Consider the following 144,179-nt stretch of genomic DNA (forward strand, 5'->3'; position numbering starts at 1 on the left):
GTTGGAATCAAGATGCCAACCATGACAGAATTGTTTAGTTTGATATTATGGCAAAATGCCACTTCTTTCACAAAGTTGGCTAATAATAAGTATTGCTTACAATGTGATGAGGCCTGTCAAGCAAGTTTATGGTATGCAAAATTCATAAGCTTTCAAGTATTCCTTTGAGATTGGCACCGTGGGCAGCCTATAGTGTGTTCCCTGTCTGTATAAGAAACAAGCCCTGACCGGTTTGGCTCAGTGGATAGAGCGTCGGCCTGTGGATTGAAAGGTCCCAGGTTCGATTCCGGCCAAGGGCATGTACCTTGTTTGCGGGCACATCCCCAGTAGGAGGTGTGCAAGAGGCAGCTGATCGATGTTTCTCTCTCATCGATGTTTCTAACTCTCTATCCCTCTCTCTTCCTCTCTGTGAAAAATCAATAAAATATATTTAAAAAAAAAAAAGAAACAAACAAAATTGAATGGAGGGTGGGCTGGCTAGTAAGCAGTCCACATTATAATTGATTAATTATGAATATCTAATGTTCTATATCTATATTTTCTCTAGAATGTTCTTTTTTTTTTTTTGGAGAGTTCTATATTTCAGATTCAATTTATATGTTTACTTGCAAGAGTCTCTGGCCACACATTTCAAAGAGAGTCTGTTGAAGGGGAAATTAGAGGCTGTGATTCAGAATTCAGTGAGTCTAGTCCCTGCAGAAACTTGGCTGAGGATAGAATCAGTTCTTGGGATGCCAAACTCAGTGGCCCTGGGCCAGAGGCTAATTTTGAATGCATGGCACGCATCACTTTGTTTCCCGATTAAGCCATGTCTGTGAATCCCATGCAAGCACAGAAACAGATTTTAGTCAACACATGTATTAGCTTTAAGCACATCATAGACTTAATTCTGGCTTTAAACATGTGACCAAAATTACTTCCTAACATTATAAATTCTCTGAAAAAATGAATAAGGAATGCTAATTGACGTTTTTATGTTAATGATTCCTTATTTGAATTTCAAGAATACCAATTGTGCTTATTTCTTATAAAAGCATAGTCAAGAAGAAAGAAGTAATCTTACATAAATATATGGTAAAAGTTTAACAAATAGTGTAAAATTATTTTCCCCTCTGCTTCTTGCTTCTCTAGTATATATTAGGTAGAAATGTATTCATGAAATTAAATTTGTTTGTTAAACTAATTCAGAAGTCTTAGAAAAGACTAAGAAAAATTAGGGAGCAAAGAAAACTAAATATCAATGCATTAGACTGGATGAAAGTTTCATTTATCAATATGTTCATCTTCCTTGAGTCATACTGCTGTTCTATCACCTGGATACCTTACCAGAATGTCTTCCACATTGGGAAGCAAATTTAAAGGTTTCAGTGTTTCAGAGTCTGCAGAAACATGATCCTTTCCATATAAATACCTGTGGCATTGTTCTAAGTTGAAGTCATTTGCAAATATACATACATATGTATGTTAAATGTAAAAAAATAAGTTATTAATATAGGTTTTTAAAAATGGGAGCTGTTGCTACTGGAAGGATTAATGTGCTTCCTTAATGTACTGACCTTGAACTGTGCCAACTTGCTTTGTTTTTAGTTCCGATTAAAAAGACCAGGATGAATCACATTCAGCTGGCTCAAAGAATTATAATAAAACACAATATTCTTGTAAATCTATTGCTAAGAACTGTATACAACAGTCTTCTATCTATACTAGTAACTTTTTAAAAAAAATCAACCAATGTATGAGAAACCCTTTTGTACAGAGAAAAAAGTCTACTAGTTAAATGATTGATTTTGTGCTCAATGTTTGTTCTCTGCAGCCTTTTATTTTCTCTCTGTGTTCCTTTTTAGTGTGTGCATGCAACTCTGAGTATTTATTCACCACTGGATACTTAAAAGAGAAAGGAGAGGAAAAGGCAAGAACCAAATTAGAATCTTTTTGAATTGTTGGCTCTTGTTCCAGCCAATCTTCTTCTGAGTCGGAAATTATATTGCTCTTTTTGGAATTAGAGAGAGAGAAAAAGAATTCAGTGTAAATTATATTGTTATTTTGCAACAGGCTTGCATTGGCCTAAGGGAAACACAAATTGGAGCAGAAGAAATTTTGAGGCACAGGATGAAAATAAATCTTGTTTTCACCCAACACGGGTTTGACTTTGAGTGAATCTGTTGTAGATTGTGGGTACCATAGTTGTATATAATGGAGATGAGACTGGGGAGGCCTGACATCTCTTAATTTATGTATTCTACCAGTGTAATGCTAGCCACCTCCTGTTTTTATTATACCAATTTAATGCCAGCCATTTCCTGTTTTCATTAGACCATTGTAATGCTAGCCTCCTACTGTTCTCATTAGTGCAGGACTGTGTAATGGCAGCCACCTCATGTTTTCATTATAGCAGAGCTGTATGGTGCCAGCTGCCACTTGTTTAACTTTACTGAGAAGCATTTGACCATGGATTACATACTCCTACAAGCTAGTGGCAAACCAAGGTAAAGGAGTCCAAGTTCTGGTGAAATAGTGGTTAAGTGACTTATCAGCTATTAAACATGCAAGCTATATAATTGCTGGTTAATATAACTGCTTTGTTATTAGTATTGTTTTGTTGTGTTGTGTTTTAGAATCATTTGTCTGACAAAGACCTTTAACAGGATATTGAAATTATCTGTGTGGTTATGTGTGGAGATATTTATATTACTGAGAAGAGTCAATTTGCAATAATGAAGAGCATTCACTGAAGAGCATTAATTGTGTCCAAAATGCATCAACGCTCTTTATGTATTATGTCATTTATTTCTTACAGTTATCTTAGGCGTTAGTTATTCTCATTCGCATTTTATAGATGGAGAAACTGATGTACATGGTGGTTACATAATGCAGGGTTGGCAAATTTCCTCTGTAAGGACTGGATGGTAACTATTTTCTGCTCTGTGGGCCATACAATTTTGTCCTAACTACTCAACTTCCCTATTGCACTGGAAAACAGCCATAAACAGCATGTAAATGAATGAGTGAGGCTGGCTTCCAACAAATCTTTACTCCCAAAAATAGGCTGGGGGCTAGGTTTGGCCTGAAGTCCATGGTTTGCCCAGTCCCAGAGCTAGAGCGCAGTCGTGAGGTGTCACTCTAAGCAAATTGCTAGTATTCAGCTGCACAGCCTATGGTTTTAACCACCATCCAGTACTTCCTCTGTGTAACTTCTTAACTGGAAACACTTCCAATTCCTTTTATTTGGAAACCTTTTATTGTGCTGTGATTAACGTTTTCAAAAGAAAAACAACTTTACTTAATTATGTGTATTTAAAACTTTTTTGTTTTATTATTTATCTTTTCATAGTTTTGTTCTGGATGCTTTTATTTATGAAGCATCTAAGACTTCTTTTGAATAATAACATAAATAGAAAATGTATTACGGAAAATAAAAGAAGCATTTTCTTTGCACAAACAATAAATTTTCAAATATATTTTAACCTACATTTTTTCTTTACGTAAAAATGTTATGAAATTATTTTTTAAATCCAGCACTTTGACACCCTCAGATTGCTGTATTATTATTAACTTACTGAATAGGGTAATCGACAGATGTGTATGGTTTGTTGAAATGGTTAAAAGCTGTTGAGAATTGTAACCTGACAGTGTTCCCTGGGAAACAAAGTCCTATCCATCTGTTAGGGGACTCTCTAAATAACTGTAATGAGTCACCTTTAAAATGGCAGCTGTCACCCTAAGATTTGAGTCTTGAAGCACAAAAAAAAGGAATGTGTTATATATAATGATGCATGTGCTTCAACAAAAAAGGGAAAATATGTCCCCCAGATTTCATGCTTTTGATTACAGAAGGGGTCTGAAAACAATGCTTTATTTTATTAGCCTGTGATCAACAGTTTGCTCTCCTGTCTGAGGCCACTAAAAGACAGGCAAGCGGGAGTGACACTGAAGCTGGGTAAGGCATTCTACCTCTGCATGTAACTTCTCACTTGCCTTTAAGATTTCTCAAAATGAACACACCCTCACAATGAACTTAGCATGGCTCAGCAGCACCTCTGAAAATTACTTCTATTGAACTGCAGCAGTGAAGATTTAGGAAGAGGCAGGAGATTGAAGCAGAAAGCCAGTACTAGTTGTGAGAGGAGGACGCACCTGAGTATTTCCTGCCCTCTCTGGGATGCTGGGTTCACTGTTTCAAAGTGGGGGTCGGTGGGTGAGAAGTTTCTTACACTCATTCTCTCCTTTCACTTCCAATTTTCTCAGTTTAATCTAAAATAGGGCAGGTGGAGTCATAACATTTGCTGTGAAATAAAATGCAAGTTTCACTATGCAAATAGACCATTAGAAAGTAAATTAGCTTGAACAGTAGTGGTATTTCAGCAATTATGCTGCTTTTTAATATAGAAAGATTCAGCATAAATAAAACCAGCAAGCCTGTGTATGTGCTGGGAGGTGGCTGAGTCTCCACTGGAAGAAGGACCGCTAAGGCTGTGGCTCTGGTCCTCTCTCTTCTCTCGAATGCTTTACAAAGTGGCCCTGGCCTGCTGGCATCACCGCCATTTGCTACAGTGCATAGCAACTATATTTTTTTAACACATTTAGTGCATATTTAACCAAGTTATAACAAATAAAATCTCCAATGTGTATTGGCTATAGTAATTATTATTTATATTAACTAGCCTGTCACCGTGAAGACTTTCCACTTTGCTACTAGGTTACTGTCACCCTTTTAACACATTACCATTATTATTTTTAAACCAGAGTCATTTCAAGTTCAAATTCATAAAATGTGCATTGGAACCGCCCACCCTGCATTACAGATGGGTAAAACAGAGTATGTGTCAAGAGAAATAAAACTTTTGAGAAACCATTTGCACTCACCTTCCCCTCACCTCATTTAGAAAGTCAATTTGACATTTTTTTGAATTCCACATATTACTTTGAAAGGATTAAAATCAGTACTTATGGCAGGAAGAAGCCTGAGAGATCAATAGAGATATTCATTCTTCTGCATCCAGGCATGTTTATGGCCACCTTGCTTCTGCTCAAATGTTGTCATTCCTTGACCTGCCACCTTCCCAACCATCATCACCTTTTCCATTCTGGCCCCCACAGACTCCTAATGTCTTGGTCGAGACAGATTCCACATACACATTAAGGGCAGGTGACTTGAGGTTGGGAGATATGTTGATCCTGTGACCTCTCAGGCAATAGTGGACTAGACCCTCGAGATAGTCCCAGAGGCAGACTCTTCCCCTCCCTTTACAGCTGGGGAATGTGTTTCACCTGCCCTCGGTAGGGATTTAGCTTTAAACTGCTTTGGTAGAAGTGAACAGCCATCCCAACCAACACTTTTCTATTCCATGGAGATTCTTCCAATGTATGTGCTATTGGAACTGAGTAGAATCTGAGATAATATTTTCAGCTGCAAGAAGACACTAGCCCTGCCAATCTACAGAGCAGAATATACCCCCAAGAAGTTGGAAATAGGTCCTTATGCTAACTAATTTAGAAGTATTTTCAGGACTCCTCCCAAAACTCTGGAAAAAGACATGTCAATCCATTTAGTATCCAATGCCCATTATCTAAACCCAAATGTTGTTCACCACTCTTTTTAAAAATCTTTTCTAAGGCAGGATTTTCAACATGGGTATTACTGACACTTTGACAGGATAAATCTAGTGGGGTGGGGGTTGTACTGTGCATTGAAGGATGTTTGGTTATTACTTGATGACAGTAGTAACACAGTACCCCCACCTCTTGACAACCGCAACTGTCTCTAGGTGCTGACAAATATCCCCAGGGGTCAAAATTGCCCCTGGTTGGAAACCACTAATCAAAAGTCATTATTCCCAATTTTATTGCCTAAATAATCGATCATTGTAAGCTCCTCTACTGATATGCATAGAACATTATGGAAGCATAAGATAGGACACATAATCATCAGTCTTGGGGTACCTGGGACAGTGAATACATTGAAAACATTTCTTAGGAATCAAATTATTCTGCCCAACAGACTTCACACAGCAGATACCAGGAGGTGCTTGGAGAATCTGGAAATATTAAAAAAAAACAAAAACTCTTTTTCAGAGATGAAAATCATCCATACTCTTGATCTGCACTTTTTTTCTTCTGTCTCTCTTTGCCTCCCAATGTTCCAAACACGATTACAGATTTCAAAGGAAAAATTATTTCTGGGAAGCTGGAAACATACACATAAATACTCTGCTGAAGGCTTGAAGCTGAGAATTGCAAGATTCAGCAAAGTTGGCATCGCCTTTAGATAGTTGGATGCAACCCAAGAACAAGGTGCTATTAGGCAGCATCTTAGAAAGAATGGCTCACCAGGCAGCAGCAAGCTGTCCTCATGTTATTTTCCTGAATTCACATTCAGCTTGGCAAGCCTCTCGCAGGGCTCCCCCAGCTAGTGAGCCTAATTCAGGTGTCCCCACGTCTCTTCTTCCTTGGAATAGGCATGTGTGTGACATCTCATCTCAGAATTTGGTACAATTTCCAACTGGACCTATCACACCATTCAATCCTTTCTAATTTCTAACCAGAAAATGTTCTGACTTATTTAAATGTTTTTGCACACACTGCCTCTCTTCTTCCTGAATGTATTTCCTGTATATCGCCACTGCCAAAATCCTGTCCCACCTCAAATGCTCAATTCAAATGTTGCCTTCTCTAAGAAGCTGTTACTGATTCCCTCAGCCACCTCTCATTTCCTCAGCTGAAAGGACTTGCGCTCTCTCTTTTTTCTCCCACTGCAAGTTGTACTTCTCTCACAGTACCAACTACAGACTGTACTTGTGTAAATATATTTACTTCCCAGAATACTTTAAATTCTGTAGAGACAGAGGCCGCATTTTGTTAATATGTATGTGCTCCATTGTATTAAAAAACACAATGTATGCTCCATAAATTACTGTTGAATTGCATTGGATGTCACATTCCCAGAGAAGCCACATTTAACCCATTCATTTATTTCCTTTCCTCCTCTGTACTATAAACAGAAAGTAAATCTTAGCAGTTATCCAAAATAAAAGTAATGATAAAATATACATAAGCTGAAATTTAGAGGTGGCTAGAGAAGAGATGCAGATTGAGCAATCATGAGCACATAATCAGAGTTAAGAGTCTTTTCTTATCTTCCATCAACACCAAATATTTCACATGATGAGATATTAAAACGAATATTTCTTAACATATAAAAATTTATAATAGAGTAAAATTATTCACTTTCAACCTTTCAATGAATTAGCTAGCACTCTTGCATAAAGATTTTAACTAAGATCCTGCATCCTTACCTATTTACCCTTTGCATGCCTCTGTTATATTTTATTATGCATTTTGTTCATTTTAATACTTGATGCAGGTTATACCTAAAATATATTAGTTTTCCCATTCTATATAATAAAAGCCTAAATGCAAATCAACCAAATGCAGAATGACCAGCAAAATGACCCGTTGCTATGACATGCACTGACCACCAGGGGGCAGGCACTCAATGCAGGAGCTGTCCCCTGATGGTCAGTGTGCTCTCACAGGGGAGCACCACTCAGCCAGAAGCTGGGCTCAAGGCTGGCAAGTGCAAGGGCAGCAGTGCTAAGGAGCAGCAAGCCGAGTGGTAAGGTGCAGCAAGCAGGCAGGCGGTAAAGAGCGAGGGGTCCCGGACTGCGAGAGGGATGTCGGACTGCTGTGGAGAGTGGGCCTAAGTGGCAGGTGGACATCCCCCGAGGTGTCCTGGACTGCAAGAGGGCACAGGCCAATTTGAGGGCCCCCCCCCAATGCATGAATTTTGTGCACTGGGCCTCTAGTAGGTTAATAAAGCAGTTTGGACATTTTTCACCTTATATAATTTTGGGGTGAGACATCATTGTCTTCATAATTGATCAATAAGCCTAAAGACATATGAAAATACATGTAAATATGAACACAAATAATAGAAAAATAGATAAGAAAAACTACATAATAGTTGATATTGAGATAAAATTATGAACTAAAGATAAAATAAGAAAATAGTTACATATAAGACAGATAAATATATAATGATTAATACATTAAGTGGATATAGATAAAAACTTGATTTTAAAAGAGAAAAGATAAAATTAAAAAATAAAAAAAAACCTTATCTCTAACTCAATTATTATATTGCAAACATAATCTTTTAGCTGCAATAGTAGAAGAAAATATCAAAATATGATTTAATTTGCTAAAAATGTAGCAATGAGATATTCAGCCAATCAATAGAACAAGTGAATATCACATCCCACCTATTTAAATTTAGATTTCCAAAATATAAAACTAGCTAATTAGTGTTAAAAGAACTTTTGTATTTCTGAATTTCCTCAGAATAAGGTTGGTTTTCTGTAAACTGAAAAAAGAGATATGAACAATGTGCTAGTAAGTTAAATTCAGGCAGAATCAGAAAATTTTCATTAACTAGCCTGAAAATGGCATAACTGACAATTGTGATCTCTCATTTTCATGTGATTGTTGAAGAATTGAATGGTGCAATATTGTATCCAATGTAGTGGGGACAGGTTATAAATTTTTTAAAAATGTGTTGTTCATTCCTTAGCTATATTACTACTGCTGAAATACCTGGTCTTAATTTTGTGATACTGGTTTTTGGAATATTTTACTCTCATGCCTATATATGTAATATTAATTCTCATGTAATGGATATAATATTTTAAAGTATCTTCAATATTACTAGAGTTTATGTAATTTTTTTCTAAAAAGCCAATTAATAATCCTATTAGTTTAGTATATGCCAAATGATGATATAAAGGAATTCCATAAAGTCTCTATGACTGCTTACAGGTGAAAATATATCGGGTTGATGGAAAAAAATAATGTTTCATAATATACTTTTAGAATATTTTTTAAATATATTTTATTGATTTTTTTTTTTTTTACAGAGAGAAAGGGAGAGGGAGAGAGATAGAGAGCCAGAAACATTGATGAGAGAAACATCAATTCAGCTGCCTCCTGCACATTCTCCACTTGGATGTGCCCGCAACCAAGGCACATGCCCCCGACCGGAATCGAACCCAGGACCCTTCAGTCCACAGGCCGATGCTCCATCCACTGAGCCAAACCGTCAGGGTTTTTTAGAATATTTTTGAGAACATAACACTAAGGTAAAAAAGTTGAGGGAATCTTAAAGGAAGCACAATTCTTACATCATTAAATTTTCTTGGAAACTGTCATTCCTATTCTCTGCTTTTTGATTTATTTACTACTGTTATGAACAATTAACATAGAGGCTATCTAAATTCTATGATGTGACTTAATTTATGGGGGGAGGAATATTACTAGCGTAATATAATTTTTCAGATGATAAATGTAAGACACTAGAGAGGCAGAAGATTAGATAGGACAAGATTGCAGATTCACAAAATCTTAAACAAACACAGCAACAGGACTTTCAGTTCAGTGTGGTTGTAAGGTTTCCTAGCTTAATGTCCTTGGATAAGTGCACTTGCCTTGTTAAGCTTCAGAATCCTTAACTCTGTACTGTCTTATAATTTTGTGAAAATGCTCTGTAAATTGGAAAGTTCTCTACAAGCAGAATGTATCAGTATTAATTTATATTTGTGTAACTCTTAGTCAGTCTTCCTGGTGCTGAAAACCCTTAGGGAAGTAAGAATGATTTTCATGCAAGCAATGATGAACGCCAATATTTTCCACGAAATATGACAATCTGTATAAAGTGAACAGAGAGAGGGTTCCAAATTTAATGTTTGTTTTTTAACAATCATAAAACAATATTATGAACAGTTTGACTGAATAACATAACTTCAGGCAACTAGATTTTTAAATATAAATCATACTCAAAATGTTATTTATTAAAATGTTACAGATAATTTAATGCGTTTAAAAAGAAGGGGAATAAATATTAAGTTCCTCTTAAAGTGAAGTGTTTCATTTGGAAGACAAAAATAAAATAGTTTTCTTGATCTAATGGGTGATGTCAAACTGGTGTGAGACAGTTTGCAAATGCTCCCTGAAGTCTTCCCGCCTTTATCCATCTTTGCATGTAAGATACTCATTACCATTTAAACTAGTTTGGAAAAAAAACCAATAATGTTTTATGACTCTAAAATACTAAAAATGGGGACCCTCTTTTAAGAATATTGAGAATTTAATTCCTAATGTACAGTGGCTTGTCCAGTATTATAGTGTCTAAAATGAGCAGAAAATGATACATTTCCTTGGTGAACCATGTGCAACCATCTCACAAACACATACTGAAGAGGTTTGAGGATGGTCCATTAACTTGCCGATTTATTTCTGTGTGCCACATTGATGAACTTTAAGAATGGGTTCTGTTCATATTTTACAAAGAGTTGTTGTCTACAATTATTAAATGATTGTAACTTGTGAGCATATCTACTTAAAAAAACATTAATTCATGGGACTTCCATCGTTCATTGCCATGAAGTAAGCCTGTAATATATGTTTCATTCATCACTTCCTCCCGACTGTAGCATGGCCAGGTAGGTTCTTCATTTCAGCACGTCAGTGCTCTCTCAACACTGATCAGATGGTTCAATCGAGTCCATGAACAGCTTGCTCTCATTTCACTCTTGAAAGCAATGAGTGGCATGATAGGTATGTAGCTTTTGTTCTTCTTAAGAATGAATTTATTTTCATTATACAAAAGTAATGTCATGGCAATATAAGGTCAATTTCTATTTTAGTGTAATGTATATCACGTAGGCACAAACTATAAGTACTCTGAGGGTAAAATGGAATGGTGTAGTTCTTCGTACCTCAGGGTCCTTGTGAAGCACCTGATACCTAAGTGATGCTCAATGAAAAAGAAACAGAGAGGTCGACAAACAAAATGAGCAAAAGACTGAGTAGATAAGCCATGGAGTCTATCCCAATAACTGTAAAACTTAGACATCTTCAGCATGAAAAAGCAATGCAGTTTTCTTGATATAAGTTATTCCCTCACAAGAAAATTAAAATTAAAAGAAAATCTAAATGGGCAGACTATTATGTTGATTTGTAATTTAGGAGATGCCCCTCACTGAGAGTCAGATGGTGGAGTAACTGAGGAAAATGCAAACAGTTAAATCCAATTTATAAACAGTCATGTGTATTAGAACTTACCTATTTGTTTCTCTCACCAGGCTGTGACCCAGGCATCAATCCCTGTTTACTGTTTACTCCTGGGGCATAACAGCCCACGGCAAACACACAACGGAAATTCAGTAGATGTTTGTTGAATGAGTAGAAAGAGAAGCTTATTATTTTAAGTTGCTAAGATGAACATGTATTTACTTTAAAATGTCATTTATAAATATGTACTCTCATCAATAATGTAAGATTATGAGAGGGCTTATTTCTAAAATCCTGGAGTAGTAGGATCTTATACCAAATTACCCTCAAACCAGTTTTAAATATTAAAAACCACACGTTTCTTTATAGTATGAATCCCTGGAAATTATTTGACTAGTCAACTTATCTAAACAATCTGGATGACTGTTAACCCATTTCTGAGAGAGCTTAGTGACATTATTGTTACATAAAAATTTTTAAAATCTTATTTTACTGGCAAACAAATAACTAGCATAAACAGTTGTGCTGCCACAGTTGCTTTCCAAATTAATTATGACCAGGGTCCCTGGGGCATGCAGTGTGTAACACATCACTTGTGTGTTAATGAATCCAAGGGAATGCAATGCCACTATTAGTAATAGCTTTTTATTCGGAGTCCTCATTTTCCAGATAGGTCACATAAACACAGCCATTAAATAATAGCATTGAGATAAATCCATAAAATGTATGCTGCTTTTGTTGTTGTCTTTGTTCACCAATCACTTGGTGCAGCTAAGAACCTTATGGTGTGATGGAGTTGATATATGGAAATAGCCAACCTGCAAAACACTGGGGCCAGGAAAGTCAGCCTTTAATCAGGTCTCATTCAATTATGTTTCAAAACACATCTTGATAGCCGAAACTCTCATTTGAATTAATGCTCTAATAAATGCTGTCTGTTGTCAAAATAATATAATATAATTAGACGATGATGAGTGGGCATATATTATCCCAGACCTCAGTTTCCCAGTTGACCTCAGCAACTTCTACTCCATTAGGCAATGAACAGTTTTTAACCTGGTTCTAATAAAGCATACTGTTCTCTTACTACATGACCATATTTTTATGGTGTCATTTTTTAAATCGAGCAGTGCCTAGATCTTTTACAGGGAAGTCATATTTTACAAGATCTCTGCTAATTTAGGAAAAAAAAAAAACAAGTCAATTTCCAAATCAGGAATTCAATTAATTAATAGAGCAGTGAGCCAATCTTTGTATATTGCCTGCAATTGGATGTCAGGTTAAGAAATAATATGAAAGCATTGTTTGAAATTGTGTGAAATGTCTCTTTAATGTTTACTTTGGTATAGTTATAACTAACACTGATTCTTACTACTTTTAACTTTGATGAAAAGATCTTTCATCATTAGCATGTTATGGAAAGATTTTGTTACTGATTTTTTTAGTTCATCAGTAAACAATTTTTAAAACTTTGACTTTCTTATGAAAATTCATATAAATTACTATTCTGTGCTTGACATCAGTTATTTAAGAACCTAAAAGAAAAAGTATCATCAAAGTATTCATTTTGAATGTGTGGAGTTTTTCTGAGGGTTAGTAAATGGAGATGTGAATTAATTTTTTATATTCTGAATGATGCTGAAACCCCTTGAAACAGCGATGTTGGATTGTGTGTCACCTCTTAGAGCAAGTTGCTCCCCAAAAGGGTGATTTTGGCATCTCAGAGACTTCCTTGGAAGTCGAGCACCAGAGTTCTGTGATAAAGGTAGTTGCCAGCATGAAGAAGAGCAAGATTCCCTCAATTCAGTTATAAAATCTTAGAGTCCTGACTGCTGAATTACCACCAACTTGCAAATAAACAACCACTACTAAATGCAGATAACGTGTTAAACAGCTAACACTAGTAAATCACTGGTGACAGAGAGCCGAAAGGGAAACCCCTCACACATTGGCACACCAATTCTTAAAGTCTTAGAGCATTGTAATGTCTTCAGACACATATACTAAATTGAACAACTGGTTACTCAAAGTTAAGAATGTTTTAAAAATAAACCCTAATCTCTTTTTTATGTCATTTACATACTGCCTTAGATTTTACTAAGTGGCTATCTGTCTAGTAAGAGAGAAGCAACACTTGGTAAGACTAAATGGAAATCCATCAAATGTCTGCTATCAAGCTAAATCAACCTGTGGTCTCCTGGCAAAAAGTAACATCATATAACAGAGACAACACATTTCAGATACATAAATTGTCCAAAATATAGACAGTCAATTCGGTTTCACATGTACAAGATCCCTTCTTTTCTAATTTAAACATTTACAAATGATAAAAACCAATAATAGAGCTTTGGAAAGGCTGCTACTAAGAACCAAATACAGTTCTCCAGAGAATAAGGCTGATGGGAGTTGTTCACTCTTCCTTTCAAAGCAATTTGCAAAGGAGGTACAGTCTAAAATCTTGACAGCATTTGAGGGAAATATTTTCAGTTGAATTCATTGAGGTTTAAAATTACAAAACTTAATTCAGTTCAGTGTTTGTTTTCACTCTTGTTTTTGTTAATCTAGGAATTTTATGACATTTATGCTGTTTCTACACTGGCTTGGTGGCCAGAAAAGAAGGCACAGAATTCTCCACCAGTTTGCAAATAATGCATTTTTCTGCTCCAGTGCACAAACAGCCTTTATTTAACTCAGCACCACATTTTCTAAGGTATGGGCTGGAAGCTGTTTGTCATGAAGCTGTAAAATGCCAAAAAATTTTAACACTGAAGGAAAATGTCAATCAAGGCATTTTCCCATCTGCTGCTACTTCTGCAAGTGCTAATTTTATTTTTCCCAATTCCTGAAATTTGAGGTTTCCTAGCCTCACATGGAAGTAAGTTTGAAACTTGCTAAATGACACAAGAAAAAAAGTGCAAGCAAATGAAGGAATAGGAGGTGTATTTTTCTCAAAGGACACCAATAAAAAGAGGCAGAAGAACATTGAGAAAAATGGAAAACATTCTGTTAAGACCCAGGCCTCTTGAAAAACACTACACAATGCAAATAACCAGGGCTGGTATCGCACATGCATTAAAGCATTTTTCATGGTTTTGAAATCAATGGGAACACACATCTTGAACCACATAAGATACTTTTAAAACCAACCAACAGTATGATATCTACAGAGGCAGAAACTGTATGTTATTGAGAAAACATGAAGAAATTTCAGGTATTGGTACAAATGCCATTCGTGTGATTTAGCATGACTTTAATAAAAGCTTCTACAAGGACTTGCACATAACCATGACTGACAGATGTATTTTTTGACCTTTCATATAGCTCCATCGGCTCACTCAAACACATTTTGAACAGATTATGTACTGTAGTACTTGGTAGACTATACATTAAACAAGAGACTTTGCTCTGAGGCACTGCTTCCCACACTCCATGGGGAAAAGGAAGCAGGAAAAAACAAAACTCATAGAGTTCGACAGCTACTGAGGCAACACTTGCCATTTACAATATAAGCCCAAATATTTTTGCAACACAACTATATATTAATTTAATAAAATACACAATATAGCTCTTATACACTCAACAATTTGGCTCATATGCACTGAATCTGCAATAAATCAATAAAAATATGTCATTTGATGTAAACACATTGAATCTTCTTACATTTGCACATATAAATGATCATGTGATTGGTGTATGTCTAAGACATTTTCCCTTTCCTGAGCTATTTTAGTGTCCACAAATAAGTAAAACACATTAATCATGTTAATTTTCTCTGAATAGTATTACTCAATGGTAACTATTTTTCAGAATCTTTCTAGGTCAAATTAAAAATATATCCGTCATTATTTATATATTTGTAGGACACTAAAATGCTAAAGAGAAATTTTAAAACGTCAGATTTTTCTCCTCTTTTAATGAAGTGAATCAGTCTGTGTGTGAGCAGGACAAAATGGACTATATCTTTTTACACTTAACTTTTATACGACATGAGGCGCCTTACAAATGACCAAGTATTTTTAATTTTTTTTTCCAACTAATGATATGGAATGTTCTTTGTGTTGATATGTGTGGCAGGTAACTTTGTACAGAAATGCTTACCACAAATATGTATTCATGTTTGGTGTAGCTCGGACTACTGCAAGGTCTTTGCAGGACTTTCAGTAGAAGCCTGTGATGACTGCTAAAAATCCACCACAGAGCACACATTATGACCCTGCTTTGTACGGGGTTTATAGGTAAACAGTGGAGTCAGCGTAAGTCACGGAGGACAGTCTTACAGTGATCAGGAGCACTTCACTTCTCCCACGCATACCTCCTAACAGATGGTCAAAAGGTATCTTGCCTCCTCTTCCTCCTTTTTCTTCTCTATTTTTCTTTCCTCTTTGAGCATCATCAATTCTGTCCTAATATAAGTTTGGTCAAAACACAACCATTGTTATCTCTGAAAAAAAAATAGCAGTGAAAAGGACATACTTGTGGGCACTTCAGATGTTCACGGAAAGCCTTAAAGCAGCATTGGTCTCTTCATCCCTCTAAAACCAGGTTGTCACCAGGAGGGATCATTTTTACATCAACAGAGGAGATCAGAAAATGCCAATGCTTTTGTTGTTGTTGTTGTTGTTTGATTTCCTCCTCTCACTTTCTCACAGCCACAGGGTCATTTCCCCGACAGTCCTGCAAAAGCTTATCAATTTCTCTCACGACTTCCTCCGCATCCACCGACTCTCTGCCCAGATCCCTGTTGGGGTGGTCAAGCTGCTCGAGAACGGCCCCCATCTCGCTGGAATCCCGGCTGGCTCTGGAGTGGACGTCGGCGAAGACCCTTGCCATCTGATCGGAAGCCAGGAAGGGAGGGTCTCTTGGTTGCTTACTGGGCGACAGGTACTGACTGTCAGTGGGCAAATACTGGCTGCTCGCTTCGGCCAGGGCTCCTGGTTTCGCTTCGCAGCCATCCTGAGAGCCTTTCGTTGAGGTGCAAGGCTCCATGCATGCCTTGGTGGGGCTGCTTGATGCTGAGGGCACCTCTTGGAGGAGAGGGCTCAGGGCACGTTTGGCTTTTAAATAAGGTTTCACATTGGCAATGAGAATAGTGTGCTCTCGCTTGTCTTTCCCAAATGTACAAAAGGTCTTTTTCCCAGTGGGATTCACAGTTTCGTAAGTCTCCGTCTCAACATTCGCTTCAACTGTGGGTACAAAGAGATTTGTGCGGTAATCTGCGTTTTCAGCCTGATTGGCTGCAGGGAACTGTGGCATCCAACACCTGTCAGAATGACCAAGCACTCGGCATTCATCTGTGCAATTAATGCACTCTTCTGGTTCTGCAAGACAAAAAACAGCAAGTCCCATCATTAGAGTTGCCTTTACATTTCTACCAAGGCTCCGCTCAGCTCTCAGGGGGCCTGCTTGACCTCTGGTCTCTTAATTAAAAAGGAAAAGAAAACAATAATTAAAACATTTCAGGATGGTTGCATAAACCTGCTGGTTGAGACAATGGTTTTATTTAAGTCTAGTCTCCAGATATTAATGAATTCCCATAGCCTGGGAAGAAGAAAAAGTGGCCATTGGAGAATCATTCTCGGTAGAATAGAACAACACTGAACACTCATGTCCTTGGGACATCAGTTAGTCTTTGTTCCGTGTAACCCATCCTAGAAACAGTGAGCTTCAAAGAGGATTACTCGGATTAATTTTTCAAACCAGATAACAGGGCAAAAACTGGATTGCAGACTTCTATAACAAGTCCTAAGCTTATTTTTAAATGTTTTATCCCTATTTTCCTTGTAATTGTTATTTTGGTGACAGCATAAAATAAAAGGTTTCCTTTAAAAGCCTATTTTTCCTGCTGAGAGTAGCAAATGGAAATTTTTATCAGAATGTGTTATGAATAAGCTTGTCAAAAAGTGCACATTTCTATTTTATTAGATACGGGTATGGATCATATAATCAGTTTTTTTTTTCACTTTAGATTTTTGTTTTTGGTGTTAGTAGGTGAAAATGGTTTTAGTCAACAGATATAGTAAAGAGTGAATGACAAATCATGATTTTCTATTCTGAATGATAGTGCTTTCTGGGAGAATTTTTGCTTCTCTCTTTTTTTCATAGAAATATAGATAATCTAAGTAAAGCCTTTTTAATGACCTTTATTTCAAAGATGCTGAAAAGGAAAACATGAAAGAAAATTTCTTCATTATGAGAACAGCTGCATACTTCCATGACCCCAATATTTTAAACTATAACTTTGAACTTCCTCTGCCTAGTTGTCCTTTTCATCTAAAATAGCTATTCCCCTTAATGTTTAATGATCCTTTAAATCAGAAACTTTTTTTAGGAGAGGATATTTACAATTTACCTCTGTGTGATGGGAATAGAATTCCCTACCCATTTAAGAACCCTTGGGGTTGTCACTAAATTGACGCGTGAGGATCTCGACAAATTTATAGTGTCATGTGCAAGGAGAAAACTGTCCACATGAAAGATATTTAAAATACGGAGAAGCAAATTTAATAGCATAGATAAATTTATACAGTTACTTTTCAAAGCCATAAATAAAATCTGAATTCATATTTAAAACATATAAATAATTCCCTCTCCAAAAAAGAAAAAAATATATACAATACAACTTGATTTATCTCAGAAGATTTTAAGATGAAATAATTTCCTATGACATAAACATTTTTTAAACTTATCTAAATACTGTCATGACAGAACAAAATACTGTGGCAGTACTTAGCATGTATCATTAACACTTGAAACATTTGAAACGTATTTAGGTATTTCATGTTTTGTCATATTTTTTTAAAAATATATTTACCTGTGAGCAAATTAAATAAGTTTAGTATGTAATGCAGGTAAGTATGTTGAAATGCAGTTTCCAACTGATCTTTCACCCAGAGACTCAAATATTATCTGACATGAAATTGTTGGACAGATGAACACAAAGAGAAGCAGAAGGATCCAGAAACATAACATTTTCTAAAATGCCTTCCTGTATAGATTTAAATTACAAAAGAAATTTTATAGAAAAAAATATCCTGAAAAGTTTAATATCTGGTATCTATTTTCTTTACCTATTCTGAATGGGAATCATAAATAATACTTCCATATATGTGCCAGTAAGTGTTAGGAAAAAAAGGTATTATTTCATTCAACCAATTTTGTCCTCCAAAAATACAGTAGAACACTTTACTACCTATTTCACTTGGTGATACCTTTGAATCTTTTAGAGTCAAATTTTTTTAAAAATTCATTTGCAATCCATACACTTTCTTTGAAACATAATAACATAGTTTTATATTCCAATTGTGACTGGCCTTCAATTTCAGCTATTTGGATAGCCTAACACTGAATAAATTCAATATGAATTTAAAAAGAGAGTGAAAGTGATAGAATAATGCAGATATATGAAAGTGAAAATCGACCTTGATTTTCAACATAAAATGATTGTTTGCACTTTACTGCTGAAAATCTGCAGCTTTTTACTTGACTCCTTCATGTCACATCCTAGGGAGCAAATTTTGAGTATTGATTGTGATACATTATAAGCTGTTCACCTTGTGATTAGGCTGCAATTTTGATGGCAGCAGTTCACAGACAGTGAAGAAAATAGAACAGACACTTTTGTACTAACAGCAGAAAGTATGAGCATAAAGTAAACAATAACTGCAGGGGTCAAATAAGAATTTATGATAGTAAAATTATTTTTGAAATAACATCAATAAAAAGATAAATAGGTTGGTACAGAAAAGAGACACATAATGCATGATTAGCTAGACCAAAAAGAAAAAACGAAAGAAAAAGGGAAGAAGAGAAGCTAAGTGAAGGGTGAGAGGCAGAGGAGGGAAGCAGAGAGGGTAGAGGAGGGGGAAACGTTTTAAAGAAAGGGAGTTGCATTAGGAGGATTTCTGCCATGTGTATCTTTTGTTATATATTTGCAAAATCCCCTCAATAACCTGTGTATAATAACGAATAATACTGTGTTGAGTGTTTTCTCAAGCCTTAAAACTATAAATGTAGGTAAACTTCTGCACCTTAGAGAAAATGGATCCCAGAATAGATATATTGAATTAGAAGCTATAGGATTTTTTTTAAAGCAAATTATAAAAGACTGCCCCTATTTGCATAAGTGAGTGTAACCAAAAACAAATATTTGTATCAGAAAACAATTTTAGAGGCACTGGGCAGAAGAAATCAAAGCAAAAATAATTGATCCAAGATTTACTTTTGTCTTCTGGAGCAATCTGAGACTATAAGGGAATTATTTACCTTTATTTTAATCCTTTACTCAATTTAACATGATTTCTCTTCAACAGAATTCACCCTCAACCAGAAAAATGGACTAATCCAAATGGTATGCATATGAGAAAAATTGAGAAATAAGCATGTTTATATTGCAAAGACAAAGCAATTCTGAAGTCCAACAGCTAAAAATCTGGACAGTTCTGCCTATAGAAAAAGTTTCCAATTTCTAATTTTTAAAATGTATGATTGTCTGAAGAATCATGTGACTATCAGATAAATTGGAATACTTATTTAGCATTAAGAATCATTTTCTGTAGTCATATAGCCCCATTTGACTATTGCACAAGCTCCCTTAGGGAGGGATCTAAATACTGTCATCCTAAATAGTTCAATTTTGCATCTTAATTTATAAGATTTTTTTCAAATGATATAAAGTCAATCAAATGACTACAGTATTGCAGTTCATTCTATACCATAAATCACACACACACACACACACACACACACATCTTTATTTGTGTGTGTGAGAAAATTGACCTTTTCACAGGATAGATATAGTCCTGATAAAATTTGAAAACTCAAATACATAACTAATGCATTTCTGAAAATTAACTATCAATAATTGCCATAAGCAATGTACAGGTGAATCATTACAACATACAAGAATGTTTTATATTTATAATATGAGTGATAACATAAATATATGGTGTCCCAAAAAACGTATATGCACTTTAACAGCTGATAGCTCAATTTTGAAAATGAAATACATGTTGATAAACACTGCCTTTATAACTATTAAAAGTGTGTGTTTACATTTTTGGATACTCTCTCTATATAAAATATAAATATTTATATATAAAGCATCACATATATAATGAATGAATGTATATGTATAACTCTTTTTATCTAAAATCTATCATTGGCCCAACAACTTGACTACTTCTGATTTTAGAATTTTATACAATGCAAATTGATTTAGACATAAAGATGTCTGAAATATGCATATTCACATTGGCTGACATATCTGAAAGCTCTCTTTTTTTAAAGTATGTTTTTTTGTGATTTTTTTTTTTACAGATAAAGAAAGGGAGAGGGCTAGAGAGATAGAAATATCAATGAGAGAGAAACATCAACTGGCTGCTTCCAGAACACCTTCTACTGGGGATCGAGACTGCAACCCTGGCATGTGCCCAGACTAGGATCCGAACCAGTGACCTCTTGGCCCATGGGTCAATGCTCAGCCACTGAGCCACACCAGGAGGGCTGCAAGCACTCTCTTTTTAATGTAGATTAAGCAGTTTAATAACTTAATCTTAGAGATGATAGGTAAGGAATCATGTTGTACCAAATATATCTTCAAAATAACTGTCATTGAAGAAGTTATGTGTATGTAAGGAAAAATATTTAGGCAATACATCAAATGATCTGCTCTTGAATTATTGGATTTTAGCAATCTTCCATAAAGGACACCATGTTTAATGCTTACAGTGTGATTTTAACGTTGTAAAATCACCATATCTTTAGGAATGCATGGCCATTTCAACAACGGGTAATACTCCTTGCATGTTATGACTCAGTGGTGTTCATTGCAAAGGAGAAATTTCCAGAAACCAGTCCATGAAATTTCTTACTTCAGAGTAAATCTACATCTTTATTCTAATCTGTCTCATTCTCAGGCGATAATTCACCACAAATCAGAAGTTAAGTTTATTTTCCCAGTCTTGGGAACACTAAACCACACCACCCAAAGAGAGATACTTGGCAACTAATTTGTTACCACTTAGGGAAATATTAGAAAACATAAAAAGGATTTCCTCTGCTTAATTTCAAACTTGCTTTCTGCCTCAGGAGCCCACACATTTGTACATCTGAAAACACACATATAGTTTCTATAATTAGAACTTCAGATATGCATCTGATTTAATTTTTATAATGAGGAAATAATTGTGTCTTAGAAATGTGAAAACCAGAACCTATAAGTCAGGGCATGAATGAGCAAGCTCTAAAGTGCTGTGGCCAGGGCCGAAGGACATCTGAGAGTTTTCTCTGCTTAATTGCTGTTAACAAAATGGCTTTATTTCTGCTTTACATAGGAATTATGCTCCTCTATTAGTGTTGTTGTGGTTGTTAATGTTTCTAGCAGCATCTTAAAATTGCCATTGTTTCCAAGTAGACAACTCTATAAATGGAAGTCCGTTTTTTATTTGCTCTCGTTTTTCTTTTTTATTTCAAGTTTTCTTTTTTCACCAACATAAGCTTTCATAACACCTAAGTAGCTGTCTAGAAAAGCAGGCAGCAGAAAACATCTCCACTTATGGCTGAAACAAGTGTTCTGGAGGTTAACTCTACAGAAAGTAAACGAGGCACCCATCGCAGATTATCTACCCTCAGACAGACGAGCCCAGAACGCAGACTGGCAGTTCATTTATACTACTTTTCCTACTAAAAGGTTCTAATGGTGTAACAGCAGTTTGTTTTTATTGCCTTTTTCTTCTTCAGCACACACACACACACACACACACACACACCACACAACGTCACACATGCACACACATACTTCCCTATAAACACAACAAATTGTGATTTACCCAAATATATCCTAACATATCAGAGAGAAAACATCAATACTAAAATAGAGATCTCATCAGAATACAGTCCAACAAAGCTCTAGTGAATGTCTCAGTAAGTTGATATAATTTGCAACATCCTGTGAACTGACACTTTTGCAACCAACAGTTCTCCCCTTTTTTGGTGATGCTGTTTAATTTACTTACTACCCTTTGCCATCCTATGAGCCCCTCACCCTTGTTATAATAGGGCGAGTCATTCCATTAAAATAGCACCTTTCCAATCTAGACTCATTCAAATCGTTTCCATTTGTGACTTCTATGTCCCATTTACTAGCATATTAGTTAAAAATAAACCTGACTTCACTCCATCTGACTCTAAGAGGGGTAAGAATTTCACTTTCAATATTTCCAGAGACAGTCAGAACGTTTCTCAAAACTTTTCCCCACTGTATCAGAATAAAAAGAAGTGAGTACCCTAACATTACAATTTTATCACACACCTTTTTTCCTGCTAGTGTTCACATGCCTGCCAGCCTTAATATTAGCACAATTTTAATAACTTTGGTGTAGTACCTTATGAAGGGAAGGAATCATAAGGAAAAAAGTCACATCTGAGGACCAATCACATTTTTTTAGCTAAGTAGTATTTCATCTACTGCATTGTATTTCCTGTGTTTCTTACTTGTGCTCAGGGATCTATGTTGTTTTACTAATCAAGAAACTGGTTCACAAATACACAGATGGGGGACGTCTTTTTGCTTCCTTTATTTCCTAATGTGAGGGGAATCATGCATTTATTGCAATATGCTCATTTGTCATTGTATGAGGATGCCTGCTCCCACCACCAGTGATATAATGATGAAACACTAAGTCTGCAGAAATATAATTTTCCCAATAATTGTCCATAAAAAGTCAGAATTTAGAAACAGAGTACACAACAAAAATGCTGTGAGACAAACATGTATTTTCAGGTGGGTGCACTACAAATCTGGCTTCCCGATTTTACCTCGGTCGTGAAATGCCATTCTATCTGCTTTTGATAGGTAGAGAGCCCATGTTGAAGAGGAAGTTATTATAACACTATCAATAGGCAAACAGCGCAGCGCTGAAGTGCTAATCCTCTAGCATGCACCTGCATCACACAATGCTTCTGGATGTATCGCCAGGGCTGCATTCAGACACCCGAAACCACTGGCCTGTGTCATGTTCACCCAAATCCCGCTGCAGCTGCGTATTTGGGGGATCGGCACGTTTGCACTCACTATGGAGCCCAGCTGTACCCCTTCAGGCGTGGTTCTCAGTGTTTGGAACGCTTTGGACGTAACAACATGTCTACCCGAGTGAACTTTTTGGCATTTGTATTGATATCATGAAGATAATACTCTGAGATAAAGAAAACTTAAGTTCAATGGAAACTTATGTTAAGGAATAAAAGCAAAATGATAAAAAGAAATTTGATGTGACAGCAGCAGAAACATATATATATATACACACACACACACACACACACACACACACAAACTATATATATCTATATATAGATATATAGATATGGATATAGATATAGATATAGATAGGCATTTATGAACAGAGAGAGGAGAGAGAGAGAGAGAGAGAGAGAGAGAGAGAGAGAGAGAGAGAGAGAGAGAGAATGTAAACCATGCATAGGGAATCTATGGCCCAAACATAGTAAGTATGTCCCATAGCACACAGCTCTGAGATTAGCGTTCAAAATTCAGCTGCCTGCCTCCCCCATCTCATACTGTAGTTGCCGCCACCACCTGGGGCAGCAGCAGATGCTTGGAAGTGCAGGCCCAGTAAATGAGGCCATCTCTTTCTTAACAGGTACCCCGAGGAGAACTGGCTCTGAAGCTCAATACTATTCTCATGGAGCAAGTTTTTGTTTTGTTTTGTTTTGTTTTGTTTTGTTTTTGAGAAAAAAAACTCTGAAAGAGCCTCTCCGGGGGAAAAAATACAGCTCAAATGCCTGCACAGAGTAAAGACAGCTCAAATTCAGTGGGGACGTTAGATGTGTGTAGTTCAGCAGTTAGTTTAAAGAAGTTATACTCAATCATCCATAATGCAGTTTTCAAGGAAAGGTATCGTGAACAGAATATAGTAGAATAGGTGTTATGTCAAATAAAGGTTTGCGGTAAATGAACCTAAGTCTATTCACCTCTAAAATCCTCCAGTCTCGCCTGGCCGGTATAGCTCAGTGGTTGAGTGTTAACCTATGCAACAGGAGGTCTCAGTTTGATTTCGGTTGGGGTACCAGGTTGCAGGCTTGATCCCAGTGGGGGTCGTGCAAGAGGCAGCCAATCAATGATTCCCTCTCATCATTGCTGTGTCTCTCTCTCTCTCTCTCTCTCTCTCTCTCTCTCTCTCTCTCTCTCCCTTTCTCTCTCTGAAATCAATATATATATATATATATATATATATATATATATATATATATATATATATAATTAAATCCTGCAGTCTCTGATTATACCTCTTCACCAAGGAGTTTACACTTTGATTGGAAACTAGAATAAAAAGCTTTGAAACCATCATAGGGGAAATAACTCATGATAAATTATATTTGATCACAGCAAAAACACAGATAAAAGTTGCCTGTAATATTATGAAAGGCTTTGTACAAGAAGTGGTGTTTGATTGTAATTCAAAGAATGATCAGAGTTTCAACAGACAGTGGAGAGCAGGCAGAGGGTGATCCAGGTGAAAGGATTAGAAGGTGAAACACTTGCCACACAGAAGTATGCATCTCTCAGGGTAATAAGAAACCAGCTTTATAAGCCAAAGGACATACGTTGCAATGCCAAAAAAATAAAATAGTAGCATAGGGGAAACTGGCTAGCATTTACAAGAGAATATAAAAACTCTAACTAAATGAACAAATTTAATGTAGCAGACAATGGAACACTAATACAGGTATTTGAGCAATTTATTACCTGCCTCAGAAAATTCTTGAAACATCTTGGTACTTGATTGCAAAGGTACTGGACAACATTTACGAACATACAAACCTGGGATGAGCCAAGGGCGAGTAGTATTCAAATCTGCATTATTTGTAAATAGAGATATCTAGAGTTTTGGTGCCAAACAAGGATATCCCCAACAGAGCACAGTAGGCCCTGGCATGATTCACTGGCTTAGTCATTCTGACCCCAATGCCACCCCATACTGCTCTCATTTCATCAACTTTTCCTAAACTACAGAAAGCTTTAATGTATGTTCATTCAACTGGCATTTTATATTAACAGTATAAATCTTGCATTTTATAATTCTGTATTGGAAAAAGATATCTCCTTCCTACGTCTAATGTAGCCTTCCTGCCTCTTCCTCTAGTTTATTATTGTTAAACAAGCATAAGAATGATTATGATCACATGTCTTAAATATTAAAGAATTTCTTCAGAAACCTTGAAGAGGGAAAATCTGAGAAAGAAAATCCTTTTAGGTTCCTAGGAGAGAGAGATAATAAATACTCTTAAAAGGGCCAGAGAATGACCACAGATAATGTAAATGTTGAATCTGTGAAACTCTTCAAAGTTGATTCTGGATAATTTTCCCATTGAGTTATATATTTTTGCATTCCTCCCTAACTCTTAGTATTTTTTAGTCTCTTTGCCTCTCACTGAGATCTTTATAACTCTTGAGGTTTAGACACTGACACCATGTATGTTATTTCATGTTCAATCCCTTGATTACACAGAATGAAAAATTCACTTTTCTGAATTTGAAGAAAGTATTGCAATTGATATACTAAAACACATTAATTTAAAAAGGTATAAAATATTATTGGCAATCTATAATAGAAGTGACTACCCCATGCAAGTGACTCATTTCAAATCCATTCATATGAGGTTGTAATGTCAGTTACAATTGACACATACAGTTACAATTGACACAACAATTGACACATCAGATCTGTCTGTTAAATACCTGTTTATATAAAAATCCAAAGTTCTTTATTTATTATTGAGGGTACCATTTTAAAAACAATCAATCCTGCCTGTCATATATCGCCCTAAAACATGGAGGTCAGAGTATTTTCCCCTTAGGAAATTTCTTAAATCAATAACACTATTATTAAAATTAAAGCTTTTATTTTAAAAATCACCTCTTTATAATGTTAAATTATGGAAACCAGTGAGTACTTTGAAAAACTACCTCAGCAGCTATAAGTGTGTTTCTTCTCTCCTAGATTTTTCTTTTTATCTTGTTTTGATTCTACTGCATTGTCATGTCAAATGTGTCATTTTACCTCTTGTTTTTGTTAGCTGCCTTTGTATCTTATATTTATCTGGCAGCTATCATCAACATATGAATTAATTTAAAAATCTTGTAATTTTAAAGTCTTGAAAGGGTTAATGCAGCTTCCAAAAGAACCTGATTTAGATGCAGTGAGAAACCTATGCTCTGGCATGAAATAGTTAGTAAAAGCTGTTTGGTTTACAAGGACAAATTTAAAATTCTAGCAACTTCACACTGTGAATTTCAGATCCAAGACTATTTAAATATGCCACTATTCTTCATCTTCAGAGAGGACATTTTCCTTATGCTTTTATTGCCTGTGAAAGCTCACCCTATCTCTGATAATGACACCATTTTTGATGACATGGATGAATATATCTAAAATTCAAGTTATCGTCCTAGCGAAGTGGCAATCCTGTAAGGAAGGTCAGTGAAAACATGCCTATGAAGCCAAAGTCTGTGTAAGAAGCAAGGAAGGTAGGCTTAGTGACTTTCTCTCAAACCTGCTATCTGATTTCTACTAGAATGTACCTCTATTTACCAGGTTAAATCCCCTCGTTCATCTTGTTTCTAGCACTTGTTTGTTTTCAATTGCTAGAGACAAGTAAACAGAATCAGGTATCATTTTTTGTATTCTCAGAAAAAAGTTCATTCAGATGCAACTAATCCTTCCCTGCTTATTATTTAGTAACCAATAGGATTTGGGAATCCCAGAAGATAGGTTTTTTAAAAAGATTCTAACATTTTTATAGTTTAATGACATTCTAATCTCCAAAAGTTATTCATTAAATTTATAGAACTCCACTCTAGAAACAGACCTAAAGTTTTAATGAAGTTATCTTATGGACATGGTTCCAAATTAACAGATGGGTGTGTTTTTTCAGATCAATTATATACACATATATAACATATTTAAAGAGAGAAATAATACAGAATACATTTTATTTTAAGAGTTAAAGAAGTGGGAAACATATATGAAACTATGCCTCTCCATAAATGATTCCTACAAAAATTACTTATATTACAATTAAAAATAAACTGAAGTTAAATGTCTTCAATGTGTATGCACACACACACACTGATGGGTAATATATATTTTCACCAAAAAATGCCTCTTGTGAAGTGAAGTTTTTTCCTATAGAACTATTAAAATTGATAGTGTCCCAAAAATAACTTTAGAATAAAATACAGGCAATTTGGCCCTGATTTTACTAAAACAACTCCTACCACTAAGCTGCTAATACTGCCACTATTATTGCTATTATTATTATTATTATTATTATTATTATAGATAGTTTTAAAATATATAAAGAGTAGGAAAGATAACTGACATTTTAAATAAGCCTGTTCTGGAAATTACTTCTCTAAAACCATTATGCCATTACCTTTAGTGTGCTGTAAGTTTATTGAAAGCTATTTTTTATCCTGTATGATTGGGTCATCCCAATAATGAAAATTTGAACAAAATCAATACACTCAATATCCATGTTCTAGAGTAAATACACAGAAGTGTTTCTTGTAATGGGTTTTACTGGCAATGGCAAACCATTTTTCTAGTAACAGCTTTAATAATTTGTAATCATTAAAACACACAGAAGCAATGAAGAAATGGGGAAAAGAGGTCAGGAAACACATATAGAAAAATAGGAAATTGGCCCTCTGGATCACCCTGGTCTGTAATCAAACCAAGGGTTGCAAAGCAATTGGACAAGGCCATCCTTAAATCAGAGCAAATATAAAAATGTGTTTTTAAAAGATATGAAAGCCCACCCATACATAATGCCGCATGAAGATCAAAAGGTGTCTACAGTGGTGCTTTGAATACTTTCTAACTTTAGAGTGTACTTTCATGACAGAATTGATCATTGACCACTCCCAGAAAATGAGCAGACAATAAAAGTGAAATGTATTGCTCATGAGTAATAATAACAGGGGGGGGGGGAATATAAGCATAGAAGAACTAATTTTATTTTCTCACTTATAATCTAAATCTAATCTGGAGGAAATTCATATTGACATCCGAGGGAAAATTCATTGAGACAGTCTTTTTAAACTCTGGCATGGTATAGTTGAGTACTTCCATTTAAAAACTTGCATGCTCAGTCTCAGAAAGAAGTGATGCTTTGTACTGCCAAACTTATTTTTGAGTAGCTGCTTAACAATTTCCTTTGCCATTGCTGCAAAGGGTTATAATCTGAACTGCTCAGTTGGGTGTACGAAGCCCTCCATAATCTGGTCCAAATAAATTCTTCAGGCAATTCTACCATATAAGAAAAATAAATAAATTTAAATTCTAACAAGTCAAATTTGTACACTTTCCTTTACAGCAAATCTCTCTGTAATCTTTAGGAAAATGGCAGTGCTTTTCTGACTGAACTCTCTCTTGCCTTTAGAACGTTGAAGGATTTAAGTCAATTGGAGAATGTATAACCTTTTACATAGCTGGCATCACAGTGTCTGCGCAAAGGGGAAAACAATTTAAATTTGAGCAAGAGCAAGTCGCACTCTAACCTTCAATTATAAGTGATTTATTTTAATTTTTCAGGTTCAGTTGAGTGTATGCCTTGATCTAAAATTATCTACTATTAAATCCAGGGTCTACCTAGAAATAGAATAAAAATTTACTATGTGATTTGACAAATTAAAATATATACACATATTTTGCCCTAGCCGGTTTTACTCAGTGGATAGAGCATCAGCCCGCGAACTGAAAGATACCAAGTTTGAGTATAGTCAAGGGCACATACCTTGCTTGCAGGCTCTATCCCCTGCCCTAGTCATGCAGGAGGCAACCAATCAATGTGTCTCTCTTAGTCTCTCCCCTTCCCTTCCACTCTCTCTAAAAATTAATGGAAAAAATATCCTCAGGTGAGGATTAACAAATGCATATACTTGTTAATGTTTATTTGCTTAATGTTTTTTCACTGAATAAATAAAAATGTACATAATCACAACAGAAAATTATCTAGCTAATTATTATTGTAAACATGGTCATTTTGGTAAGCATTATTACAAAATGGAAGAATCATTAATATAGAACTACTTAGAAAATAGAAACTTCCAATCTATTGGGTATAGTTGTTTTATTATTAAAAATACATATATCTGCGCATCATTTTGTATAAAAATTACAAATATAAATTATGTGTTATAAGATTGGTTTTTTATTTTAAAAGTATACTATTTAACATATTTAACTCATTGACCTACATATTATCCATAAGCATAGTATTATATCCATATAAACCATATATTTGGGAGATAGTAGTGATTTAAACAAAAAGATATAGTTATTTTGATTAGTTTATAACATACATATAAAATTATTATATTATATATAATAATTCTAGTAAAATAGTCAAATACATATATATACAAAAATTACATTGAGAAAGCTCTGATAATTGAGTTCTAAATTTAAGAGTTTCATCATAACATATATGTTAATGAAAAATATTCACAAGATTCACTATCTTGATACTTTGAAAATAAATATGATAACTTCCAATATGTTAGTTAACTATCAACAAAGAAATGAAACTAAAAACCAAGCATGCATATCCTTATGTCCATAACCGCATGACAAAATACATCCCTATACTAGATGGAAATGAGTGGAAGGAGCTTTGCCTAAAAACAAAATTATTCTAGAACCATTTTGTAGATATAAAAATAAAGGCCTAAACCTCTAACGACAGCTTCTAGTTCCTGAGGTTCAGTTACAACTCTCCGATAGCTTTGTGTTTTAGGTTGGTAGATGGTCATGGTGTGCACATGCACAGACATATACATGCACCAGGGAGCATACACATGTACATTATAAGAAAATGGGTATCAGAGAGAAAGATTTTCAGAAGCACATAAAATATTGAAAAGAAATGTTGCTCTAAAATGCTTTGTTGTTATCCTTGAATTAAATTTCTACAAAATTAGAAAATAACCCCTTTTCCCAAGTGATTATAATTTCCTGAAAGTGAACTCACAACTATTTAAGTTAGGTAGCAGGAATATTTTATGTCGTTGCATGTGTGTGTGTGTATGTGCGTGTGTGCATACATGTTAAACTTTCTATATCACCCAAAAAAATATTAACAAGTATAACTTTTCCAACTCTAATGTTATGAAATAATTTTGCTTATATTTTCTCCTCAATTTCCATTCATTTCCAGACAGAAAATAAGGCAAGCTTTTCCCTTTATTCTGGCATGAATAAAGCCACACAGATATTTATAACTGTGATTGTTAGATTGCTATAACATACATGCATATATTTCAAGAACAGCACCAACCAGATATACCGGTTTTCTCAACAGGCTTGCTTCTCTTAGGTAGGGATTAAACTACTGAGGAACCAAACAAATCTCTCTAAAGCATTCCAATGACTCAAAGACTTGGACTATAGAGTCTCCAGATACAGGAAATCATGTGGTGAGCTAAAATTTCACCTGAGAAAGATACTCCATCCTCCCTTTCACTTAATCCATCCAGTTATTTCAAATTTCAATGTGTTTTCTCAGAGTATCTGTCACATCCAGAGCATACTTAGAGATTAAAATATATTGGCGACATGTATTGGGCTCGGGAATTTTTAATATTGAGCTTCATTAACTATTACAACTCATATGACTTTCATTCTGCCCTGCCTTTAGGAATCTATATTAAGGTGGTGTGGAAGGATTTTACAAAGTAATGTGCAAAAAAGCCTTTAATATATTTCCACAAAACAACACTTGTCTAATATGGAGTGTAATTGCCTATTAAAAATAAAAGAAGAATTTGGGGACCCAGTTTGTCAGGTGAAACACAGTTATTCTGGTTGTAACAGTGAAGCAGGCTGCTCTTTACCCACAACTAACAGCCGCCCCCTCCAAAAAAAAAATCAAAACCCTTTCCTGTACCAGCCAACTTTTCATTCCATCCATTTTTTCTTTAGCATTTCCTGCACTGTTTCCAAAGTGAAATTGTTATGAGTGAAAGATTTTTCATATTGAATAATTGAAAATTGAGACACTTAAAACTACTTTAAGAATAATAAACTTGAAAAGCCTCTATGTAAATGTTTAGATTCTCTTTTCAACTCCTAACACTACACAGCTTTTCCTGAAATATTAATAGTACCAAAGCAGGTATAGTAGACTAAATTTCTTAATTATATTTTCTTTTAAAAAATAAAGTCTACAAGTTCTGCATGGCTATATATAGAGAAAGCCATTTTTTGTGTGCACATACACTTATGAGTGCCATCATCTAACAAGTAAAATTCAGATCACAGAGAAAAAAGCTGACAGATGAAGAAATTGCTCACCTGTAGGAAGCAGATCAACAGACTGAAGTCTACTTGTGATGGTGTGTAGGGTGAGGATAGCAAAGGAAAGCAAAGTCGGGAATGCTTGAAAAATAAAATATTTTTAGTTAACAAATAGAAAAACCAAGTGGGAAAAAAGGGCCAATTGAATCATGAATATTTTATTGATTTCCAATTATCTTTTAAAATTCTTTAGACTGACTAATTCCTAAAAAAAATAAGGTCATTTGGCATTTCCCCAAATAGATGACTTATTCTTATTGGAAGAAAATTACTGTTTTGGATAATTTCAGTTTAGATGAGATAGAAACAGTACAAAGTAACATTAATGCATAGGTTGATGGGAAAAATACTTTAGTGATGATGATTGATTCATTTATCCTAAATAAAATAAAAACTTTTCAGCAATAGTGGGTAGATGTAAACAAGGAGGCCAGCAATATTAAAGTTGTAAACTGCCTATTTTTTAATTTCCCTAGAAAGCAAGACTTTAATAAAAACATTTATTACATCTTAATTTACTTACAAAACGTATATTGTCTGGAACTTGAAACAACAGACTATTTATAATTTAATTATTTAGTCAATCACATAGAAACCTTCAATTTTTAAAAATGTATTGACTTTAGTAATGAGAAAATATGTATTTTGTAACAATTTCTACTGTATTTTTACCAAAAGAAAAACATTGATACAATATAAAAGTAAGGAAATATTATATTTTTTGTTTTGCTTTTTATGACCACGTAACTTAGGTGCATTGTTGATATGTATAATTGATCAATTCCTTAGACTTAGAAGAAGAGAACATTTTGTTTGCATTAATCTTATTTATATGTGTAGTGAATATATGAAATTGATTACTGTCTAAATGCTTTCAAGAAATGTCTGTCAGTGAGCAAAAGTAGCTCTTTATTTTAAATATTCTCACTTTCTTATTTTCAACCTTATTCAACATCTGCTGTTTGCTCCTCCCCTGAAATGTAATTATGCAGGATTCCAATGTAAAACAGGTTGAGTAGTTAATAACAGGAGCTCAAACATTTTTTCCACATTGTTGGCCTACAGATGTTCCTTTCATTATTTTTCTGTTATCCCCTGGCTTCTTGTTTAATTTGTGTACGTTTCTCGCCTGTTCTTAAAGTATATTCCCACAACAGATGGAAACACCTGAAAATAAGTCTGCCTCATGCACATGTTTAAATGATGCCTGTTGTGATATTTAACATTGTAAAGAGAGTAGAGGATATCCAGAATATTTGTTTAGGGGAAAGAAAATAACTAATATGTAAATTACCTTGTTACTATGCTTAATTCAAAATTCAGAGGAGATAATTTAGTTCTTGCCAAAGACATATGAGGAATACTTTATAGTCTACAACCTGCTTTTTTTTTTTTTAACAAACTTACTTGTCTTTTTTTGCAGTTGACACGATACTCTTAAATTTTCAGTCCTACCAGAAATTGAATATTTTCTATCCACTGATATTTTACAATGCAAAGGCACTCTACATTCTCTTGATAATAATCCAAATTTAGAAATGAATATCTAAAATATTTTAGATGTATTCAAAATATGCCATATATATGTATACACACACACACACACACACACATACACACACATATTAGATAATATAACCAGAGTCAGATAAGGCATAGGACCACTTTATTCAGATAAAGTATATCCCATCCAAGTTATAGAATAAATAGAAAAACAGTGTAGGCTGAGCACTGGGTTGTATATTATCTCCCCCAGTAGTCACATCCCCTTTAATAAAAGAATATGATCTTATTTGAAAAGAGGGTCCTTGCAGATGTAATTACTTAAGATGATGTCATATTGGATTAGAATGGGTCCCGATCCAAAAGCTGGTGTCATTACAAAAAGAGTAAACTGGGAGAAAGAGTTCCACCGGGAGCACGCCACATGGTGATAAAAGTAGAGATTGGAGCCTTTGTCTAGACTTGCTGGCTGGGGACAAGGGAGAATTCTCCCCTGGAGCCATCAGAGACCATGGCCCTGCTGATACCTCGATCTTGTATTTCTGGTCTTCAGAACTGGGAGAGAATAAATTTCTATTCCTTTAAGCCACCATCCCAGTTTATGGTTTGTTTTTGTTGTTGTTTTTTTACTCTGGCAGTCCTAAGAAACCAATACTGATTTTGGTACCCGGAAGGGAAGTGAGGTGCTATGACAACATACACCTAACTAAGACTATGGCAGTGACTTTTGAATTGGCTAATGGGAATAAGCTGGAAGAGTTTTGAAATGCATGATTTTTAAAAGCCTTGATTGCCTTGAGTAGACTATTAAAAATATGGACATTAAAGGTGATTTAGCTGGTATTTCAGAAAGAATAATAGCTGTAGAGAAAAGTGTCTATCGTCTTAGAGAATAAATTTATGGCTGTATTATCATGAACAGAAAGTAGATAGAAATGTGAATGTTAAAGGTGATTCTCCTGAGGTCACAGACGGAAACGCTAATGGACACTGAAAGGCAATCCTTGTTATAAAGTGGCAGGAAACCTGGCCAAATGAATTGTTGGACAGGAAGTAGAACTTATCAGTAATGAACCTGACTATTTAGCTGAAGAAATTTCCAAGAAAATAGTGATATGTGCTGCCGGGTTTCTCTTTGTTGGTTACAGTAAAATGTGAGATAAAAGAGATTAATTGAGGAATGAACCGTTAAGCAAAAAGAAACCAGCACTTAGTTGGGAAATTTTTCTGTCTATCCAGTAATCATGCTCTGGAAACAAGGACAACGGTGTGGCTGGACAGTCATTTGCTCTAATGATTAGACATTCGACTTAGAACCCAACCACCAGCTCAGGAAAAGTCAGGATTCCAAATGGGGTTATTGAGGAAGAATCTGGGGAGGATACTCTTGACTAATGGTGTGGATTCCCTGAATGTCCACAGAAGACAAAATTATTAAGAATTTTATACTAACAGAAACACTGCTAACATGGATTGAGAGGGACAGAGATGGGACAAAATGAAAGAAAATGACTCCAAGAATATTGATATAGAAACCAGGAAAGGCAGGTTACTGCCCCCGAATGTCAAGTAAGTGTAAAGTAATAGAGAAAGGTAAAACATAAAGAATTACTCTCAGGTCCTGGTCAGTATGGCGCAGTGGGTTGGGCATGGTCCTGCGTACAGAGGGGTTGCCAGTTTGATTCCCAGTCAGGGAACATGCCTTGATTGTGGGCTCAGCCTCAGGTGGGGGCGATCAGTGTGTCACTCACATCAATGCCTCTCTCTCTCTCTCTCTCTCTCTCTCTCTCTCTCTCTCCAAAAATCAATAAAAATATATATTTTAAATATTAGCATTACTCTCAGGCCTTGAAGTCTCATGAAATTTGCCCAACTGCATTGCCAGCTCCCTTTGAACTAATAATCCCTGGATTCTTTCCATTTTCTCCCTTTCACAATGAGAATTATCTATCCTATACCTGTTGCACTATTGTAAGAAACAGGTAACTTGCTTTGTAGTTTGATAGGTCTATGGAAGGAGCAGAATGTTGTCCCAGGAGGGACCCATACCATACCTGATTTAGGTGGTGAAATTTGGGACTTTTTAAGTTAATATTTAGATGAAATTTTGAACTTAAGATTTCATGCTGGAAAGGGTTAAGATATTTGGATGATGTTGGGAGGGGGTGAGCGGATTTTGTAAGTGGGATGAACATGAGTTTGGGGGTCCAGAGGGTAGACTGGGTTGAATAGTACTCCCTCACAATTTATGTCCACCTAAAAGATAAGACTGTGATCTTATTTGAAAATAGGGTATTCGCACATATAAGTACTTAAGATAAAGTTACTTAAATTAATAGTTGGGTGTGTCCTAATCCAATGACTGCTGTCCTTATAAGAGGATAAACAAGAAACACAGAGACAGTCACGCAAGAACACAGAGTTTGATGAGGAGCAGGCAGCAGAAGCTAGGAAGGCCATGAAGGATTCATTCCTGGAGCCGTGAGAGGTCATGGCCCGCTGATACCTTGAATTTGGATTTTAGTTTCCATAACTGTGAGAGAATAAATTTCTGTTATTTTAAGCCACACACTTAGTAGTATTTTGTGACAGCAGCCCTAGGAATCTAATAGAGACTGTCAAAAAAGAAACTTCAAAACAGAAAATATCCAGAGAGCAAAGCATTACTGTCATGAGTGAAAATGGGACAAATTAAAAAGTAAGTTCTAGGAAAGTAAAGTGAGATTAATGTGACTAAATTAAAATGTTGTCTTCTATACTGTGACTCATAAATAAACTAAATTTGGCACAAGAGATAAGTACACATGCCAGTAAAATTGATGCTGCTGCCACTGAGTGTAAAACTCAACTGATCTGTGTGTGTGTGTGTGTGTGTGCGCGTGTGTGTGTGTGGTGCCTTCAAGGCTGTAGGCCAAGCATGTCAAACTCATGGCCGACAGGTCACATGCCTTGAGTTTGACATGCTGGCTGTAGACTGCTTCAGGATGAAGCTGAACATCTCTTTCCCAACCACTGGCTGCCAGAAGCTCATTGAAATGGACGATGAATGCAACCTTTGTAACTTTGTTTGAGAAGTGCATGGCCATAGAAGTGGCTGCTGACACCTTGGGAGAAGAGAAAAGTTATGTGGTTCCAATCAGTGGTGAGAAGAACAAACACGGTTTCCCCATGAAGCAGGATGCCTTGACCCATGCCATGTCTGTCTGCTGTTGAGTAAGGGGCAGTTCTGTTATGGATCACGGAGGACTGGAGAGAGAAAGTGCAAATCTGTTCAGGCTTGCATTGTGGATGTCAATCTCACTGTTCTCACCTTGGTCATTGTAAAAAATGAGGAAGAAAGATATTCCTGGTCTCACTGATACTACTGTGCTTCATCGCCTGGGGCTCAAAAATGCTAGCAGAATCTATAAACTTTTTAATCATTCTAAAGAAGATGATGTCTGCCTCTAAACAAAGAAGGTAAGAGACCAAGAACCAAAGCATCCAAGATACAGCGTCTCATTACTTGCTTCACACGTCCTGCAACACAAATGTTGGTATATTGCTCTGAAGAAACAATGTACTGATAAAATTAAGGCCCTAACTTGTTTGGCTTAGTGGATAGAGCATCTAACTTCGGACTGAGGGGTCCCGGGTTCAATTCTGGTCAAGGGCATATTCCTAGGTTGCAGGCTCAATCCCATGCTAGGTAACCAATCAATGTGTCTCTCTCATCTCTCTCTCTCTCTCTCTCTCTTCTCTCTTCTCTCTCTCTCTCTCTCTCTCTCTCTCTCTCTCTCTCTCTCTCCCTCTCTTCTCTCTAAAAATCAATGGAAAAATACCCCCAGGTGAGGATTAACCAAAAAAAGAAATAAAGAAAAGAAAAATAAGGAAGAGGCAACAGAATAGTCTAAACTTGTGGCCAAGAGTATGAAGGAGACCAAAGAAAAATGCCAGAAACAGATTGCCCAGAGATGTAGGCTGAAGTCTCTAAGAGCTTCTACTTCTATAGTATGTCTGAGTCTAGTAAAAAAATGAAATTTTCTAAAAGTAACAAATAGAACAAACAAACAAAAAACTAAAATCACCTACAAAAATTGTGTTTATAAGATTGTTCCAAATCTTACCAAATACTTAGAAAGAGACTATTTTCTTAAAATACCTACAAATTAGTTGCTCTTTGTTCTTATTTTATGATAGTTGACTTCACTTTTCAGTTTGTATTACATTTTATTTTATGTATATTGACCACATTTTTAGTGCTATCTGCATAGCAACCTTACTTAAAATTTCCATGTACAGCCTGACTGGGTGGCTCAGTTGGTTGGAGCTTCATCCCATACAGAAAAAGGTTACGGGTTTGATTCCCAGGCAGGACACATATCTAGGCTGTGGGTTCAATCCCAGATTGGGGCAACTGATCAATGTTTCTCTCTCTCCCTCTCTCTTTCTCTTACTCTCCCTATTGCTCTTTCTCTCAAACCAGTAAAAATATATTCTCAGGTAAGGATTAAGAGAAAAAGTCCATATATACTAGGGGGCTATTAAAGAAAATGTGTGTCTGTAGATATGTGTACATATGTGCATGAGTAATTGGATTAACAATAAAATAGTCTCTTATAAAGAGAAAACAATAAAATAGTCTCTTATAAAGAGAAAACATATCTCCACTTTTGTAAATACGAAGCCAAATTACATGCATGTTTTTCGCCAGGAACTTACTATGGATAAAATGGAGAGATGATTCAAATGCACAGAAATTCAATGTTATTGCAAGGCATATATTAATGCATTTTTCCACTGTTGAGGGGAATAAATGCACAAACATTAAAATACTCATTTTTATACATTTAGCAGGACACATTTGGCTACATTTTTAATTTAAATAAAAAAGTAAGGCAAAAATATATTTCCTTAAGAAGTATGATAATAAATTTCACTAAAATATATTGTACATCAGCAATAGTTATATGCACAATTACCAAAGGCATTTCTTCTTACATTAATTTAGTACATACACAAATACATTGTGTTTGCTTTGGCCTTTATATTAATATTAAATCATCTTTTTGTGTGAGACACTTGTCTTGCTCCATTGGGCTGCTGTAACAAACTACTATAGATTGGGTGCTTATAAACAACGGAACTTGTTTCTCACCGTTCTGAAGGCTGAGAACATGTCCAAGGTCAAGGCCCTACAGGTTCTGTGTCTGGAGAGGACCCATGTCCTGGTTCACAAAGGCTTCCTTTCCCTGCATCTGCGCATGGTGAAAGGGAGCCGCTTTTATAAGGCCGCTAATCCTGCTCATGAGGCTCCACTTCCATGATATACAATAATCACCTCCCACAGGCCCCACCTCTGAAACCATCACACTGGGGGTTACCTTTCAACATATGAATTTCAGAGAGGCACAAACATTCAGTTAATAAAAATACTCTACTTAATAAAAGAAAATAAATGCCATGGGAAGGGAGAAGATTAAATGTCAAGTAGTTCTAAGAAGAAACTGAGTCAAATTCACAACTGGCCTGTTGTGGAACTACCTAAGAATAAAATAAATATATAAATATCCCCCCAAATTGAATACATATTATATATGCATGCATCTGTGTCCATGTGGGTATACATGTACATATATACATGTTATTTATTGAGTATTCATGTGTCCTTTGCAAGTGCAAAGTCTAAGAATCAATCCCTCCAATTTACACACTAAATTTGTTCTGTAAAATCTGACAGGATCTTATACACAAACGCAAGAAAATATTTCTTATTGTTTTGTTACACTGTTCACAGTAGACTCTGTCAAGTAATTTCAGTTTCTTTAAATGAAAAAAAAAAAGCAATTCACACTTTATTGTAGCATAGCAAATTACCCCCTGTCACTTTGTTTCAAATAATATCTTCAAAGTGCCATGCCTACATCTTGGGTTTCAGTGGGTTTTTGGTGGGGATTTGAGTCACTGTTCCAGGCTTTACAATAGGAAACAGCCATTAAATTATTTTTCCTTGATATTTAGCTCTCAGTCATTATGCTGACCCAGAAAAATAATGCAAAGTTAGATCCTAAAAACTGACTTATATTATCAGAACTATAATCAAAGTGGAAATCGCTCAATACACTTTGGGTTTTATACAAAAATTTCTGCCGACTACTAGACTGCTTTAGTGAGCAGATTTTGTAATCTGTAATGCTTACCAAAGAGGCAGAGAGACATAATAAGCCATATCATCATCATTATCCTTGACAATGGCTACACAGAAGAGGGAAATCGTTTAATCCACATTACTTTGATGTCAAAACAAAATGGCAAACTGACAGGTACAGGCTGGGTTTTTATTAAATTTCTAGAGATTACAAACCTATATAGCTGAATTCTCCTTCATTTTAGTCTTGAAGTCAGAGGATAGGTACCTAAGAATATTAAAACAAACTAATTCACAAATAATTTTTTTCTGAAAAGTTTTCTGTGAATGCCCTAACTCAGCACAGTAGCAGTAACAGTGAAAGAGAAAGCTAAGTCCCTCTTCTCTTGACAGTCAGCAAACATCACTAGTGGTCTATGAAATCAAAAGCACCAAACTTATATATTTCACAATAAACAATGAGTTATGTCCTGTAAGTTTATTCATTATTCTGGCTGAAAATTCAAAATGTATCTTATTACTTTTAAAGTCATAGTGCCCTGGCTACTGTGGCTCAGTTAGTTGGAGCATTGTACCATCCACTGGAAGGTCATGGGTTAAATTCCCGGTTGAGGCACATACCTAGATTTCTGGTTCAATCCCCAGTCAAGGTGCTTGCAGGAGGCAATTGATTGATGTAGCTCTCTCACAGCTCTCTCTCTCTCTCTCTCTCCTCTCCCTCCCTCCCTAAAAAAAATCAATTAAAATAGCATAGTAAAATAGATTCTTAGTTTAATTTTGATAGACCTGCTAAACTCATAGGGTGTCTGAATATAGTACTACTAATACTACCTCTGGATTTATTTTGAAGTCCTACTAACAGGGAACAATAAAACAGTGGAAGTGCTCCCTCCTTCCCGGACACAGAGGGATTCTATGGATATATGAAATAAGAGTTTGTTTCACTACACCTCCTTTGCTCTCCCTTCCTTATATTTCCTGCACTTAACACTCTCTTTTCCCTGCATAGTTCACCATGCTCCCATATCACCTAAGGACTTTTCCTACCCCAAGAAAACAAGCAAGCAGATGTTATCAGGTATATGTTATGCATATCGCATGGATGCAAAATGATTAAATCATATCCACATTCATGTAACTTAATAAACCCCAAATTTTCTCAAAATTCAGAGAAAAATAAGGCATCTTTTATGAAATCTTTAATGAATTTCTTGGCCAAAGAGTTCACATCTTTATAAAATGGAGACATTTACAAAATGAGTTAACTGCTTCATTTGTGAAACTTTAATAAAAGTAACCTGTTAATGGGAAAACACAATTAAGGCAGAACACACACATACACATATGCACCTGCACACACACACACACACACACACACTTCTGCGAAGAAAATGAAAGGCCAGTGTCACGTGGGAGCTTGCCAGCACCCACCGCTGTGCCTGCTTCTACTAGCTCCTTCCTTTTCCCACGTTTTGAGGGCACAGTGAGCAGCGGGGGATCAGAATGTGTCAGACAATGAGGAAGGGACAGTGTTCTTCTGTGTATGTGGGTCATTTATAAGTCAGACGCTGCCTGTTTTGCTACATGCACCTGCGTATTGTACTGCCAGGGAGCACATTGGAGGCAATGAGGGGGCAGTCATAACATTTTGTTTTTACTTTAATTATCTGTTCTGTTTGGGGAGCTTAAAATTTCAATATATAAAGCTGGATTCCTACAAATATCAATAATGTTGGGCAGTTAGAATATTGCGGTAGCACAGAGACTGAATTTAGCAAACTCCATAGTTGGATTCAAAATATATATCACTACATGTGTTCTGGGTCAAATTGCTTAACTTCTATTACCTTTCACTTCTTTATCTTAAAAATGGGGATATCCTCATAGGGCTGTTGTGAGAACTAAATGAGCACAGACATGTAAATTAGCACTTAGAACAGTTTGTGAAAACTACTGAATGAATATTATCGTTAAGTTATGCTAGGACAGAAATGGCAAGTCAAGGAAGTACAATACAGTTTGAACACGAACTCAGTTTGAATACAGAGCCTCTTGCAAGTGAAAGCCATTCATTTTGGAACTCTATGTTTTAGTGTCAGAGAGCAAAACACAGTTTTGCCATTGCCCTTTTTAATATGCTCAATATAATATTTCTCACCCCACATGTAAGCATATAATGAGTATCATACATAATTTTGAGGGGTTGTATTAATTTACATTTTAGGTTAAAATGTCATAAATATAAATATACTATTCTTTCCATGTGGGGCATTTTTTGTAGCAAATTGAATCAAAATTCCAGAGCTATTGGTGATGTATCTCTATGTCTCTCTTTCAGGAAATTGTTAAAGATACACAAAACAAAGAGTAGACAAGACACATTTTCCTGAAGAAGAACATTTCTAAATGGAAAATAATTGAAATCATTAATTCTCTGTTAAATCAAATACTAGAATAAGACAGAAAGCAACAGAATAGGTATTTTTAGCAGTTGTTAGAAGACTCATAAGTACCCATTTACTATTCTCTGTGTTTAGAGATCCCATCGTTGAAAATCTGAGCAATACCAGAAAGGCAAGGGAATCTGACTTGGCCCACACACAAATCAGACATAGATAAGGCCCTGGCCAGTGTGGCTCCGTTGGTAGGAGCATCCTCCCAGACATTGAAAGGTCGTGGGTTCCATTCCCGATCAGGGCACATACACAGGTTAGGGTTTAATCCCTGGTTAGGGTGCATATGGGAGGCAATTGATGATTGTTTCTCCCTCACATTCGATGATTCTCTCTATCTCTCTGTCTCTAAAATCACTTTTTAAAAATAAAAAGGAATGAAGTAGGATTAGAACACATTCCCATGTCTAACATACAAGTTCTTTTGCCACCCTCCAGTTCCACAAATTATGTAACGAAAATCTCAGAGGCAAAGAATAAAGCAATACGGTGACAAGGTAATTTGATAAACTGAAAAGTGAAGCAAGGTTTTGTCTTTATTTGAGTTTTTAATAAACTAAATTCAATTTTTAAAATTTTTCCATCAGATCTTAATACTGGAAGAGAAGAATTATAAAGTTTATTTTTAGATTGGCCTTCTATGTGTAATTTTCATATGATTTACTCATATTCAAAGAAATGGTGGCACAAAAAAGTGCACCTGATTTAACTCTTAATTGAACACTGTGGAGAAAACCCTATTTTCAGAATTGCTTAGCCTGAAGTTTTTTTAAAGGTTCAGGTTTTCATATGTATGACTCACTGTTCACATAGAGAATAATAGTTTCATTAATTATCTTGTATTTTCTAAGAGTATTTTGACAATAGCAACATAACTCCAAACAGAAGAAAGCAAATATTCATTCAGATATCCAGGTCATCTCTTAAATCAAGTATATCCATCTAATCATCTTTACTTACAAGTCTTGTTTATATGCATGCACAATCTTTCTGTAGTTTGAAACTCAAAAGAGATGCAACTATGTGTGATACTTTATATTTTGGAGATGAGAGAAAGTTTAAAGATCATGTAATACAAAGTCTATTTTTTAGGTAAGAAAATTGAGGTTCAGAATAGTGGCAAAAACAAAAATGATTCTCTTTATCCCAGGTATATCTATTTTCCCACACTACATGTGTCTATATATTTCTCTTTTTATGTTGTTTTGTTGTATTCATCCATATCAAGATGACCATATAATGTATTGTCCAAACAAGGGTATTTGTTTAAATGATAGGGGCTACCTTTAATAATCATGCCTGGACAACAGGTAAGCAGAGAGTAGAAAACGACACATAAATATAAAAGAAGAATAAAAGACATTATATTCAGAATGAATATACAAGTGTGCAAAGAGACAGTGTGAATTAATCATACAAAACAGAAAGGGGAACTACAATGAGTAAATTTAATAAAGGGAATTTGGTGGTGCTCACTTGAGTAATCAAAGAATGACAGATCAATAATTAAAATTAGATAGATAGCTGAGAGAATAGTTTGTTTAAAATTAGGAAATAGAAACGAACTTTCACCCTCTTTTTAATTTGGGGAAGAAAAAACAGAGATATGAAATATTTCCCCCTCTCACACACACATACTTTAAAAACACAAATCAATGAAATGTAACTAAATATAGACCTCCAAATACCTACTTTGACACAACATCAATGCCTACGAGGGAATGCACACTAGCAGAAACCACCCAGATTTACCATGGCTAGTAATTACCTAGGACACTGAAAGATACTGGCAAAAGTCTATCTAATAAATCTGCCATTATCTCTAATACTTCAAATCTGTGCCTTGAGCTAAGCAGTTGTCAAAATGGAGCTCTGTTTACATAGAACTGAATCTGAGTTGCAGGGGTCGGGGGGGGTGGTAATATGTCAAAGCTTTCTTATTTTTTTTCTTTCAGTTGTTCACATAAAATGATTAGCTGGTATTTTCTGATTTTCCACAAGGTGCCAAAGATTATTTCTTTTTTCTCATAAATATTCACTACCTAACGTGAATGTAAAGGTGACTGTTCATTTGAGTTCTTTGGCTCTGACAGCGGGCTCTGACAGTGGGCAAGGACATCCTGGAAGGCAATGCTTCTGAATATGATGTCTCTATTTCCTGAATAAAAGCTGAATAAGCTTCAGAATAAGAGACAATATTTTGGAATGTCTTCAGAGGGTTCACCTAATTCAATGATTTTTGTAAAATAAGTAAATTCATTTTGCTAGATAATAATCAAATTAGTAATTGAAATGGTGAAACACGGTATGCTGCTATTGGGCACTTTCAGTCACATGAGCAGAAAACATTGGCCGGACTCTATTATTGCCTGTGTTTCTCAGGAAGATTAGAAGAAAAGCAATGAGATCTTTATAATCTACTGAAGACCAGTATTTGAGCCCTGATTTTCCTCCAGAACTGCGACACTATACAAGTATGCCTCAATTTCTCTATCAGGTCAACAAGTGGAGTTTCTTCCAATGAGTATCTCCCAGTACCAGTAATTAAAATGAACATACAAATAAAGAATCTTATTTTATTAAAATAAAAACCAAAGAAAATAAAAAACCTTCTCTTTTTATATACTTCTCTCTAATCATTTTCCATATTCATATATACAATGCAATCAATTCAATGAATGCAAAATATTTTATAGGCCTATGAAACTGCAAAATACACCACCTTGAGGTAAAATCTTAATTGATGAAATCTCTCTGTACACTCTTACACCAAAATATAATTTTACTACTCTATCAAGATTATGGGTTGTGACTCTTATTGAATCCAGACTCTCCATGGCTATGCCTTAGCTACACATGGGAGACACTGAGGAGTACCTGGGGTGCTGAAGTATATTTTAATATATTAGGAAGAACAGTGGAAATCCTACATAGAATTATGATCTATTTGATTTCATATAATAAAGGTAATGTAAATTTATTTAATATAAAGCATATCACACTTGGAGTTTTGGTTTTGTTTTGTTTCTGATCTCCTTTCAAACTCTCTTTGTGGCCTTAAAAAGTAATTACACTTTTTTGAGCTGTAGGATGAGGATGCTAAACGTATAGACTTGGTGTTTTTTGTCATTGTTATTATTCTATAATCTTAAAAAAAAAAGTTCTAGAATGTTTGACTTTGGATGCTGTATATGAAGCACGTAGAGACAAGCATTCTTATCCAAGCAGAACGATTTGGTAGCAAGAGGTCGTTCATAGTTCACTTTTGGAAGAAATGTGGCATCATAAAACCTAAACGGCAGAGCTATTCATGTTGGATATGAGAAACGGTTGGCTTCTTAACATCATTTTCCCTATTTTGCTTATTTGGCAAGATCTCTGCATTCTTTTTTTCAATGAGTTCTATATAGTTAAACATATTAAATAAATTTAAAAAGATAGTTTAGAAAACTAGTACCTCTTCAAGAATAAAGATAGTCATAGACTTCTAGCACAAAACACTCAAGCAGAAATTTGCTAAGTCACTGTTATGCAACATGGCTAATAATCATTTTATTTTATGAATAAATAAGAACTATTCTGCATAGCCATGAAGGGCTAAAAAGAGTAAAAAGCCAGCCTGAATTCATGGGGTTTTCACTCAATGAAAACAAGAGCAAGCAGCTCAATGAAGAGAATGGCATCTGAAAATTTAAGCAGATTCCAAAATGAATGAAAGATTGTTTCCTTAAAAGCAGTACTCCTTACCATAAAAAAGCAAGTGGTGCCTCTGAAAAGGTAAAGTTTCAATAATAAATAAATAAATAAATAAATAAATAAATAAATAAATAAATAGTGAAAGACAAAAAAAGAAAAACCCAACAGATGATTCCACTTGATGCAAGTATTTACTAATAATTTCCTCAAATCTACTTTAAAAATCCCCAAAGTTAACAATTATTTAAAGCAAATCAAGTGGGTAATTATCAGTTTGCTGATAGTGTCAATCAACAGTAGATGTGGGAGGAATTTAAATAGAGGGAAGCACTTCCAACCTTTATATTTGACTTCTGACACTGATAAAACTTCAGCAGTTTCACTGCCATTTAGAAGCAAAAATGATTTATTCCTCATTGTGAGTTTTATTTTATAATTATTTTTAAATTTCTATTATTATTACTCAAAAGGTGTGAAATTTCATACGTTGCTTGAAAAAAACCACTAACTTCCTCTATTCAGTGTAAATAATAAAAATAAATTTTCTCACTATTAATTCTTTGAAATATGTAATATTTTGCTGGATATAGGTTAAGATAGAGTACAAAGAATTAATTCTAAGGCATTTAAAACCAATTCATTATTTTCCTCGTTTTTTGTTTGCAAAAATTGTATGTTTGTAGTTTTCTTCATTAAATTAATTTATTTGATGTAACTGATATTTTCTACTGGTAAAATATTTTAATATATTTCTCTATTAATTTAATGTGTGTCTTTTCTTAACATGTTTGGGCTAAATACTGTTAGTTTATATGAAATTGTAAACCCACTTTTTGAAGATTTATAAAATAAGAAAAATTTGGCTGTCTAAAACTGATTTAAATAATTTTATATCATCTACAATTTCTTTTTGTATTTTAGCCTCATAATATTGTCATAAAATATTGTCTGTTGAAAGTTAAAAGTAACTGGCTTTAAAAATCAAAGTAATAGTTTAAAATAAATATAAAAATCAACCATCTATTTCTATTTCTTGTTCAGCACAACTGCTATAATAATATCATATACATATAGACTTATGAAGTTTAGACATTTTGCTCACATATATCAATACAGTTGAACTTTATTTCTAAAGAAGATGGGATTTACATGTAAATTGTTATCAGTTTTGGATTGTAAGAGTATACTAAAATACAGAGTTAAAGGGACAAGTGGCAAAAATAAACCAGAATCCCGGTTTTCTGCCTCATTGTCTACTTCTACATGAAACAAAATATACTGACTGGCTTAAAATACAAGAATAAATGCTGAGCAATAATCTAGCTTTTAGTAATGATTTTCTTTTAAGACACTGATGACAGCTGTAAAGAGTTGACACAAAGTAGGGACATGGTAAATGGCAGGTTGGTATTCCACCATACCAGTCCATGATCAAATGTGGCCCAATTTTCCTATCCACAATTAACTTACTTCAGAAAAGCTTAGATTTGGGAGGGAAATATGTCAATCATAAAACTCTAATTTAAAAATGAGTTTGTTTCCATTGAAATAAATGAATAAATACAATTTCTCCTGATGACATAATTTACCTTTAGAAACCATGTTCCCCTTCCTTCCCCTGCCTCCCTCCTTCCCACTTCCAGCTTTCCTAATTTGTAATGGCAATTTTATATTGTATGTTTTTATATGAAAGCCTTATTTCTGGCAGCACCACAAAACCAAGGCTATTGCTAAATAAGCAGCAGTCATTTACAAGCAAACTAAATGTGATAATGTCCCTCCTTTTTGAAAAATACTTGATTTTGTTTTTTTTTTATTTATTTTTATTTTTTTATTTATTGCTTAAAGTAGTACAAAGGGTATTACATATGTGTCCATTTTATCCCCCCACCCTAGACAGTCCCCTAGCCTCCCCTATGTAAATTATCAATATACTTGGAGCCATTATTTTATGCCAGATACTCTACAACAGAGAAAATGCGACTCAACTTTCTCTTCTTCTCCATAGACCTCATTTTAATTTATTTGAAAAGGAAAAACATAGTTGATTTCATTTCTTGAGGCTGTGGGAAACTTTTCTCAAAATTATATTAAATTGGACAATGAGACTTTCACTTTCTGGAACAAAAGTGTGTCCTACTTATCAGATACACTGAGCAGCAATCAAGTAGTTAATAAAATACAAAACACTAAAATCTATATAGCACAAAAGGCCAGTATCTTTCTATTCTTCATAAGGGAATTGTAGAAACATCCTGACCCAGCTCCTTGGACACACAGGAGTTGCCATCCTGATTCGGATCCTTGATTAATATACTCTAGAATGATACATCTGGCAATGGCCTACATAGGATCTCTCTGAGGACTGGGGAAAAAAATAGACTCTGTGAAAATGGAACAATTATACACTTTATACTGCAACTGTATTTTTGGTTTTCAGCCAAACAAAACAAAGGTTACAAATTTTAAAATAATCAAATGCTGATCTCAAGGGAAGGGAAGAGACTTCACTTTAGGATAGTGTTAAATAAGGACATTTTATCTTTTCATAGTTTATTTTAGAGAGTGAAACTAGTATCAAATGTGTTTATCAATAATAAATGAACTCACACAGGTTTCATTTTGAAGGTTAAAATGAAACTTCTGAATTAGCTAATGATTAATAACATTTTTCCTAATACTGTATGCACGCTTTTCACAGGCAAATCCCTGCATGTAAGACGAAGACTCAATATAGGACAGTCTTTCATTCTCACCAAAATCTTTTCATATTTATTACTTATTGGATTTTAATAATTGCTCTCCATGATAAGAGTGCAAGGTATTGCTGACAAAATTTTACAGAAAAGATGGTAGCTATTATAATGTATCAACTTCATTGTGCCCCCAAAACTACTGCAGAGATACCCCTCTTCACCAGGCATTTTTAACAGCAAACACCTCTGGCTGAGAAACAGCATAAAATCTCATACAGGGGCTGGTTTAGTTCCTTCTAGCTTTCACATCTTAATAACTAAGTCAAGATCCAAACTTTTCCTATATCAAGGTAGGATTGATTTAATTTTGCCTCTAACTTTATCCAGAAAGAAAATATAAAATGTGGCAATAAAATATCTGAGCTGTGCTGCTATCAATTATCTGGACCTCCCTGCTATTCCATTTTTATGTAGATTGCCTTAAAAAATACTTCACTGAATGCTGCAATATGTCCTCTAAAATTTATATATGTACAGTCTATAAATTGGAAGTGGTCTTATAAATTACTTTAACTTTAATTGGTCTCTGAAGACATGGCTTGAATTGTTATAAATGTATATAGGATATACAACTGTAAAAACATAACCATTTGTTAGATATTCCTCTTAAATTGGCAATTTATAAAACTGTATTAGATTTTTTTCTGACAATATGTACACCCTCCAAAGACAATAAGAGATCATAAAATGTGAAAAAAAACAGAAAAAGTTTTATATAATTTTTATAAAGTATAAAACTATTATTCATAACAAGAAAATGCTAAATATCAATGTCTGGATTTCAGAAAATAGAGAATAAAACAAAAAGTAGTAGGAAAAATTTTTATCAGTCTGCACCATAAAACATTATCAAATTTAAATTATCTCCCTAAATTTTATAAGTGTTTTATCTTTCTGTTCTCACTGGCATTTATTAAACCACTAGAGGCCCGGTGCATGGATTCGTGCACTGGTAGAGTCCCTCAGCATGTCCTGCGGGGATCGGACAAAAACCACCGGCTCTCTCACATCCCCTAAGGGGTCCCAGATTGAAAGAGGGCAGTTCTCGGGTGATGCGCCTCTGAATCGGGCTCCCTCCTTTCTGGTTCCAGGTGTGTCAGCCAAGAACTACCGCTGCCAAGTGACTGCAGCTCAGCAGCTCCTGCATTGAGCATCTGCCTCCTGGTGGTCAGTGCATGTCATAGCTACTGGCTGGTCGGCCAGTCACTTAGGCTTTTATATATATAGATAAATCACCTTTATTGGTTTACTTGTATTAAATTTGTATAAGCTCTAGCATACATTCAAAACAGAAACACAGTCTGGTATGTATTCAAAAATAGATTTTCTATTAATTCAAAAATAAATCCCCTTTATTAATTGACATAATATTGTTGGGTTTATTGATTTAGACAAAGGCAAATATATAAAGACAATATAGTTTCACTTTGACAGCAATCAAAATTATTCTAGATTGGCCATTTTATCTGTGAATTAAATTAAATTTTAAAAAAATTTCTTTCTAATGAATTCCATTTCAAGCAACCCATTTCAACTTCTAAATACACAAGGGAGATGTGTAAAGCTATCTGTAAAGCCATTAAACTTTGGTTGTACACATACTATATCTGTAACAAAGATAGCTTGCATTTTTTTAATTAAAATGTTTTAGACATTGTAATAATAAAGGATAATGGCAGAGGCATGCAAACAAAAAAACAAAATTAATTTTATTTTTCACTTTTTATCCCTCTATTGTACTTATATTTTGATTTTCTTGAAAAGTCATTGATTATTCCATTATTTTTAAAAACCCTATATTAGGCTGACCATAAGTTTAGATTTACCCTGAAAAAATCTGACTCAGGGAAAGTATTACAAGTGTTTCACCCTAAACAACAAGCAACTTTGGATAATAAATAATATATTCAACCCACTAAATTATGTCATTAAGTGCTGTTAAAATGTCACTTCAAATGACATAAAGTTTGTTGCGTATTCTTTCTATAGATATATTTTCATTTAATAAAACATTGGCTGAAATCATTAAATGTTTGTCCATCATTTCTTTATGTTCAACTTTGGAACACACTTTTGACTAATTAATTGGTAGTCTCCAAATAATTATTAATTTATTATACTTCCAATAGGAAGAGCAGATGAAAAAAGGATATTAGAGATATTTTTCAGAAAATGTAATTTTTAACTCAAATGCTTGTAGTAACTTAGATGCCTGCCAAATGATTCCACCAAAATGTTGATGCTGCATTTAAAAAATCACAAAGGGCACTATTTTCAAAGGTTATATACTAGTAGTTATACTGTTCAATGAAGAGCATACAATATAGTTAATGTGATTAGCAAATACGCTGTGGTTAGATTATTTTGAAAATTGTACCTGGCACAGATTCAGACTACACAGTTTACAATTATGCAACATCACACAAATGATACTATCAAGGATTTGTATTATGGCTCATGCACTGAATCTTTTATTTCCTACCTATGAGAATTTTCAGTTTTATTCAGAAAGTATATGCTCTGATTATAGCTATATACTAAATAAACTATTTCACCTACTAAAAATTCATGATTTTGCTCATTTTCACTTTTTTCATTCAGTTTCAGTTGCATAATTTGATAAAACAAGGTATATTTCCTCATTAATATTATGGTCATAATTTTAGATTTTCTAACCTGCTGAATCTAAAACTTAACTCCCCTACATCTTGAAATGATCTCTTTACATTCTGATTTGATAAAGAATTTTAAACACAATTTCCTAAGCTCTATTACCTTAAGTATATATTATAGCATTCCCTAAAACTAATTTGTGAAAACAATTTTGCCTAAATAATGCCAACAATGTAATAAAAACCCAGCATGAATATGGTTAGGGTGCTGCTATAAAAATTAAAATAATTATTTTTTATACATGATTTTGGAAACCTAATTAAGTATAAAATATAAAAAATCTAATTTAATTTGCTTAAGAATATTTTCTTTATACATACTTGGCTGGTTTTGCATGTCAAAATTTTGAGAAATCTATACCTTGTTAATTTTATTTTAAATTACTAAGAGGTTTTAGAGTCTCTCAAGAACCTCAAAAAACATTTGTACTCTTTGAAACTATCATTTTACTCCTACAATCACTTCCTAAAGAAATAATAAGACATTATTATAAATGCCATCTTTAACAGTTCATTATCTGTGAGAGTAATTAGAATAGCCAATTGTTTAGAAAAATAATTATAAAACATGTGTATATGTGTATTATATGTAATTTTTCTAAAATAGAAGCATGCTTCAATAAAGAATTTCTCAATACTGAGTTTGAATATTGAGTTAAATAAAACTAATGCTTATGAAGATATTTAGAGAATAGGAACATGCTCAGCATTAAGGGAAATGTACAAATTATATATTTGGATTGAATCCAATTGTGGAATATATCCATTCACATACAAATACATTCAAGACAACTATTGATTAATCATGCAAACGTGTTGATAAAAGTTATTTCTAAGCAAGTTTGATTACAATCTATAATTCCCACAAAGTTTAGTGTTTTACTCTAAGAGAATAGATGATTATTTCAGTAAATAAATCAGAAAAACCTTCAGTAAGATATTTAAGCAGGAATGGTGTCCTTTCCATTTTCTCTGACTATATGGTCCCATACTAGCTATCTACTGCTTTCTCCCTTCCCTATATGACACTTTCTTCTCTCTCAAATTCACCTCCTCTACTCCAGCCATGCTACACTTTCTGCTTTTTATTTAATACTAGAGGCCCAGTGCACAAAATTCATGAACTCGGGGAGGGGAGTGTACCTCAGCCTGGATTGTGACCCCAGGGACCTCACCAGTGCACAATTGGGGCTGGGAAGGGACACAGGAGGTTGGCCAGCCAGAGAGGGACCACAGGAGGGCTCCAGGGTATGTCCAGCCCATCTCTCACTCCCGATTGGCCAGACCCCAGCAGCTACCTAACCTACCAGTTGGAGCATCTGCCCCCTGGTGGTCGGTGCACATCATAATGACTGGTCAATCAGCTGACTATCTGCCCCCTTGTGTTAAGTGCACATCATAGCAACTGGTCAATTGGTCGACTGTTTGCCTCCTGGTGGTCAGTGCATGTCATAGTAAGCAGTTGAGCGGCCTTAGCATATCATTAGCATATTATACTTTGATTGGTTGAATGGCCAACTGGCTGGTCGGACTCTTAGCATATTAGGCTTTTATTATATAGGATGCCAGGCAAGCAGGGACTGCACTGGGAGAAAGAATCTACTTAGGACTCTCTCTACAGAAAGCTATCTTGTTGTACTTCCTCACTATCTTCATGGCTGTCCCTCTTCATTACTTTCATACATTAACTAGAATGCCATAGTCCTGTCTACAATATATCTGGCTTGAAGTGAATGAACCTTACTTCTCAGAAATTGTTTCAATTACTAGCATATCATCATCATCCTCATCAATAGTAACAGCAGGATGGCTGAAAATTTGAAATAATACAAATAAATTCCCTCTCTAACAAATTCTTAGTTTTGGGTATTACTTACGTAGAATGAATCATTTTCTATACTGAAAAAATGATTCATAGAATTTGAGTAGAGGTTGAAAAATCAGTCTTACAATGGGAAAACTTTTCAGTTTCCATATATCTGTATATATACAGCATGGTAAGGTGGTAAGACATTTTAGAGATAATGTAGTTGTGTTCTTTTGTTTATAGATAAGGCATTTAAGACTTAGAATGTTAAGGTCATAGCCAAAGACGTAGATATGTAGCTGGTATTAGTATTGGGCTAAAATTAGAACCATGTCTATTAATTCCTGATCTAACATTCATTAGTGATATGAAAGTATCAAGTCTTCTGTGTATATGACAATGTATTAAAGCAACTTTACATAACAGGTTGCATTCCTGAAAAGACTCATGCAACTGTAGTTTATACTTAAATTTCAGTAGGTACTTGTAAAAAAATGAAAAACAAATTTTGAATTAAAGGGAAAAATCAATCTCAGATATAATAGTCTCTAAAGTTGTTCTTTTCTGACCAAAACAAAAAATAAAAAGCATTAGTATGTGTTGATTAACATAAAAATTGAAATTTTATTATACTTGCTATACAATCACAACTTTTACTAAAGAATTTTTGAATTCACTAAATGTCTAAATATACCAAGAGAAAAAGCTCATGATCATTAAAGATTTCAGGAAAAAAGTGGGGTGGGAGTAGGAGGATGTTTGGATTAATCTTTTTCAGCAGGGGACATAACTTTCAAAGATGTTTGTATTTCACTGCTCTATGACTGATCCGGGTAAATAGTCCCTCTCTAACAGGTTATCCCAACCAAATACTCAGTCAGGATCCCAACACCTGAAAATATTTTCCCTTGATGGGTGAACACAATCTGTCATGTTCCAGGATTTGCTCCCCTCTGAGAGCTTCTCCACAGCTTCAGCCTCAGACTACACTGGTAGTGAGGCAGGAGAAAGCTATTCATCACCCAGGAATATACTGTACACCCTCTTGTGTGGACAAGAATTCCATTATTATTTTTAGGTATTCATGGTCAAATTTGTGGTCAAATGTATATATCTTCTATCCATTTTAATCATAAAATGATGTCATATGCTATTGAATCAAAATAAAAGCACTGTACACATGGGTTCCCCTACCCTACCCAGTCAACTACTTCATAGCTTTTCTTTTGATGACGCAGTGTTAGATTTTTTTTTTAATGAAGAGTTAGTTTCTTTTTAAAAATGACCCCAAAGGGCCAGTCAAGTCTATAAAATGCAAACTTACATCCAGTTGAAATTGTGTTTAATTTAATAGTTATTTTTAATTTGAACTCTTCAAATCACCTACAACAACATTCTAGGGACCTCCATTGACATCAAGAGGACTGTTCTACACAATAAGAATCCTTCTCAGATCTCTCTCGCTCAAGTCATTACTGGTGTGTTGTGGATCACTTTCAAATTTGATAATTCCAGCCATTTACTCTTCTTTAAAAGTTTCAAAAGAAATTGACTTTTCACTTGTAAAATATGGGACATGAAGTTATTTTTAATAATCAAAAGTAGAAATGTAAATGAGAACAAAATAGAAGTTAACTACCTAAATCTCATCTTAGCAAACGAATGTGGGATTGTAGCAATGTGCAATTTTTTGACTTTTTTAACACCAGTAATTATTATTTTGAACAAATATAAGAGATTACTGATTAAGTGATAATCTGGAAGCTGGAAATTTTCTTACTTTACTCTTGTTTATGCATTAAGAGGATGTGGCTTACAGTGTGCTTACAAAAAATTGTAAGGTTTCAAATAACACAATAACCATAACAAAATGATTGTGAAAGAGACTACAATGACATTTGAGGCTCAAATTCCCAAACATTCCTTATTTACTGGTCAAAAGGTTTCAAATTATTTAACCATGTGACTGACATTCCTGGAGGATATGATTAAAATTTCATTTACCTTGGAAACTCAAATATATCTTATTTACCTTGTCTATTTTCATCACCTGCAAGTCCAGTTTCTAAATTTAAAATTATATTATTTCCCTATTCTATATCCAGTTTATCATGTTGTAAATCTCTTTTCTAAATCACCCAGACTTTGTTTCTCCAACAGACTAAATACTACATGAATCTCACCTTTCTCATTTTATATGGAAGTTTATTAAATCATATTGCTCTCCTTGATGCCACCTTTCCCTTCTTACAATTTATCTGTGCAGTCTTAGAAAAAGTTCCCTTAAAAGGCTGCATTAATTATGTTATGCGCCTGCCCACACATTTTAAATGGCGTCTTCCTCATCATTAAAAATGCTCATATTTTTAGGTTAACATCCAAGATCCTGCACAATTTGGTCCGCTCAATTTTTTTTTTCTGCTGAACTTTGTAATTTTTAAATAAACTTTAATATTTAAGTAGTTTTAGATTCACACAAAAAAATTGAGACGATACTACAGAGAAGTCCATGTACATTGCACCAAATTAGCTTATTGTTAGCATCTTATGTTCATACAGTATATTTGTCACAATTAATAAAACAACATTAATACATTGTTATTAACTAAAGTCAAATTTCCTTAGCTTTTTCTGTTCAGGGATTCCATGTAGGATATCATTCATTCCTTAATATTTATATCTAAATGGAGAAAAAAACTACATCCATAGCTAGAGATAAGGTAAATTTTTACCCCACCTAATTTTTAAAGTTCACTCACATATTCATTCATGTTTATATGATAGATTTAAAGTGTGTGTTTTCAGACTGGTGGGTTTCACTGACAGAAAGTCAAATTAAATTTTTGTAATTTTGTATGGTAATGAATGGTAAATAGACTTTGTTGTAGCATTTATTTTGCAATGTGCACAAATATCGAATTATGTATATGCTTGAAACTAATACAATGTTATATGTCAATCATAATTCAATTTAAAAAGTTAAAGTAGATGTTGATCTAAGAGCTTTGAATAACACAAGCCTCTACTGGAGTATAGTTACAAGAGATCAGGACTAACCCCCTGAAAGCCTGGTCACCCCACGCAAAATTTCATTTCTTAGCACCTTATACAGTCAGTGTCTGGCACAAAGAAATGTTGAATCATTTAACGAAAACTATATTTGTATACCACTTTGAAACATCAATAGTGTTTATACATCAGTATAATTATTACTGAGTAGATATTTTACCTTGTCCAATATTTAATAGATATTTCTCATTAAGAGCATGAACATAATTATAAAAGGATGTTTATAGTACTAGGAGAACAAACTACTTTTAGTCTTCCTCAAATCAATTAGAAACAAATTATAGATAACATACTAATTGCTATCTAACATATCTATTCATCTTTGAAGATTTTAATAAGAATTTATATGGCAACATACTATTGACTCTATTAGGATTTCATACATCTTTGAATCAAAGCAGAGATCTGACTATTTTTAAGTAATTCATAATGCAGATGGAATTAATGACTGTGTTATATATTAAAGTGAATTTGAGTACTGCACTGATAACAGAGAAAAACCGTTTACTTCTGAAGAAAATAGTAACAGATAAGTCAAACTGATGATATTAACAAAGTACCCAGAGTGTTCAAATAAACTGATAATATGGAAGCAATAAATATACTGATGTGAATGTACAAATTTATATTTATAACACCACTAGAGGCTCGGTGCATGGGGGGGGGGGGGCGGGGAGGAGGGTCCCCTCAGCCAAGCCTGCACCCTCTCCAATTTGGGACATTCCTCTCACAATCCTGGACCACTGGCTCCTAAGTGCTGACATGCCTGCCTGCCTGGTTGTTCCCCCCCACCCCCCCGGGCCAGGTCGCCCCCAACTGCCCCATCCCTGCCAGCCTGGCCACTCCTAACTGGCCCCCCACCAGCCTGGTCACATCTTACTACCCCCCCTGCTGGTTGGTCTCCCCCAACTACCCTCCCTGCTGGCTTGGTCGTCCCTCACTAACCCCCTGCCGGCCTGGTCACCCCATGCAGCCTGCTTGTTCAGTTATTTGGTCATCCCTCACTAACCTCCCTGCCAGCCTGGTCATAGGCAGTCATCTTGTGAGGGCATGAGGGTTAATTTGCATATTATCTCTTTATTATATAGGATAGTTCCAAAAACTAATTAGGCTAAATATGAAACCTCTATCAATACATACATAACACTCATAACCTAGAAAAAATAAATAACTTACCCTATTTCTTTTTAAAAAGAAGTTTTATTGTCTTTGCCACCAAAAAAAAAAAAAAAAAAGCGTTAGCCCTGAAAGGTTTCTCAGTGATTAGAGCATCCTCCATGGAACAAAGGGTCACAGTTTTAATTCCCAGTCAAGGGCATATGCAGGAGGCAACCAATTGTGTCTCTCTCATGTTGATGTTTCTCTCTCATATGGATGTTTCTCTCCCTCCCCCCACCCCCTTTTCTCCCTTCCACTGTCTGAAAATCAATGGAAAAATATGCTTGGGTGAGGATTTTTTTTAAAAAAAGTTTTAAAAAGCTTTTTCTTTTATTCTTTTCAACATTCAAAATTTTTTTAATAATTGTTAATAAAATATTGTCATGTGAACACAGAAATAATTTGGTTGCTAATGGGCTTTCACTAGTCTTGTGCGAGTAAATATATGTAAAATGCATTATTATATATTGTTTATACATTTTGTAATTTTAAGGACAAGTCTCTAGTAACCTGTTATAATTTCCAAGCACAATTACAGTTGAGAAGTTATTGATGTCCTGGTGCATATAAGGTAAGTATAATTTAAAAAATAAAAAGGGCTTTGGCTGTTCAAATAGTGAAGGTAAATATATGTGTATACATAAACTCACATATGTTTTCATACATATATGTGTGGGTATATAGCAGAAAATAAGCTTAGTAATCAAAATATAGAAAGTCAGCTATAGCTCATAAAAACCAGTCTCATAAATGTGTTTTCTACCCTCTATAGTGTTACAAACCCTAGTTTTGTCTCATTAATCTCAATATTTTACAGAAGAAAAGAGGAACCAAAAACATGGCAATGCCATGCTCAGTAAAATGCAAGAAAGAAATCTGGGAAACTGCCTTCTAGAAAATTGTTTTTTTATTCTTTATTATTTTAAACTAGAGGCCCAGTGCACGAAATTTGTGCACTGGAGGGGGGTGTCCCTCAGCTCAGCCTGCAACCTCTCCAATCTGGACCCCTCGGGGGATGTCCGACTGCCTGAACCAGCATTCAAACATCCCTCTCACAATCCAGGACTGCTACCTCCCAACTGCTTGCCTGCCTGCCTGACTGATTGTCCCTAACTGCTTCGGCCTACCAGCCTGATCACCCCCTAACCACTCCCCTGCCAGCCTGATCAATGCCTAACTGCTCCCCTGCCTGCCCAATTGCCCCCAACTTCCCTCTCCTGCTGGCCTGATCGCACCCAACTACCCTCCTCTGCAGGCCTGGTCCCCCCCAACTGCCCTCCCTCCCCTGCAGGCTCAGTCCCCCTCAACTGCCCTCCTCTGCCAGCTTGGTCACCCCTAACTGCCCTCCCTCCCTGCTGGCCTGATCATTCACAAGTGCCCTGCCTTGCCAGCCATCTTGTGGTGGCCATCTTGTGACCACATGGAGGCAGCCATCTTATGTGAGGGCATGACAGTCGATTTGCATATTGCCTCTTTATTATATAGGATGCATTTTCTTCTTAAAGTATCAACTCAAGGGGATCTCACATCATGCCCTGAAGAGGTACATTTATCCTTCTTTTTAGAAACTATTTAATATATGAGTACTTTCCTTCTATTCATATATATATATTGATTTCAGAGAGAAAGGGAGAGGGAGGGAGAGAGAGATGGAAACATCAATGATGAGAGAGAATCATTGATGGGCTGCCTCCTGCACACCCCACATTGCCTGCAACCCGGGCATGTGCCCTGACAGGGAATTGAACTGTGGCCTCCTGGTTCATAGGCCAATGCTCAACCACTGAGCCAAGCCAGCCAGGCCTTTCCTTCTATTCTTGTACTTAATGTTGTCTATTGTCCATTTTGACAAAACTTTAATTTTCACTACACCTCTTTCACTTTAGATGAGCTTATCTAAATTGATGATATTTAAACGAGTACATATATATGGCAAACTGTATAAATAAACACTAATGTTTGGGTATTCAAATCTAATTATTTTATTGTAAGCATGGATTCTGGGTCCAGTAATACGAAAGACCTCTCCTGAGCCTATGTGGAATCTTCACCTGCCTTATCTAAGGTTCTTCATTGCATTTAATCATAATATGGTTTCATTTTATTGAGTTGTCTTGTGTGTTTCACACTAGCAATGCTTTACTCTTTTCCTGAATGTGTCAGTTTATCTACTTGCTCTAAATTTTGTATATACTTTATATAACCCAAATTTATCAATTTTCCCTCATTATTACAGTATATTCTGAGTGGGTGCAGTCACATATTTCAAGTGCAGCTGTCACATATTTCAAATAGACTGCACTCATGTTTGCATTGTTCCCGTCTCTTCACCCTTCCCCATTACACAACATGCTTACTCTGCACTTCACTTTAAAAGTAACAGAAGTACCATTTGTTATACTTAAGAGGCAATGATTGGGAAACAGAATATACAACTAGAACTCTTATATCCTACTTTTACCCATGATTACATATTAATAAGCTAAACAAGAATGACTTTTGGGTATATGGAAACTAAATTATTTTTTCAAATAGTATCAGTGTAATAATATTGGAAGTTTTGTACTTTATGTCCATTTTTTAAAAGACAAGTTAGGGTTAACTGAAGAATCTGTAGCAATGAAGTAAAGGTTATTCTGCTTAAAGGCAGCTAATCTATACAAAGATGAAAAAAATGGTCTCAGTACTAAATGCTTCTGCACAGCAAGTCAAAGTAATCATAAAATAAATGGCAACTAATTAGATGACTACATGTTCTGAAAGACCCTTCATAACTCTATACACTTAGGCATAAAAAATCATATTCAACTCTACTTTCAAAAGTAAGATACCTATTTTCAACTTAGGAATGCTAGTGCATCTGCCTTGCAAACTGTTGAAGACTGTAAATAAGCAAAAGTGACTAGAGTGGAAAGAACACAGACATGGCATCAGGCAGAAAATTGCTAATGGCATCCATCAACTGTGGGCAAGTTACTTCATTTCTCTGATGTTCAGGTTTTTCATCTAATAAAAGAGATAACAGTCATCTCAGCAGCTTACCATGAGGACAAATTTGTTTAAAAGTGCTTGTTGCAGTGACTGACTTAAAATAGATGTTTAATAAATGCTATCTTCTTTTAATTCCATGTTACTACTAGCTGATCTATTGTTATCTGATTGAATAAGTTCACACAGTTTGTCATATATTTATAATCTTTCAAGGATTTCATTGGGATTTATACTTAAGGTAGGGTTGCTGGCTCTGCTTTAAAATAAAATGAAAATAAAAATCAACTGTGATCGTTAAAGACAAATATAAATAGATGGTACTTTGAGGCATATGTAAACTTTCTTTTGAGTTATGTTTATTACTCATAATAATTTCAGTTGAAACTATGGGGCACAGCAATTAAATTACATGACATTATGATAGATAAAAATTAGAAAATATTAAACATACCTCTGCCCTTTTGAAACTGAATGAATGATCCAATTGACCATTGGGCTTCTCTAGTCCATTTAATTGATCATTCTAACAAACTCTGATCAGGTAACTCCAATCAAAATAAAGTTTTTAATTACCTGTAGAATTATATTCAAACTTCTTAGTATGGCATTCAAGGTCTTTCATAATCTGACCCTAACCCATTCATTTGGTCCAATTTCTCTCCATTATAAATCTCCACCTGATAGTCCAATAAGATTATTTCTATTATTTGCCATTCCTGGATTATGTACTGATTGCCACATCTCTAAGTCTTTTTTGATCATGGTATTATCCCAGCTTCAAATAGTTAATTTACCCTGCATCTTGTAGTCAGGTTCTGCTTTCAAGGCCCTATGAAGACATTTCATTTGTGAAGTAGTGCTTTATGTATTTCTATAGCAGAATTAATTGTACTTACAGTATACATATATCATAGTATTTAACTAACTGAATTACAGCTAGATGGACAGAGGAGTGACACCCTCAAAGGTGAATACCTTGAAGGCAGAGTGTCATCTACATGAGTGCTGAAACAATACTTACTGAATTAATTTATTCATTTATTAATTAATGGTAATGATATCTGCCCCATGAGTTAAAAAATTATCAGATACTAGTATGTTTAATTAAGATTCATTCTATTGTCTATTGGTGTCCTGCAGTGTAGAGTAATTTTTGTAAACATCATAGTCATTCTGCATGTATTAAAATTTTCTAGAGTTTTATTGCCATCTTTCCTTAAATACCTTAAAAATGTTAGTTTGTAGGGATCAAAAGTCATATATCTATGTAAATCATCCTATATAATCAAAGCATAGTGTGCAAATTGCCCCCTCTACTGGGAGTTGTCTGGGAGTTTGACCAAGGGTGGGGCCGGCCGGGGGAAGAGAGGGGAGTCCTGGCCAGCAGCCAGCAGCCGCTAAGGACCCTACCAGTGCACAAAGTTCGTTCACTAGGCCTCTAGTATTATATAACAAACGGTAATTAAAATTAAGCAGGAAATGACTTGAGACAAAAAATAAATAAAACAATTTCATTCTTCAATATGAATTCTCAAAGCCTCAAAGAAAATAAAATCTAGGGCAGACAAATCAATCTTATGAAATATGTATTTTGTTTCAAAAATATACCCTGTATAAATGCAGGGGTACATTTGTTATCAGTCTGCAAATCCTAAAAGTACTACTCAAAATGATCTTATGAACTGTTTAAACATTTAAATGTTCCCAGATTACTCTGGCTTCCCAAAGTAAATATTTATAATATTACAACTATTACAGGGCTAATGGACAATTTTTTCTATATTTGGTCTGAGGCAAGAGACCGACGGCACATTTCTGATCTGATTGGATAGGAAGCTGTATAAAGTCCCTTCTCTTGGTGGCGCACAGTTTTTCATTATGTTGCTCTTTGAAACAGCATCAGCATAATGCATTGTCAAGGTTTAAAGGGACAATAAACCACAACATGCAAATTAAGTACAAGTCTACACTTCCTTGTCTATATTTTGAAACTCCCAAAACACTCAGATCTGGCAGTTATTTTGTTACTCATTTGATAGTAAACACTGACTTGAATGGATATGGGCTGTTTAAATTATTCTTTATTCCACTTAGTATGAATATTGAGCTCTTCACTACTAAATATTGTGTTTGATTGTGAGTACTGCCACAGATCTCAAGAGCAATATTACATACTATATGGCACATGAATTATATCACTTTTGTAAACTCTGAAAAATTATTAACTCTGGAAAACTTCTGGTTCTAATAATTGTAGACCTGCATGTCAAAACATTAGCTTTCAAAAGTTCATGTTAGTTATGGAACTGAAACATACAAGAGGAGTTAATTTGAATATGTTAAATGTTTGGTTTGATATAAGTTCTTATATCTTGTGTCTTAATTATGAATGAAATAATGGTTAACTCTTTGTGACAGACATGCACCTTCTGCCTCCTGACTTCTCCGACTGCCAAACTGTAATAACCAGCTGCCCCTTCTGATACTCATTTAAATGTCTTCCTGAATGTTTCCCTTTGGTGACCTCACCCTGTCTTCGCCACGTCACAGAGCTGAACTCAGTTAGCCCAGTCATAATTCTAAGATTCATTATCACACAATATTAAACTACCTCACTGTGTTCTCAAAGTTCTCTCAAAGATCTGGTTAACTGAAGCGATTTTGTTTCTGTTTCCTCCTGGTGTCTTTGAATGGTAAATTTTCCTTAGTATGATAAATCCGGTCTGCAAATAAGCATTACTCATTTAGAGAAAATGATAATTTTCAAACATGTATGTGTTAATTGAATATGTGGTATATATCTACACTAATAAAAGAGAAAAATGGTAATTGGCATACGACAATACCCTTTTCATTGGCTAATCAGGGCTATATGCAAATTAACTGCCAACTAAGATTGGCAGTTAACTGCCAACTAAGATTGGCAGTTAACTGCCAACAAGATGGCGCCTATTTGCATATGTAGGCACAATGCAGGGAGGCGAAAGGGAAAGCAGGAAGAAGCCCCCTGCCACTGACAGTGATCGGAAACCCAGGGGGGAGCAAAGAGCTGGGGGGCAGGGCAAAGGCGGCCCTGGGGCCACCTTTGCCCTGCCCCCCAGCCATGATCGGAAAATCAGGCGCCTTTGCCGCTCTGGCCAGTGATAGCAGGAAGTAGGAGTGGAGCCAGCGATGGGAGCTGGGCACGGTCGAAGCTGGCAGTCCCAAAAGCTAGGGGTCCCTTGCCTGGGCCTAAAGCGAAGCCCACGATCGCGGCGCCACCCGCTGCCACTGCAGGTCCCCTCTGCCCGGGCCGGACGCCTAGGCCAGAGGCGTTAGGCCTGGGCAGGGGCGGAGCCTGCAACCGCGGGGAGCTGGGGGTCCCCTGGCCAGGCCTGACACCTCTGCCAGAGGCCTCAGGCCTGGTCAAGGGGCCGATCCGGTGATTGCTGATCGGAGGGTGATGAGGGTCAACTCCTCTGGCCAAGGCATCAGGCCTGGGTGGGGGGCAGAGCCGGGGATTGGGGGGATATGATGGTCCCCTTGCCCAGGCCTGAAGCCTGGGTCAGAGGCGTCAGGCTTGGGCGGGGGGTGGAGCAAGCGATCAGAGGGAGATGGGGGTCCCCTGCCCAGGCATGATTCCTGGGCCAGAGGCCTCTGGCCTGGGCGGGGGCCAGAGCCAGTGATCGGGGGAAGATGGGGGTCCCCTATCCAAGCCTGACACCTCTGGAGGAGGCGTCAGGCCTGGGCAAGGGACCAATCAGGCGATCGGAGGGTGATGGGGGTCAACGCCTGAGGGCTCCCAGTATGTGAGAGGGGGCAGGCTGGGCTGAGGGACACTCTCCCCACCACACACACCCAGTGCACGAATTTCGTGCACTGGGCCCCTAGTGTACTACATAAAAACTTAAAGGCATTAAATAATTCAAGTGTTAGTCCATTTCTTTGGGTATAAAATGACTTTTTCCTTTAGAAACCTTTATCTCAAAATCAATTTTAAATGAATACCAATCAAATCATTATCATTATAACAGCAATGGCATATAGTAAAACAAGTTTTAATCTTTCACTTGGTTCTATTCTTATTACCTCTTTACTACATTGGGCCTTATTTTGTCTTGCCCTGGATTACTTCTCCAGCTTCCTAGTTGTATCCCTGTCTACCCAGGCATTGGCCTAAAACATCATCTCTTTAAAATGAAACTTCGAACTATTACTTCCTGAACATCCAATGGCTCCCTATCAGTCAATCCATCGCTGGGCTTCCTATACTCTCGCCAGTCCCATACCCACAAATCCTCGTCTCACGCATCACTATTTATCTGCACCTAATAGCAATGCCACTTTGCTTCCTTGCATCTCTGCTCCTGAGAGTGCACTGTCCTCTTTCTCCCAACTTTATTCTGCCGAGTGAGGCAAACATTTTTTAAAGGATCAGCTCAAATGTCTCCTCCTCCAGGAATTTTATTTGATTCCCCCAAATTTGGTCTGGGTGTTCATTCTCATGACATCATTAGTACTTAGGGCATACTTCCCACTGTGCAAACCCCTTAGCTTATATGTCAAATTCTTTTAATACAGTCTGAGCTCCTTGAAGACCCAGTCTGTACCTTAGCTTATGTTTTTATACCTGGCATTTCCTAATTGGAATGTTTTAGCAAAAGTTATTGCTGTGCTTACTAAAAGCAAGAGAATCTCAAAATCACATTGAGTCTAAAGTAAATCAGGCAACACTTGTTCAGAAGGTTTTATGATGAGCAACAAATGTGAGGGTGATAAAATCTCTATTTTCATGATACCAGCTGCTGGCTTCTAGAAGCAGATGTTTGCACAGGAGAAAAAGAGATATCATTGAAACTTTTAAAGTTAGGTGAACTATGGGACAGTTGCAATGTTTGGTAAGCACAAATAAAGTGTGTGGACCATTTTATCCAAAAAATGGAAAATTAGATGAATTCTAAAAGTACTAAAGACAAAACAGGAAGGAAGGGAAATGGATATTAAGATGCTCTTAGATAAGTGCAGTCCAATAAAGACTTACAGGGCTTGAAAATAATAGGAATTACTGGCAAATAACACAATTTCTTAAATGCCATGTATGTCAGTCTTAATGCATCCATGCCTTTAAAAATTCGTAAATGATTTCTTTCTGAAATTGTGTATGCAACAGTTCCTTTCCCCTCCAATATATGGAAGTAATTTTCCACTTCCTTCCTAAGATATATTTACAATTAATAAATTTATAACATTTCCTTTAAAATTATTTTCAGCCATTGCGGGTGTTGCTTAATGATTAGAGCACTAATCCATTTACCAAAGGGTGTCAGATTCAAATCCCTGTCAAGGGCACATACCTAGCCGAAACCGGTTTGGCTCAGTGGATAGAGCGTCAGCCTGCGGACTGAAAGGTCCCAGGTTCGATTCCGGTCAAGGGCATGTACCTGGGTTGCGGGCATATCCCCAGTAGGAGATGCGCGGGAGGCAGCTGATCGATGTTTCTCTCTCATCGATGTTTCTAACTCTCTATCTCTCTCCCTTCCTCTCTGTAAAAAATCAATAAAATGTATTTAAAAAAAAAAAAAAAAAAAGGGCACATACCTAGGTTGCAGGTTTGATCCATGGCCCAGATCAGGGAATGTGCAGAAGGCAATCAATCAATGTGTCTCCCTCATCTATCTCTCTCTCTCTCTCTCTCTCTCTCTCTCTCTCTCTCTCTCTCTCTCTCTCTCTCTCTTTTCCCTCCCCTCTCTACTCTCCCTCCTCCCTTCTTCTCTTCCACCCTTTCTTAAGGAAAAAATATCAATGGAAAAAATATCCTAGGGTGAGGCTTAACAATATATATATTGTTGAGAGGATAGATATAGTCATTACCTTCATGTTCTTGCTTATGTAGAAGTGGATTTGCTTCTGCCTGTTATGGGAAGGTCTGGGAAAAGTGCTTGACTGAAAGGGTCAGAATTGCAGTAACCATAATGAAGAATGAAAAACAGAGCAAAAACCTGAGAATAAAAAAGCCACTATCCTCATACTTTTCTGTTCAGTGTCAGTTCTAGGGGAAATGGCAAAGTAGGTCACGTTTGTGTTCAGTGCCCCAACCCTCTGTCGCAATGACTTCTTCCCCAATCCTGAAAGTCTGGCTCTCCTCTCACTGAACAGGAACCTCAGGGGCATTTAAAGGAGTGGGGCTCAGAAACTTGTCAGACTCTGAAATCATATAACAGATCCTGCAGTCGTATAACCGATATAATCATCTGTTGAATATGGAGCACACAAACAAAATTCAAGCCCTGACATAAAGAAAAAACAAAACAAAAAAACAATCCATTAGCTTTAGTTCTCATAATTTTCTAAAATGTCCTCTGGGAAGACAAAAGGCAACCCTTAAGAATGTAATTTAGTTTTAAAATTGAAATTCATTGGAGCAAACCTGGCTCATTTGGAATTTCTATTCTTTCTCAACTTTCTATTGATTTATTTTTATTAGATTTTAATTAGGGATTCCATTGTAAATGTTTTGAACCAGAATGTAATTTAGGGAGTCAGATTTTTCTAGCAGTAAAGAGAGAACAGTGGAAGCACAGAATTGAATGAGGAAAAAAAGGAAATTATTTGGCAATTAAATGAAATGAGAGAAAAAAAGAAAGAAAGAATGTGAATAGAGCAACACCTGAGGTTCAGTAAAGTCCTGGAATCCAGAGGAGGGACTGACAGCTGGCAATGCAACACAGGAGTTAGATTCATGACTGTGACTGTTTCACTGCAATCCCTGGCATGGGTTGTCAGCAGTCAATGATATTCCACTGACTTCTGGCTTCAAGAATCCGGTTTCAGTCAATTACAAAGATATCAAGAAAACTGATTATCCCAGACTCATAGGGAATAGGTGGACAGCTCTGGAGAGGGAGTGTTGGGGGGACGAGAAGGTAGTAGAAGGATGAGCAAAAAAGAAAAAGAAAAAAGAAGTGATGGGTGCGAACAACAATATGGTGATTGTGGGAGATCGGTGGAGAGTACAGGGGAGATAAATGTGGTGGAAAATTAAATGAAGAAAAAAAAATGTTTTAAAAAAGGAAAATTGAGAGCAATCACTTGGTATTACTAAGAAGCTCAGCTAAATCATCAGTCAGCATTTATGAAAACTGCATAATTATTATTTTTGGAATCAACAGAAACTACTGAATTTTAGGGCAAGCTTATTAATTTTTTAAAAGAAGAAATGTTTATTGCTAGTAATAAAAATAGTTTAGAAGGTCAAGGGGTGAAAAAAAAGGAGCCATATATAATACTCTTTATAATACTTGAAGCAATAAAACAATTTAAAAAATAGTTTACAGTGTTTTAGTAGATAGAAATTCAAAGAAGCAATATTTTCTTAAAGAAGTCAAAGATTTAATAATATTCTGAGGCATAAGAAGTAAATTAACTTAAAAATGTTTTGAGTTTTATTATTTATAAAACTGTATGTGACTCTTATTTAAATAGATAACATTATATGTATTTTATTTTAGTTCTTGCTATAAATTGGTTTTTCTTACTCGAAAATATAAATTCAGCAAAATAATATCAAATGTTTTTTGTCAATTTTTTTGTGTATATTTCTAATAAACAATGCTTATTAGATAGAAATATAAACTTTTGCATCTCTAAGTAATGTCCTACTATGTATGGTACCATACAAATTCTAAAATATTCGGATCCTTTTACCTATCTTCCACCTACCTAAAATACTCAGTGAAGTGAGTATAGAGAAAATCTAATTAAAAAAAAAAAGATAAAACAAAAATGCAATTAAATAGACAAATATAAATACTTTTTGAAAGTTTTTTTAATCACACTAAGAGAAACTAAAATAACCTCTTTCTATTAAATAGTTTATTAACATAAAATCCTTAAAGCTATCTTTAGCTGTTGTGTAATACAGTATACTTTCAATTAACTACTGATTCCTTTCAAATATTTTTACTAAAATAATGGGCAACATATACTCCTGCTATATATTTGAGATGATTAAACTGATGGTAGAAAAAATAAACAAATATCAGGAACAAAACAAATGGAAAAAATCTAACTGCACAAAAGAGGAGAAAAAGTAATATTTGAGCTAATAAATCAAAAGCTCAAAAAGGCTTAATCATAGGCAAAGGAAAACAATTATTAGCACAAAAGATTCCACTAAAAATGTGGAGATTATTTTTAATGTATTTGAATTTTTAAGTTAAAGAAATATTTCAATTGAGATCATTTAAATAGTGATGGAAGCCAAAAAATATAAAATGTAATATGCTACTGGTTTCTAATTGAAATCTGTTAAAGCACTACTACAAAATTTTAGTAAGAGAAAAAAAACCCTGATAAACAGGTTTTCTTTTGTTTAGCTTTTAGTTTCTTGCTCCTAAAAGGAAATATATTTTTGTTCCTTTTATATTAAAAATTTTAATAGATATTAATTAAATGAGTGCATTAGTGAATGCAATTATTCAGTGAAAGATTAGTTAAGCTAAACTTTCAAGTTCATGTTTTAAAGTAGAAGTCCATATCCTATATAATTAATTGATTACCAAAGTTTAGTTTTCAGATTTATAATAATTTCCCCATATTTATAAATAAGGAGATCTGGAAACTATTTGTGTTACAAGAGATATTTCTACTGGCATTCTCACCCTTAGACCAACAATATTTGTGTGTCATATTAATTAAAATATATGCCAAATATATTTTCTTTTAAGAGCAGTAGTCACCTTTCTAAGATATTGTTTTTGATATCATTTTTTTAAAATCATGTTTTTACTATAATTTAAACTTTCAAATATGAATAACTTTCTTTTTCTATAGAGGTCATTTTTATGCTCATCAAATACACTGTTCAGTTAGTTCATGAAAAGGAATTAAAGTATTAATGTGAGCAGCAGTGTACTTGTTTATATTTTTGATTAAGAAAGGAAAATTGGAATCTCATGAAGATAGATAATAACTCCAAACTCTTTACTTACCATATGCAACTTTACAAATAGTAGCCAAAAAATCGTCTGCTTAATTACTTTATTATACACATAAATGGGTCTGTCTTATACTATTCATTCACATATCAAGATTCAACAACCCATTATTTAAAATGTATCTAAAAGATTTACATAATATCGCATAGTCAACCCATAAAGACATTTAAGTCATGTTCAAGTAACCATTCAAATTTGCAGGAACTGTGAATATTAAGTAAGTATTTAAGTAGCTTTTGTTAGCCCTAGCTGGTTTGACTCAGTTGATAGAGCTTTGGCCTGCGGACTGAAGGGTCCCAGGTTCTATTCCAGTCAAGGGCACATGCCCAGGTTGTGGGCTTGATCCCCAGTAGGGGGTGTGCCGGAGGCAGCTGATAAATAATTCTCTCTCATCATTGATGTTTCTATCTCCCTCTTCCTTTTTCTCTGAAATCAATATATATATATATATATATATATATATATATATATATATATATATGGCTTTTGTTAAAAAAATTTAAAAAAACAAGATTTCTGTTAACACAGAAAATTGTGATGGTAAAAGTTCAGAAGAAAGTTATCTATCTAGCACTTATTACTTAGAAAAGAAAGCCTTAGGGAGGTCAACCTTAAAATAAATCCAGCATAGTAATATTCAGTGCAGAAATATTTATATCTATGTTTACTTATTTTTGTATTAAATAGATGTTTATGTATGTATAAAATTTGAATATTATTAGAAAAGTTAGTAAACATTATATCCACTAAGCTATATGTGATAAGACAGAGTACACTACAGGCAAAAAATTACTTTCTATGAATTATAAATTAATAAATGACTTAACAGCTGTGTTTATATGTATAAATCAAGTTTCTCATTAAAAACTGAAATAATAAATATTAAATATTTAAATGTGACTATTTTGAAAACGAATATTATATTAACTAATGTAAAATACATCTGAAATTCTGAAACACAATTTATAAAACAATTAATTTTTCATTTTTTATAATTGGCCATTAGAAAAAAGCCTATGGTCTCTAATTCTTACACATGAAAGTAGTTTAATTCTCTTTGGGTAAATCATCAGCAAATATTCCATTATGCTTGAAACAATGAAAACATAAAATTAATAAAAAGGCATATCAAATGAATAAATTAAAGGTGGACTTTTAGAATGTATGTATTTATTAAGAAATATATTTTCATCTCTGAGTAAACAAGTTCATTCTTATTTGATATCTATGAAGACTTCAATGTAAATCAAAACAAAAGGAGCAAAAACTCTGGCTTAGCTATTATTTGACTCTTTAAAAACTAAAATTCACTCTAAAGATACAACAACATGCTAGACTTATACAATTCCAATCAAGTTTTCATTTTACCTAAATGTGTTGAATTTACTATTTTAATCCTAAAAATGAATATATTAAAATGTGCATATTTAGGTAAAATATGCCATGTTTTGCTTGTAAATAAGATGCAAAATAAGAAAAGTTAGGAAGCATTCTTGAAGATAAGAACAAATCTAGTGACTTAATCAAGTTCTCATTGTAAGAAGATTATAGACCACTATCTATGGCCTTTCTTTCTCTCTTGTTTCTGAGGTACTTGAATAGTTGCTCTTTGCCTGGGACAAAGTTGGGATTTGCTGTTTCTTTTGATACATTAATGGTCCATTCCACCATAATAAACGGCAACTCTCGTGCTAATTGGTTCATCATGATTGCTAAGCTTTGCACTTGGTAAGCATTGGAAGGCTTCACTCACCTTGTTCAAGTGGTTGGCTTTTAGTTGAAGTAGTTTTCATCTTGAGTGCCTCCCTAACAGACATGTCACAGCAGGAGCCTCTGTTAGTGTCTTGGTCACTGTCAGCCTGATCACTGTCCCCGTGCCCACTGTCTCTCAGGCTGGCTCTTTCTGGGTCCTTAAACGTGGAGCTACTGAAATACATATAAAGACAAAGAAGAGAAAGTGGTGTCTCTACGAGTTTGAGTCTGGTGTGGTTACTTGCAAAGCAATTTTGACACGAATGCAAATGGGGAAGCTGAGAAAGTTATTTAATAGGCCTTACCTTTGAACAAACTGCTGCCTGCTGCCCATGTAATTGGGCTCTGCGGGAAAATTGTCTGTCTGTGAAAGAGAAGGAAAAAAATACGTCTAGTTGTACACTGGACAAATCCCCTGCAGAGCAACAAGATTTCCTAGTGGAAAAATGATTAATAATTCAAAAATTCCCTTAATCTTCAGATTTGTACATTTTAATTAAATTGGAAATTGCTGACATGTAATTATGTACTCAGAACAATTAAATGATTCCGGTCCACAAATTACCTGTTAAAGTAAACAATGAGCCTGTCATAACTGGCATTCTCTCTTAGCACCAGGATGGATAACACTGTGTTGTTTCATTATTTAGATATTGAGATTGAATATTTGTGGGAGGAGTAGAAAAATGACCTAATTTCTCCATAATAAAAGTGTGAGTTATTTAATAATACTCATTTTTAACATAATTACATAATCTTCTGGGATTCTATGCCTTCTTTGATGTAATATCATTTTAAAATCATCCACTCCTCAATTAAGAGATACTGATCCTTTCCTTCAAATTACCAGAGTAAGGAGGATGGGAGGAGGTAGAAGAAGGTAAAAGGGAGATAATGGTGATGAAAGGAGACTTGATGTTGGGTGTAAACATAGAATGCAGTGTACAGGTGATGTAGTATAGAATTGTATACCTGAAACATATAATTTTATTAACCAATGTTACCCCAAAAAATTCAGTATAAAATAAAATAAATAGATAAGCCGGGCCCATATAATTCATTCTCATCTACATCTCTACTTTAAAAATTGTACTCACACAAAACAATGGAAAGATGTATTATTTCCTGGTTATTAAAAACAAAGTAAAAGAAAAATAAGAAATAAAATGTTACTTAAAACACCGAGAGTAAAGACAGTGAGAAACCAGGCTTGTTTTTTGTGGTTGTTTCTACTGCCTCCAAACTGACCTGGAGAGCTGCCAAGAAGAACTGAATTCTCCTTGTATCATGGAACAGAGTCTTTTGGGAGAAAGAGACTAGATCTTTCATAGATCTCCCTGTACTGTACATTCATACACGTTACTTCTTGCAGCTGACTCCAGGACAAAGGTTCTCCTGTTTTCGGCATCACTTCATATCACGTCATTAAGCAGCTATGGGTTCGTACAAGATCATCCAGCATGCGAGTACCAGTGGCACAGGAGCATGCAATTCATGAAGCAGCGGGCCCAAGGTAAGGCTTACTGTAGTGCAATATGTGTTTTCCTTATAAATAAGCCTAATTTATGTTAACAGTACTCTTTTTCTCCCCGTGTAATAATTTAAGTTATTTGGCTTTTCAAAATATTCCTGGGGGGAGGGGAGGCAGGCTAAGAGTAACATCTTAAAGCATTAAGTTGCAATGTCTGTTAGAAGTTTGGGGACAGAAGAAACCCCTTACAAATATCTTAATTTGTAATGTTTTGTTGTTGTTCAAATGAATTTTATCAAAAAAAGTAAAAATGTGGGTAAACAAGGACGATTCATTTCCCACACCTACTCTGTTTAGCTAGTAATTGATGGCATACATTTTTTCATTGACATGTTTTATTTTTTCACAGGCTCTGTAAAGCACCTATTTTGTTTTCAAAATAACAAAATATCATTTTTTAAGAATAACTTAAAGATCTAATAAAGATAATGGAAACCAGCATGAGGGGCAAAAATGTTTGCAAAAGCATTTTTCCAATTTTTAAAACTATAATTACTTGAAATTCCACATTTTAATGTAATAAAATCTAGTTCATCTTTTTAAAAATATATTTTAATTTATTTTAGAGAGAGAGGGAGAGAAACATGGATGTAAGAGAGGAACATTGATCAGCTGCCTCCTGCACGCTCCCTACTGGACATCAAGCCTTCAACCTGGGCACGTGCCCTGACCAGGAAGCAAACTCATGACTTTTCGGTGCATGGGATGACACTCAACCAACTGAGCCACACTAGCCAGGGCTAGTTCATCTTTTGAATCGGTCAGAATATGTATACATATGCTTTCAGTTCAAAGTTCAGGATAAATGTCTTAAAACATTTCAGAAAATGAGAATCCTGGGTACTAAGGAGAGTGTAATCTGAAAAGCCAAAACTCTAATGAGAAAATAGAAGTGCTATTAAAAGTAATCTTGTGTTTTTGATGGCTTTAATTAAATGGAGCCTTTTAAGAAATTGACACAGGGAGACACATTGGGGAAACTTTTCTTCATCTGTCCTAATCAGGATAGTATTTAAAAATGTTTGCAAATTATTAAAGTTTTAAGGAGTTTAAGTAAAATATAAGACAAGCAAAAAATAAAAATAAACATATTCTCATTGAGTAAAAAGCTGTTTTTAAATATGATTAAGCAAAAGCATGTGTGTGTTTGTATGTTTTATGTTTGTTATCAGTATCAGATGAACTGCTACCAAATATAGTTTTGGGGAAAATAGAAAAATAAGAGGAAGTTAGAAAAAAAAGGGGAATTTTGAGGAAAAGGGAGGGAAGAAAAATAATAGAAGTGAGAAAAGCAAGAAAAAATAAAGAAAAAGAATTAAAAAGAAAAATATATATATAAAGGAAGAAAAATGAGGGAGTTAAAAGTGCAGAAAATTTTAAAAGTAATTGGTTTATTATTGTAGAATTTCACAAAGAGCATTTTTTTCAAACATGAAATTTAATCAGTAGCACAATAACAGAAGTTACTAGTAATGACTGCATTCACCCATTAAAATGGGTAGGAATGTGAGAGATTTGTGTGTATTCATAATTATCATAATGAAACAGCCATTTTGTCTTAACAAATATATAATAATTCACTATAAAAAAAACTGCACTGGCTTTATTATAGAAAATAACATTTTCATTATACAGACTCCAAGGATCTCAGAAAACTAATTTAAAATAACCTGAATATAAAATAACAGTATTTGTATAGAAAAATGAAAAATAGAGAAAAATAGCCATATTTATCACATCATTTAATTTAGAAGTAGAAGGGCTTTCAGATATTTTTCAATATTGTACTTAAAAATTGACTTCTACCAAAGGACTTGTATGCATGCATGTGAGCATAACCAATGGACACAGACAGTAGGGGGGTGAGGGCATGTGCTGGGGGGTGGGGGCGGCCAGGGAGAGGTCAATGGGGGAAAAAGGAGACTTATATAATACTTTAAACAAGAAGGAATTTTTTAAAAATTGACTTCTACCTGGTAAATTTATAAATTATCTTTTAAGTTTAGAAAGTAAAATTTGAGGTCACACACTTATAGTTTTCTAAGTCCTAGCAGAGTAATTAAGTGTGAATATTTATAACTCTAAAACCTTTATATTTTTCTACAGAAATTATTCACTAGATTTTCCCCCTTCAAATTGAACACAGTTTAACTATTATTTTAAAAACACAAAATTTAGCATTGAAATATGTGTACCCTGAATTGGTGGGTAATTACAGACAAGTTCTAAAGTAGACACTTTAGATACCTTTTTTATCTATTTCAAAGTCAGGAATTAAAAGACAGAAGTTTTATTTTGTGATTATTTGCTTATAGCATAAAAGACCTGAACTTACTTATAAAACTGAATATGCCCTCTTATTTTGATTTTTTCTTTCTTGTTATTTTCTTTGATGAAGATTATAAAAATTAGATAGTCTTTGCTTTTGTTTGTACAGAAAGCAAAGAAATAAACAAGTTATCAAACAAATTCACAAAGTGGATATGAATGATTTCTTTAATTATTTGCTTTTATGCTTATCTCTAGTAGTATTCAGCAAATTCTAGTAAATTTATATTATATTCAAAATTAAAAAAAATTATCAGCAGTAGTTAATATTAAAATATCATCTTCTAAAATTTGCTCATCCTTTTAGAACTATAAAGATCACATCATAATTTGAAAATTAGTTTCTTTGAGAAAGTGGAAGGAAGCACTTACTAAAACTGAACCAAGTTGGCTAAAATTGGGAAGGCTCTTCTTTTATGGAAGTTGATTAATTTGATACAGCTACTTACATGTGCCTAAAGAAGTTGAACTGAAAATGGATAGTAAAAGGAGCCAAAGTAGTTTTTCTACACTAGTAAACTGGTAAAAATAGAAATATTAAAGACATATCAAGCATTTGACAAATTCAACATCTATTAATGATACATTTCTCATCAAATAAGAATAAAAAAACTTTCTCAATTGTATTAAGGGCATCTATGAAAAAACAAAGGGTATAACTAATACAGTACTGGTGAAACACTGAAAAAATTTACCACTTCTATTAATCATTGCACTGAAAGTCCTAATTGTTCAATAAGGCAAGAAGAATAAAGGATGCACAGATTAGAAAGAAATGGGAAAAAATACAGACAATATCATTGTATTCTTTGATAATATTATGTAGTTAGAAAGTAGGAAGGAATTAAAACAAAGAAAACTTCTTAGAACTAATAAGTAAGTTAAGCAATGTTGCCACATTCAAGGTCCCACAGAAAAATTAATTGTATTTCTATATTCTAGCAATATGCTATTGGAGATCAAAATTGCAAAAGCAATGCATTTATAACAGCTCCCTAAAAATCAAATACTTAGCAAATTGTGCTTTAAAAAACAAGTATAGAATCTGTATACTGAACTTTACAAAAACTGATTACATAATCAAAAAAGCTTATGTAATGAAGACATATATATGTTTATTATTGGAAGGTACAACATGGTAAAGATGTAATTCCACTCAAATTCCCAGCACGATTTCCTATAGATATAGACAAGAGGTTTCTAAAATGTAGCAAAGAAACTGTAATAGCCAAAGCACATTTTTTTTAAAAAGAACAAATTTGAAGGAGATACACTACCCTATTTTAAGACTTATTATGAAATGACCCTATCAAGATAATGCAGCATTGTTGATGAAAAAGACATATAGATCAATGAAACAGAAGAGACTTTCCAGAAATAGTCCACACAAATATGGTCAATTGATTTCTAACAAAGTTGCAAAAGGCAATTCAATAGGTAATTCAAAAGAAATGAATCTCAACCTTACACTTTACACTTTATATTAAAAAAAGAATAAAACAAAACATCCTCAAAATAGATCATAGTTCTGAATTTAAAATGTCAAACTAAAACTTTATAAGAAAACCTAGCAAAAAATATTTGTGACTTCATGTTAGGCAGGATTCTCAGACGTGATACCAAAAATCATCATCTATAGGAGGGAAAATAAGCCAAATTAACCCAGCAATTTTGCATTTACCTTAGAGAAATGCAAACTATGCTCACATAAAAATTTGCATATGAATATTTACAGAAACTCTCTTTTCCAAAATTGGAATCAGCCCAGATATCTTCTAACAGGTGAATAGATAGACTGTGGTACATACATACAATGGAAAACTATCCTATCTAATAAAAGAGAAACATGGTAATTGGCATACAACCACTACCCTTTCCATTGGCTAATCAACGAGATATGCAAATTAACTGCCAGACAAGATGGCGGCCGGCAGACAGGCAGCTTGAAACTAACATGAGGCTTGCTTGCTTCAGTGACAGAGGACTCCAACATTCCCCGCCTGCCTTGCCAGCCTCTGAGCCTGCAGTTTAAGAAACATTGTAACGAATATAGACGCTAAACAAAACCCCAGAAACCTGCTTTCAGTGAGCCCGGGATCTCAGAGCTGGAGTTGATACAGAGTTTCGATTATAGAACCGAAACAAACCAGATACCTGCTTTCAGGAGAGGAGGCCTAAGAGCTGGAGCTTCAGAGCTAAAGCTGGCCCAGAATAAAAAAAAAAATAAAGAAAAAAAGGAGCGGTTGGGAGCTTCTGTCACCCGCCAGCATGAAAACAGCCCTCGGCCCCTCACCCAGACTGGCCAGGCACCCCAGTGGGGACCCCCACCCTGAAGGGTGTGTGACCAGCTGCAAACAGCCCTCAGCCCCTCACCCAGGCTGGCCAGGCATCCCAGTGGGGACCCCCACCCTGATCCAGGACACCCTTCAGGGCAAACCAGCCGGCCCCCACACGTGCACCAGGACTCTATCCTATAGAGTAAAAGGGTAATATGCCTTCCAGCACCAGGATCAGCGGAGCCACGAGGCCTCCCAGCACTGGGATCAGCGTGACAGGGGGCAGCGCCCAAACCCCCTGATCGCACTGCTGCTCTGTGTGTGACAGGGGGCAGGGCCACAACCTCCCTATCCACCCTGCTCTGTTTGTGACAGGGGAAGGCACCCCAACCTCCTGATCAGCCCTGCTCTGTGCCTGATACGGGGGAGTTCCCCAAACCCCTGATCGCCCTGCGGTTCTCTGTGTGACAGGGTGCAGCGCCCCAAACCCCCCACCTCCCATGGGCCCTGCTCTGTGTGTGACGGGGTAGAGCCACAACCTCCCCAATGGCCCTGCCTTGAGTGTGACAGTGGCGGCACCCCAACCCCCTGATCGGCCCTGCTCTGTGGGTGATAGAGGGCCGCGCCCCAACCCCCCCCCCCCACGGGCCCTACTCTGTGTGTGATGGGGTAGAGCCATAACCTCCCCATCGGCCTTGCCCTGAGTGTGACAGTGGCGGTGCCCCAACCCCCTGATCCGCCCTGCTCTATGTGTGACAGGGGGTGGTGCCCCAACTCCCCTATAGTCCCTATTCTGTGAGTGACAGGGGGGAGCTCCCCAACCCCCCCTAATGGGCCCTGCTCTGTGCATGACTGGGGGGAGCTCCCCAACCCCCTGATGGGCCCCGCTCTGTGCGTGACAGGGTACGGAGCCCTAACCCCCCTCATGGGCCCTGCTCTGTGCATGACAGGGGGTGGCACCCCACCTCCCCAGTCAGCCCTGCTCTGAGCCCGACCAGGGGCTGCACCTAGGGATTGGGCCTGCCCTATGCCACCCGGGAGCAGGCCTAAGCCAGCAGGTCGTTATCTCCCAAGGGATCCCAGACTGTGAGAGGGCACAGGCCGGGCTGAGGGACTCCCCTCCCCCCCGAGTGCACAAATTTTTGTGCACCGGGCCTCTAGTCGTGTATTATAAAATCATAATGTGCAAATTGATGGGGGTGCGGAACGACCAGTCATTATGATGCACACTGATCGCCAGGGGGCAGACGCTCAATGCAAGAGCTGCCCCCTGGTGGTCAATATGCTCCCACAGGGAGAGTGTCGCTCAGCCAGAAACAGGCTCATGGCTGGTGAGTACAGCAGCAGTGGCAGTAGCCTCTCCCACCTCCGTGGCATTTGTAAGGATGTCTGTCAGTCAGACATCCTCTAAGGGCTCCCGGGCTGTGATAGGGTGCAGGCCCAGCTGAACCCCCCCCTCCCCCCCCCCCCACAGTGCATGAATTTTGTGCAGCGGGTCTCTAGTTTAGCAATAAAACATAAACTATTGATGAAACAACTTAGACTAATTTTAAAAGCATTATATTGAGTGAAAAAGAGACAGTCTAAAAAAATTGCATACTGTATGATTCTACTTATAAGACTTCTCAAATAAATAAAAAATAAAAGGCTATTATGAAAAAGAACAGATTAATGGTTGCCAGGGGTGAAAGCTGACTACAGAGATACAGCCTGAGGAAGCTTTTAGGGTAATAGAACTGTTTAGTAATCTGACTGTGATGCTGGTTTCATTTTGCCATATATGAATAAAAATACATAGAACTCCACACTCAATAAAAGATTCATTACACTGATTGCTGATAAAAGATATTTCCAAAAATATATGTAAGATCATCATCTGCATCTCATATATGCTGAGGATCCATCTGTTTCCTAGAGAATTATAAAACTTCTAGGTGCCCCAATTCATGCACAGGTGGGATCCACCTGGCCCACCCCAATCAGGGCTGCTGGGCAGTTAGCCGGCCAGCCCCATGCCTGATGGGGGTGGGGACAGCCAGGGGGAGGGACTGTAGGCAGTTCACCAGCCGGTCCTGCCCCTTGGTAGAAATCCTGGTTGAACTCTGGGTCAAACTCCCAGTTGAGGGGACAATTTGCATATTAGCCTTTTATTATATAGGATAAGTTATTTTATTAAATCGTCTCAGTAAAGAGTGTTTCTGGACTTTGTCCTTTAAATTATACTGAGTCAACTTTTAAAACCAATGTAGAAATCCCATTTTCATTTGGACAGACTAAAAATGGATTCAAGATATAAAGACCTACTTAGCCACACTAGCAAACACAAGCAACAGCTCTATAAAACAGGCACCTTAAATATGAATTATTTAGCTCAATTTTCATTTCTTTCAAGGATTTTTTTGTGTGTGTGCAGTTCCCGTTTACCCAGCCATAGTAAATACTTTAAATAAAGATTCCAGACTGCCTTTATTGCAAAGGCAATAGCTTTTCCTTTCAGTGCAGGAAACAAAACTGGCTAGATCATGAAGCACTGAGAGCCATCCTAAGAAATGGCAAGTTTTTAAATTTAGAAATACCTTGTAAAATTGATTATACATTTGAAAATAAGTGAATAGCATATCTTTGTAAAGCCTTTAAAACCTTTTAATATGAAATTATTAGCATCTAAGATGTAGCAAAATATATGCAAAATATTGTCAAAATAATTTTACAACTTTGAGGTAAAATTAGGATAATATTATCTAAAAATGTGTGGGTTGCTCTAATCAGTTTGGCTCAGTGGATAGAGCATTGGCCTGGGAACTGAAGGGTCTCAGGTTTGATTCCGGTCAAGGGCATGTACCTTGGTTGCGGGCACATCCCCAGTAGATGGTGTGCAGGAGGCAGCTGATAGATGTTTCTCTCTCATTGATATTTCTAGCTCTCTATCCCTCTCCCTTCCTCTCTGTAAAAATCAATAAAATATAATAAAAAAATAAAAATGTGTGGATTTATACATCATATGAGCTAATACAGGAAAATTTCTTAGTTAAATAATGTAACTAGAGGCCCGGTGCATGAAAATTCATGCACTGGAGGAGGGGTCCTTCAGCCTGGCCTGCCCCCTCTCACAGTTCAGGAGTCCTCAGGGGCGGAAGGTGACCTGAAGATCAGGGGAAGGCGATGCCCCATTACACTTCTGCTGCTGCCACTGCCAGCAGAGCAAGCCTTGGCCAGCCCTGGTTACCTCAGCCTCAGGCGGCCCTGGGTGGCTGGGGGGCTGAGAAGACTAGGGGACTACAGAGGCAGGTGCACGGAGTGGCCGGGCCAGCCTGGGGGTGGGCCTGGCCTTGCTGCACGCCTGCCGCCCCAGTGCAGCTGAGAGGACTGGGCGCCACCACCCTTGAGGGCAGGGCAGTCAATTAGCATATTCCCTCCTTATTAGATAGGATTTATGTTATTAGTTTTTAATTTTTTAAGCTCTACATGCAGCATAGTAATGATTGTGAAATCATAATAACTGAATCAAAGTCTAGTAAATTTTGAAACAGTATTTGGATTTCTAGAAAATGAGAAATTTGGGATGAGAAAAATAAAGATGTCATCATTTTGGATATTGTTTCAAATGAATTTCGATGTAAAAATATCAGAATACTAGTCTCAAAATGTGTCCCTGCAAAAGAGAGAATAATGTAAACATTAGGAAACTGGGTTAGTTTTCACCATCACAAATACTATTTAAGTAAATGTTGCTAGGGTTCCAACTTTAATTAGTGCAATCCTATGTGATTAATATATACACACCACCTTGGTGCTATCTAGCCAGTATTATCTTTTTTTTTTTTTTTTTAAATATGTTTCATTGATCTTCCACAGAGAGGAAGGGAGAGGGAGAGAGAGTTAGAAACATCAATGAGAGAGAAACATTGATTCAGCCACCTCCTGCACACTCCCCACTGGGGAGGTGCCCGCAACCAAGGTACATACCCCTGACCGGAATAGAACCCGGGACCCTCCAGTCCACAGGCCGACGCTCCATCCACTGAGCCAAACCGGCCAGGCTAGCCAGTATTAGTCATGGAACAGTCAGGGAATTTCATATGGAGAGATCAATTTTTGTGTTACTAGAATCATGGTTGCAAAAACTAGGAGGCTGTAGTTTATAAACTGCTAGCATTTTTAACATCCTTTTGTCTTTCTATGTCAGTTTCTTTACCTAAGAGGACACCTTGAGAATAAAAGCCTCCTTAAATTTTGAACCTTGTGTCATCCTATCTCAGGCCTAAAGGAGAGAAATAGAAGATATAAAAAAGAGCCAAATAGAACTTCTAAAGATGAAAACTACAATATTTCAAATTAAAAAAAAAAAATGAATAGGCTTGACAGTAAGTAGATTTGACCCTGAGGAAGAAAAGATGCAGCATTTGGCAGCAAGTTTTAGAAACATTTCCCTCAATATTTCATATAATATTAAAGCTAGTTTTATGCGTTTATCTATATAAGCTTTATATAATACTAGAGGCCCGATGCACGAAATTCATGCAAGAATAGGCCTTCCTTCCCCCAGCTGCCAGCACCAGTTTCCTTCTGGCACCCAGGACCCGAGCTTCCTTCACAGCCCTGGCTTCATCCGGAAGGTTGTCCAGAAGGATGTCTGGAAGGACATCCAGTCTAATTAACATATTACACTTTTATTATTATAGATTTGTCTCAACATTGTCTTTATGAATTTTCAATATATTAGAGAGTAAAGACAGGTATGTCAAACACAAAAGAATCTCCCAAAGGTTGTAATACAAATATGAAGAAAGTTTTAAATCTAGCAATATTGATCTAGAATAAGAAATATTAAGAAAAAAATGAAAGTATGTACTTGAATCTGAAGTCATCATTAAGAGAGCAACTTACTTCCCACAACTAATTTGGAGTTGGATGTGCTGTTATGGTTTTAAGTCATATCATTTTAGCTTCCACTATAATTATGTGATCAGTGTTTTCCTAATCTAGGTGCATAGGGGAATGGAATTTTGAAAATTCCTTTGAATTAGGGACACCAGGTTGGAGCCCTTGGGTTGAAAAGGAAATAAAATATATTAAACTTTCCCTTATTTCAAAGGCACTGCTTTTCACATTGATAACAAGAATTCTCTTTGCAGCAGACTACAGTAAACACAAGGGAGGATTAAGAGGTGAATAATTCACTGTAAGCCTTTTCATACTGACACTGCTTCTCATAGCTTTTCCTTCAACAGAATATATGGTGTGGTTCTTTCTGTCTACATTGCTGAAGTAGGCAACAGTATTTTAAGCCACCACTTATAAAGTTATCTGACAGCGGTATGCTTCGGCATTTTTAAAGTGTGTGAGGTATGGCAATAACTGTATTTATCAGTGATTTTCAAAATAATACATTTTATACCAATTCAGTGTGGTTGACATTTGTGCTTTGTTACTAAAGGCATAATAAAAGCATGAGAAATCTGTACCACATTTAGCAAAAACTAGCATTACTTTAAATTTAAAATGGGAGAACAACAAATCCACATCTTTAAGCAATAATTTTAAATCTACTGCTCAGTTAGGACGACTTAGTTGATTTTTCTTGTTTTCCATTTTATTTTTTATTGAACTGATTAAGGTGAAATTAATAAAATAGTACAGATTTCAAGTGTAGAACTCGATAAAACATCTCTGCATATTACACTGTGCACTCAGCACCCAAAGTCAAGTGTTCTCCCATCACCTTTTACCCCTCTTTGTCCTCTTCTACCTCTGCGCACACCCCTTTCTCTCTCGCAATCCCCACACTACTGTCAGTCTCTGTTTTTTACTTATTTTGTACTTTTGCTTAATCCCTTCACCTTCTTCACCCAGACCTCCCACTCTCTCCCCTCTGACAGCTGTCAGTTTGTTCTCTGTATCTATGCATTTGTTTTCTATTTTATTTGTTTCTATTTTGTTTAATTTTGTTCATTATATTTCAAATATAAGTGAAATCGTATGGTATTTGCTTTTCTTTGCCTAACATATTTCACTTAGCATAATACTCTCCAGGTCCATTCAGAATGTCGCAGAAGGTTTGCTTTTTTTTTTTACTGCCGAATCGTATTCAATTGTATAAATATACCACAGCATTTTTATCCACTCCTCTACTGATGAGCACCTGGGCTGCTTCCAGATCTTGGTTATTGTAAATAATGCTGCAATGAACATAAGGGTGCATATATTCTTTTGAATTAGTGTTTCTGGTTTCTTTAGATATATTCCCAGAAGTGGAATTTCTGCGTCATAAGGCAGTTCTATTTTTAATTTTTTGAGGTACCTCCAGTTTTCCTCAGTGGCTATACCAATCTACATTCTCACCAACAGTGCCCAAGGGTTCCCTTTTCTCCACATCCTCACCAACACTTGTGTTTTTTGTTTTTTGTTGTTTTTTTTAAAATATATTTTATTGATATTTTACAGAGAGGAAGGGAGAGAGATAGAGAGTTAGAAACATCGATGAGAGAGAAACATTGATCAGCTGCCTCCTGCACATCTCCCACTGGGGATGTGCCCGCAACCCAGGTACATGCCCTTGACCGGAATCGAACCTGGGACCCTTCAGTCCGCAGGCCGATGCTCTATCCACTGAGCCAAACCGGTTTCGGCTAACACTTGTTGTTTATTGATTTATTAATGATAGCCATTCTGACAGGCATGGGGTGGTATCTCATTATGGTTTTAATTTGCATTTCCCTCTGATTAGTGATGTTGAGCTTCTTTTCATATGCCTATTGGCCAGCTGTAACATCTGGCTGCCTACTAAGCTCTCTAACAAATGTTAGTTAACCTTCTTATAAATGACACTGATGACTTAATAATTTCTGTGCCAGAATAAAATTGTGCAACTTATAAATCTTACAGAAAATCATCTTTGACAAGAAGAAAATGAGATAAAATGTAAGGTGAGTGCTATTTGTTATCTATAAAAGCACACAAAATAGATAATGCTGCACATTTTCTATATTTCTGCTGAGGCTTGGAGTGCAAAAGCCACTGAGTTGCCACTAAATGCTACATGTGCTTTCTCATTGGCAATGGCAGAGTGTTATGCCATAGTTGATGTCTTCTGATATATATCCAAACTTGCTTCCTGGTTGCTATTTCCACCTCCCTGATCAATCCATTCTCTTCAGTGAGGTCATCCTCTCCATTTCAACCCTGTCCAATGAACCAGTCTCCTCTTTTCCTTCCAGGGAGTAATAGTGTTTGTGAGTAGCTCGGGGGAGCTTAGCGCCCTTTTCTCTGCTGATTTTTTTTCTATCTCACAGCTAGACATTTCATCTTAGGGAAATCTCCTCTTATTGTGCTATTTTCCATCTCTATTAAGAACACTAAAGAATTTTTCCAATGGAGGAATATCTAAAACTAGATTCTTTGCAATTGGACCTCCAAGACTAAAAAACTCAAAGTTTTATGTAGCCAATGAAAAACTGTTACAGGTCTGAACTTCTTCTAGAATTCTAGGTATGAAAAGAAAGAGAGAGAAAAAATGAAGGGAAACAAACTGGTGACCAATTATTTTTCTGATTATCACTACAAATGCCGAGTCTTCTGTGATACAGTATTTAAATATTTTATTAACTTTAAGGAACTTGCTAGTTAGAAAAGAAAATTTTTACAAATTAAATATTTAAATTCAAACCAGTTTTTACATTAATTTATTTAACAAATATAGACATGCTTTGAACCTATACTGCACTGAATCTAAATGTATGCAAATAATGTCAATGCATCATTCTGTGCTGGGCAATATGAAGGATGCTGTCCTATACTAGGATCTACAAAACAGTATTATTGATATTTATTATTCATTCTTCTCATTGCACTAGCAGACAGAGTAGTGTTACTGTCCACATTTTTGTAAAACAGACAAACTACAGATAACAGACTTCCGTAAGGTTGCCCATCATATGCCTGATTCATTGGCAAACAATAACACTTACCATAGAGTGCCAGACAGTCAGTTGCTGTACTGGCTCTCTAAGAAAGAGAGAAAAACAATGTTCTATCTCCATATTTTCAGAAATAAGTTAGTAAGAAATTGATGTAGCCTATCTTGAAATGCTTTTAAAAATTATCACATACTAAGCAAAAACAGTACTACTATCACCCTAATAACAGATGGTTCTTTGAAACAGTCTGCACTTTTGCCTTTCTATACTTTAATGTTAAATTATTTTAATAGGCTGAATATTTTATATGTATATATAACTCTAATAATTAGATATTTCTTTTTGTCAATAACATGAAAAGGTAATAATGGCATTTATTATTAAATATTCTAATGCATGCAGTATTATTAAACCATCATTCTAGTCATATAAATTGTCAAAATAGCAACTTCTCAAAAAACACTTATCTTTTGAAGTGCAAAAGAAATTTAAGGTATTATATTTAGTAAAATATATATATATATATATGTATATATATATATGCGCGTGTAATATGCAAATGAAGTTGAGACTCCATCATGGTCACAACCATCTCAGGAGGAGGGGCCAGGCTCTGCCCAAGCCTGAGAGATCAACATAGAGGGGCACCTGCTCAGAGCCTCTGTGGTGCGGCTGGGGGCAGGCCCCCAGCGGACGGACACACACACACACACACACACACACACACACACGGGGAGCCTGCTCCAACCCTCCACGGCCAGACTGCCTCCTGGATTAGGAAGACTAAGCAGTCAGTAGGACATCCCCTAAGGGCTCCCGACTGTGAGAGGGGGCAGGCTGTGCTGAGGGACCCCACCCCCCAGTGCACGAATTTCATGCACTGAGCCTCTAGTTATATAATATTCCCAAATAACTAACTTAAAATGTGAACCAATCTGTATGTCTGTTATCCATTTCATCAATTTACTTTTTTCACAATACACTAAAACTAAAACTTTATGAATGGAATGATTTAATAAACACAATTCACCAGTCTTACTCCTCAAAATATTAAATTGTTAATCAGAAGATATAAGTCAATTATTTACATAATGAGTTACATTTCAAAAATTAAATAAAAAGTTATCAATAAGATTAGTTTCCTGTCTGATTTTGCATCAGCCTATATAGCAGGTGTATTCTAATTTTTAATAGGAGGGAAAAATAGAAGGAATTTAAGATGAATTGAATGGTGCAACACCTTTTAATTTTTCTCCTCTACATCTTGATAGGCACAGAGAATGTTTAACTCTTTATAATTATAAGCAACATTTTAGCCAACCAGCTAAGCAAACAATATATTTTATAATAATTAGTAAATACTTTGAGGGAATTTTTAAGTCTCCAATCTTTTGCATGGGTTTCAAAGATAATTTACTAACCCTTTCCAAAAATCAAAGCAAAACAAAACAAAAATAATGTAAAAATTTAAAATTCTGAGATAATTTACCTATTGGATTTGAATTTCTGGTTTGAAAATGAACTAGAAATTGAGAATACAATTATAAAAAGTTAGGAGATAATATGCAAAGCATTTGGAAGACTTGTCCTCCAAAATGACTAGTACAAAGGAAAAGGTGTTCCTAAATTTGAGGGAAATATTAATTATTAATCAAAACAGATCCAGAGACAGAGAAGCATTGATCAGATACTCAAACCTCAGAGAGAAGGTAAGGGAGGGTGGGGGTAAAGGGGAGAGATCAAAGGACTTGTATGCATGCATATAAGCATAACCAATGGACACAGACACTAGGGGGTGAGGCTATGTGCGGGGGGGGGGGGCAGAATGGGGAGATAAGGACACATATGTAATACCTTAATTAATAAAGAAAAAATCTATAAGTATTAGATTACCATGATATTTATCATTCCCATCCTAAAATACAAGAATAAGTATTACATTTTAAATGTATGATTCAATGAAAATAGTCTATTTTAGGTTGGCATTCAGACCTGAAATTAAAATAAAGCTAAGTGTCTTTACTAACGTTAGTATATTTTTAATTAAACATTAGCACCAAATGAAATGAAATATCTTTCGACTCTTTATCACACTGTCACTTAATACCTAAGTCAAGCATCCCCAGCTCTTCCTTTGCTTGAAAAGCTTAATTAGAAGAATTTTTCTCTTCTTGCTAACATAAGGGATGCAATCTTACCTAGACAATCCCTTCATGAGATAATAGGCCTGTTTTCTTCAATCCCAAGTTTTGACATAGCAATCACTTTGATTTTATTGGAAACTGTTTATAATCTACATGATGCAGTTTTTTACAATAACATAAATGGAAAAAATAGAGATATTGTTAAGATTAAGTAATGCATTACAAAAGTGGTTGGAGAACTCTGGCTGGTGACCCACTATCTGTTTGTGAAAATAAAGTTTTATTGGAACCCAGCCATGTGCATTTCTTTATACGTTATCTATGGCTGCTTTCATGCTTCAATGGCAGAGCAATTGAGACAGACACCATGTGGGCCATAAACCATAATATATTTACTATCTGTCCCTTACTAGAAAAAGTACAGGCTCCTGGATTAGGAAGACTAAGTCTCAGTTCTTAACTTTATAATTAAAAATTTTACTCACTCCTGTAGATAAAATACTAATGAAGCATTTTAATATATACACCATGCTTAATTAGGTTATCATTTAGAAAAAACACAAGTCTTTTTCAGCCTCTGTAGAAAACAGACTTCCTTCATAGTGGATGCATTTGAAGTGTTCCTGATTAAAAAACTATTCATATATTGTTAAATGGATTTCTGTTTTAGGTGATTTTTAGTGTGTTTATGTTCAATTCCAAACTACTTAAAACCATGAAAGTAGTACTCTCACGGGAGCACCTGAAAACAAAAATGCACTTTGATATACGAAGCTACCTGAAGTACATTACAAATTTCTTCAAAATGTGCTTAAAACAAAAGTAATTCGTATTTTTTCCCTCCCTAGGGGAAAGTAATTTTCATTTCTTGGTCTTTTGTCTCCTGACCTTCCTTATGTATTTTACAGGGTAACCTTGTCACTATATTTTAACTCTTCCAAACATTATTTCCTTTCAACCTTAGCAGCTGGGGCTATCATAATTATTTCTATCTCATGGATGGAAAAGCTGAGGCCTGTGGATCTCATGAAAAGCCAGCTGGAGGTCCAGAGATGAGTAAGTAATAGGAAAAAGTTCCTCTTGACTAAAAATTTCACACTCTTTCAAATAAAAAATCTGCAAGTATTATGTGATTCATCTCACTTCTGTGTGTATAGTTATTTGCTGTCTAGCCTATTCAATTTATCATTCTCTGGTTTATTTTAAAGATTTATTATTTTAATTCTAATTGTTAATCAGAGCTTCCTATCGAGTTCTAATACCAGGATACACTCTCTTGCATGGCTTTTTTACTATAACTCTTCAGTTCTTAATTAAACACAAACAAAAACAATGAGTTCTACTGGACAATTTTGGTTAGAATAAAAGAACCCATCTAATTCTATGATCAAATCTGAGAATCCTGGGCTGCTCTGAATTCTCCAAAATTTGAATTTATTTCACTTTTCAGGAACAACCCATATGTCCTCTTAAAACTATTACTGGTTTCTCCATTGCAAGACCCTGTAGCAATGTGCTGTACATAGGTCCCAGCAGAGTTTTTGATGCTTATTATGTGGAGGCCTTAATGAATTCTCTTCCAAATGGACCTACAGTCTAGGAATGATATTGCAGTACATACTTTATACCAACAATTATGCGTGCTATAAGATGTTCTCATACTCCATGGATACCACAATAGAAAGGCATGCCAAGCATGATATCCCAACTGGTGAAGGAGAAAATACCTAAACTTTGGGTCAGATGACATTAGTTCTCTATTCCTAGCTAGCTGTAAATACCTGGATAACATTTCTTTGCTGCAGTTTTCTCACATGAAAATAAGTGCAAATGAAATAAGTCACTGTCATATGTTTCTAACTTTCTAGTATTCACTGCCCTACAACAGTTCTTTTGTAGAAATGTTTCAAGGTCTCCTTGCCTTAAAAAGCAGAGTTCTTATGGAAGACTTCATAACATCTTTCTACTTGAGAGCTGACTTTGTTAATTTAGGAAGTTTAAGGTAACTGAAAACCAATGTTTGCAAGACAGTCTATCAAAAATTGGTCCCTTTTTAACATGTCTATTTACCATAAAACACAAGTCACCAATACTGATTTAGAGAGGTCAAAATAAAATTTGCAATAAACTAAATCAGAATTCTAGAAAAATTACTGTTTTATCATTATAAGTACTCTGGAATAGAATTGTACTCTAATATAATTACTAACATTATGCCAACTGAAATAATTGTTTTCACAGAGATTATGTCTTCATAGCTGTATCTAAAATTTAACTGCACCAGAATATTTTATGCAAATTGCTGCTAACAACAATAATGATATGTGTAATATTTATTAAGCATAGAGTATCCTTCATATTCTTTATATGCATAATCATATTTCATCTTTAATTCTTATGGTAGTCCTATGAACAGCAAATATTATTACACCTGATTAAAAAAGAAACATAAAATTATGAGTTATCAACTTGCTCTGGACTGAATAGCTAGTTTATTTTAAAAACCAAAAACTGTGGGAATAGAATCTCACTGTAAAGAATTTGTCAATCAGAGAGTAACTGATTAAAAAATTATAACATATCTATTAATTGGCCCAGAATCCCGCCATGGTTAAGAGAAGAAATAAAAAGGATAATATGAAACTACATCACTGACATGAGAAAATATTTGTATATATATAACTTTAAGCAAAAAAAAAACCCCAGTTTAATACATTATGTTAGCATATACCACCTGTTGTAAAAACAATCTAGTTTGTGTGATAGAAAGATATATGGATTCACAATCCTTTATTCAAAACCCTTGCATCCAGACATGTTTTGTATAACTCTTTCATATTTGAGAATGACATTTTGTTGTATATTCATGCATTACCCATCTCAGCAGGGACTGGTTGGAACAACACCACATATTAAACATGTGAATATTTCTTCAGGAAAATAAATGTTAATATTAACACTAAGTGGAATATGTCAAGATTTAAAATAACCTTAAATCAGTTTATGTCAGAATTCTTTGCATTTTTTACTAAAGAAGGGTTGCAGATCTGAAAACAAAAGGTTTACAGTAGCTACCTCTGACTATTAAATTATCAGCAATTACAATTTTTTTAAATGCAACTTTTTCTATTTTCAGTTCACAGGTATGTAATAAGTTCATACTACATACCAGGTGCTGTTTTAGGTATGGGTTTTTAGTATAACTTTTGCATTAAGTACAAATTTCTCTCTAAATTAGGGGGAGATATAATCATTTAATTTTTAAAAAAATAAGAAGGTGGGAGTTGGAGGGGCAGGAAGAGATTAACCAAATAACATATATGCATATATGCATACCCCATGGACACATACAATAGAATGGTGAAGTCATGGAGTTGGGTTGGGGCTGTTTTAAGGGGGAGAAGGGGATGGGGGACATCTGTAATACTGTCAACAATAAAAAAAATGAAATAAAAAAGAAAGAAACTTAGAGACACATATAATGAAAAAAAAAACTTGAAATTCTTTCAATGCAGAAACTTGGATTTTTGCGTATTGGGGTTTTATTTTTTTTTCCCAAGAGTAAAGTCTCTACTAGGGAAACTTTCGACTTGCAAAAAATCAAACAGAAAAGGAGTACCTGGCCCTGCAGTAAAATGTAGCCAATTCATCCCTGGAGGCTGACTACAAATTCCCCTGTTCAATGCTAGAGTGGTTGAAATCCAAAAGACACTAGACTAGCAGTGCCTGAATCTCAACTATCTAGGTCTAGAGGCACAGTCTCAGGGGAATAACTTCCTCTTTGGAATATTTGTCATGGAACACACACACTCACTCACACACACACACACACATCAAGGGTTTAAAAATCTCATTATTACATCTCAATTGTTCTTGAAGAACTCTTCTTTATAGACCATCTATCTATATTTTTATTAAAAATCTTATGTCTTCTTAATGTAGAACTAGATACCTTTTTGTATTAATATTAAATGCAAAGTAGAAAATAATCTTCCAAAAGAAATGAAAAGCAGAAGAATTGTTCTCTTAGCTGATAGCCTGCTTTCTCCTTCCTTCTTTTCAAAACAGGGAATCGGGCTGTCATACATAGTTGGAAAAATAGGGTTTTCCTCTCTGTGAAGGAGCATGAGTTTATTCAAGCTGAGTCGGGTAGTTTCTAAAAGCTACACATTTAACATAAAAATGACAAAGTATTAAACTCTTCCGTAAGTCTAATTTGATTTAAGGATCCTGATACCCTTTTCCTTGAGAGGACAGAACATCACAAATATGAAAATGGTGCACCTGGTAGCACAGCATATAAATAGATCATCTGAAGGCATAACAGTAAGCTCTCCATCTATTATTGCAGAGCCAATAAATAAGCAAAATGAAAATCATGACACATTATTACATTATTCTGTATTGCCTCTATTCATTAAAAAAAAAAGATGAGTGAATTTAAAATAATTTTACATGTCAAATGTCAGTAAGCCTTACAATTGAGATGATACTGAAAGGAATATCTATAAAGGGCAGGCACATGGTCTTATGTGGCTTATATCAAGATTATGATAGAAGTATGAGGAATCTGAGAAATAATTACTTCATAGCAAAATGGCAATAGCATAACATCTAAACATGTACATTATTCACCTGTGCTTTGTATTTTTTATATTATAAATTCAATAAAAACACATTTAAAAGCTTCAAAAAATTCCTTGTCATTTAGGCCTAGATGGATTCTATTTTTTTCAGTTTCCCTGTTGATTTTATATACTAGATTAGATTAACAGCACTGGCTTATAAATAAGGAAGCTCTGAATCCTATTAATAAAGATATGCTGCCAAAATAATCAGCTTCATACTTAACAAGTTTCCAAGTATTTGGAAAATCTGTGAAATAGGATTGTAAGGTTAAGCTGTATACATCTGGCTCATCACTACATAAATATTTCAGAAATTTGATCTCATAGATGAAGAAACACCTGTCTAATCATGACTCATTTCCAAGTTACATGAACTTCAGTGAGCAGAGCAATACACAAATGCTGACAAGAAATCATGTCAATTTACATAATGTACTTCTTGTGTTAGGTGTATAATTTTATCATACATCATCTTTCTGAATGAAGATTTAAAAAAAACATTTTGGGAAGGTTCTGTGGTATCATACTGAAGGGTGCCAAAATTTTTGAAACTCAAGATAACCACCTGAAATATCAAATATTGCTTTATTTACGTCATGGTATGTAATTTTGTGTAATTGGATGTTGTAAGTATAAATGTAGTGTAATGCAGACCCAGATAATAATGAATGTGAAGCAGGAGTTGTGCATAAAATCACAGTGAAAAGTTCAGCAGGCCTTCTAGTTAGTAAAAAATCTTAATGAAGTTGAACATTAGTTACTTTAACCAGATCTAGGATTAAATAACTATGCTGACTCTTTGTCAAATATACACCAGCCCATTAAACCTGATTTTTTTTTATTTCATTCAAAAGGTAATTGTGTTGAAAGTGTACTGAATGTGACTCTTATCAGATTAACTTCAAACATCCAACTTGAAAACATAGTTTGAAATTGTGGTCCAAACTGGCAGCTAAAGGTCAATGAATCAAATTTCCAATTATATTTCCTGGGAGCAGATGGGTACAATGAAATCTAATGATTGAATTTTAAATGCTTTCATTTCTCCTTTTATGTTTTCCAACATGTTGATTCTACCTTAATGCTCTAACAAGATAATAGGTTTATTACAATTAACCAACTGAAATGGCATTTCCATTTTCCAATTATTTATATCATGTTACCTGGGGATATTGAATCAGAGCTCCTGTACTTCTTCTACCCCCAGCGCCTTTCCATCACCATAGCACATATCCATAAAAAAAAAAGAAACCCTAAACTGTAATATCATTAAATAACAGATGTGTCCTTGGAGATTTCATTTCTTCGGTAAAATAATGGAAAAAATAAAGCTCAAGTTGACTGAGGCTCAATGGGAAATTTCAAATGAAAATAATTTTAAGAAATTTGTTGGCTGAGTTTATAAATTTCCTTTCCTTATGCTATAAATTGATATGTTAGTTTATTTCTCTGACCTGCATAGGCATAAATATATAAAGAAGGTTTATCAAGAGATAAAAATAAAATTAAACAGTCTAAGGAGTGGCAGATGGGGGACTTAATCTCTACTATATCTCAATAGTGCACACTCTTGCCTGAAGAATAAGAAGAGAGCATCATCTGCAGAGGTTCATTTTAATGCTTTCATATAAAAGAAAATAAACATTTTACCTATCAAAATATGTACTGAAGCTTAGATTAAAGGAAATCCAAGAAGTCTTTAATAAAAATGTTTCTTGTTGCATTTAAATAATGCTAAACATAATATTATTCAAACCAACCAATCTGAAATCTAATCCAATCCTAAATTGCTCCACTGTGTCATATCAATATATGATTATCAGATCCAAATGTACATCTAGTTAAATATTAATTTGGTGGTAAACACCACCATGATCTCATCAACATAGATATCTAATTTTTAAATATATTTACATTTGATATAAATATACAAGGTTCTTAAGGTATCTCTGTAAAATATATATTTTCTGAATGGATATTACAAAAGAGACTAGAATGGTAAGGATATGAAGGAAGAATTAGAACAAGTCAGTATAAGACAAATAATGCTTCGTTTTTGCTTCACTCAAATTATGTGTTTTGTAATGCTTTTTAAATTAAACAACTTTTTGAAGTTTTAAAAAATGATACATGATTTAGGTCATATAGTTTTGTGGGAAGACTAACATAAATGCATAAAAAAACTGGTATATTTACAACATGTTTGAACATCACATTTCCAGTAACTTTCTAAGCTGTATTTAAAACAGTGATTTTCAACTGGTGTGCCACAAGCATTTTTAAAACATGCAATACCTGACTATTTAGTCAGAAGCACAGTTCCCCTTTCCTTTAGATTGTCAGATAAAATGACAAAAGCCAACACAACAATAGCTGTTGGGTATTCATGCCCTATCTTGAACCATAAATATATAGGTCAGACAATAGAATTGCAAGTTAGTGGTCATGTGAAATAATAGGTTAATTCTTGGTACCAAAAATCCTTGTATACAAGTTATAGACACATGAATCTTTTAAAAGTCACTTTGGAGCAAAAAGGGTAGGTAATTACTAGTATTATTTTTGAAAACAATCAAAATTATATATTTTTTTTGTCAGATTCAGCAAAAGAGATATCTTTTGGTGGGCTGTGAAATTTTAATAATTACTTTATATGTGCCATGAAATGAAAAGGGTTTAAAATTGTTGTTCTAAAAGAAAGAATTTATGATCATTCAAGAAAAAGCACATTCAGAGAAATGAGTAAATTTCAGACAGGTTTTGGAATGCTACAGGCTGTCTGATAGAATACCTGTTCCTAGGTAAGCCTTTTGTAGTGGCATGAAACCAAGACATGGCCTGGTAGCCCACCCAGAGATGGCACCCACTGCAAATTTTCCCCAGATGATAAACATTCCAGGGTGAGTTTACAGATAGACGTGAACTATAATGTTTACGTAATTGTGGGTGTAAATGTTCCCATTGAGAACTCATTATTTGTCAGCTAATCATATAAAATATTGTGGGGCAGGGGAGGGAGACTTATATAATACTTTAAACAATAAATAATTTAAGTTAAAAAATCATATAAAATATTTAACACTATTTGTTTAATCTTACAGAAGATCTTTCTCTTATTTTTGAATGTTTTGACACTGAACCATAAATTGCTTAAATTTACATTTCTATGCTCCTTTCTATTATATTGTCCTTCATTTTATATCCCAGATTCTCTGGCATGTAAAATAATTAAATCTTAATACAGTTTAAAAGCTCATTCTACTTGAAGCTGTTATTCTATCAGCCCCCTCTTATTGTTTGATATAGATTTTGCAATTAAAAATTTAAATTCAGATATAGTGATTAAGTCCTAGAATAGCTTAAAAGTAGTAAATTATTTTAATTAAGGGCTTTTAAAATTATTTCATTTTTAGTAATTGAATTAATGATTATGGATTGAACAACTCTGCAGGTGGTAGATTTATTTTAAATACCAACACTAAAATGGGCAATATATTGTTGATGAGAGTGCTTAGTGCATGTTTTCTCAATAGGTGCCTGATAATTTCCTACCACCTTTACAGCATAGATCCAGAAAATTGAAAAGAATTTTGTAAGTTGCGTTATTATTATACACATGATAATTATCCATGATGATTTTCTTTTCCCATTATCAGATGGCAAATCTAATAATCACTTGGTACCAAAGTGAATATCATAAAATCACATGTCAATAAATATAAATAAATGTAATCCCCAAATAACTATTTATGGCTTATATAATTTCATTTCTTTAAAAGTCATTTAAAAATAAGCATTAATATTATGTCTTCAAAAGAATAAGAATCTTAAACTTAAATATATAAAAAGGATCACATTGATTATGTATATATAAAACACAAATTATGTGAAAGTTGATGCTTATAATTATGAACCTTGATCAAGTTTTATTCATGAACTTTTAATATGACCAATAGAATTCTATAGGAATTTTTATTGTAGTTATTTGAAAGGTAAAAACTATAACTAATAATTATCAAAATAAGTCGTCTTCAAATAAATTATTTTCCAGCATGTAGTTATTTCAGCATTTTAATGTAAATAGTATTTCAGACTTTGGCCTTAGTAATTTTTAAATTTGAGTTTTAAGCTCTGGCTCATATTTTATTATTATTGGTCATAAGAAATTATAAAGAATTCTAATTTTTAAGTGCCTACCATGAGAAACCATGGTAAGTTCTCTCAACTACAAACGCAAACAAGAGAATGTGGCCCTTGTCCTCAAGTGTTCTGCTATCTAAACTGCTTTGTGACAAATTATCTTCACCACTGGTTAAAACACTGATTTGGAGGTTTAAAACTCTTCAGCCTGAATTACACACATTATTTGTGTGTAGGTCAATTAGATCTTTATTAAGAACAGAGATTATACACCACAACCCAAAGAAGGAATAAATGGAAATTGGTAGCATGTTAAATCACCTATTATCTAGTCTCAATACATTCATTAGGGCTTTTTATAATTCTTATGCATTAAATAGCTTTAGGATCAAGCATAGAATGAAAATAGTTTCATTGATTTCTGCTGATTAAATCTTACTTCATATTTCAAAGACCTGCACTTTCCTTTTTCCCTACTAGTCTGAATCCTTCTTTCTCAACACTGCTAAACGGTCTTACTACCATTTACTTCAAACTTTAACCAGGCAACAGAGGAACATAATGGAAAATATTATCTAATTCTTTGCTAAGACTTTACGTTGTCAACTTTTCACCCAAGGCAAATTTTAATAGCTGACATGTGGATCTTTATTTCTAGAGATATACTATAGAAACACTGACATAACTTTTAACCACAGCAAACAGAGCCACTCTAATAAGCAGTTGACACCAAATCCAAAAATGCATGAGGAACAGAAAGATCCTGGCAGGAATTAATCTGCCATTTTCACACATCTGCCCAAGGGAGGCATTGTAATTGCAAAAATTTACTCTAAGACTGCTGAGACTCATAGTAATTATGTTTCTTTTTTTTGTGTAATAGAAATAGCCACAGGTAGTAACAAATTGGGTTTTGAGATGGGGAATTGGGCATACATTCTAACCTAAATTACTGTGTAATTGTCTTGCTTATGAAAAAATCATGGAACATCTATTGCTCAACAACAACAAAAAAGTTTCCTTAAATGTATGTATTCCTTGTCTTTTATTTTCTCTCCAATTAGGCATACTGTTTCATTCGTTGGTATTGGCATATCTTATATTAGGGCCTCACTGTAAAATAGGCTTTTGCCAATAACCCTTACAAATTCCTGTGAGTATGATTTGTTTAATAGGGTAGTTCACTTATTTTCTGCCTTATTATCATCTAGGGATAAATAGTAGCTTTCCTAGAAGGTCAGGACCCGGAAGTTTAGCTGATAATTACTACTATCCAGGCATCTACCAATACTAAACCTGCAAGGTTACAGACTTTCTTTTTTCAATTTGTGTGTTGCATTAAAATGTTTGCTATGTTACATATATATACATATGCTCTCAGTAACCCTCTATCTTATTACAATTAGGCCCATGCATTAACAAAAACATATTGGTTTTGTACAATTATAAACCATGCCAAGGAAGAATTAATATATATCACCATTTTTTTTTAATCAGGAAATTCTGATTTCATCAACCAAGTTTAAGATAAGAGATTAGACATTGGTTTAAAACAAACAAACAAAAAACATTTTATTAATGTAACACAAAGTGATGTAAAGATTAAAATAATAATAAAGCAATCAAGTTTTATGCCTCGATGTGAAGTTTTATCCTATTGATAATGATAATAATGATAGATCATTGATTCACATTATTTTGCATGACATACAACTCCTCTTATTCACATTCTTAATGCAATAAGTTGATTTGAAATAAATTATTTAAAAATAGATGCAAATTTTAAAAGCAAAATAGGAAGCAAGAAGATATTTATGCCCCAAGAAGAGACTTATTAGAATTCACCAATATTTAGACAATATTCATTTTGGATTGTGTTTTGTGAGCTTTTTGTTAGTTTGTTTGCTTGCTTGCTTGTTTGATTTTTTTACTGACAAACCTATAAAATAAAAATAAATTATTTTAAGGTTGCTCAGAAAGTTATGACACTATATAAAGATGTGTCATTAAGCAATTATCAATTTTAAGCTTGAAAATAATCCCTTTTGAAGTTAATTCCTTTTTCTCCAAAATATTAAATAATATTTTTCTTAGTAAATTTTACTGAGATTTTAAGCATATTATTTCTCAAAAATTCTAATATCTTACTGTCATCTCATCTACTGAAATGAGGACATTGGTAAAAGCATATAGCAGCCACTTTACACTGTACTTAAATAAGCCTTCATGATAATCATAGATGAATTATTTTTACAAGTATCTATTCTGCAAGTGCAATTGCTATGATGAAATTGTAAAAAGAAATTATCAAATATTCAGTCATACAGTAATAACAGTATATTCTGATATAATATGCTTTATGCAAAATAAACAGCTTAACAAAATAAAATGAACAGCTTTCAGCAAAGGTATTAATAATGGGGTCTGTGAATTAAAAAGAAATATTATATCTATAGTTTTAGGACTCAAAACTGATGTTTGTGTACATAGTGCAAACAAATAAAAATTTGAGACTTCATCTAAGTCATTTCTAGTCTAAGCCTGGATTATAAAAATAAGAAAAGATATTTGGACCCCTACCATTTCTACCTACAATAAAATACCTGTTGCATTTCTGCTTTATAAAATTAAACTTTTGGGATTCAGGATATATAGCTGTATTTCCATTTGAGTTTTATTGAATTAGAAGACACAAAAAAATATAGGTACAAGTATAATTAGTCATTAGGTAGTGGAGTCAAATATAAATACTGTAAAGAAGCATGCAAATGGTGACTTACTGGTATGCTTAAATCACATTTTTAAAAATGCATCACTAAAGAAGCTTAAGAAAGTATATCTAAAGCACCAAGTTGTTGAAAATAAATTACTTAGTCACATTGTAAATTAAATCTGTTATTTAAAAACATATATGTGCCCTGGCCAGGTGGCTCAGTTAGTTGTAGTGCTATCCTGTACACCAAAAGTCTGCGTGTTCCATTCTGTCAGGGCACATACCTAGTTTGTGGGTTCAATCCCTGGTCAGGGCATGTGTGGGAGGCAACCGATGGTTGTTTCTCTCTCACATTGATGCTTCTCTCTATCTTCCTCTCTGTCTAAAAATAAACAAACATATCCTTGGGTAAGAATTGAGGAAATATATGTATATGGTATATGTATGTGTACATGTACGAGTACATGTGTATATGCTATTAGAAGAATATTAGAACCTTTCTGCATGTAAAGTCATTATCTATATTATGTGTTAATATAATTTTAAAACATGTACCCAGTGTCTCTTAAAAGTAGTATATATTTATTAAACAATTATGAATGTGTAGCTTTGGAAGCTTGAAATAGAGTTTTAATGCTCTCATTTTCAAATTCCAAAAAGGCTGCTGTTAGCTGATAAAGAGAGTAAACAAGAAATTGTCCTTTAAATGGTCCCTTTAATGTGTTCCACCAATTAAAAGTCATTCAAAAACATTACAAGTTTAAAAAATAATAAACATTGCTCAGACAGGTTATATTCCAGAACCAAGCTTACAGGGTTACATTTATTTTTACCTTGCTTGTTTTTCATCCAATGTAAATATGGCCCATGACTATATTATTAAATAGAAACATAAATAAAATAATACAGATCTTTAAATATTTCAAAAATGATTGCTGTAAAATGCATTTCTAATACTATTAAATTATTTTAATATATTCCATTTCTTTAATCAGACCAAAGTCTATTTATGTAGATTAGTTACATCTAAAGTCTCATTTATCCAACCTGTATTTATCCTTTGATCACAAAGCTTGTTAACTTAAATTGTCCTTTATTATTATGATTCACTTTCCCATAATTATGCTGTTTGACTACCTTATTTTATGAATAAATATATGCAAATGTGCTAATCATGTTCAGCACAGCTATGCTAGATGCTCAATGAACTGTATGAGCCATTTCACTACAATAAAACTGCCTGGAATAGATCCAGGGCAAGGCCTACAAATACCACTAATCAGAATGTTAGTAGGACCAGGACATACAAATGGAAGTGTGTCACATGTATATCAATAGATTCTCTCAAACACTGTCTGAAACCAATTTACAATCTATCATTGGGAGACCCCGGTGCATACAAGTGGTAGATGCCACCTACACAGCCACAATTTGCATCTGTATTTTGTTGTCTCTTTTCCTTTACCTTACAAATATGGAACTTAGACTTCTGCAGTGGCAAGAAAGCTCTAGCAAGCTTCTGCTTAGTCACAGAAGGAAAGTTTGATGTCATTAAGGACTTCTTTATTATGGATAATTTATTTCAGAAGACCAAAGGATAGTAATATGTCACTGTCAAAGCTAGTGGTGAAAGCTATGACTAACTGTAAAATACTGTGTGGCCATAGAAAGAAAAAGCTTGTCAATGTCTCTTTTACTAAACTAGGCTGACAATAGATTAGTGTAGGTCTGATGAACTTTAAAAGTATTTTGTAGGTAGGTGGTAAAAGTCACACTATCTTAAAATTGATAAGCGAAATGAACTTTATGTTATTCTCTAACAAATACTAGTATATAGTCACTGGTTGAAGGAATTCAATACGAAAAAAAAAAAAAATCCTTCCCTAAATGGCTTGGCTAAAATATGACTTTAAGATAATGCCCTGTGGGATTTATTAAGCAGAAAGTATCACTGAGGGGAATACATTCTGGAGCAATGAGTAATATCATAATTAGCAGGTGCATTTGTAAGAATTTACCCACTATTGAGGGTATTGCAAGACTACTCAGCATAGGGAGTTAAGTTTTACTTCCGAGCTGGCGTGAGCCCAGGTCTGGAGTGTCATCTTCCTCCTCTTATTTCATCATCAGACTCACAGCATAGCTTCTCACAGTGCTGCCACCCACCCTCCCATCCTCCAGAAGAATCAGAAACTGGCAAGGTGTTGTTTTTTTCTCTGAATTTGCACAAGGTCCACTGAATGCTAGTTGTTCCTTAACTTCTCTTCTCTAGAATGACCTGCTCTATTCTAAGGAACTTCAAACTGTTTGAAGATTTAAAACAGTAAAATCAACAACTTTTAACATATTTTCAAAGGAAAATAAAGGTTTGCGCTCCTCATTAAAAAGAGAACTGACTTTGAACGAATAAAGTATTAAAATGGGCTAATGTCAGTGCTTATGTATCTGCATACATTTACTGAAAATATAAGGCCATGTTTATATGTATTTATATTTGAATTTTGCCAAGAAGTTTTATCATTGTTCACATTTCCATAATTATAGGCAGAGCCAACCTTCGCTGTAGTAAATGCATGTAGGCCTTCATTCATCTTCAAAACACAAAATAGTTTCTTAATTTACACCTTTTATTTTATAGATATATTCCTATTGCATAATATTGCATAAGCAGAACTAACAGTAAAAAAAAAAAAAATGAAACCTGACAATGGCAATGAAACATGATAAACCATAAATATTGTATTTTTAACTTGAATTTAATATTTATCTGGAGATTTTTAAGAATGTTTCTCTTAAAATATGTATATTTCTTAATCTAATAGAGATGATATTTGGAATTATTTTAATAATTAATTTATTTTAATATCCTATATAAGCCTGTGTCTATGCATTCTAAAAAAAAGAAATAATGTATATTATAACATAAACTTTATAGAGAAAAGTTTCTGGAAAATATGGCATTGGAGTTCTTTTGGTGTGATTTGGACAATATAGTCACAGGCAATAGAAAAATGTTTAAAACATATAAATTTCTTCTTAACTAAAAAATATGTTGAAACAGCTGAGAGAGGAATTGTAAGGCATACTTTTCCATGACCTGATATTTTTCATGATTGCACACAGCCTTAAATAACATAAAGATACCAAAATCCTCTAAGTAGACTTACGTATAACACTAGTGTTTAATGCAATTATAAAACTCACTCATAGACCTCAAGTAAAATTATAGAATTCACTCATAGAATCCAACTAAAATGTAAAATTATCTTCCTTTTACATTTATAAAAGACTGATGGATTACCATCTCAGTGTAAGAACAAGAATTGCCTAACTAGCATTTTGAAAATTTTATTGAAAACTAAAAGCTAGTGGATGAAGACGTAATAACTTCTGAGTAGTTATATCAACTAATATTGAAAATAAGCTTCTCAGGTTTCTAGTTCATATTGTGCATTTATTTATGGTAAAACTGAGAAATGCCCACAGATTTATATTGGAGCTCAGATTTTTATGGGCACACACAAAAACTAAGTGTAAAAGTAACACTGTATTAAGAATGATGATAATATTTTGCATTTTAAATTCTTCTGTAAAGAAAGTCAAAACACCGTAATGGCTGATTATCTTTTAAATTAAGTTTATTTGCACTTTATACTACTTTTAATATACAATAAAACAGAAAAAGTTTTATGATTATGTACTCATGTCAATTTAAAGTAGGAATTAATCCTACCTTTAAAAAATTAAAGACAAGTGCACAAGACACTCTTGGAGGTGTGTAGTAAGAAAGAAACATTCCCTTTTTACTCAACCAACCATTACCCCTAGAAATAAGGAGGTATGTGAAGCTTATGGAAATGATTGCATGTAGCTAATCAAACTGTGCCAAATTAGAATAACATTGCAGGGAAATATCTTCAAAATTATAAGTGAGGAAAAAAATATTCACACACTTTATGTTTGTTACTGAAATTGCTAACACACTAGAGTGTAGTTTTGAAGACCATGATCTAGGGAAATCACCTGGGTTCCTATTGTCAATAAAGAAGAGAATAAAGAAGTGGGAATAGAAGTATGCAATGAATAATGTTCCTAGTAAAGATACAATTTTTCTTTCACCTTTTCGTTCTAAAACACTGAATTTATTGCCCATACTATAATACTTTAGACATCTATGTCTCAATTTCATTTTTAAAGACTTACCATGTGTTTAATTCCCTTTTATTGAAAATGCCAGATATGTATAGCAAAAGGATTTTCTCTTCTAACATAAAAAAATCTAAAATCAACCCTAATGTGAATCTTTTTAAAACTGAACTGTAAAAAACTGTGTAAGAATATATTCCTTTCAAAATTTTATTTTATTAGATACTATTCTGCTGGCTCTATACATTTTCTTCTCTGAAAACATACTAAGATGACTTATAGTAGTGCTACCAAAAAATATGAAAACACAGATATTCAAGCAAATACTGGAAATATACCCACTAGTAAGAACTCCCCAGTCTTCTCCCTCTTCTCAGCGAAGTCTTCCTTGAAAACACCTGTTGAGAAGTTTCTCTGAGACTTAAATAATTTTATAAGCCACAATAAGCGGTTACTTGTGACAATTAGTGATGATCGCTACTTGATTTTAGATTCTTATGTTAATATATAAAATAATTCATATGGAAATTGTTTCTATGAAAAGTGCTTTTATAAATTTGTATAACAATCTATTTGCCTTACCTACCACAAATCTATGTTCCTATTTTTCAAAATAAATTTTATAATTTTAAAATGAACAAAATATTTCATTATAACAATCTTTTATTATGAGTCATGCTACTGAGGATATTTTAATCACTAGTCTATTGGTTAAACACTTCAGAGATGACTTCACTTCAGCTGAGATACTTGAAATAAAATCTCTTAAAAACCTGAAATAAAATCTCTTCTCGCAAAGTCCTCTTTCTTCATTAGCTTACATAATTGTACCACATCCATATTCAATAAAAATACCCTTATGCCCAAGAACCTACAAATCTCAACCTTAAAATTTTAAGCCCTACGACTCACATAAAATCTTTTGATACTAAAATAAATCTTAATTTGAGCTGTAACATGAGTCTTAGAAATCCTGAAGTTTCTAAGTTTTATGTCACCACTCTCTATCAATGCATCCCAGACAATTATGAAACTCTTTTCATTCCATCAATACAAATACACCATACACCTTCTACATGCTGGAAAATAAGATAAACCAGGTCTAGTAGCTGCTAGTCCAAGTGTCCTCTGATGGATTAAAATTCATCCTTAGAAATACACATGAGATTAATAGCTCGCTTCCTCAGCAGGCTGAGTTAAATACACCCACTAATAAATGCACTTGAAACAAGATCAGGGGATACCCGAACACTTTAATTTGAACACATCACTTGAGCCCAGAGTATTTGTAGCATGCCAGTTTGAAAAATGAAGAAAAAGTAAGGTAACTAAAGTCAATTTACCCTGTTTTCCAAAGTAGATGTTGAGAAAAACCTGATACTTTTAAAAGGAAATTAACTTAGTAGGAATTTACAGAGCATCCCTTATAAGATTGCAAAAATTCAACAGGAAAAAAAAAGCCTGTTTTAACAATTTATATTGAGGATATTTTCAGATTTCCAGGGGAAGAGCAATTTGGAAAATTGAGACATGGGCGGGGGGGGGGGGGCGGTGAGGAGAGGGCGGTGAGGAGAGGGCGCAGGAAAGGAAGGGGAATTCAAGAATTTAAAACATTTTTTCTGGGTCTTTATGGTGTGGATTAAGATTCAAGAAATAAAGGAATGGCAAGGAAGTGTGTCCTTCTGTTTTCTGTTTAAACTATCTCTCTCCTTCTCTTCCTGTGTGTGTGTGATTTGCTCTCCTCAAGTTTTACTGCTGAGAATCATCATCATCATCATCATCATCATCATCACCACCACCATCCATTCACCCATCAAGCAATGACCAGCTTCAAGAACACTATGATATAATGGTGATACAATGTGGCACCCCAACCCTCAAAACCTCCTGGACACTTCCATCCAAGATTGTTCCTCACTAATAGACCAACTTCATTTTTACATGGAGCCTAAATAAGAATTCAACTGATAGAGCTTAAAGTAGAAGATCCAGCATTAAGCCTCTGGGATACCATTGTAATGTCAATGGTAAAAATATAAGAAGAGTGTATAACATGTGTATTTGTGAAATGACTGTAAAAGATTTATAAATATATATATTTAACATCTCTCTTTAAAAAGATTATGATAAATACCAGTTCTCTACAGTCACAGAAAGACTTTCATGGAAACCATGATTTTTTTTAAGGGAGAAATTTCTTGTTCAGTTTTATTAAACCTCAAAAAGCCATGATTACTGGTATCAATAAACACTAAAAAGTGAAATTTAATGTTAGTACAATTAATACTTTGGTATATTCAGTGGCATCAAGTACAAGAGTCTCTTTTACAAGGGCATTATACTATTATAAGAAAATAAGTTTTGCTAAGTTTTAGCATTTGTTACATTTGTCTCAGAAAATATAAGGTTATGAAATTTTAAAACCCTATTTGAATAATAAAAACATTACTTAAGTGTCATTTAAAGGTGTTTGCTTTTGAAAGCATAAAATAATGAACAAATTATTTTCATTTGCCCCAAACTAATCTTCCTCCCAAAGTGTCACTCATAGTTAAACTCAGTTTTGAATTTCCAGTACTGCTCATCCAGAGTAATTTGTAGTAACTCACATTCATAATAGAGGAGAATTAAGTTTTCCTGTGACACAAAATAGTGGATAAAAGAACCGAGGCAATGACTAGACACAATACAGTCACCTGCTGCTGTTAAAATCTATGTCCATGCTGGGTCATTTTTTTCATATATCAAAACCTTCGAACGATACTATCTAATACATAATAAATATCACTTAGATATACAGAAAATACACAGTATGCAAACTAAATGCATCCTGGTATTCTTTATGGCAAGTGCCTTCAGTGCAACTTTGCTTCCTGTTTTCAAGAGCTCCAAAGCAGTCCATGACCTTCTTGTGAACTTTCTACATTCATCAATGACAGCAAAACACAGATCAGGAAAACCACAGGACAGAATAAATTGAAACTTTTCATAGACAGTTACTCATCATTATCCAGAGTCTACATTTATACAAACTTTTGAAAGATCCTAAGAGTATATGTCACATTTCCAAAGCTTAAGCAACTTAGTGCATTATGCTGCAGTTTTAGTTAAAGAGTAGATAAAATTCATGTCCTTGAAAATACTTTTTAAATATCAAGCTGACTTTGGGGGTGGCAGTGAAAACTGGCTCAAATTGACTGAGGCTCTGGAATTCTGGCCCTTTCCTATATTTCACTTTAGGTAGTTAACTCCTTAACATCTGGGTACACATTTCTCTGACTTGGCATTATATATTTTAATGGACTTAAATGCACTTTTAAAGTGAATTAGGTAAAATATTTTTTTTTCTACTCTGGAAATCCTTTCTTACAGGAAAAAATGTAGAGCATCAAACAAAAATAAAGTTAAATAAACTATGAATAAACTTAACCTTGCTAACATTTTTAAAACTATAAAAATAAACTTTAAAAATGCAACAAAAGTAGTACATTTACATCTTGTAGATTTTAGACTATTTACATGGGAGAGAATATGTATAGATAATGTTGTACACAGGCAGTGGCAAAAGTGTAAACCATTTTCATTAAAAAAAAAAAAAAAAATCCCCTCTCACTGCTGCTGCCAGTGGCTTGTCCTGTAAGAAAGGTTTCAGGACAGCTCCCAAACCAGCAATAAAGTGAAGTCCCAGTGATGCTAAAAGTCTCCTACCTGAATTATGGACATCCGAGTGGCTGGGGTCTCGCTGGCATTAGTCCCTTGTCCGGTGAAGCTGGAGTGGCAGCCCGCGTGCCCCTGAGGAACAGTCAGGTTGTTGGAGGCCGGTTTGAGATACATCACCTCCGACCGGGGCGAGCTGAGGGGCAGGCGGGTCTGGTAGTCGAAGTACATGGGGGAGGTGGCCAGGGAGGGGCTGCTCACCACGTTCATGACGTTCATGGCGTTCCTCTCCTCCACCTCGCTCTGCACCAGCATGATATCGTTTTTGTTGATCTTCTTCTTCTTGCCCTTGCCCCCGCCCAGCTGCGGGTGGCTGTACTCCGCGATGCGGCAGTTGTAAGTGCGGATCTCCTTGTTCTCTCGCTTGCACTTGACAGCGATGGTGATCATGGCCGCGAGAAGGATGATAGAGATAGTGCTCAGAGTCACGATGAGCGGCAGCGACATGTCCCAGTGATGCTGCTCCCCGTTCACCCGGGGCACCCCCTCGGGCAAGGAGCCGCTCACCGAGCGGATGATGAGCTTGGCCACCGCGGACAGGGTGGGCTTGCCGTGGTCAGTCACCTTCACGACGAGCTCCACGACGGGAGTCACGTCCTCCCAGAAGGGGTGCAGCGTGCGGATCTCGCCGCTGGACGGATCTATTTCGAACAGGTGGTCATCGTTACCGTCCACGATCTCGTAGGTGAGGCGCCCGCTCTCGCCGAAGTCGCTGTCCAGGGCGCGCACGGTGCTCACCAGGTAGCCCAGGCCGGCGTTGCGCGGCACCTGCAGCTCGGCCGTGTCGTTCTGCAACGTGGGCAGCACGATCACCGGCGCGTTGTCATTCACGTCCAGCACTGTCACCCTCACGGTGGCATTGCTCTCCAGGTGCGCGGGCGCCCCCGAGTCCTTAGCCAGCACCTTGAACTCAAAAGCCTTGGTCTGCTCGTAGTTAAAGGAGCGCAGGGCGTAGATGGCCCCGTTGGTGGGGTTCACGGACACATAGGTGTAGATGGACACGTCGCCGATGTGCGAGGGCAGGATGGAGTAGGACACCGTGCCGTTCTGGCCCAGGTCGGGGTCCTGGGCGAGCACGGAGCCCAGGTACTCTCCTGGGATATTGTTCTCATGCACCTGCAGCACGTAGAGTCCCTTGGTGAAACGAGGTGGGTTGTCATTCTCATCCAGAATCTTGACGGCGAAGGACTTGGTGGAATTGAGGGGAGGGGAGCCCCCGTCCCGAGCCACGATGGTCACGTTGTACTCGTCCTGTGTCTCCCGGTCCAGCGGGCGGTCAGTCACGACCGTATAGAAGTTATCGTAGTTCTCCTCCAGCTTGAAGGGCACCGCTCCTCCCGACCCGCCCAGGCCGCCGGCCGCCCCGCCTCCGCCCAGGACCCGGCACTGCAGCTGCCCGTTCTTACCCGAGTCGCGGTCGGTGACCCGCACCAGGGCGATGACGGTGCCTGGCGGGGCGGCCTCACTCAGCGCCCCCTGGCGCACGGAGACGAAACCGATGGACGGCGCGTTGTCGTTGCGGTCGATGAGCTGGACAGTGACCTTGCAGTGGGCCGGGATGGGGTTGGGACCCAGGTCTCGAGCCTGCACGTCGATCTCCAGCAGGCCGTTCTCCTCATAGTCCAGGTTGCCTTTGACACGGATCAGGCCGGTCCTGGGGTCGATGGAGAAGAGCTCCCGCACGCGGTCGGGCACGTAGCTGCTGAAGGAGTAGAGCACTTCGCCATTGGGGCCTTCGTCGGCGTCCGTGGCATTCAGGTCGATGACCACGGTGCCCATCGGGGAGTTCTCGGGCAGCTCCACCAGGTAGGAGGGCGCCTCGAAGACGGGGCTGTTGTCGTTGGAGTCGATCACCTTCACGTTGATCTGCATCGTGGCGGAGCGTGGCGGCTCCCCGCCATCCAGGGCGGTCAGCACGAGCGTGTGGTGGTTCTGCTGCTCGCGGTCCAGCGCCTTCTGGATGACCAGCTCCGGGAACTTGGTGCCGTCGCCACGGGACTTGACGTCCAACGCGAAGAGGCCGTGGTCGTCGCGGGTGAGCAGATAGGTGCGGAGCCCGTTCTCGCCCGCGTCGGGATCGTGCGCGCTGGTGAGGGGGAAGCGGGTGCCGGGGGCCGCGTTCTCCGAGATGTCCATCTCGATCTGGTCGGAAGGGAAGGAGGGCGCATTGTCGTTGATGTCCTGGATCTCCACCTTGATCATGCAGATCTCCTTGTCGTTGGCGAACACCTCGAGGGACAGCTGGCACTTGGCGTTGTGGCGGCACAGGGACTCGCGGTCGATGCGCTGCTTGGTGTAGAGGAGCCCGCTGTCCGCGTCCACGTCCAGCAGGTGCGGCGCCGAGTTCTCCAGCACCCGGTAGCTGCCGGACTTGCTGCGCCCGCCGCCGCCGCGCTCTGCGGGCGGAATCCCCGGCTGCAGCCGCGCATCTTTGCCGATGTTGCCGATCACCGTGCCGGCCCCCTGCTCCTCCGGCACCGAGTAGTTCAGGTTTTTGAGCGTCAGGGCAGGGGCCCAGAGCAGAAAACAGCAACAGATGGAAAGGTACATCCCAGACCGGTGGGGTGGAGGCAGTGACAACCGGACCGGAGGGGAGAGCGAATGGGTGCGCGTCAGCCTGGAGCCCCCGCGCAGCATGCGCGCCGAGCCAGCCACAAGTCTGTGGGTCCTTCCTTCCCCCCGCTGCCGGGCTGCGGGACCCGGCGGGCCCTCCTGATTCCGCTCAAGTTCCCGAACCTGTTGATCTACAGCATCCGCACTGGGCGAGAAGCAGATGCTGCCGGAGCGCGGAGCCAGGCGGCGGCTCCCCGCGGCCGGGGCAAGCCGGCGGCTTTGTCTCTGCCGCCCGAACTTGCGGCGACTCAAACTTAGCGACGGTGCCGGGGATACAGTGTAAATCGAGTCTGGGATGGGGGGGAAGATAACGAGCCTAGAATGCGTAGGTTTTCCTGGCTCCCGCTGGGACGCTGCAAATCCACTCCCGCCGGGAGCCTCCGGAACACTCTTCCAATTGGGTGGGGGAGGGAGCGGGGAGGTGTGTCCCCAGGCAGATGGGAAAGTGAAATCCTTACTTGTTTCTGGTCGCCTCCGGTGATGAAAGGAATGGGCTGGGGAGCAGTGAAGAGAGAGTCAGATATATTCTGAAGCTTTCCCGGGGCGCTGTGAAATGTCTGCTTGCTTCTCCGGCGGGTCTGTTTTCCGGCCGTGTTTTTACTGCATTTAGAGATCTAATCTTGCCTTTCTGGCTGAGGCGGCGGCGGCGGACTGCATCTCCCAGCCAAGCGTATTTTTTTTTTTCTCTCTCTCTCTCTCCTTTCCGAGCAGCCAAAGGGAGGGGAGGAAATGCAGTGCAAAGAACTAGTGTCCCGATTTGTAGTTTCCTCCCTCCGCCAAGCTCCTCCCTCTCTTCCTCCGAAAAGGCTCTCCCCCAAAGTCCGGAAAGCCACAGCCTGATCCGCGTTTGCGGTGTTAAGTCTACAGGGAGGGTGTGGGGGGGAGGGAGGGGTGTATCGAGGTATCTCCGCCTCCGTTCGGACGACACACACTCTGATTTCTCTGCGAGAAGCCAGGAGCCGCCGCTACCATCCCATTCTCTCCCGGCGAGCAAGGACTTCTCTCGCTGCAGTTTAATTCCAGTTTGCGTGGCTTCTCGGGCGAAAGGAAATCAACAGGCAACTCATGGTTGGATGTGCAGCTTGGGGGGGAGGGGGAGGAGGCGGAATGGAAAGGAAGGGGGAGCCACCTCCCAGCCTTCGCACACACACTCTCCCTGTCTCTCGCTAGAAGGGAAACAGGCTCTGCATTCACAAGGCTGGACCGTCAAGTGCCTCTCTTTTCTTCCTATTCAGCATCTCCTTCCAATGGCCCTGCCTCCCGGTCCTCGTCATCTAGAAAGGAAAGGCTTGGCGAGGAATAAAAGTGGTATACATTTGAAGCGAATAAAGTGCGGGTCTTTTTCCCCTTCCAAAAAAAAAAATATTTTTAATAGTAGGAACGAGCTGGATGGAAGAAACACATCAAGGGTGGCGCGATGCAGTCTGCAGTCTGGCTCTCAGGCTCTGGGCGGCTCGGGGAGGGCAGAGGGCGAGGGGCTGCGGCCGCGCCGGTCCAGCCAGGGGCGCCCGCCCCGCGGAGCTCCCTCCGCGGGGATGTTAGACACGGGTCTGTCCACGCATCATTTCAGGTCCTCGAGGCGCCTGGCCACACGGGGATGACACATCCAGAATGCAGGTGCTCCGATCTGCCGGGTGAGTCAGAGGCAGCGGAACGAATCGCATTCACTCTCGCCTCCTGGTCTTCCCTGCACAGACATTAGTTGCGGCTTCCTCCTGAGGCTTTCTCTGACTCACTCCACGGGAAGGAAAGCCAGATTCATGTTTTGGAGAAAGAGGAAAAGGCGAGAGCAAAGGGAGGGAGGGAGGGAGGGAGGGAGGGAGGGAGGGAGGGAGGGAGGGAGAGTGAAGCTGAATCCAGCGGCACTTTTACTCTACCTCTCTCTGCCGGAGTCCAAGGCTCGCAAAAACAAGGCGTCTGTTTTGCTAGGTGTATTTATTTGTTTATTTAGAAAAAAAAAAAAGCCTTTCCTTTGGCTTAGGCGTGAGGAACCACCAAATCTTTCAGAGTCTTTTTGGGGAAATCAGCATTCCAGTGAGTGTTCACAGCTTAGCCCCGCATCACAGTTCAGGATTTTCCTCCCAGTGTTCTCTGTTCACCAAGTCCAGCCCCGGTGTGCAGAGTTAATTGTGCAGTCCGTTGTGGAGGGTTTTGCTTTTTTTTTTTTCCCTCCTTCTCTGTCACGGGTGGTCTCTTTCAATCTGGTGTCTGTCAGGATCAGCTCGCAGCCTGCAAAAGACGTGCGGATTTCAAAGCAAATAAAGCCATCTCCGCAAGCCACGCATCGAAGGAGAAGAGAGACGGGAATTCAACAGTTGGAGTAACGTCTCCCCAGCCGCCCTCGCCGCTGCCGCAGCCACCGGCTCGCAGTCCCAGCTCTCTCCCCAGCGCCTCTTGCTGACTGACTATTCACCTCACGCCGCCGCTTAAACATTGATACTGATTCCCTGCCAGCCAATCCGCGCGAGGGGCAAAGCCCCGCCTCCTCGGCCCGCGCCCAATGGGAGGCAGAGAGGAGACTGGCGGGGGCGGAGCCAGGAACCCCAGCGCCTCGGAGTCATTGATTAGATCAGTTAGAAGGGAGACCGGCGGGGCTAGCCCGGCCCTGCGCTCCGCAGTCGCGGCGGTGCCCCAGCCTCGCCGCCGGGCCTCCGAGTGTGGGACTGGGGGGAAGGTCCTTCACCGCCTTCCTCCGGAAAAGAGAGAAGGCACAGGGGAAAAATAAAAAAAAGTTAGGCAGCGGGATGCATGCAGGAACCCGGATCGCAGCTTGCTTGCAAAATAAGGTAGCTGCGGTCTTCCCCGTGGGTTTCTGCACACACACACACACACACACACACACACACTACATACACACACTGGCACCACGGACACACCCATAGCAAGGGAGGCGTGGATCTCTGGCTGTCTGTGGACCCGTCTGAATGAGGTGCAGAGGGGTGTGTGTGTGTGTGTGTGTGTGTGTGTGTGTGTGTGTTTCCGGGGTGGGGTGGGGGTGTGTGATGTGTATTTCAGTGAGTGTGTGTGAGTGTGAGGGCGCTCTCTCGCGCCCGCTTCTGCTAGCGCTGGTGCAAACACACCCGGAGCAACAGCAATCAATCTGTAACTTCATCCTCTGAGAAAAATCAGCTGTCCCCAGGCACCCATGCAAGGGAAGTCCCTTGATTATGAAAGTGTTTCAGAAGACTAGTAGAAGCCCAGCGAAAGGGAGGTCGCCTCTCCCTTGAGGAAAAAAAAAAAAAAAAAAGTGTCTCTCCTTTAAGGAGAAAGGCTCGCTGTCAATTCAAGCTTTATAGCTTGTTAAAACCCAAATCTGGCTGAATGATATTTAGGGCTCTACCCTTTTCAGTCACCCCCTCTCAGCCCAGATTCAAGGTAAAGCTGACACGCGCCCACCAACAGGCAGTAGGTCGGATGTTTTATTAGCCTCAGGCTTGCTGTTAAAGTTCTATAAGGTAATTTGATTTTATCTCCTTAAGACCAAATTTCAGTGTTAATAACCACATTTGCCAAAACTCTTATGCATAGAAGCTGAATCATAAACATGAAGGCAGATCAATGGGAGATCTGTTAAGACTCCTGTTTTGTAAATAACACCACCATCACCAGGATCATACATGCACAGGCACACACAGAAGGTTTAGGGGGAGGGGCTGGAAAGAGAAAGAAAGAGAGAGGGAAAGAGGCTCCTGATTCATTTACTTCTCCAACTTCAATACCTAATCTCAGAGATTCTTTCCTCCCAGACTATTATCGCAAACATGCACTAGTGAGGACTGGTTTGCTAGTGACCCAGCAGTTCTTGGAAAGAGTTAAGAAGAAGAAAGAAATTGAAGTATTGAAATAGAAAAGGTGAGTGTTTTGATTGCTATAGTATTGATCACAATTCATAAATACTAAAGTTAAGTTGCCATTTATAAATTGTGAATGACTACAGTACAATTCTGCAACATGAATCATTCAAGATTCAAAGAAAATCAAATCCAGACTTACAAGAAAGTTCTGATGATTATTGTTGGGGTAATTGCTTGAACATTCAGGTTTCTTTTTTTAAGTTATTTATTTCCCAGTGAATTCAATGATATAAATGTACAGTCTGAATTTGCAGTCAGATCTGGATCCAAAATTCACCATTCTCTTAAGAGACTATTTTTAACCGTTGAAATTTTTAAGGAGGAGCTTTTAACAGCCAGACCTCCAAATCCTAAAATGGTTTTGTATTTTCTCTAATAAGTAGTTTGCCATGCCTCTACCTTTGCTAACCAAGGGAGCTAAAGCTTTGTAGAAATCTGGATTGTGTTGTGCTCAGTGGGTGTTTAACCATGCTGCCCTGTGAAACCTGATCTTAACATCTCTTTGACTTTGGTGCCTCTGTCCCAACTTATATACCTTGAAAGGTGAGGCTTTGAAGCTTTAAAAGTTGCAGCTAACTTAAGTAAAGAGTAGTGATTATACACTCACTTATTAATCATTACTTTTTTAATACAACAAACCTATGGCTTTTTTTGCATTGCATACTAATTCAAGGAAAGTCATAAAATATGCTTACATGAGGTTTATGAGAAAGCAAGAACAAGAGAACGAAAAAAATTCCAAGGAAAGGGTTGTGTGGTGTATTGATTAGCCTTGATTATATGTTCTCTTGTGCAAATAAGGTGAGAGGCAAGGTTCCTGAGACCAGTGATAGGAAACATCCTCCTAGACATGAATCTGCCCGCACCCTTCCAGAGTAATTATGTCACAGCTCCCTCTACTGTATAGAAAGAGAACTACCATGCTTATATTGCATACCACAGGGCTTCTGCCAAAGGAGTAAAATAGAACTGCAGCAGATAACCGACTTACATTTCATGTAATTTGTAGTATTGAGTTTTGTTGTTAAAGACTAACATATACCCAAAATAATTCATTTTTATCATGATGTCTCATCCTTATTTTATTTTTAAAGGAAATGGAATCAACTAGTACTTCTAATTCTTTGGCTTCCCTTTAATCAGACACAATTTTTAAAATTATAATCAGTACTAATTTCTAGCCATCTCATAACTTCTACCTCTTTTCACCAAATATATTTTTTCTGTTTACAACATAGTTATTGGGGTGTTTCTTTTAGACTATGCATAAAGTATTGAGGTCATTTTTTCAAAACAGAAATGATGTAAATATGGTCAAACAGTTCAAAAATCCTATTGGTTTTTTTACTGTTGTAAATAGGCTATGGACATATAAGATCCAGTTAAGGAATATAGAAGAATGTAGTGCTTTTCATAGCTAATGATACCTACAAACTCACAGTTCTCAAGAAGAAACTAGTTCATAATCATGATTTATTATCATAAATGATAATCAACATAAAATCAAAATACGATATTCCTTTTTATTTACACATATATTGAATAGCTAAAGATCTTGTATGATTTAATAAAGATATGTAAGTATGCACACTCATTGAGTAATTTACTTGGAAAGACTTCTATGAACCTAAAATTTTTAATTAATAAAATATTATGCTGCCTAAGTGAGTTTTAAAATAAATTAGTATATTGAAATAGTTTCAAACAGAAGTATTAATGCCTATGTTTTGGGGCTGATAAAATCTGATTAATATTGCTACATTGAATTAATAATTGAATTAATATTATTAAGGAGTAATCTTAAAGATGCCTTTTAAATGGATTCTTGTGTTATTGAAGTTATTTAGCTTAGTCTCTGAGAGATTATGTAAAATTCATATTCACTAGCTGCAGTTATAGTTCAGAGAGTTTATGCTTAGAGCTATAATGGCAGCAGTTATAATATTCTTCTAAAACTTGTTCTGCTTGCCATGTTCTTGAGTTCAATCAAATGCAGTTCTTAAGAGATTTTTTATGCTATTTAAACACAGCCACTGTTTCTATGAATGGAAAATTCTTCATTCTTTCCTTCCCCATCATTTTTACCATTATTTTACTACATGGTTTCATATTTTTAACAGAGAATTTTTAAAGATAAATTTATTAACTAAACTGTTTTAAATATAATAAGTACCAAAAGTTTCCATGTTATATTTAAATCCTCAAATGTATGATAGGATTTCATTCACAGCTAGTTCTTCTAGTTTTCATTGTCTTTTACAGGTTTCAGTGGCTCACCTCTAACACACCGCTACTGGCTACTTGCTAACGTGAAATCAAAAATGTCCTTTATAACAAATAACAAATTCACACTTCTAATTGGATAATTACTAAAACATATATTTCGTCTTTATGATAAAAATGAATTTAATAAAGCAACACAAATCAATTAACATGTTAAGCTCCAGGGGAAATGTTTATAAATTTAAAGGTTTTTGAGAACTCCTACATTACAACAAAATAGAAAAAGTGTAAAATATTTCCAAAAATAATCACTATTTTAATAGAATATTATTTTACTAATCGTATTTAAATTATTAAATCTTGCTATTAGAAAATATTTGTCAAGAAATAATACATTTTAATTTTTCTATATTTATGTATATGTTATGTTACAATTTGATAACATATACTTATGTATGTGCTCTCCTTCCATGCATAGGGCGTGTGTTCCCAATGAACAGTCAAAAATAAAGTTACAGGATTAACCCTACAAAAACAGGCAACTTGTATTAATCTGCAACTCACACAATAAATGAACTAAATTTCTAAGTGGAACAGTGACCTATTTCAAGACAATTATTTTAAAGTGTTGAGGCATATTTAAAAGTTAATTTAAGATTTGCATATCTCGGTTTTGACAATTGAAGGATACTTGGTGTGGTTTAAATAAATTGTGTGTTTGTATACTTGTGTGCAAACTCTTCAGAGAGAGAGAGAACTTATAAAAACAGAAATTGTCAGAGCAAAAGTGAATCTGTCACATTATATCTAATGATAAATATATTAGCATATGTTAAAGAGGAGTTGGATTGCTGTGCAAAATGAGAAACGTATCTTAAGCTTTATAAATTCCAAGTGACATATTTATGCTTTTTCCTGAGTTAACTAGAAATAAAAGGGTTCAATTAATTATGAAACCTCAACTCTCCTGCCCCATAAGAAGTTACATGCTAGCTCCTCCTTGTGGTCACTTTCATAATAAATAGAAACATTCATTTTAGAAATTTCCTTCAAAAGACAATTAAGTTAGTTTAACTTGCATACTACTTTTTAAAACAAATGAAAAGCTTGTGAGGGAAATAGTTAATTTATAGGTGTGACTGCTAGATCGTTAAAATAAAGTGGCTGAAATTGGAAACAAAAATAGGTATTTCATGCATGGTGCAGCAATCCCATAGTTTCTCATAGTACACATGTTAGGACAATTCTAAAACTGAGAGGCTAGCCATTGGAGAGATCCCAGGAAATTTGCTTCAGTAGGTGGCACTCTTTCCTCAGAGTCAGTTTTGCAATGTTGACCTGAACTGATGTTTCAAAAAGCTGTGTCACTGGAGGTCCTATCTTTCAGGTGAGGAAAAACCCGAAAGCTTATAATCACTTATGGTTACAACAGATCACACATTTCTTCCCATTATTCTGAGGCATTTAAAACTTCCTGTTATGTAGCTTGTGCACAGAGACCAATGAAAAGGATATACAGGAAGTACACTGAGCAATTCAGAAAGAAATCAGTGCTCTACAAATTCTCTGCATTTTAATTATCATCATAATCATTACCCAGCCCAAGCCTCAGCCACAAGGTCTTACTTGGATAATTATGTTCTACTTATGTAAATCCCTCTTTTCAGTGAGCGAGGCATATTATTTCCTCTTATCTTTAAAAATCCAGAGCAGTTCCGTTGAAAACCAAGCACTGTTACACAGCACTGTCTGTCACCCTGGATAGAGCACACGTTTGCTTTAGGTAAAGCAACCTTGTTTGGTTCACCTCTCCCCCACCCCTTACTTACCTAAACAAGTACACATCCAATAAAATTACTTCTGTTTTTACTCAAGTGATGTTTTTGAAATCAAGGAAAATGTTAAATGAAAGGACTCACTGGAATGGATCGTTTTGACAATTGCCATAGCCAGAATGATCTGTGGAGTTACTGAAACCTGCTTTCTAACCTCAGATGCTTAGCGTGTCCACAGCTTTCTGAGTCAGTGTCACCTGTTCCAGGAAAGATGAGAGCAGAATGTGCAGAAAAAAGGCCACAGTCATTTACAAATTGCAAGTTCTAAAATAAGGGTAGATGATTTATAACATTTTAATTAAACATGGAAGAATTTTAAAGAAATAGTTCTCTAGTAGTAAATGATCATATTTGTTTCTCACCGAAATTATTGTAGTATGTTTGACATATGATAACCATAAGTATAATATTACACAAAATAATCTATGAGCTTGAGTACTTATTTCAATATTGGCCAACTCATCTTAGAAAATCACATCTTAAATTCCGAAACATATTGGCTATGATAATTAGATGAGTTGGGATGATCTATTTTTCCCTTCTAAATGGTTTGTTTGGGGCGTAGGAATGAGAGAAAAGCATAGAAAATAATTTAATATGTATTGCACTGTTTACCCATTTATACAAATATAAATTAACAATGTTCTGAAGGTATATCAATAAGGAACTGAGTTAATTAAGCTCTTGTGACAAGGATCCTTTCAAGAATCTGCTGAATGCTACAGAAACCCTTTCCAATAAATTTGATGGTAATCTACAAATTCCATTTGTACAAATATTTTCATGAACACTTGTAGGAATTGTACATACTTGATTAGCATACTCATTGTGTACAAATATTGAAGTAACTCTGTTTGGAAAATTATCTAAAATCAGTTTTGCTCTGGTTGTATTAAATTTTAAGAGATGTGAGGTGAATTTGTGTGGTGCACTGCCATATATGAGCTATATTTTACAGCACTGAAAAATACATTTTTTAAAAAGAAAAAAACTTCTGTGCTTGGAGCAGAAGCTTGATTTGCAGTGGGAAGTTTAATTGATTGTAACTATTGTGATACAAGGGAATCTCAGAAGCAGCAGGGAAGTAAAAGATTGCCGAAGGAGCAGCCTTTTCACTTTACTATTCAGGTTTAGCAGCAATAAGTCCATTGAGATATAGAGATCTTTCTCACTCTGACTGGTGAAAGATGGACATGTAATTCTGTCTAGTTAGAGGTAAAGGGCACTGCTGATGTGAACAGGCAAGAGCAGTCAGCAAAGGGCATAAAAATGGTGAGGGTTTGAAAATTTATTTTATAGTTCAGCCATTTCAAGAAATATAAATTAAACAACATTATAAAAATGGTAGACTTATGAGCCATGGACACTGCCAATATCTACTGAATGTTTTGAAACTTATTTCTAATACATTTTCTTATGAGAGTGTAAATTTAAAAGATTACCTTATCTGAAGGGAGCATTTAAGAAGAAACAACTCATAGTGTTAATGGTGCCTCATGAACTCCAGATTACAAGAATCTTGAGCATTTTGGGCAGCATAGTGTAACACTCCAAGATGTTCAGGTTAAGAATAAAAACTTTTAAGAAAGGGAAACCAAAGTACTTGGTTTTAAATGCATGCAAACATTAAAAGAAGAAAAAGTGTTTACAGTTAATCACTCAAACATGTTGTCCTAGTTTCCTAGTGAATTGGTGACATGTGCAGATATCACTTATTCCTCCCTCCCTTGCCTCAAACTTTACTATATTGTTATTAACAATATCACTAGAAAAAAAAATGCAAATAGTATGCAAATGGCAATGATGACATATTTGAATAACTAGTGGTGTTTTTTAGATTTGGTTGAGATGGAACCGGATTGAAGGACACTTTTCAAATCTTAACTCCCCAGAGCCACTTCCTTGTAAATTGAGGAATCAAAACATATATTCTCTTGTGACGTGGAATTAATGCAGAAAAAGAGGAAAGTCTTTCCAAAATTCCAGTTCGTACGCTCAAAAATATTTTTGGAGGGAGTGAATCCAAGAAACTTGAAGAGGTGGCCCCCAATGGGAAATCATGTAAAATTTTAAAAGTCATGATTGTGGAATGTGAAACAACAGTAGGTGCCGTCAATAGCAGAAAGAATATTGCAGAAAACTTAGTGAAATGTATAGAAATAGTTCAACTATTTTTCTATAACTCAGAGAATAGGGACCAAAGAAGAGATAAATAAAATCAAAGAAAAATAAATACAATGACAGGTACAGAATGTCTGTTAAGAGAACACAATAATAAATAATAAACAAATTATAAAAGAGAGGGCAAAATGAATGGTAGAAAATGAGGAAAGCCGATAACCATAAAAATATAGGAAAAAAAGGTTTTGAGGGTTAAAAAAAGCCCTGGCTTATTAATTAAAATGGCTTCATTGACTACCAGGTAAAATGTAAAAACCAACACAGAAATAGTTCCTTGATTTTTGAATTTCAAGGATCATGCAACAATTATTGTTGTGTTATTTCCCAATTATGCTCCCCAGTGCTGCTTGGGTGGGCTGCACCTGTGGGCAGAGAGAGCAAGATAAACTGCAACCTGCTACATTCACCCAAGTCTCAAACCCACTGGTCAACCAAAGAGTGGGCATCTACCATTTCTAGGATAAGTGACATGTTTAGGGAGCAAGCTGATGAGAAGTTGATGAAACAGCATGAAAAGTTAATTCCTTGACTTGTAGGCAAACCATGGAAGAAGCCCGGGTTCTACAGTCCCTCAGCTGCTCTTTAGCATTTGGACTCAATTTAAGGGTTTTATAAATAATATATATTTCTCTCTTTGTGACTTTATTTATTGAACAAAATCATTCTACACTCCTTCCTGGAATGAGGAGTGGTGCGACAGTCTTTGATACAACCTGGACCCCATGTACTCAAAGTCCTTCTGTATTCTTTGTTTTGTCCACCCCTGCACCAGAATACATGGACAATTTCCACAGTTCTGCCTGTGTTTTCTTCCTATTTTGCTTCTTTTTCTATAAGATTCACTAAACAATATAATATTTTTCTGATTTTACTGAATTAATTTTTTATTTCTAGTAGCTCACTTTGATGCATTTCCATTCTCCTAGCAAATAGATTTCTCTTCTAAATTTTTCATCCAAACAACATTATATATATATTTGTATATATTTTCATTATTGATAGTATTACAGATGTCTCCCATTTACTACCCCTTTACTCCCCTCCACCAAGCCACTACCCACCCCCCAACTCCAGATTTTCACCACCGTATTGCCTGTGTCCACGGGCTATGCAATTGGTATATAATTTCTTCTGTGTATCTCTTCTCGTCTCCCCACCCCCACATCAAGGTATGTCAGTCTGTTCCAAGCCTCCATGTATTGGGTCTTATTGTATTCATTTTGTTCATTAGATTCCACAAATAAGTGAAATCATGTGATATTTATCTTTCTCAGATTGCCTTATTTCACTGAGCATAATATTCTCCAGGTCCATCCATGCTGTCCCAAAGGGTAAGAGATCCCTCTTTTTTATAACTGCATAGTATTCCATTGTGTAAATGCCCCACAACAATAGTATATATTTAATACACAACTTCTAGCTCCTACACATCAAGAAAATTAGAATTATCTCTCAAGAAAAAAAAACAACTTTACAATTGATATTAAAAAACAATCCACAAAAGCAGAAATATGATTCATTCATTTAATCATTCATTCATTCATTCAGCAAATGAAATGTACACTTTAGGTTTTGGAATTATTATAGTGAACAAGGCAGACCAAAAAACCTTTTGTCCATGACCCAGGATTGTTGGCTTGTGACTATAGAAATGAGGTCTCATTTCCTTGCTCTTTGTCAAGCAGGAAATTTTCTCAGCTCCTTAAGGATATTTATATTCCTTTTCAAGTTGTCCTGCCATCTTCAAACTGGTACCTTGGACCTATTATGTACTCTTTCCCCTTTCAAAACTAGCCAAGCATACTTCTCAAACTTTGAATCTCTCTTACTTCCTTCTGCTGCATCTCTTTTACCTCCAGCTGGATAAAATTCTTTGCTTTTAAGGGTTTATGTTATTAGACGGGGTCCAATCAGACAATCTCCCTAAATTAAATTATTTAACCTTATTTACAAGGAGAAGTGACTTTTTCAATGAACTGTAACGTATTTGTAGATTCCAAGGATTAGGATGTGGACATTCTTTCAGGGAGCATTCGGCCTGCCACAAAGGGACGGGTTGTAGAACAGCTAGCTATATGTTATCATTCTATTCAAATGTTAATGTAAGAAAAATTAACAAAATGGAACAATGCTTAAAATTTACATTAAACAGCATTTAACGAAAGCAGAGTATACAATATTAGAACTTTTTATAAACTTGTGTATACAAATTTATACATAAAAATTGAGTGGCCAAATAAACATCAAGCATTTATAAGGATATATCATAAACACTTATGAATGAGTGATAGATGACTTTTAATATCTTCGATTTTATAAACTTTCTATTATGAGCACATAATAATTTATGTTATAGAAAACATATAAATAACCTAAGAACACCATTTCCCCTCACCAATAACTTAATTTCAGTCACTTCACTATTTCTCACATAAGCATATTAATTTTGCTTCTGTGCTACTTCCCCATAAATAAGTCTTTTATTTTTTTAGAGAAATTACTCAGTTTTCCAAAACTCTAGAGTTCCATAAGTTCCATTGGTTACTTATAACTGCTTTCTCTTTTTTTCCAGTGTTACATTCATTGTACATACTTTATCCTTTAAATAGAATAGCAGCATCCTTGCTGTAGGTCCATGACTGACATTCTCTTTTTTTTCCTTTCCATTGCATTGTTGGAAAACCACTCAATGCTTAAGACAGAAAATGCTCACTATACCCACTATATAGGTAAATGAAATAAGAATCCATTGACTTGGTATGCCATAACGTGACATTTCTAATGAAAAAGATTTATTGGTACTTCCCACTTTTATTTATGTGACTTTCCTCTTTAAATAAGGCATACTAAATTTCTGTTTCAATGTTGTTGACTGTGTAAAGTCCCATACCTGAAAGTTTCCTTAGTGAGTCAATTAGATCAGTGCCATATTAGTAAAATACTGTTTTTCTTATAAAAGTATAGATTGACTAATTGAAACCCACAGTTTTCTACATTTCTATACAATTGAATACACTTATTATTGATTCCAATGGGTTTTAAATATCTATGAATTAAACAAACCTAATTGGTTTATATGGACTTAGTGAGCATTATCAACAAAAGCAACAATAAATGTATTCAACAAAGCATTCAACAAAGCTTATATTTATATTCAATAAGTATAAGCACAGTATATAATAAAATACATGGGATCTGACAGTCCTGCTGTGGGGCAGTGGTGGGCTGTTCAGGAGAGGAAGTGCCATGAATGATGTGAAAATGTTATTGGAAGACCTTGGTTTCGTCTGGTCCAGGAGGCAAGTTAGTTGACTTTCTAGTGACTAAATTTTATCATCTCAGCAATGCTAATAAAATATCTGGTGATCCTTCCTCCCAAATTTGTAAGGACCAGATGACATATGAGATGGATTTTGTTAACTCTAAAAAAACAATTGTTATTACTATTTTTATAGTATCAGTCCATTTGTTGCTAAATTATGACAAAAATGGACATAGTGAGAACTATAAATTTGTCTTAAAAAGGTAATAATTTTATTTATTTATAATTACTATCTCTTGATCACCCTACATGGCATTTAATTTCTTATCAAATGTTCCAAATGTTCAGAAATGTACAATTTTGAAATTTTATTTCATTAATCTATTATTTTACATAGTTGAAATTAACTTGCTTTTGATTTATATGTTTATGTGTAAATAGCTAACAAGGTCAAGTTTTGGCTTTGTTTACTTTTCCATTTGTTTGCTCCTGAACGTGTGGCAGCATAAACACAACTGTAAAGAGCACAGATAAGCTCTCAAAATGTTACATGGCATTTTACCAAAACATCTGTCAAGTAAAAGGTTAGAATTTTCACTTCTAGAAGAAAAACATACCAATTAGCAGCAATATTCTGCTGCCTCTGGCATGATTTTGGAGGGAAACTGACATGCTTGTTGAATATATAGAGGGTATTTCTACATGGGGATTTTTCTGCTGAGTATCTACAAGCCGATTCAAAAATTAACGTCTGCACATTATTTAGATACTTATCTGATACATATACATTTGGCTTCAAAATGCAATTTGACTATATGCTAAACATATTACCAAAAATTATCAGTTAAATTAGTTACTAATAATCGTACATATTCCAAAACACTAGTGGATGCATGCAGCTTTTCTGAATTTGTAAAGAGAATTTTCTATTAGAAAGCTTACATTGAATAAACTACTTGAGGCTATTTTTTAATAGGAGAAGTTTTAAGTATTTAGATTATTATGAAATATAATTTGAAAAAAAATTCTAAATTTGTGTTTGTCATGAAATAATATTTAGTACAAAATAATATTAATATAAAATTTTCACAATGTGGTCCAGTAATAGATGCAGCAATACTCTTATCACATTGGTAGGTATACCATTACAGGTAAAGTATGAATGTATGTGATTAGAGTTCTAATCACACTTAATTTTTCTCTCAGTATTGATAAATTAAGCACATCTTTCCATACTGGAGCATTATGCTTTTGAACAAATATGTGAGACTTTATGGTGTAGACAAATAATCACATATATAACAAATTCACTTTCAATAGGTATATTGATCTGTTCTGATGTTTTATTTTTAAAGTGTTGAAACTGACACAGTTATTAACATACTTTTATATATGTGTGGACTTTTTTCACATAAAATTAGTTTGAGAAACTAATTAGCTATGTCAAAAGAAATGAATATTTTAATAACAATTAGCTATATTCTAACTAAAAGTTAGAGAAACTATATTCTTTATAAATGTCCATGTCATAAAAGATAAAGACAGACTCTGGAAATACTTCAGATTAAAAGATAATTTCATAACAGTTAAGTGTAATACTTGATCCTGGACAGAATTCTGTACTGACTTTTAAAAATGCTATAAAAGTACATAATTGAATAAAGTGAAAACATTAAAATACACAGTTATTAGAGAAAAAGTATCAATGTTACATTTTTTACATCAGTAACTGTGCGAGATTTATGTAAGGCAATGTTCTTTATGAGAAATATACAGTAAACTATTTAGGAGTAAATAGCCATCCTATATAATAAAAGGCTAATATGCAAATTGACCAAACAGTGGAACGACGAAACAACTGGTCGCTATGATGTGCACATGGCAGGTGTGGGCAGCAGGCAGCAGAGCAATGAACATGGTGGGCATCGGCCATGGCAGGATGGTGGAGTAGGTGAATAGGGGTGCCAGACCATGGCGGGGCAGCGGTTGCTGTCATTGGAGTGAACCTCTGGTGGTTACTGAAAATTCTTTGCTCCCACCTGGCACTCGCGCCCATTGCCGGCGCCGGAGCCGCTGCTCACACCTGCTGACGGTGCTGGCCCCGCTCGCACACATTGCTGGTGCCCGCCCCAATTGCTCCTTGCCGTCAGCAGGTGCGAGCAGGGCCAGTGCCATCAGCATGTGGGAGCAGAGGCGGTGGGAGAGGGGCCCACAGTGGTAGGGGCCAGTGGGGGCACAGAGGATGGGCCGAGATACACAACTGTGCCCACTGCAGCCTTGTGGCCCACAATTCCTTTCAAGGTGCACGGATTTGTGCACTGGGCCCCTAGTCCTATATAATAAAAGGCTAATATGCAAATCGACTGAACAGCAGATTAACCAGTCACTATAATGTGCACTGACCACCAGGGGGCAGACACTTAATGCAGAAGCTGCCTCCTGGTGGTCAGTGCGCTTCCACAGGGGGAGCGCTGCTCAGCCAGAAGCCAGACTCACAGCTGGTGAGCTCAGCAGTGGTGGCGGGAGCCTCTCCTGCCTCTGTGACAGTGCTAAGGATGTCTGACTGCCAGCTGAGGCCCAACCAGCAGTCAGACATCCCCCAAGGGCTCCTGGACTGTGAGAGGACACAGGCTAGCCTGAGGGACCACCCCCCCCCCCCCGCCAAGTGCACGAATTTCATGAACCAGGCCTCTAGTGTTATATAAAATTTACTTTCAAATTATTCAGAAAAATAACTGTTTCAGCATATGAATGGTTTCATATGTATATGTATACATATATGTTTTTATGGATCATATGAATGTACACAAGTGCCATAAAGAGAAATGAAAGAGAGAGAAATAGAAAGCAAATATGACCAAGTGTTTACAAAAGTTAAATCTTGTAAAGAATTTATAGGTGCTCTTTGTACCACTTTTATTGTTGCAACTGCTCTGTATGTTTGAAGTTATTTCTAAGTATAAGTTATAAAAATTAATAGACATTTACAAATCGCTCTCACAAACGCAGACTAACTGTTCCCATTCCTCTTCCCCCATCCTTCTCTTTTCTTTAAACATAATTTATCACTTTCCTCCTTTAATCTCCCATTTCCTCCCTTGCTTCTATTGTCAAAAATTCCTTAGGCAACTCAAATGAGGTAGGCAGTATTGGGCTAAGCAGACTCAAGTCCATGCTGCCTTGTGAGTCCGGCAGCGATGGGAGGGAGGATTGGCTACACTCAAGAAGATTGAGATGACAAGAGTACTGTTTCATACTACACCAAGGGAAGGAAAGGGACCACAGGCCAAGGAATGAGAGTGGCTTCTACCTCAAAAAGGAAAGGAAACAGAATCTCTCTTAGAGTCTCCAGAAGAACTACAGTCTGGTTGGCACCTTGATTTTAATGCAGTGAGACCCATTTGGTTCTGACCTTCAGAATTGTAAAACACTAAATTCGTGTTGCTTTCAGCCACTTAATTTGTGGTAATTTGTTACAGCAGCAATAAGAAATGATATAAGGGCATTCTAAAAAATGTATATTCAAACATGCTAAATTGTAGGAAGTCAAGGAAAAACGGAAGGGCTTTTCCAAATTAAATGACTGCAACAAAGAACTGGGTGCAATGGTGATTCTGAGTTGAAACTTTTATGACAAAAGACTTTACTGAGAAACCTAGGTTTGCTGAATAAAAGACACATGGTAATTTCTTCACTATTCTTGAAATTACTTTTTATATCTGAATCTGTCAAAATATAATTTATAGAAATAAAACAGGACCAGATTAGAACCTCACAATAGCGTATTCACTGTCTGTTTCTCTATATTGTTCCATTAGGGATATTATAAAATATTTTTCTTCATTGCCAAAGTAACAAATGAAAGCTTATAATTTGATTATTAGCAATTTACATTTTTATTTATAAAGGGAAGCATTTCTAAAAGTCAATTATATGCTTGATTTTTAGAAAGTTTGTTTTTTGTTTATTAAAATGTTAGTATATGTAAGATTGAACATCTTTTTTTAAAAATATATTTTTTATTGATTAAGATATTACATATGTGTCCTTATCCCCACGTTGCCCCCTACTCCCCCGCCCCCCCAATTATGCTCTCACCCCCCTGTTGTCCGTGTCCATTGGTTAGGCCTATATGCTTGCATATAAGTCCTTTGGTTGATCTTTACCCCTTACCCCCACCCTCCCCTACCTTCCCTCCAAGGCCTGACAGTCCAATCAATGCCTCTCCGTCTCTGGATCAGTCCTTGTTCATCAGTTTATGTTGTTCATTATATTCCACAAATGAGTGAGATCATGTGGTATTTATCCGCTCTCCAGTTCCATCCATGCTGTGGCAAATGGTAAGAGTTCCTTTTTCTTCTTCCTCTTCTTAAAGAATACCTTTCAGCATTTCATACAATGCTGGTTTGGTGGTGATGAACTCCTTTAGCTTTTTCTTATCTGTGAAGCTCTTTATGTGACCTTCTATTCTGAATGATAGCTTTGCTGGATAAAGTAATCTTGGTTGTAGGTTCTTGCTATTCATCACTTTGAATATTTCTTGCCACTCTTTTCTGGCCTGCATGGTTTCTGTTGAGAAATCAGCTGACATTCGTATGGGTACTTCCTTGTAGGTAACTGACTGTCTTTCTCTTGCTGCTTTTAAGATTCTCTCTTTATCTTTTGCTCTTGGCATTTTAATTATGATGAGTCTTGGTGTGGTCCTCTTTGGGTTCCTTTTGTTTGGGGTTCTCTGTGCTTCCTGGACTTGTCAGACTATTTCTTTGACCAGGTAGGAGAAGTTTTCTGTCATTATTTCTTCAAATAGGTTTTCAATATCTTGCCCTCTCTCTTCTTCTGGTACCCCTATAATTCTGATGTTGGTACGCTTGAAGCTGTCCCAGAGGCTCCTTACACTATCTTCATATTTTTGGAATCTTTTTTCTTTTTTCTTTTTCGGTTGGGCATTTTTTGTTTCTTCATATTTCAAATCTTTGACTTGATTCTTGGGATCCTCTTGTTTGCTGTTGGATCTCTGTATATTATTCTTTATTTCAGTCAGTGAATGCTTAATTTCTAGTTGGTCTTTTTTCATATCCTCCAGGTTCTCACTAAATATATCAGTGGTTTCCATAAAATTCTTGAAAAACCTTATAAACGTGGTTTTGAACTCTATATCCAGTCGTTTGCTTTCCTCCATTTCTGTCATTTGTGACCTGTTTCTTTGTCTCCACATTTTTTATGCTTCCCTGTGTTGGTAGAGTGGTTTTGTGTGCTAGGTGTACTGTAGGGCCCAGTGGCTCAGCCTCCCCAGTTACCTGAGGTGGACACTCTTGGTGCACCCCCTTGTGGGCTTTGTGCACAGTCTTGTTGTAGTTATGCCTTGATTGTTGTAGGATCACTGGGAGGAATTGACCTCCAGGCCAATTGGCAGTGAGAATCAGCTGTGTCTCACTGTGGGAGAACTTCTGTGCTGAAGACACCCTTCTGGGCAAGACTTGCTTCAGTGGGGCTTTGGTGCTCACTGAGTCTGCACCCTGAGTTTGTTTCTTATGGATCTGAGGAGTTGTAATATGGATGATCCCCCTCTGACCACTGGGTACACTGGCTCTTGGATCTAAGAAGGTGCTAATTTAGCCTCTGCCTGAGATTACCCAGCAGGAGCTACGAAGAGAACTGCAGATTCCCCTTCCTTTTTTGGAGTTTGGAGGTGCCCTGATGAGGCCCAGCTGTGAAGCAATGCAAGCTTCTGTGGGGCGTTGGGCCTTCTCTTGGAAGTTCTGGGTCTGTCTGGCCCAGCTGCAATTTGTTAGGTGATTTTCAGGTTGCAAAGGGCCAGGACATTCATATGCAAAAGCCTCTGCTGCAGCCTGGTGGGGTGGGGTCTCAGGGAATCAAAGGGCGGAGCAAGCAGCTATGGCTGATCTTCAGCCCTGCCCTAAGGGGCCGCGCTCCTCATTGTCCCCATATTGCTGCAAGCACCTCTGAGCAAAAGCCGCCCTCAAGTTCAGAGTTCTGCCTGCTGCCAGACAGTCCAGTCTCTCCCCGTATGAGTCCTGGGTCCCCAGAGACTTCCCGGAACCAGAGTTCAGAGCAGTCGGGAGCTTGTGACTCCCTCCTGATTCAAAAAGACAGCCGCATCCTCAGGTGCCAGCCTCTTTCCTTGCGCGCATGCGAGAGCCCCCATACCTCTGCACTTTACTTCCGCAACTCCTCTGAGTCTCAGTGTGCTTTTCTCTTTTCTTCTAGTTGTAGAATTTACACTCAGCCAGCCTTCCTGTAGTTCTGGAGGATGTCCGTTTTGTCTTTTCGTTGTATTTTTGAAGTTGTTGTGGGAGGCAGCAATTTCCCGGTGTTTACCTATGCTGCCATCTTAGTTTCTCTCCTGAACATCTTGATAAAGTAGAAAAACAGTCTAAATAATATGTTTGCTTATATACCAGTAAATTTATTAAATTAAATAATAATATATTAAGTTTAAAAATATAATATACATATAGTAAAACTGTAAAGGGTTCAAAAACAGGTTGTTTAATTTAACTTAAATATATTTAAGTGCACGTATTAACTTTTTATAGGCAAAATAAAGCATTTCTTCTCCAAAAGAAAATGGGGGATTCAGCTGCAATTCTTTGGTTCTAGTGATCCAAGTTTTTTAGATACTTAAATAGAACTTGTATGTCATCTTTCAATTTATAAAACACTCTGTACTTATTTTAATTATGCAATAAATACCCTTCTAAAATATGTATGTCAGAAATTATTCTCCTGTTTCAAATAAAAAAACTAGGCATCACAGAGATCAAATAACTTTCCCAGGGTCACAGAGCTATTAGATATTATCTATAGATGGCAGAGATAGGGCTCACTATATTCAGGAAGTAAGATTCAGTTAGTGTAACCAAAGCGTTCATGGTCTTTTTAATCTACTTTATTTTTCTTTAATATGTATTAATAATGAAAAACTGGGAATACTTGACAAGGCAGCTGAACTTTGCATTTCAGAGTGAAGTTACAAAGCTAGATTTCCTCAGTTCAAACCCTGTTTCCACAACTGCTTGCTGTGTTACTGCAGGCTATTTTCTTAATCTGTCTGTGTGGTCTTTATGTAGTTACTGGCCTAAAAGATGCAAAAGCCGTGATCCAAATCTGCATAAGTAATGAATGCCAAATAAATATTTCATGTGTATTTTTATGATTTAAGATAAAAGTAAATGGCATTGATCTAATGAAATATCTTAAATCAACATCATATGTTATGATGATATTTCAATGTTAAATGAGCTATTGAATGTAAATTACCTATCCCAGGATGTGTAATAACAAGTTCAGGTTTCATCATCATCATCATCATCATCATCTTATTTTCATCATTATCTATTTTCATCTTATAAAGAAAAGTTGTATGACATGGCCTAAAGCAACATGTAAAATTAATACAAAGGAAAAATCTACATGCAAATTTAGATCTCTTCTATGCTTTTCATAGTCTATGCTAAGTCCATCATTTGGATGATGCTTTTACAATTAAGCCCGGAATTGCATTTGATTCTTGTATTACCTGGGTTTGTATTACCAGCTCACGTAAATGCTGGATGTTTGGGAACTTGGGCAAGATACTTAAGCATTTCTATACATCTATCTCCTCAAGTATAAATTGGACATGATAGAAAAGATCTACTTTTGGGGGGTGCTATGAAGATTAAAAGTGTCTATGACAAGTCATTATAACACATGCGCCAGTTCAGTGCTTGTGGCATATTTTTAAGATCCTGCTGTTTAAGATGCATTAGTAATGAAGAGGGACTCATTGGAATTCAAAATCAGCAGCAGAAAAGTTAACAAACTGCTGTTCATATCATGACACACCGCTTCACAAAATGTTCATTTTAAGTAAAATGTGAAACTTCATCTGACCAGGGTGGCCTTAACATTCCCCTCAGCTTGACTAATGTTCAGAAAGGTTTCTTGCTGACTCTAGGCCCCTAGCGTCTGTTTTCGTAGAGAATTTACTTTAGGAAACTTGCAATTGTAAATTCTTTTTCTGCCCCTTAGAGTTGGAATCTTCTCCACCAAGAAACATCTTCCTCCAGGACCTGGGAGTAATCTCTTTGAAGGCCCATCTCCCAGTCTCGGAGGGAGGTCAGAGCCTATCTTGCATAAGTGACAATTAGCAAGTACAGATACCGCAGTGAACAAATCTCCTCACTAGCGCCCTCCAGTAATAGTGTACTAGCACACCCCAGGGTTTAAAAAGTCTCCCGCCTTTTGTTAAGTGGAATTCAGGTTAATCTTTCTCCCCGATTGCAATAGTCCTCAATAAAGTCCTCCGTGCTGTCCAACTGATCTAGAGGAATTTTTCTTTTACACCTCTTATCACAGCATTGTCTCCAGAATTAGAGAATTTATCATATTATTGTATGTAAAAGAATTAAAGTAGTCTGTTAAGTTTTCAAAGAGAGTCATCAAAATTCAATAAGAATTTATATTTATACTTTCATTTAGGTAGAAAATTATCAATTTTGACACTGTATGTTAAATACTTGACAGGATTAATTTTGGAATCACTTTATGATATATTTTTAACTTGCTTTATTGTTCCAATTATCCATATGAAATTAATTCCATATCTTACTCAAGTGTCAGATCCACAAATTTTAGCAAAGTGCTTCACTCATGTGACATACATAAATGACTTGATACTATAGTTTAAGATGTACTATGACAATTAATCAAGGACTTAATTTTACTTTAAGATGAAGTCTCCAAGAAAACACTTTTATTACTTTAGTCATTAGCTTGATCTTAGGATTAAAAACAATTTATGAGATACCAAATTGTCATCAGCACAACAGCTTGCTATTAAAGTTTTAGTTAATTTCATATGGTTTTAATATAATGAAAAAAAGATTTACGTAGTCTTCTACTTTTACACACAGTCCAATTGCTAAATATATGAAATGATTTTTCTAAATTTAAAGTATAAATGGTGAATGATTTGGTTGGTAGGTTAAATGAAATGCTATATATTAAATGCCATACATAGGGCAGTAGTAGGCATAGAGTGAATGGCTTTGCTCTCCATTGCCTTAGCTTTTCTTAATTAATTCATTCATCTGGAAAAATAGAAACAGAATGACACAAGGTTAGAATGGTACATAATATTGGCAAAAAGTAGGTTGGATATAGATAAACACAATGACAATGTGAATTGAATAGTGACAATAGAACACTCACTGTATTACAGATGAATTTGTGAACCTATCATAAATCTTAAATGAACACGTTATTGGATTGAATATGGTTTTGTTTCTTGTCATTAAAATCGATAAAAAAATGACAATAATTACCTCCCAGAATAAGCCAATAAGTTTTTGTCTTTCAGTCCATTTAGTATTATAATTATTTTAATGACCTAACTAAAATAATAATTTATCTATGTCCATACTTAGAAAAACCATAAATAAATATAAACTATAATCACAAAATAAGTGCAATAGAAAAAATATACAGAAGAAAACTGAATTAACAATTAGTGATTTCAATATGCAATAACAGACAATATGTCTTAGAACATGAGAAATATAAAAAAATATGTAGAAATGTTTTAGTCACTAGAATCTGAAATATTTCTAAATATTAGCAAAAAAATTGTCATAATGATTTGACCAAACACTGCATTGTTCTCACAGCTTTTCTATTGGTTTTATAAGGATAAGATTAATCTCTTTAATTTCAACTTCAAAAATATAGTTGTTCCAAAATATCCTTATTAACAGATTTTTAATAATCGTAGGTAAATTTATTTGAAGCTTTCTATTTTTAGTGACTATATTATTTAATGAAAAACAAGGCTTTTAATTATAGTGAAAAAATAGAAATCCATAAATATAAAAATATGACTTAAGAATGATTTTTAACTTTTAAGCAGACCATAATCATTTTATATAATTTGAAGATGCTGCTTTAGAGAGACAATAAACTATGTACCCAATTACATTCTTTTTTTCAGACAACAGTTTGAAATCAGGAGAATGTGTGATGAGGTTTAATCAAAGATTAGAACCTTTTAATTAAATAGGGCCTTTTGTGACTAGTCATTTGACATTAATTACTGTTTTAGTCGAATTCCTTTTGATTTGTAAAGGGCCATGAGTACTGCAAAAATTATATCACATCACAGAAATTGTTGATAATTAAAGCAAAAGCTTGTCTCCATCAGCCCATCACACTCCTTAAAAGGAACATCATTTTAAATGTTAAATGGCTGTCTTAGACAAACAGACTAGAAGCTTTTAAAGGAAAAAATAACAGATGGCATGTCAAGCCAGTTGCTTTGGATGGACAGTTTGAACAATGTTAATTATAAGCTATTTTAAAATGTTTAGCCACACTTTTAGGTAATGGTAAGAGGTATATGTGCAGTTCAAAGGCTCAACACCCCTGTGAGAATCATAAACCTAACTCACACCACTGCTATGAAAAAGAGGTCTTCAATGACACAATGGTAAAACAGAAACTGACCTAAAAGTTTAAATGATATTTTATTTGTGGACCCATGGAGAATAAAATGTAAATTGAAACTATTTTTGCAAGATTGTAACTCTCAATCCAGCGAGAATGCTCATAAAAAGAAAACCAATTTGTCTCTTTGTGATTCAGATATACATTCAAGGGTTAAAAAACAATAAAAGGATTTAAAACTCAATAAACTAATTTGTTTCAAAAGAATCTTAGAAAAAAAGTAAGAACGTACACAGGTAAAGGTAACTGAAAAAAATAATAATGTGCTGTGTTTATGTAAGAATATAGCGACTTGACTTCTACAGACTTAGACACCAAATTGTTTTTCCAATTGTGATAAAAACATCACATTTTCTCTGTGCTAGCTGCTTTGTAATGGAGGGTATTCAATTTTAGTACAATTTGCCTTAGGTTAGGGTTATGGTCTGTGGACGGAGTAAAACTAATTGGCCTGAAAAACGGATATCACTCGGCTTCATTAGCAGCATGCGCCAACCAGCTGAGTTCAATGGACTCGGTCGTACTAAAACAGAACTTTAAACATGGTTGTGTGAACAAAGGATGAGCAGTACTGAGAACAGAACATGTGATTAATTTTGCCTTTATTAGATGATGCATAAAAGCTAGTCAGCTAAAATGTGTTCAGCAAACTGTACTTAAGTATCTTAAAGATAATAATCTCTCACAACAGCAAAAACAACTTAAATGATATTGATAAAGCCACTTTAATCTCTATTGAAATAAAAATTATAAATATACATTTATAAGAGGAGATCACTAGGTTGATTTATTTAGGCCTTTTAGTAGCTAATATTTCGAGTTTATGGTTTAGGCTAATTTCATGTCCAGTGGAGACTTAATATGAAAACACCCAAAAGTGGGAATTAATTGCTCATTATGGTGAGTAGCTTGAGGGTGTTGAGAAGACATTATTGACCTTGCTCCTCTCTTCTCCGGCCCTGGGATAAAATAAAGTGGCTCCACAACAAGGACCACAACAGGGCCAATTTTCCAAGATAACTAGGGAAATAGGCTATATCAAGTTAATAAGCTCAAAATATCACTAAAACCGATCTTATATCTTGGGTTTCCTAGCAGGCTGCAGAAGTTAAAAAAAAAAAAAAAAAAAAAAGACTAGACAGAACTTTACCATTAATAATAATAATGATCATTTATGCATTTCTGGCTAATTACCAATTTACTTTCATCATGTCATTTAATCCTCTCAACAACATTTTAATGTATGATTATCCCCATTTTACAAATGAGAAATTCAGGGAGGTTAAAAGTTTCCAAGATGATCCAGTTAGTTAGTAATAGCCTAGTTAATGTTTCCATCAGGGCTATATTTGGAAAACAAATGTAAAATGAAAGTAAGATTAGAAAAATATTAGTTTTACGTGTTCCATTTGTTATTTTAGTAAATGGAGTCCATTTATGTTAAACGTTGCAGTATCACAGACGATATAGAAAACTAGATAGAAAAATGTGGGGGAGAAGAGGCCTGTGGTTTAACTCGGGTACTGAAGTCCCACCAGGACAGACTGGGGATTTCTCTCCGGAGGACTTACCTGTACATTTGATCATAGTCTGTCCAGCCCGACCTTTGCCGTCCCCCAGTACTTTCTGATCATCCTTAGCGCTGGGGTTTTGGGGCTGCTATCCAAATCAAGCATGCGCTCTTTCAGATCTTTCTCCCACTCAATGAACAAAAATTCATTAAAAAAAATCAAGCCGCCAATTCTTCTTTCACCTTTAAAAAAGGAATCCCACAACTCCATTTGGTTATAAATATAGACCCCATATGAAAGGAATTCTATGTTCTTGGGCCCTTCTTTCCATCCTGAGGTCTAGACTCCTCCTCCAGGTATTACAAGTTCCCTTTGTGATCGCTTATGCAAGTTCTTCTTTGTTGAAACAAAACCACAGCTTTTAAATTAATGTTCCTGAAGGTCATGCTCCCTTCAATAACTATTTTCTGGAACTCGGTGCTCTTCCTCTGTGCTAGAAGCAGTTTGTGGGCCTCCTTATGGGCTTTTTGGCCTCTATATTAAGAAACTAGGTGACAAGAGAAATAAACTCTCAACAAAAATGTCCATGCAATATACCAGTTCTTTGACTCCTGTTGTCTATTGGTAATCCATAGTTTGATATTTAGTCTTGGGGTGCGGACTATGCTCATTTCTGTTGAAGTAAAGGGAATAATGTCAGAGCTTCAGCATGACAGGAGCAATCTTTGGCATGGCATTCATCGGACCAAGCTTGGTTGGAACCATAGAAAAACAATTCTCATCATGGTATCATACTTTCCTATTACTATTTTTCTTTTTTCTAATCAGACCAGGAGAGTGATGTTGACCTCAAACTTTTTCTTACATCACTGCTCAACAAATGGAGAAATGCTGGAAGTTAAGAACAATGCAAGTTTTTTTTTTTTAATCTAATTTCATATGACTGAGAAGACCTTGATGTTTTAAGTTATCATTAAAGTTAATTCTATTCCTTGCATCCATGAAGCAGTCTCAAACCTAATGCAAGCATGAGATTTACCACATCAAACATAAAGGAGTTAAACTTACAACTCACAGGTTGCACTGTATATAAAAGAAAAAAAGGTGCTAACATTTTTCATTTAATGTTTTTTTAACTCAGAAATATATCTCATTAAGGAAAAATAAATATAATATCAGTAATATCATAAGAAGCTTGTTTACAATTGAAATAATTAAATTATTTTCCCCTGAGAAAGTTTTTTAGGAGACTGTAAAATTAAAACTATATTTGGAATTCTTTGTATTCCTTATTTCCCCCCCAGAAAACCTATCAGTTAAAATGATAAATTTAACCTTTTCCATTTCTCACAGAGAGCATTTAATTCATATTCTTCAGGCTTTTTGAAACTGGCTCCCCATACTGATGAAGAATTTATTATTTTTACTATGTTTACTAATGCCCAGTTCCAGAACCTTCCTCAAGGACATTTAATAAGCTTTTAATGTGTAAATCTCTTAGAATCATTTTTGGGAAAAAGGCAGGCCAAACATATTCATCTATACAGTGAATTGTATGATTAAGTGCATTCAAATTAAGTCATAGTATATTAAATACAATGCATGTGGTGCATAGAAAATAAAAAGTTCATGGCATCCAAAAATAGTAGGATCAAGAACAGAAATACTAATGATCAAAAATCTACTGTGTAAATATATTTTGACTCTGAGTCTCATTTTTTTTATATTGACTTAACACTACTCAAAAAAGTCAGCAATTTGATTTCTTTTTTTGTGTTCTGTGACTTCAAGAATGGAAAGGATTATATTATACATTAAAATGTGCTATTTCCAGAAATTGTATTTTCATAATGTTGTGAACATTAATTATCTGAAAATATGTACAATAAGCAATAATTTAAAGAAAAACAACTTTTTAACAGTCTTTACAAATGATAGACATGAAACACCTTGTACAGAAGACATTGACTCATCTGATGGAAAGAACCACTACTTAAATGCCTACCTCTGAATAGTTACCTTAAAAAGGTGTATGTGGAACCGTGGTAGCTGGAGTTGATCCACATAACTTTTTCTAGTTTCTTCCAACCTAAGACAGTTATAACTGAGAACTAAGGAAATAAATGTTATCTTCAAAATCTTTGCCCTATGATCATGATCCTTCTGTTGTATGATTTGATAGTTTCTAATATGTATTTTAGTGTTACAGACCCCTGCTACATATATTAAATTTTTTCTTCAAAATCACTTTCATAATCTTGCTATGGTGATAACAGACTTTAATAGGTGTTTGCTGCTCTGTTTATGAACACAGTATGGCAAATTTAATCCTGGAAGTGAGTTTAGAAATGTTAAATATTCCATCCTATTGTCTACCATGATGATGCTCTTTCCCAGTTTCCCTTGTAGATTTCTCCCCTTGCCATAGTGGTATGCACTTGGATTCTGGAGATACTGCCTCAGTCCAAATATGTGTCTACAACTTGCTAGCTATGTGATCTTGGGGAAGTTACTTAACCTCTAATCCTGACTTGGATTCCTCATCTATAAAGTGTGGGTATTAACATTAACATTACTGAAAATGGCAATTATTGCTACCCACTTGATAAAAAAGAAAGCCAACTTATACAGTTAACATAGTTTAACTGAAATGAAAGAACTAGTGTGAACTGATAAATGTCTGGTCAATAACTAGTAAGTAGCAAAGCCAGGATTTGAATACAGAATGAACACTTTTCTCTCTTCAAGAGTTATTAGTGAAATATGGTTATTAATTTTACAAATGAGTATAAAGTCTTCAATAGAACTATTCTCCCTAAAGTAATATAAACATTAGCTTAGCAATAAATTAGTTTATATTCGTAACATTTAATTTTTATTCAAACATATTTGTCTCAGATATTTCAAAGAAAGACACTAAAACCAAGACCAATTTCAGAACCCAGTGGTCTTTAGGAAGTGAGTAGTGGGCAAATGCACGTGGAATAGTGGTAGTTATAGCAAATAAGGTTCTGCCCCTTCACCCCCATCTGTTGCCATTATCCATCCTGGATTTGACTGCATACAGAAGCAAGTACAGGGGCAAATTGAAATTTCTTTGATGTAACCAAATTTTTAGACCCTATAGAAGTAACAGAGCCTCAAGACTTGAACACCTTAATGATCTCTAAATAATCCTACAATTAATTTTGGCCATTACTTAATCAGGAATAAGAATAATAATAGAGTTCTAAGTCTCTTCCCTTAATTACCAGAAAAATTCCTCTCCTAGGCAGTGGTGATAGAGTGGTACAGGCAAAGATGCACCCTTCAGTAATGTCCCTCACACATTCAATACAGCAGATACCCATGAAGGTTTCTAGAAAGCAGTTGGAAAATACATTTATATAATTTATTGTCTGTGGGTTTGTTTGTTTGTTTGTTTGTTTTTGGAGAATTTGTGAGAAGAGTTGATAAACTGCTGTATCACATTACCATTTTAACTTGGAAGCTTTATCAGAAAAGTATATTCAGTGGGGCCTTGACTTACGAGTTTAATTCGTTCCGAGACAGAGCTCATTAAGGAGCTCATTAAGGAGCTCGTTAACTCAAATTACTCTGTCAACTCAATGCAAAAAATCCACGGTGAGACAGCTGGTATCTAAAAAAACTCGCTAGTCGTGACACTCGGAAGTCAAGGCCCCACTGTATTTATTTAGGATTGACATAAGAGAGGCTTTTACACACACACACACACACACACACACACACACACACACACACCCTGCAGGATTGTTGTCATACAACTGAGAAAAGACTATGTACTTGGCCTATCTTCCCCAGGTTTTGCTTCTCAGATGGAATTTTGTTCCTGTAGAAGCAATAGTGATAATCAGATACATGTTGAAATCAGATACAGTTATATATTTCTGACTCTACACTAGCTGTCATTCTTTAGATATGCCTTATGTTTTCCTAAATCTATGGCAATTTATTTATAATTTCTTATGACACAATTTTATTTTTTCTGTATTATCATTTCTGTTTAATTGTTTTATCACTCTTCTTCATCTGAAAATTATAAAGACCTAGGGGATGAGGATGAGTTTCCCATCCCTGTGTACCCAATGTCTAGCACAATGTTTGCAAATGGCTTTCCCTCAATGAGCATTGACTTAATCATCAAGCCCTTTCTTGATAGTGCCTGTAACAGTGTTATGGTTCCTCTCACAGAACACTTAGTTGACCATCTGAATAAGCAGGAACATGGCTCTAGTTAGCTTAACATACAGTAAATGCATGAGGGAAGCTATGCAATTACTGACTCTCAACTGACTTTAGCTAGTCCAGACACCAGGTCTAAATAACACTAGTATAGCTGAGTTAACAATGGACTGATGAAAACCTAATTAATAGTGTTATGTAAGATTTAAGCCTATAAATTAAGAAAGGAAAAAGTATCAAATCTTATTACTTATAAATCATCATACATAAGTGGCATCAAATGAATACAACTGAATACATCAAATATATAAACTGTATGTTTACATATACATAAAATTATAAAATACATAAACAAATGATATCTACAGTTATCATTGAAAACCATTTCTGAAATCATGGCTCACACAACCTTTCTTTTGCAAATAGGATGTCCTAGATATTACTTTATTGTCCTAAAATTATTGCTTAATTATAAGGGACTTCATTTAAGCTTCTTAAAATATGACGTGGAAATCATTAGCACAATTTGCATGAATAACAAATAACAATGATACTGCAATTCTTTTAATGAAACGATTTGTTATTTAAGCTGTCTAAATATTATGCATGACAGCTACCCTATCAACAGAGAAGTTAATTCAATGCATATGGAAGAACACCTTAAATATTAAGCCATCAATCAATCATTCTTTCATCCTAGTTAATGAATAAGACTATTACTTCAGTTGTTTCTTCCTAACTGAAAGGAAGAACATAATAATCAAATTGGAATTTTATAGAAAATGAAGCAAATTAACATACTCCATATTCATATGTGCTTATTATAGGCTAGAATTACTTAGAACTAACATTAAATAGATCAATGGACATATGGACTTACAAATATTATTTTAGCTTTAGTCATCATTGGTAATAGTTACTGAAGCTATTAACATGAACAAAGTGTTTAGTTTAAATTATTTGCATGTATTTTATTAACATGGTAAGTCTCTTTCAGGGCTCATAGAGTTGACATACTGATTTTCATAAATAATCAAGTATCAGATAAATTTTACTGTTTCACACCATGAAATAACAATCTTTCTTACCACTTGACTTTGGGCCTATGCTATAGAAAGATTATATATGGAACAAACATATAACAAATCCATTTGTGTAAAAGTAGGTTATAAAAATAAAGTAGCCAAATTGAGATCCTTATGGCACTCTTCAAACATCCTGCAATACAATATAAATTAAATGCATGCTTTTAGCAATCAAAACTAAAACTCTGAAGAAAGATGGAGAATTTAATGGAAGCAAAGGAGGTGGTAGTACAGAACTACACCTGCTGGAATCAAGTTGAAAATAATAAAACATTCCAGTTCTAAAATAGTAAAGCACTGATAAAAAAAATGTTATGTCTTAACAAGATTTATTTATTTATTTTTAAGTTAATCTCCCAAACCATGGCTTGTCCACTCTCCATGTAACATTTTGAGTTTTGCTTTAAGTGGATTTATTTTGAGTGACTTTTTAAAATATTCTGTAACTGATTTTATAATAAGTTCTTATATTTAAAAAAAGAAAAAAGGTTTCAATTATAACATGCTAAAAAAAGTATATAGCAGTTGATTAGAAAGTTCCTTAAATATAAAAAATAAAATTGGGTTTGGATTTAGGAAGATAAAACAGGGAAGCAACCAGCACCTGCAAATACCAGAGATAAACCTTCCTTCCCTAGCCCCTCAGACAAGCTTTATGTTCATGGCCAATAAATCCAAAGAACAAAAGATGAGAAGAAGAAATTGCCTGAGTAATTTATTACAGAACTTTAATTAAAATTTCTGAGCAAGCCTGAACTTCCCTTCTCCCATCCCTTTGCCCTACATACAAAGTATAGGGAGCAAGTGTGGCCAGATTTAAAACCAAGACCAACTCTTTAAATTAAGTGACAGACATGCCACAGGGAGCTCCAAATCTGGGAGTCAAGGCCCACAGAGGAAGGAAGCAGAGCTGCTGAGGGGAAATTTTTTAAAAGCCCACAAGACCATCTTTGCCTGGAAATAAAATGTAAGAAAATATCGCAAACAGTAAAATCCTTCTTGCTTTGACAGCTGTGCTATGTTCAGGCATTCTGCAGGGAAGCATCCTGCCCCATGGCACCCTCTTTATGGAGCCCCTCACCAGCCTTCCTGTGGAAACAGACCCAGAGAACTGAAAAGAAACCTACATCAACTCCTTATGTCAAGCAACATGGCTTATTTTCATAAAAAAAACCCACAAGAAACAAAGATAAAGATTGCCACACGTACATAGAAACCAAATAATTCAGGAAGAAACATTTAAAAAACAATCATAACACTACCTTTAAAAGAATAACACTGCCTTTTAATACACTTTTATGGATAGATTTGATAGGCTGAAATATAATTGAAAAACAGACCTAGCTGTAACAAAGAGCAAAAACAAACAAATATTGCTTAATTTTTGAAATAGGAAAAATCAGTGAATTAACTGAATTAGCAGGGCTAAAAAACCATTTCTAGTTCAAATAAATGATGTTATTTAGCTATTATATGAGTTAGATACTGTTCTTCAAACTTGATATTTTCTTAACAAAGGCTATAAATTTGATACTGTTGTCATTTACAGTTCCCAGATGAGAAAGCTGAGGCAGAAAGAGGCTAACTAGCCTAAGATTATACAACGGGGTCGGCAAACTCATTAGTCAACAGAGCCAAATATCAACAGTACAACGATTGAAATTTCTTTGAGAGCCAATTTTTTTAAATTTAAACTATATAGGTAGGTACATTGTTATTAACTTAATTAGCATACTCCTAAGGCTTAGGAAGAGCCACACTCAAGGGGCCAAAGAGCTGCATGTGGCTCACGAGCTGCAGTTTGCCGACCATGGGACAACTTTCAATTTAGGTGGTCCTGTGACAAAATCTCAGGCCTACCAAATAGGCTTCAGTGATCTTAAAAACTAAGTTAAGGGAAAAATAGAATGTTACTATAAGGAGTTTGAAAGAACTCTTTAAAATGTTCAACAATTTATAATTATAAAATTAGAAAGATTTGAAAATACAAGAGAAAGGAAGTATGGAATTTAAAAGTACAAAAAATGTGGACCAAAATGGTCTATTATTAATTCAATCAGAACAACAATACAAAAACATCCCTGAATGGAAATAATATATGGCTTTATATCAAAAGGTTTCATTGAATAAAAGCAGCAGAAAAGTTTTGAAGACTCACTCTTAAGTATACTCTGGACAAATTCTAGAACACTAAAGAAATTAAAAAATTCTAAAAGTATCCAGAGACAAAAGTCAAGTTAATTACAATACAACAAAAATAAGACTGACATCAAATTCTGCATGAGAAAAATTGTGGCTGAGAGCAAAATAAAATCTCTTTAAACATGAGAACATTTATAATATTTATTGATAGGGTTAGCAACAAACACAAAAAATATTTGATACCTGTATTATAAAAAAAAAACCTGTAAAAAAGGTCAGAAGATACCAATTATATCAAGATTTGGCAATCCTCAGAAAAAATATTGTTAAAATAGCTGTGTTCAAACACATTTTCTAACTTCATATTAGACACATATTACATAACAAGTATCTATTATTTGTTTATAATTCTGTGTATGACTGTAACATTCCTACTTTTTACAGAATATCGATGTTAAATAATTTTGATGGGCAGGTACTAGAAAGAGCTCAATTGGTAGTCAGGTTAACTCTGGTGCATTTTAATTCTATCATAATTGCTTTCTCTATAAATGAGTAACATGTTCTCATTCTGTTCTCTCTTTTACTCCCAAACTAATTCTTCACCTCATCCCCCACCATAAATTAATTTGCAGTGAGGCAATGAATGCCATGCATATGAACAAATTGGTAGAGAATACTATTGGTTTATGTGTTTATTTATCACTATGGGCCCAGTGCATGAATTCATGCACCTTGAAAGGAACTGTGGGTCGTGAGGCTGCTGTGGGCACAAAGGCAGGTCTCTGCCCATCCTCTGTGCCCCAGCCCAGCCCCTCCTGCCTTGGCCCCTGGTCCCCTGTCTGCCGGCAGCCTCACTCCCACCGCCACAGCTCCCAAGCGCTTATGGCGTCGTCCCTGCTTGCACCCACTGATGTTGCAGAGCTATTGGGGCTGGTGCCAGCAGTGAGTGTGAGCAGGGCCATCACTGGCAGTGGGTGTGAGAGGTGGCTGCTGGCCCTGATTGCCCCTTAGGAGCAGGGAGAAGCCCTGAGAGGTGATCGGGGCTGGAAGCCTCCACTTGCACCAGCTGATGGTGCCAGGCGCTAACAGCAAGTGCAAGCAGCAGCTCTGGCACCAGCAGCGGGTGTGAGTGAGGCTGGCACTGGCAACAGGTGCCAGAATCTAGCTGGACTGTGGCGCACTGGAGCAGAGAATTTTCAGCAACCACCAGGGGCTCCCCCCAATGACAGCAACCAGTGCCCTGCCTTGGTCTGGCACTCCCCACTCACCTGCTCCACCATGCCGCCACAGCCTATACCCGCCATGTTCCACGCTTGTCCCCTGGTGGTCAGCACATATCATAGCGGCCAGTTGTTTGGTTGTTCTGCCGTTCAATCAATTTGCATATTAAGGTTATATATATATTCCTAACTTCTTGGGTAAATTATCTTATTTAATCTTTAAGTCTCCAATGCAGATAACTCAAGGTCAGGAAGTTATTCTATTTCAGTTGTCAGTATCAGTGATTTCTCAAAAAGATATATCTGTAGTGGAGGAACTGCATATAGTAATGGAAGTAGTTAATATTATTAAATTGGGATAAATTGTTTCAAGAAATCTAAAAAAGGTTAAATGATAGAAGGAAAAGTAATCACTTTATGCTAAGTCACCTCACATTAGACCAAATACAAGGCTGTTGTACCAAAAGGTAATGTGAGAGCTGCACCACCTTTTGGTTGTCTTTTATTTTCAGTTCCATTTGTAAATACCTATAAGATTTGTTTAACTGCCAAAAAAATAAAAATAATATAAGTAATAAGTAAATAAATAATTGTCATTGTGTTTCATGACTCTAAAACCCTAGGACATAAGTAGGATTTGGTCAAGCGAAGTAGATGTAGGAATAAACAACAGAATCCATGACTTCTTAGCAGCTACAGATTGTGACATTAGGCATTCCAGCACATCCATTGTACGCAGTCAATGATGATGCAGTGGAGTTTAACATACCAAAACCCTTCAGCTGCCAGAGGCATTGGAATTGCTCTACTGAAAACACTTTCAGGATCCTCAGGGGGTCTAATCTGAGGTGGGCTCCCCTGTGGTTGATTAATAATCTGTCTCTTGAATACTAGCAGGCTTACATGTGTTTGTACCTCTCTTTCCACATATAACAAGGCAGAATCGGCAAAGAAGTTTTGCTTTGGATTGCTATATCTACTTGATAATGGTTGTCCTGACATGGCTTTTTAAAATTTCAGCAACCAACCATCTACCCTGGGGCACTATTCCATTCACAAGTAAATGAGATTAATTTTGTGTTCCAGGCCACAGGCAGCATTTGTTTTTGTTTTTGCTGTTGTTTCCTTCGGGGAGGTTGGAGTCACTCTGGGAGAAGCTTTTGTGAGAACCACTAACTAGAGGATAAACATCTGTACTACCAATTGTACGTATAACCATTTATATTGAGAACTATAATTCCCCTGTTGTGGTATGAACACAACTGTAATTGCAATATTGCTGTAACAGAGTTTTCAACTATATCTCGTTCCAAAACTGAAATTTAATAAATACAATTCTAAAGTGCTATGTGTGTTTGGTACTTTATCTTTCAATATAATGTAGAGAGAATCTTATGTAGGCATCTTATTGTTCTTTTATCTAAGAAAATCATGTTAAAAATTTGCAAATATACTTTCCTGTCAAGAAGAAAAATTAAACTTATTTAAGGCAAGGAGATTCACATATACTATAATAACATAATAAATTCCTCATTAGGTGTACCACATCAATATGAAAAGCAAAACTTTGCTTTAGTTTGCTCTTTCATTTAATTTTAATTCATTTGTTCTGA

General features: G+C 35.8%; 1 protein-coding gene and 1 pseudogene across 4 annotated transcripts; one reads left to right on the forward strand and one right to left on the reverse strand.

The window, feature by feature from the left end:
- Positions 1 to 14,277: 14,277 nt before the first annotated feature.
- PCDH17 (protocadherin 17) lies at positions 14,278 to 109,890 on the reverse strand. 3 transcript variants are annotated; one of them, XM_081083274.1, is made up of 5 exons: positions 105,923 to 109,890; positions 70,698 to 70,756; positions 70,394 to 70,566; positions 31,431 to 31,514; positions 14,284 to 16,379 (listed from the first exon to the last, which is right to left on the reverse strand). In XM_081083274.1, exons 1-5 carry the CDS (start codon positions 108,566 to 108,568, stop codon positions 15,697 to 15,699), a joined length of 3,645 nt encoding a protein of 1,214 aa, XP_080939400.1. In that variant the 5' UTR covers positions 108,569 to 109,890; the 3' UTR covers positions 14,284 to 15,696. The 3 variants fall into 3 exon arrangements, with proteins under 3 accessions (XP_080939401.1, XP_080939400.1, XP_080939402.1); XM_081083275.1 differs by lacking the exon at positions 31,431 to 31,514 and having other exon boundaries at positions 14,278 to 16,379; XM_081083276.1 differs by lacking the exon at positions 31,431 to 31,514 and having other exon boundaries at positions 70,394 to 70,563.
- Positions 35,921 to 36,533, forward strand: LOC308511721 (small ribosomal subunit protein eS6-like; annotated as a pseudogene). The gene has a single exon. The product of its transcript is annotated as a small ribosomal subunit protein eS6-like (transcript).
- Positions 109,891 to 144,179: the final 34,289 nt, after the last annotated feature.

This window comes from Myotis nattereri (genome assembly GCF_964212035.1).
Source record: "Myotis nattereri genome assembly, chromosome: 2".
Taxonomy (NCBI): domain Eukaryota; kingdom Metazoa; phylum Chordata; class Mammalia; order Chiroptera; family Vespertilionidae; genus Myotis; species Myotis nattereri.

Bases quoted from the DNA above. Each gene is read 5' to 3' on its own strand.
- PCDH17 (XM_081083274.1), bottom strand. From the start codon at position 108,568: ATGCTGCGCGGGGGCTCCAGGCTGACGCGCACCCATTCGCTCTCCCCT. The intron at 70,757-105,922 runs GTAGGAGACTTT...TCTCTTTCACAG, and splicing joins CTCGGATGTCCATAATTCAG to ACAGACAATTTTCCCGCAGA. The intron at 31,515-70,393 runs GTGAGTGAAGCC...TTATTTTTCAAG, and splicing joins AAGCCAACCACTTGAACAAG to CATTCCCGACTTTGCTTTCC.